Raw genomic sequence first — 122,433 nt, forward strand, 5'->3', positions numbered from 1 at the left:
ATAGTAGGAGGCTTTAATTAGAGTGGTGGGGCACATTTAAATCAAGAGATGTTGATGTTGATGTGATTGCCAAATAAATTAATTAACTCTGGTAATAAATAATGATATTTTTAAAATTTGAAGATGTAATCTTGTGGTTGGACCAGCCCTTTACTATGTTCACACATAACTAAGAAGAAATACAAGTCATTGTCCCAAAGTGATGGTGATTTTCCATTCTTGAAACTTGACTCAAGTTTCGTCAACCCACCAGTTCTTGCTTCCATCCCCACGCCAATATGGCTTCATGCTTATCTTAACTTGTGCTTGCTAATAAATATATTAAATAAATGCTTATGCCATTAATTTCTATGAATAATATACTATTATCATATAAATATAGAGGAGTGTATATGTATTAAAGTTATATTGAGTATTGACATTTACAGAAATTTGTGGTGTAAAGAGATTTTAATTTAACAACTATAAAAAGTAAAATTAAGACTCTGAATTATTACTCATACCCAAAATATCTGTGTTACCTTGCCGAAAAAAACACTCAGAAGTCAGAACTGAAAATAGTATTGATATAAATCCGTTGCATGCAAACTAGGACACTGGTCGTAACATGATATATTTTTGTATCATAATTTTTTTTCTAATAAAAAGATGCATGATGGATTTTGATGCTATTGTAAGTTATATACCAAAAGCAAATAGCATAGCTATATATCACTACTTAGGACCAGCTGGCCAGCTACAAAGAACCAGTCCATATTAAACTGTTTTTAAATGTATGATGTTGGGCTTTTGACTTCAACGATAAATTTAAATGCTAATATAATTGAGGCATGTGTAGAAAATAATTTATCTTACCTTCACCTCCTCCAGTATTTGGTGTGACAGCTTCTTGTCTGTACTAGTTATGAACATAAAGCCGAATTTCCTGTAGTACTTTCTTCCGAATTGCTCCAACTCCTGCAGTGTTAAGAGACTCAAACGATGTATCAAGCTTATAAAGTGTCCTTTGTTTACAGGATAATAACATCACTCAAATTAGTGTTTCCGTTTGAAAAGGTAAGAGGACCAAGCAATTGTCCAACTTATCAGAGCGTACCAACATAATAGGCCTAAGCGCAAACTTAGCAGCCTGATCTATGTGCAGGTGTGCAGAGAACACATTCAGCCATGATTGAATAGGCGACTTGTTGAACCATAAGTCCCTTGCAAATGATGTTGCGTGCTCCAGCAAGGAGAACGGAGATGCCTGAACCATTGCCTTGGAAAACCAGATGCTAGTGCCGCAAAGAAAGAATTCTCTCTCTTCCAATTTCCCTGATAAGCCCCATCATGAAACAAGTGAGCAAAATAACCACGCATATTCTTGCTAATCAACATTTAACTCCGGCTGCTCTATATTAAAAAATACCACACTAAATATCTGAAATCCTTAATAACTCATAGCAATTATTCGGGCAATCAGAAAATAAAACTATTATTAACACACCAGCAATTGTGACATTCCCTCCATGTGCAGCAGCAAATTCTAGTAGACTAGTGTACAAGTGCACCATATTCAGAAAATTGCAAGATATGTACCAGTACTAGTGTATAAATATAAAATAAACCTAATTTTGGAATAGCACACCTAGCAAAGAAACTGCTAAATCGAAGCATATGTACCACACCAGAATAAAGCTGCTAATAATAATAATAATAATAATAATAATAATAATAATAATAATAATAATAATAATAAGCAAATGTTCCGCACCAAAAACATTATAAACATGCAGATTCTAGAGTCATAAATAATTTGCATAATCATAATAACACATAGTCAAATCAATTTCTAGTCTTCTTCATTGCCAAACACATCTAAGACTCAACAGCCTCTTCGTGAGTATCAAAGGCATCATTGGTGGGTTCTTCTAAATCGCCCTCCCTTATTAGTGACAATCCTTCCACCTCACACTCAGTGCACTCAGATAAACTCGATTGGGGGGAAAGTTCCACCTCACAGTGTTCATGTATATCACCCATGTCAAACAAATCTCTTGGCTTCACGAGGACTACTACACTCCATTCCTTATCAACCTCATCTTCCACATAGTATACAAGGCGAGCCTCTGATGCAAGAATGTACGGTTCGTCATCCTCTCGATCACCAACATGTATCGGATTAGAGAAATTGACAAGTGTGTGGCCCAAAACATCTTGTTTTATGCCTCTACCAGGTGTACTGTTTGTCCAGATACATCTAAACAAAATGACTATGAATTGACCACTGTAATTCAGCTTAATGATGTCCACTAGTTTCCCATAATACGAGACACCACCAACCGCAATATTACTGTCGCGCTTGCTTGCATAACTTCTAGTGTCGGAAGTGACGTGAACCCTGCTATTCTGAGTTTTCAGCCCTTCTTCTCTTGACAGGGTCCTAAACCTAAATCCATTTACATTGTAAGCTGTAAAGCGGCTAGTTTGAACATTGGGGCCACATGCAAGCCACTGCAGTTCGCTCGAATGCCTGATGCTTCCCAAGGGAACCTGGTAGGTAACTGTTCATACCCTGGGTCGAGCTACCCGACCTGGGATGACTGGCGACAAAGCGACCGACCTCTTCAGGTCAGGCTATCCGATCTCTTCTCAAAAGAGGTCGGCCAAATCAACAGGAAAGCCCAGTAAAGGGCCCAAATAGAGGAACACGACCCAAATCCAAAGGCAGTCCAAGCCTATAGAGATAAGGGCGGTTCCCTTGAAGATAAGCTGACCTCAACTCAAAGATAAACATAAGATAAGATAACTAACTTATCTTATCTAAAAAGGTCACTCCACACCATTATAAATACACTGGAGCACCCAGGTATAACTCATACTCTGATTCTACATAAAAACCTGCTTAATACCCGTGCTAACTTAAGCATTGGAGTCTCTTGCAGGTACCCCCCACCCTCCGGTAGCCAAGGATCAGCAGTGCAGCAAGTCCAACAAGTTGGATACAACAGCTCCGGCAGTCATCGGCCAGCCGGACACATTATCTCCGACCAGTACGGAAGATCTCGTCCGAGATCGACCTCCAGTTTCAGGTAACCCTTGGAACATTGGCGCCGTTGCCGGAGAACCTGGAAGTCAACCCATCACCATGGCGGACAACCATAACAACGACCACGATTCAGGTCTGGAAGAGAGAACACCGCACAAGAATGCGGATGTCACACCGAAAATCAACAAAGACAACGACTCACTAAATTCAGGGGCAATAGAAGCGCTCCTAGATCGCCTAAAACAACTGGAAAAAGAAACTCAACAACAACGAGAAATCGGAAGGGATCTACAAAGAGAGATGCGGCGACGTCGAGAGTTGGAAGAAAAACTACAGCAATTAGAAGCCGATCTCAAATTAAAAGCTCCCCGGGCCAATCTTGAAGAAAACTCATGCAAAGAGCAAGACCCGTTCACCAGGAAAATCATGAAAACCAAAATTCCAAAAGACTTCAAACTCCCGGATATGACCCTGTATGATGGCACCACAGATCCCAACCACCACCTCAGTAACTTCAGAAGTAGAATGTACCTCACCGACGCCCCAGATGCTGTTCGCTGCAAAGCCTTCCCAACAACTCTCACAAAGACAGCCATTCGATGGTTCGACAACCTACCCCCAAAGTCCATCTTAAGCTTTGACGACCTAGATAAAAAATTCCTAGCCAGATTCTCCATTCAGAAAGATAAAGCCAAACACGCCCCCAGTTTACTAGGGATCAAACAAGGAGATCGGGAGAGCCTTTGCAACTATATGGAGAGATTCAACAAAACATGCATGGACATACAAAGTTTACCCACAGAGGCCGCCATCGTGGGACTCATCAATGGCCTACGAGAAGGACCCTTCAGCCAATCTATATCAAAAAAGTACCCGACCTCCTTGGATGAAGTGCAGGAACGAGCAGAAAAATACATTAATATAGAAGAAAACGCTCGGTTAGGAGAGGCCTCAGAATCGGGGGCCTCCTACCGAGACAGAGACAATGAATCCAAGAGAAAAGAAGACCGACAAGGGGAGAAAATCAAAAAGTACCATAATTACACTCCTCTCAGGGCATCCTTGGTCGAGATATACAAAGAAGTATGCCATACAGAAAAAATCTCCCCAGCACGGCCACTCAAAGGCAAAAAGGGAGGAGGAAACCGGAAATAATATTGCGAATACCACCGAGTCCGAGGACACTCCACAAACGAATGTTTCGACTTAAAAAATATCATAGAAAAATTAGTGAGAGAAGGAAAGTTAGATCGATTCTTGGCCACCCGAGATGATGATCAAGGAAAGAGACGAAGAGATGAGGATACTGAACAAACAGAACGATCACCTCGGACACCAGAAAGACATGTCCACATGATACATGGTGGATTCACAGCAGGTGGGATCTCCAAATCCTCTCGCAAAAGATATCTCAAAGAAGTATATTATGTCGAAGGAAAGGAGGAAGCACTCAACATCCCAGCAATAACATTCACTAAAGAGGACGCATCCGGCGTCATCGCAGGACACGACGATCCCATGGTCATCACCATCACATTAGCAAACGCCAACCTACACCACACCTTAATAGACCAAGGGAGTTCTGCCGACATCTTATTCAAAACAGCCTTTGATAAACTCGGCTTGGAGGAAAAAGAACTTCAAGCATATCCAAACAGTCTGTTTGGACTAGGAGACACCCCGTTTCGACCACTAGGATACATACCACTACACACAACCTTTGGAAGAGGGAACCAATCCAGGACCCTCAAAATAGATTACATCGTGGTCGACGTAAGTTCAGCTTATAATGCTCTCATAGGTCGGACAACACTTAACGAACTCGGCGCGATAGTTTCGACCCCACACCTATGTATGAAATTCCCAACACCAAAGGGGATAGCCACGATAAAAGCAGATCAAAAAATGGCACGTCGCTGTTACAACGAAAGCCTAAACCTCAGAGGCAAAGGAGAAGAGTTCCACACAATCGAGCTGGGCGGAGTTCAACGACGAGAAGAACTTCGTCCCCAGCCAGAGGGCGAGATAGAAAAGATTCAGATCGGGTACACCTCGGAAAAAATAACCAATATCGGCACAATCCTAAAAGGAGACTCAAAGGAATTACTAATACAGTTCCTGCGAGATAATGTCGATCTCTTTGCATGGAAAGCCGCAGATATGCCAGGCATAGATCCTAAGCTGATGTGTCATAAGTTGGCGGTCTATCCAGGATCTTGACCGGTACAGCAGAGACGAAGAAAACTTGGGCCAGAACGATCCCAGACTGTGGAAGAACAAGTACAGGCACTACTGGAAGCAGGATTCATAAGAGAAGTCAAATACCCACTATGGCTAGCCAACATTGTCTTGGTGAAAAAATCAAATGGGAAGTGGCGAATGTGCACCGATTACACCGATCTCAACAAAGCTTGTCCAAAGGACCCTTACCCACTCCCAAATATCGACGCTCTGGTAGACGCTTCCTCCGGATATAAATATCTCTCGTTTATGGATGCATACTCGGGATACAACCAGATCCCCATGTATTCGCCAGATCAAGAAAAGACCTCGTTCCTAACACCGAAAGAAAACTACTGCTACATTGTGATGCCTTTCGATCTCAAGAATGCGGGAGCTCCTTATCAAAGGCTAATGAATAAAGTCTTCTCGGATCACATCGGAAAGATCATGGAAGTCTACGTCGACGACATGTTAATAAAAACACAAAGTAAAGAGACATTATTGTCCGACCTGGCCCAAGTATTCGACACCATAAGGAAGCATGACATGCGACTCAATCCAGTAAAATGCACCTTTGCAGTAGAAGCAGGCAAATTCTTAGGTTTCATGCTCACACAAAGAGGAATTGAAGCAAATCCAGACAAATGTCAGGTCATACTCAACATGAAGAGCCTAACCTGTGTCAAAGAAGTGTAGTAACTCAACGGGAGATTGGCAGCCCTATCCCGATTCTTAGCAGGAGCCGCGATAAGATCTCTCCCCTTCTATGCTACTTTAAGAAAGGGAAGGCAGTTCGAGTGGACGACAGAATGTGAGCAAGCCTTCCAAGACTTTAAAAAGTTCTTAGGACAGCCACCTATCCTCTCCCGACCACAAAAAGGAGAACCACTCATATTATATCTCGCAGTAGGAAGCCGGGCAGTAGCGTCAGCATTAGTCAGAGAAGATGAAGACGGACAACAACCCGTCTACTTCATTAGTAAAGCACTACAGGGATCCGAGCTGAACTACCAGAAAATAGAAAAACTTGCATATACTCTCATTCTAACATCTAGACGACTCCGCCCTTACTTCCAGGCTCACACCATCAAAGTTCGCACCAACCAGCCCTTGAAAGGAATATTGCAGAAAATAGATTTAGTAGGTAGAATTCTACAATGGGCAGTCGAGTTGTCAGAGTTCGACCTCCAATATGAAGCTCGGACGGCCACTAAGTCACAATATCTGGTCGATTTTATCGCAGAATGCACAGATGCCCTGGAAACCCTCACAGAGTGGAATCTCTATGTGGACGGTTCTTCAAATAAAACTAGAAGCGGTGCAGGAGTGTTAATAGAAAGCAACCAGGGAACCCAAGTTGAGCTCTCCCTCAAGTTCGGGTTCCTGGCTTTGAATAACCAAACAGAATACGAAGCACTGCTAGCTGGTTTGAAGCTGGCTGAAGAGGTTGGAGCTCGAAAACTCAACATCTACAGTGATTCACAAGTTGTGACATCACAAATAACAGGGAGCTACCAAGCCAAAGATCCCACCATGAAAAGGTATTTAGATAAGACCAAGCAACAGCTCGGACAAATCGGGGAATATAAGATATACCACATACCCCGAGAACAAAATGCCCGAGCTAACGCACTCTCGAAACTAGCCAGCACCAAACCAAGGGGCAACAATAGAAGCCTCATCCAGGAAATGTTACAGAACCCGTCAATCTCGGAAGAGGAAAAAGTCCTAGCCATAACAAATCAGGACCAAGGATGGATGACTCCCATAATTAACTACCTCAGAGCAGGAACACTCCCCAAAGAAGAAAAAGAGGCAAAAAGGATAAAAAGGGAGGCACAGTACTACACCATTATAAACAACATCCTGTACAAAAGAGGGATCTCAGTACCATTACTGAAATACGTACCGACCTCTCACACAAAGGAAGTGTTAGAAGAAGTACACGGCGGCATTTGTGGCAATCACCTCGGAGCACGAGCTCTAGCAAAAAAAGTGCTCCGGGCGGGGTTTTATTGGCCAACTCTATAGAAAGAAGCTACAGAATTTGAAAAGACATGCCCACCATGTCAGAAACATGCCAACTTTCACATCGCCCCACCAGAAGAGCTCATCAGTGTAACTTCCCCTTGGCTGTTTGCAAGGTGGGGGCTCGACCTTCTTGGCCCCTTCCCCCAGGGGTCAGGACAAGTTAAATTTCTCATAGTAGGGGTAGACTATTTCACAAAATAGATTGAGGCAGAGCCCCTAGCCAATGCCACCGCTCAAAGAAGCCAGAAATTCCTATATAAAAACATCGTCACAAGGTTTGAGGTTCCACACTCCATCACCACGGACAATGGCACCCAATTTACAGACGCAGGCTTCAGGAGACTAGTAGCCGACCTAAATATAAAGCACCAGTTCACCTCCGTCGAACACCCTCAAGCCAATGGACAGGCCGAAGCCGCCAACAAAGTCATATTGGCTGGGTTGAAACGGAGACTACAATATGTAAAGGGAGCTTGGGCTGAAGAACTTTCACAAGTCCTATAGGCATATCGAACAACGCCACACTCCACCACAAATGAATCACCATTTCGACTAGCATATGGAGTGGAGGCAATGATCCCAGTAGAGATCGAGGAAGGGTCATCCAGAGTGGTCCACTACAATGAAGAAGCCAACTCCCAAATTCAGAGGGAAGAACTCGACCTACTACCTGAAATCCAAGAAAGAGCTCGGATCATAGAAGAAGCACTAAAACGACGGATGGCTTCCAGATATAATCAAAAGGTAGTACCGAGAAGTTTCGCAGAGAATGATCTCATCTTAATCCGAAATGATATCGGAACAACTCGGATAGGGGAAGGAAAATTGGCAGCAAACTGGAAAGGACCCTACCGAGTTGTAGAAGTACTCGGGAAGTGCTATTACAGACTGTCCGAACTCAACAGACGAGAGCTTCCCAGGTCATGGCACGCTTGCAACCTAAGAAGGTACTACAGTTAGGAAGGTAACAGATCTCATTATTGGATGCACTCTTTTTTCTGAAAAGGTTTTTTAATGAGGCACCAAGTTGAGACCCAGACACTATCCGACTTGAAGGGATGAAAAAATTCCCACATGTATATATTTGCACTTTTACTTTGAATAAAGTTTATTTAGATATTTCTACAAGAATTCCAGACGCATTAATCTGAAGAATTCATCCTCCGATTATAAAGCGACAGGTCGGCAGAAAGTGAAAAACAATTTCACTGCACGACCACGATAAAGACAAACCGTCCGATAAAGGTGAAAGCGCGATTCACCCAAAGGACGATCTAAAGATGCCAACCACTTTCTACAAATCGGCAAAAATGAACACAGAATAATGTAAGAAGTTATCGAAAGCAATCCAAAAAAGAACCTGACGAGGTCTTACGGATAGCTAAAATAATAACTTAAAGACTGGCCGACGTCCAGAAGTCGGACCAAGTCAACCCAAGTTATAAGTAAACCCTGGAAAGAGGTCTGGCCAACCCTATTAAAGAGGATTATTTTAACTTAGAAGGGCTCGACCTAACAAAGTCGGTCCAAAATAAAAAGGGTTATAAAAGTAATCCCTAAAAGAGACCTGACAAAGGTCCAAGAAAGAGGATTACAAAAATAACCTAGAAAGAGATCGACCTAACGAAGTCGGTCTCCTACAATGAAAAGTTATAAAAGTAATCCCTGAAAGAGACCTGACAAAGGTCCAAGAAAGAGGATTGCGAAATAACTTAGAAGAGATCGACACAAAGAAGTCGGTCTCCTACAATGAAAAGTTACAAAAGTAATCCCTGAAAGAGACCTGACCAAGGTCCAAGAAAGAGGATTACGAAGTAACTTAGAAAAGATTGACACAAAGAAGTCGGTCTCCTACAATGAAAAGTTACAAAAGTAATCCCTGAAAGAGACCTGGCCAAGGTCCAAGAAAGAGGATTACGAAGTAACTTAGAAGAGATCGACACAAAGAAGTCGGTCTCCTACAACGAAAAGTTATAAAAGTAATCCCTGAAAGAGACCTGACAAAGGTCCAAGAAAGAGGATTACGAAGTAACTTAGAAGAGATCGACATAAAGAAGTCGGTCTCCTACAATGGAAAGTTATAAAAGTAATCCCTAAAAGAGACCTGACAAAGGTCCAAGAAAGAGGATTACAAAGTAACTTAGAAGAGATCAACATAAAGAAGTCGGTCTCCCACAAATCGGTTATAAAAGTAATCTCTAAAAGAGACCTGACCAAGGTCCAAAAAGGAGGATTACTTTAAATACTTGAAAAAGATCGACATCGGTCGACTACTTGGAAAAAGACAAAGAAGTCGGGCATGGATTGTTAAATCGGATCCACACGTCGACAACAAACCGGTTCAAAGAAGCTAAGAAAACAAGCCCTCAAAGAAGCCAAGACAAGCGCAAGCAAATGTGACGTAAAAACCTCAGGGTCAGACTCAAAAGCTCAGAAGCTATTCATTGTGTTTTTAAATAATGTTGCTAAACAAGCAACCAGAAAGAGTGTCAACAAAATAAACCAAAGAGTTTTAAAGCCCACAAGCCAGGCCAACTACAAAAATATCCAACATAAATCAGCTAAAGGTTAGAAGCCTTCTTAGCAGCATCAGTCTGAGGAGAAGGAGGGCGAGCCTGGAGAGGAACAGCATCCACAGTACCATCGTCCCGGTTTAAAATCTGACAGTCAGGATCAGAAGCGGGAGGGTCGACCTTGGCAGGAGGAACAGTAGGCGCTGACACCTTGGCAGAAGGCACAAGGAGGGGATCGACCTCATCATCATCATCCCCATCATCAGGGACAATCTTGCCATCCCTGACAATGTTGTCCAAGCTAAAGGGAGTGAGATCGGCCTCGGGAGCAATAACCCGAACTTGCTCCTTCAAGTTCTCGTAAGCAGCAGTCACGTTGCCAACGAGATGACTTTGGAGCTCAGAATAATCTTTTCGGACATTGTCGAGCTCCCCCCTCAGACGCAACATCTCCCGATAGGATGTAACGTAACTATCCTTGTGCATCATGGCTGTGTCCTCATCCAACCTCAAAGAAGCTGCTAGTGATTGAGAACTCACCTTCTCGTTCTCTAAGTCCTTCTCCAGCTTGGCTACCTTTACCTCAAGTTCCTCCTTCAACTCCCTCATCCGATCAAACTCTTGTTTTGCCTCCTCCATAAACGCTTTAGTGGCATGGAGAGGGAGATTCTGAGCAGTCCGATATATGGCGGCCGCCATATACGCCATCTTTACGTGATTTTGGGACATAAATTCCAAGTGATGGAGGATGGACACATCATCCGTAGAGAGGGAGCCATAGGGACCGATTTGCTGATCCACAAACTCAATGGCATTGAAATCAGGAGCATCGAGGTCAAAGGGCTCGGCTATTTTTTGTTTTTTATTGGGAGGAGCAACAGATGGAGAGGCAGAAGTGGGGTGAGGATCCACCAAACGGACTCGGGGTGTAGGGACCACCTTCTTCACCCCAGGAGAACTCGGCACTAATGGCTTCTCGCGCATTTGGGAGGACCCCTCCCCAGCCGCCTTGGCCGCAATATTCCTGGCAGCAGTCGCTCTCTGTGCCCTCTTAAAAGCTTTCATAGCTTCATTATTCTTCATTGCCTCTGCAAATAAAACAGAAGTCAAGCTACAAGTCGGATAAGTCGGAAAGACAGCTACAAGTAACATAAACAGATAAACACAATATACCCAGTTCAGTTTGAAGAAGAGAAGGATTGGTTAAAAATTTCTTTGTGTCGAGATGGGGAGGATGACCCCAACAATCTTCCAAGACAGTCACGAAGGCTCGTTCAGCCTCATCCAGCATTTCCCACGCATATCTAGAGACCCTCACATCTTTTTGCCATTCCAAAGGAAAAGCAGGTTCGTCATTTTCATCCAGAAAAAAGGGCCGAGCTCCTTCAACAGCTCAGACTTTGAAAAAGTAGTTTTTAAAATCACGGAACGACTCGTCAAACATGGAAAAGACCTTCTTTCCCTGGGTGGAACGGAAGGAGACCCAAGCTGACTTCTTTTTTACCACACCGGGCTTAGTCAAGACAAACAGATAGAAAAAGAGAGATTGGGAAGCAGGAATACCAAAACCATTGCACAACAATTGGAAAATTTTTATGAAACCCCAGGAATTGGGGTGAAGTTGAGAGGGGACAACATTACAGAACCATAACAGATCGGTTTCAAATGGAGTAAAAGGAAGGGTGATACCCAGCAAACCGAATAAAAAATCATAAACATAAAAGAAGGGGCGATCATCAATAACCCGAGTAGAAAAACAGACTCTTTCATCAGAAGAGGGAGGGATAAGCTCGTAGTTCTTCTCATCACTGGAATTACTACAAACACTATGAAACTGTCTAAGCTGTGCACAAAATTCAGAATCAACCAGAGAGACACACATAAGAACCATCGAGTCCACCCAATCGGCTATACCCTCAGGAACCCGGGAAGGTATCTCTACAACGTTATTTCGGGAAGACATGAGGCCAACTAAACCCTACAAAAGAAAAGAAGAACGGATTACTCAAAAACATCTCGGTGGGCGAATACACAGAAAAAAGAAGCCCCAAGACTCAAACTAAAACTCCTGGGGCATCCTTTGGAGGCAGTAACAAAGCGAGGTATCAAGAAAAATCTACTTACGTCCCGGCATCCCGCAAACAAGAATAGAAGACCTTAAAACAGCAAGCATTTTTCATAGGAGAAAGACAAAACACAAACAAAACAGAAAATCATCTTCCTACAGTCTATCAGCAAGAAACAACAGCAAACATACCAGGCAAAAATCACCAAAGATGCAACTTTTTTTTTTCAGAATCAAACAAAACTATCATTCCAAAGCTTCAAAATCAAAAGCATTTCACAACATGCAAAAACCCTAAAGGTATCAAGCAACAGGAAAAGCAAAAAAGACCATGCAAAAGACGAAGAAACTACGAAACGCACAGTGATCAGGCACAGCAGAAAGTATAAAGATCCAAACTTTTCCCAACTAAGATAAAAACTTTCTCAAAACAGGCATAAAAATGACAGAGGAGGAAAAATTGAACCTGGAAAATAGAAGAAAACCTCGAAAGAAAGCTGAAGAGCAAGAAGCGATAGAGCCACCCTTCAAACGAAAAAAATTCGCCGGAAGAAGACAGAAGGAGAAACCCAGAATCACTCCTTTTCCACAGAAAGCAGTAGAAGAGCAGGCGTCCCAGGAAGAAACTGTGAAACTCTAAGGAAAAACAGAAAATGAGAGAGTAAAGGGAGAAGTTACGAAGAGGAACGAAGAAGAGAAACCGTTTCTGATGGCAAAATTCAAAATAAAACCAAGGGAAACGGGGCATTTAAAGTCAATTAATGAGGGTATTAAACCCTCGCACGTTTCCAAAGCGCCGATATAAAAGCGCGTGCTTTTAAAGGAAAACGTTCCACATTCAAAAAGACTCTACAAAGAAAGGAATCGACAAAATGCTTGAGTTCGGCTTCACCAGAGAAGGACCGAAGTCAAAGACTCGACCTCAGCAAAAAGACCGAGCTCAAGCAGGGGCACTGTTCATACCCTGGGTCGAGCTACCCGACCTGGGATGACTGGCGACAAAGCAACCGACCTCTTCAGGTCAGGCTATCCGATCTCTTCTCAAAAGAGGTCGGCCAAATCAACAGGAAAGCCCAGTAAAGGGCCCAAATAGAGGAACACGACCCAAATCCAAAGGCAGTCCAAGCCTATAGAGATAAGGGCGGTTCCCTTGAAGATAAGCTGACCTCAACTCAAAGATAAAGATAAGATAAGATAACTAAATTATCTTATCTAAAAAGGTCACTCCACACCATTATAAATACACTAGAGCACCCAGGTATAACTCATACTCTGATTCTACATAAAAACCTGCTTAATACCCGTGCTAACTTAAGCATCGGAGTCTCTTGCAGGTACCCCCCACCCTCCGGTGGCCAAGGATCAGCAGTGCAGTAAGTCCAACAAGTTGGATACAACAGCTCCGGCAGTCATCGGCCAGCCGGACACGTTATCTCCGACCAGTACGGAGGATCTCGTCCGAGATCGACCTCCAGTTTCAGGTAACCCTCGGAACAGTAACAATCACACGTTTCATTAGTTTGAGATAGAACAAATAGGATACCGTCGATAACAGGATTGATCATAATAGGCTTCACCTCACGCTTGAACCACTCGGAAAATTTCCTGTGCACAACGTTGTCTATGTGAGACTGGGACCTTGTCCTGCTTCGCAACTGCCTCTTTTTGATGGCCCTGAAATCACTGGAGTGATAACAAGAGTTTCATGTCAGAATCTCTATCTAGAGTATGTCATGTTTTTATACCATAATACTGACTTTACTTACTCTATGAACTTTTCCACAGCCGGAGAATTGACCAAGACGTGACGGTGAGCTTGAAATTTCTCGGTTGGTGTGAGAGCATAAAACGAAGCAACCCCAACAGACTTTCCTACCCCTGGGAACATGGATGCACTTTCACATTGGTTAGGTTCACATGGTCGATCGTCAACACGCATTGGCCGATTGATCCTACTCTCGATATTATCGAGGTATCTTGAGCAGAACACGAGAATCTCCTCCGATAAGTATCCCTCGCGATAGAGCCCTCCGGTTGTGATCTATTACGCACGAACTGCTTGAGATGACATAGGTACCTTTCAATTGGGTACATCCACCGATATTGAACTGGGCCACCGAGTCGCACTTCCTCGACCAGATGTACCATGAAGTGCACCATGACGGTGAAGAAAGATGGGGGGAAAATCATCTCCATGCGGCACAGAGTATGGAGCACATGATCTTGAAGGAGAGGAAGTTGTTGGGGGTCAATGGATTTACTGCATATTCTACGAAAAAAGGACGATAAATCCACCAAGACAGAGGACACTGGGGTAGGAAAAGCATTCCTTAACGCAATTGGCAGGATATGCTCCATCAGAATGTGACAGTCGTGGCTTTTCAAGCCCGACATCTTGCGCTGTCGTAAGTCAACACAGCGGGAAATGTTGCTAGAGTACCCATCTGGCAAGACCACATTCTTGATAGTCCTTAAAAAGACATCCTTCTGTGACAATGTCATAGTAAAGATGGCGGATGGGTACTTTTCATCTTCCCGTGGCCATCGATCATGCTTGATTCCCATCAATTGGAGGTCTTTTCTTGCCTTAAGGTGGTCTTTAGATTTACCTTTCTCGTTCATGATGGTGAATACTATGTTGTCGCACACATTCTTCTCTATGTGCATCACATCAAGATTGTGACGCAATCCATTGTTTTTCCAGTATGGTAACTCGAAGAATATACTCCTCTTCTTCCAAGGGGACTCATCAAGTACGGCGGTTTGCTGTCCGCGTGTCCTTTTCCCAGTAACCGATTGCACCTTGCCAAGGTGGACATGCACATCCTGTAGTTATCTCACAATGTCTCCACCAAAGAGTTTGACAAGTGGACCTCTATCCTCTATCTTTCCATCAAATCTATCCCGGTCCTTTCTATATCTGTGGGCAGGATTCAGAAAACGATGATGGCCTATGAAACACCATTTCTGACTGTGTGTGAGTCGGTTAGTCTCAGCATCCAAATTGCATGCAGGACAAGCTCTCCCACCGTACGTGTTCCACCCGGACAAGTTGCCTAAACCAGGAAATTCACTGATTGTCCACATTAACGCAGCATACATCCTGAAAGTTTTTTTCGTGTAAGCATCGTACGTTTCAACACCAACCCACAACAGCTTCAACTCATCGATCAAGGGCTGTAAGTAGACATCTATATCATTTCCAGACATTTTAGGCCCAGGGATAATCATGGAGAGGATGAAAGAGGTGGGTTTCATGCAAATCCAAGGGGGCAGGTTGTACAGAATAAGAACCACTGGCCAAATTGAGTACTTCGAGCTCATGTTTCCATAAGGGTTAAAGCCATCGCTAGCCAAGGCTAGGCAAACACTGCGCGAATCGCTGGAGAAGTCGGAATAAGTTCTGTCAAATGCCTTCCATGTGTCGCCGTCCCATGGATGCCGGTAAATACCGTTAGAGCTATGCTCGCTCTTATGCCACAACATGTCAACGGCTGTCTTACTAGACATGTAGAGCCGCTGCAATCGTGGAATAAGGGGGAAGTAGCGAAGAGTCTTCGCCACTTGCGGTTTTCCATTCTTCTTAACAACCCTGTTGATCCTCACTCTGGAGTTCTTATTAGTCTTTTGCTTCCATCTTGATGTCCCACATCTCTTGCATTTAGACAAGTCTTCGTCGCTGCCCTGGTATAGCATGTAGTCATTTGGACATGCGTCTATCTTTTTGTATGCGATATCGAGCTTCCATATGATCCTCTTGGCATCGTGCATATTGCTCGGAATCCTTGCATGCTCAAAGGCATCTGCCAGCAACTCCAGTATCATTCCGAAGGCCTTGTCGCTCATTCCGCACAGGGATTTTATATGATAGAGCTTTACCAAGAAAGACAGCTTAGAGAACCTTGAACATCCTGGGTATAGCTCCTGCGATCCATCTTCGAGCAGGTCATACAAGTTGCGGACCTCGTGACTACTTTCATTTGATAAGTATGGTAACTCCTCCCGATCCCCGCCAGCGTGTTCATTCACTGAATCGTCTTCATCGCCATGAAGTCTTGGGAAGTTGAACGCCTTCTGAACCATGTCAAGCATTAGGTCTTTTAGGTTTCTATCTGATTCTACTTCTTGTCCTTCCATAGAGCTCTCTGCCATGCGTCTCTCCCCGTGATGTACCCAAAATGTATAAGTAGAGGGGAAAGGTTTTATTATCAAATGATCATAGCATCCTCCCTAGTTTGGAGAAGGCGGAACCCACATTTCGAACATGGACAATGTATCATCCCATCGGATGATGCATTGGCAAATGCGAAATCTAAGAATCTGTTCAAACCGTCCCTATACTCTGGACCAATTCATGGCTTTGAAATCCAACTCTTATCAATGTCTACTTCAATGATATAATAGAACACCAAAAATTAAAAAAAAATCAGAGTATAAAATAGATGCTGACAATAACTCTTGAAATAAAAAACACAAAATATAGATAATATCCTTCAGAACAATACTCAGCAAAGAAGATAATTTATTGAAAGTTGCTTACTCATTGGGAAATTTTGTACTTTAGTAAAAAATTATTGGAATAAAGAAATGCTGGTCCCGAAGCCAAAAAATGGAAATGAAAAATGAAACCTTATAAAAAAAGAAAAAGAAGAGAGGCGTTATAGTTAGAGTTAAAATCATACTTGAGACAAAAGCATCGAAGAACTAAACAATCAATTATAAGAAAAAGGAATTTTAATAATTTTACAGTTAAATAAATAAAAAAATGACTAATAGATGTTAAATTAACCCTGCCAACATGGTAGAATGCCCATGCTACAGACCCAGCTGCTCGGCTAGGCGCTCAAATACATGCACCCACGCTAGCAACAATAAGCTAGAAGTAAGACACACTAAACCGGGAATATCTACCAAGTTTTAGAGAAATTAAGCATTACCAAACTTAATAACCTTTTTCTTTTTGGGTATATTTTGCTCAAGAAAATCTGCATCATTAATTAATGAGGTTTATTGACATGTATTCCCTATTCCCCTTTTAAATGAAAGAAATGGCCAATATGCATACACAAGTAAGCCAATAGTTTCAACTGAATAATCCAGGCCAAAACTCTCTTAAAAGGTTGAGAAAAAAAACCATCGTTTAGCTAACTGATTCGGTAATGCTTCTTTTTTACTATATAGAAAACACTAGTTAAAATATCATACTTTTTGAAAACAACATTCAGTTTCTAAAAGTAAATTTCGAAACACATGTAGCAAAAGCTCAATGTAACATATTCTTTAACAAAATAATATTAGAACAAGCAGCATACGAAATGGTTGCTGGGTCCTTTTTTAATAGCTCAGAGAAACGATAACAAATGTTTTCTGTCCCATTTTCAATTTCTATCAAAGATAAAAGAATTATATATACAGTGTAAGTGACAAAATAAAGGATGCACCGCCCACGGATACATTTCAATAACAAAATAAGGGTAATCTACCTCTTTCAATCTCCTTTTATACTACACTCCTTGTAATTTCACATTTTATGTTAACTATTTCCTTTTAATCAAAACAAAAAAAAGACAAAAAATACAAAAGGCATGACATTATAAGAATGCAAACTCGATAGAATCTTATCACCATATAGTTCAAAACTTCCAAAGCGTATTTTATCAATTAATTAACAATAAAATAACACTGCAAGACACATGCATACAGCTTAATTATTAAACATAATATTCCTTTAAGCGTATTCCAGGAAACATGAAATTCCAATTATTATTTTATATAAAAAATAAATAAAATTGATGGTTGAAAAGTTGGTTAGTGTTTGTTACTTACAAAGGTATGAGCAAGGCTTTTAGAACTAAACATGTGTATAAGTTAAATTGTATTCTTTTAGTTGAATAGTATTCCTGCACTGTTATGGTTAATGACTTAACGCATTTTTATTTGAAGGTTTTTCTTTTATTACATAACTATTCTTGTTACAGGTTTTTGTAAAAGTTTAATTCGATGGCTCTATGAGAAACAAAGCATCTTAACCTTTATATTCTTTATGAAATTTAATTTTGTTCTTAGTATCTATGAAAACAGAGGATGCCTGTGATGAGGATTTAGATAGTTGGCTAAAAAGCTTATAATGCAGGTATTATAAGTCATGCAATTTTATCATTTTTCTTTTATATTTTTAAGGATATTTATTCTTTATTATTATTTAAGGTAAAAATCATTATTATTTTGGTGAATTTTGTAGCTAACAAGGATTCTGAAGAGGCTACTCTGTATAGTGGAAGGAATCACCCTGAATGATGCAGTTACTTTAAAATGTGGAAAGGGTTGGAAGAGTATAAAAGGTTAATCAGTACCTTATGAGTTTTCAATGTTCATTGGTTATTATTTTCATTCATTTTGTACTTTGGAGTTGACAAAATTGTCATACAGACTCATTGCTGGTTTTTACTTAATTTTGATCTTTAAATGTAACTTTCCTATTATTATCAAGAACGTCTAAACATACATAAGTTTTATTTCCTTACATTTTCATTTATATGAAACAGCATTCAGCATTCTTATGTACTGAGACCTGAGGAAGGAAAATGTAAGTAGTGAAATAGACAAGAAAAAAGGATCTTATATTCACAAATCATCCTTGACAATTATGCTAGCAATCCTAAGCTTTTAAAAATGCAAGATAATAATCAATTATGGACATAGCTGATGATCTGTATCCAGAACCAAAGAGATTATAGTGATTTAAATAATGTTATATGTTAAGATAAAAATAGCAGCAAAAAATACTCAATTCACAGCCAGAATTGTACTTATGTGGACACAATTCAGAGTCACACTATTTAAAATAAAAACACACTTACATACATTAACTTAGCCATGGTGAAATTTTGCTACAAATGTTAACAAAGAGCACACATGATCTTAGATATTAGATAACATTTGATATAACTCATTGTAAATCTGATGCATTTTAAGAATTCTTTCAACCCAATTATGGTTGTATCTAATAGTTTCATGTGACGGAAAACAGAATCAGCAGGGGAAAAAAAGAGAACACCGAACTCTGTTTTATAACTATTCTGTTCTGTTTTATTTTTGCTTGTACCTTTCCTAGTAAAAATTTTTTACTTGGTTTCCTGCTCTATTGACATACCACAGAAGAAAAACCTGTGAGTGTTCTTGGATAATTGGTACTAATCACATGGCTTTGGGTGGTTTTGAGTAGCAAATCAAACTATACAGCTAGCCTAACATCCATCCTCACATTGCAGCCATTATCATCCATATATTTTTAGCAAAGAATTGGGAACAATTAAATTGGGAATAGATTAGGGACCAAATTGGGACTAAGGTTCGAACCAGATTAGGGACCAAATTGGGAACTGATGGGTAAACAAATTTGGTACAGACAGATCCGATCAACAATCAAAATTATTCAATTCAAACAAAGGTACCAGGCCAACACATGAAATTGGAAGAGCAAGAAAAGGGGGAGAGAGCGGACCTGAAAGCGAGGAAAGGGTGCGGTCGAGTGGCGCACAACAGGGTATGGGGGGAAGGTTGAGGATGACGACATCGGGGCGGCCGAGAAGCCTCGCGAGGACACCAGGACGTGCATGGCGGAGGAACGAACAACGGACGTGCGTATCCACCCTCCTTTTGCACGCAGGAGATATGCAGCAGCTTCAGCAGATCTGTGACCCAGAACAATGTGGCAGCTGCAGCTGATGGAAGGAATGTATACCGCGGGAGTGAGTCTTGGACCTGGTGATCGGCGCCTTTGTCCCCTTTTGGGTTCGTGCGTAAACGATGGAAATTGGATATGGCTTCCTCCAATTCTTGGTTGTTTTGTCACTCTGATCTTTATGTGATTTGCTGCGTTTGAGGCACAAAACCACAGCTATGGAGTCCGGTCTTTGACGGACAGAGAATCTGCTACAAAAACAAACTGCAGCTCCTCCATCAATCTGCAGCGGTTTGGGGAGACGCTGGAAATTGGGCGCTGCTAAGGAGCGCTTCTCTTGTAATGTATTAATCTATCATATAAACAAATATCTAAATTTATATCTGCATTCATATATTCAGGAAACTCTGGCGCATGCATGACCTCCAAATCTAACGCGCGCATGAAAGATGGCTCCTCAAACGATGATGATTTTCTAGTGCATTTGCCAGCTCCGTGACATCTGCCTCAATAGTGTCGTCAGCTTGATTTTCATCTTCATTTGGATCAACGATCTCATTATTGCTTTCAAACTCATTCTCGTTACCACTATTGTAATCTTTCCATTCGATATTTGGGTCGGCTTCAGTTTGTTCAAACTCAATATACAGCTCGATGAATGACATTTGTGAGCGAGTTTCGATATTCATTGAAAACATCTCTTGCATACTCGCTTCATTGGTTACGTACTTGGTTTGAAATTGAACAAACCCACTAAATACTGATATAAGACATCTGTACAAAATACATGATGGTCTCTTTGGTATTTGAGAATATATCTTCTCACATATCACACATTTTAGTTCTTCAAACGAAAGTATGAAAGGAAAACAATATCGAAAAGAGTCTCACATACAAATTCCACTCATTCATATGTTTGTAACAAAATAAGGCCATGATAACATACTTTTAACATAACTCTATCATCCATTTTATTTTTTTATTCACATTCAGAAAACTCACTATAATTTCTAGAAACAAAAAAAGGGAGTATAAAGAAGTGAGGGACAAAAAAGAAAAAGAAGAAGAAGAGGAGGAGAGTTCTGGCACTTTGCAAAGGAGATCTGTATATATATTTACACACACACAAATTGGACGACTCAATTTGTAATTATGCATTTTCAATTTAAAAAAAAAAAAACAAATTGGACCTACCAATTTGAGTACCTCAAAATTTGAAGATTTTCTTTGCCTAAATAAATCGGACAGTCCGATTTGTGTCTATTTTATGCAACAAAGAAACGGAACCTCTGATTTCTCTACTCTTAATTTAAAAAAAATAGCCGCCACATAACAGTATAACACACTAGACATCCATATCAAAGAATAATACACATACATTTTTCATATAAAAAAAGAGCCAAATTTTACTTGTACAAATTAGACTAAAGTACCAAAATTGACCAGAAAGATTATGTCGCTGACAAATCTTACCATAAGGTTGCGTTTGGTAGAGAGACAGAGACAAAAAGACTGAGACTGAGAGACAGAGACTAAGAGACAGAGATTGAAATAAATCTCAGTATTCTGTTTGGTGTAAAGTAGGAGACAGAAATTGAAACAGGAATGAAACTCTAATTTAATTTGTACAAAAGGTAAAATTGGAATTAATTAATTGAAATAAGGATATTTTAGGTATAAAATGTTATTAAAGTTTTAGTCTCCTTTTCTAAAAATTTTAGTCTCATGTGTCCCTACTTTTTGGATGTACTGAAATACTGAAATTTTAGGGACAGAGACAGAAATTTTAGTACCAGTCTCTGAACCAACAAACATGATACTGAGTCTCTGTCTCTCAGTCTCTGTCTCAGTACCTCAAAATAAATGCTACCTAAAAGAATTAAAACTAACTTGTAACTATAAAAAATGAGGTTCAACAGACAAAATTTTTCAAATCCTAAGAAACTAATAAAATTTTTAAATTACCTTTCTACCCTAACATAATCACTCTCAAATTCTAACTCTACCACATCCGCATTCTCCAAGGTATAGGGAAAAAGGAGGAGGAGGAGGAGGAGAAGAAGTAGCAGGGGTATGAGAAAGAAGAAAGAGAAGTGTCATAGTCCAAAAGAGCTATGATTGGCGCTCAGGGAAATAGTCCCCTAGCAAACCTAACAAATTCGAATATAGGTAAATATGAAAGTTACAAATATTTTTAATAATTTTACAAGGACTAGACTGAATATTTGCACATTGTTTTTAACAAAAACATAAACTAAATTAATATGGTTGATCCTGCCTGGGACATATGGAGTATGTAACGTCTAGGAACTCAACAAAGAATAGGTACCCGTTGTCGACGTATTCAATTTGTTCCTGAAAATTATTTTTTTGAAAAATACAGTGAGTTTTGCAACTTAGTGACTAGACAATACATCTATAGTCTACGTGAGACCATATAAATAGTATTATCAAAGTAATTTTATTTAGAGAATAGTATTTTATACAAATAAGTGAATCAATAAGGGAGTTCTCAATACAAAAATTAAATCAAATAGTCCACACTTGGGTGGCTCCACCTCTAAGGGTAGTCCTTTCCTCTTGTGTATCCAAACAGAATAACAGATCTAACGTGTGGCTACATGTTAGGCTAACAACGTCTCTGCTAGCCGAGGTCTGAGTCAGATGCATCTAAGTTAACGTCATGACCACTGTTAACTACAGTTTTCTAATACGAGCCTCCCAAACCAATTCAAAACATATAATTTCAAATACAACAAATTTTTTATCTTTCAAATATATAAGGTATCGAATAAAATCAAATAATACTTTCTCATCAGAAATATTTTTCAATGATACTTTTTCAATCATAAGAAATTTAAAACATATTTCACAATTTCAAAGTGAGTACCAACAAATACTTCAATGCTTCAAAAGTATACGAGTAAAATCAAATGTTCTAAAATAATATAAAGCTCCATCAAATATATATATATATATATATATAGTCTCATGTAAATTTCAAACGTATAAGCTTCATAAAAATATTTATTCAACTATAATAAAATCAATTATTCTAATCAAATCAAAGTTCTTCAACAATAGTTTTATAAATATAATTAAAAACTTAGAATAGCATAGACTAAAAAATTAACAATTGTAAATGTAAAGCCTACTCACAACTTGGTCTGAAGGGACTAAAGAGAACGAATCTGGAGTGCCAAATTAAAAGGTGAGAAAAGTTGAAGTAGAATAGAATGGAAGATCACAGAATTTGGACCAAGGCAATGGCAACAGCTTCAATTCTCACGGCAGTGACAATGACCATAACACCAGGCAAATGCAGTAAATCCAAATTGAATAAAGAGATAAATACGGATATAGTTCTGGAAAATCCAAAATAGAATAGAGACAGAAAAACAAATCAAAACAAGAGCAAGGCAAGAAAATAAAATGGTGGCAGAAATATGGTGAAAATGGAATAGACTAAGGGAAGAAACTAGACCAAAACAGTGGCGAGGCAGTGTTGCCGGCAAGTTTGGAAGCTCCAGTGTGTTTTGTCACACCCTACCACACAGAATCTTACGCTCAAGTCCTAAAGCAGAGGTGGCAAGGTATTACGATCTCTAAAAGAAAAGACATATATAGATATAGTTGAAGGAAATACGTATCTAGGAGCCTTGAAGAAAAGAAACTTAAGCAAAATTGCAAAACAAAAAAATGCAAGGTACGAATATTGAAATGAGAAGAAAACTATACATACATATAGAGGTCAGAATTTCCAAAATACAAATAATCAAGCTCTTAACTCAACCTGTGAAGCGAAGGTCGGCCAGAGTATATATATATATGTGGAGAGTCTATATACATAAATATACACATAGAATACCCAAAATACAGTAATCCCAATTGCAGAATGAACTCCAGAAGCTTACTGAGGTGCCTCTCGACCTGTATTTGAAAAACAAAAATATTGTATGGGATGAGAACTGGGGGTTCTCAGTATGGTTAAGGTACCCACATACATAATAGATAAGGTCCCAGAAAAGCCAGAGGCGATCCTAGAACTCCGACATTCAAATTATAAATCTTAAAACTATAATTTTAAACCACAAGTAAGGTAGGTCGTCTAAGGATCTTAAAGTACTAACTCAATCATAACTTACCCTCTTGGTCTCCTACCTCCCTCCAACCCTCCTGAACTCCAGTGCATATTAGACAAGCAATACAGACAAAACAAACACAAGTAGAATACATATATAGCAGGTAGCAAATTTAGCAAGTAAGCATAATAATCACATAGGCAAGCCCAATTAATGCACACTCAAACAAAACAAACATATGCATATTATGTATGCCTGCCCTAAGGTTGATGGTCTCATCTGTCGGTTATATAGCCGAACCCGACATGTCCTGGTAGCTAACCGTGGACAGAAACACCCATTGCGGAGCAAGTGGGTCTGAGCTACAATCCCCTTGCTACTACCTGCTTAACCTAGAGCAAGTAGAATTAAACCACTACTGCTGCTACTACCCAAGCGGGTGTTTAAAAGCTCAACCTGGAGCAAGTAGAATAATCCACTACTACTGCTACTACCCAGGCGTTGCAATCACTAACTTGGAGCAAGTGGGATGAACCACAATCCTTGCTGCTACTCAGATATCACATTCAAAAATTCATTATCATTTTCGTTATCATTTCAATTCTTTCATATTCATTCAAAATTTCATAATTAAACTCAGTTTTCATAATTCTTCTTCCTCATCTCATACCCGGAGCAAGTGGACAACGCCACTCCTTGCTATCCGATCATATATATCTCAATCATAGTCACTTTCACTCTCAACTTCATTCACAATATCATTCTAATTCATTCAAATTCAATCATCATCACTCCTAATGTCATTATCATCATCAATCTCTCACTCACTTAATTGCAAGTCATTATTATCATCATCATATTTATCAATCAATTCTTATATTTAACATCATCAACCCTTCATTAGATAAGTTAACACTTCACAAAACCCCTTCCAAATGTCTTTTCCATTTATTTCACAGACTCACATTCCTTCTAAGGCTTAAGGCTCACTAACAGACTTTAAACAGGTGTAAAAGTGGCTTGGAAAGCTAGAGAATTGAGTAAAACTTCAAAAATCACCTTTCTGCCAAATAGGGTTCCGCGTACGCAAGACTATGTTCGCATACGCGGGAGTGTGAAAATTTGGTATCTCACGTACATGACCCCTGGTCCGCATACGCGAGTCATGAAAACATAAATGCTTTATTGCGTCGCATGTAGGTGCTCGTATACGCGACTCCTCTTTTTCCTCAAAAAGCTGCTAAGTCATTAAAATTCAGTCTTATACACCTAACTTCTGGCGTTCATAAATTCATCTACAAAACTCCAATTTGCAAAATCTTTAAACCGTTTTAAAGCTCTTAAAATTATCTTTAATTTGAAATAGATTTCATTCAAATCCAAAATTCGAGGCTCAAGTTATGGTTCACCGAAGTTGGTTAAAAATCAAGTTTTACCAAAAACTCAAAGTTTAAGTTTTCCAAACCAAATTCAACCAAATCCTCATCAAAACCATCTCAAACATGATCATAACTCATCAAACCCCAACTTATTACTCGTTACTCATTAATCATTTAATTCTCCAAATTTACCAATACTTCCTTATCATTTTAACATCATATTCAACACTTATACTTATATATACAACAATTGCATCAATACCAATTACCTCTCCATCCTTCCTCATTTATTCCGCATCTAACTATCCAAATCAATTCTCAATTCATAATTCATAATTATCACAAAATTCTCATCAATACTTCTAAGCATTTCAATCCAAACCACACAAAATCTTCAATCATACAACTTCAACTTCTTAATTCAACATCATCATCACACTTCACACATTCTCATCAATTCATTATTCCACACAATCAATATAAATTATTCATCATATAAATCCAGCCACTCACACAATAACTCCAACCACAAGTCATTAATCCTCAAACACACATACCATACAACTTATCTTAAAATCATCTAGCCTAAGTTTTCAGGAAACATTATACATTATCTACGAGAAACCAAAACCATACCATGGCTGATTTTTTCCTAAGCCACAAGGCACTGCAAGCCCTCGATACATAAGCTCCAAGCCTTCACCAAGTGAGTTTCTAGCTCTGAATACCCGAACTCCAGCCTCCAACATCATCATTATTGTTCCAATTCACAATTACACAACCTAATTTCACACAATTACATACGTAACCACTAATTTCACTACCCACTCTCATATAATTAAAGGATTCATAAGGGTTATGAGTTTCTTACTATTACCCACGAGCAATTGGGTAAAGCCCAATAATTTTTCGTTGCTAGAGTTCACCTAAATCATCAAAATCACTCAAAATCAAAACCTATTTTGTGGAAAAAGGGGGCACAAAAAACTGGGCATGATATTCAGAGATACTCACCACATTGTTTAGATAGAATTAAAGAGGACTCCGAGACGAATGCGTGGCCGCTAACGGCTCTTCAATCGGAGCTCCGAATCAAAAGTTATGGTGGATTACAGATTGAAATTAAAATTGGAACCTATGAAGCACGGACACTTCGTTGAGTTGCCGTGTCCACGTGTCGGACACATTTCAGACACGACACTCACCGACACTCGTTTGACACGCGTGTCTGCTGTGTCCAACCATGTCTTGATAAAAAATAAAAAATTTATCTCTGGACACACCTAAATACTATCACGTGTCAGCGTGTCCTGTCTTATTCTTAACATATATTTTTAAAATAAATTTAGATATAGTATATATTATTATTTATTAAAATAAAAAATATTTTAAATACTTGATATAATTAAAATAAGACATTAAAAATAATTAAAAATTTTAATTTATATTTTAATATCAATAAAATATCAAAATATCATTACGATTTGTCTAAAAAATACTTTATATTTTATATGTATGCGTGTCCCCATGTCATGTAAGATTTTAAAATTTGCGTGTCGGCGTGTCCCGCGTCGTGTCGTGTCCCGTGTCCGTGTCAGTGTCTATGCATCATAGATTGGAACCCTCACTTCTCACATCTCTTCCATTTCAGCATACTATTTCAATGTTTATGAAGGGAGGGGAGGCTGAACTTAACATATATATGTTGGGTCTTGGGCCCAATATATGCCCAGTCCAATCGGTTCGGCTCTAGGCCTAATTTTAGGTCAAAATCTTTAAAATTAGTGTTTAGTTCGTATTTTAATTATTTCTACCCTCCTAATTGATCAAATTTAATTTTCTAATTTTTTAAATAATAATTAATTTATTCATTAATTATTTATAAATTCACAGGTTTTACATCCTACCCACCTAATTAGGAATTTTGCCCTCAAAATTCGCTCTCAATTTTTCGTATACGCTTCCTCAAATTTAACCGACCTCTTACCGTTCATTTTGCCATTCTCCAACAATAATTTAATACCCTATTACCAATTCAAGCCTAAATTAAACCCGTATGTTTTATTTTTAGTTTCATCTAACTCTTTCTTAATGACTACAAATTTCCTTATCCTTTTGGGGTTCCATCTAAATCAAATTAAATTCTCAAATCCTTCCCGCCATCTCGAATAATAAACAATTTCTCAATCTTTTCATCTGAGTCAACCCATTATAACCTAAACCATACATTCACACTTTCCATTCCTCAATCCTATGCCAATCCTCAAATCATTCTCATATCCCAAGATTTCTTCCTCACGTCCCTACAACTCTAGAGTCACCAAATCACCCCATGTCCGTAGTGCCACTCTGATTATAAATCACTAAGAGCTTAATCTATCACTCGCTTCCATCGAACATCTTCTTGAACCTTTTTACCCTTCTAACTAAAGGCCATTATCCTTTACTCCAGCTGCACGAGTTCTAATCCCTTGGTTTCTTTTATCACCAGTTCTATTACTGCCTCTATCACCATTTCTAGCTTGTTGTCTCAGCCCGTCAGCAATTGCCTATGCAGTAGCTCTATCGTCAATCGTATCACCTCACTCGCGTCCACGAGACGCCCTTTGGGTCATGTCCACACTGAACAATCGATATTAAGTTGATCAGTCTTAATATCTCAAGTCTAGTGCTTCAAATCTCCAAAAGTAATACTCATGAACATCTATGCTATATATGTCAAGCAAACATCCTAAATAGCATGTGCACACACCCAGAGTATGCTCAGAAGCATAGTCAGTCCATTCCTCAGGCTCTACGGGAACGAACGGCTCTGATACCATAATGTAACACCCTACAGAACCTTACACTCGAGTCGTAAAGCAGAGGTGGCGAGGTATTACAACCTTTAAAAGAAAAGACGTATATAGATATAGTTGAAGGAAATACATATCTAGGAGCCTTGAAGAAAAGAAACTTAAGCAAAACCGCAAAAGAAAAAAAAAACGCAAGGTACAAAGATCGAAATGAGAAGAAAGCTATACGTACATATAAAGGTCAGAATTTCCAAAATACAGATAATCAAGCTTTTAACTCGATCTGCGAAGCGAAGGTCGGCCAAAGTATCCATATATATATAATTGTATTTCGCCTTTTTGAGTGGACTTTTGGAGAGATAGGTGTTCTGTTTATGTTTTTGGGATAATTTTGGGTTGTATATATATAAATATATGGATACTCTGGCCGACCTTTGCTTTGCAGGTCGAGTTAAGAGCTTGATTATCTGTATTTTGGAAATTCTGACCTTTATATGTACGTATAGCTTTATTCTCATTTCGATCTTCATACCTTGCGTTTCTTTTTTGTTTTGCGATTTTGCTTAAGTTTCTTTTCTTCAAGGCTCCTAGATACGTATTTTCTTCAACTATATCTATATACGTCTTTTCTTTTAGAGGTAGTAATACCTCGCCACATCTTCTTTACGACTCAAGCGTAAGGTTCTGTGTGGTAGAGTGTTGCATGTTTTCCGATAATAGTAGAAGTGGCATTGATAAAGCAAAACTCATCAGATCCTCTCCTCCGACAATGGCATCAGTAGCTTCGACAAAAATGGGGGGGGGGGGGGTCAGGGGTCAGGGTCAGCCACAGTGGAGCAAAATGGGGGTTTAAGTAATTTCGGGGTGCACCAGCAGCGAGCTCCAACAATGGCAACGGTCGTAGCAATGGCAAAAAGCCTCCATCGTCACCACTGCTTGCGACTGCCCCCTTTTTCCCCTATCTTGTAGCTCTCTCACCCTCTCTTTATTCTCTGCACTTCCCGCTGTGACAATGATGTTTCCCTCCGATGGCAGCTCCTTTGATGGCAACAACATCAGAAAGGAGGGCGGTGATTCCCAGCGACAGCAGCGATGGTGATCGCAGCCTCTCAACCTCTCTCCCCGTCTCAAACTCGCACGCACATCACTTTCTCCTTCCTCGTGCCTCCTTGCGACTTCCAGCTGCAACAGCGATGCAAACGGCGGTCCTCCCTCTGCCGGCGCCGTCTTCCCCTCTCCTCCTCTTCTTCTCTCCTCTATTCCCCTCTCGATCCTCTTTCTCTCTTTTATTCTCTCTGTGCGTGGGAGTGTGGGTGTAAAAAAGAGTGTGGGTGGGTTTAATTTGGGGATTAGGATTAGAGTTTAGTAAAAGGGCTAAGAGTAGTGTAGGAATTTTGATAAAATTAGAGGGTAGAGTAGTAATTGAAAACCAAGTATATTTCAATATAATTATTTTAAAAATATTATTTATTTATCAATTTATTAATTAGTCTCAAATAAATACTCTAATTTAAAATTAGAGATAATTTAATTAATTTTCTTTTGGTTCATAAAATCAAAGTATTAAATTCTAAATCTCAATTATTCAAATTAAATCAAATCTTCGTTATTTTCAAATTACTAAAACTCATAAATTTTAAATATTAAAAAATATCTAATTATAATGAAATTGATGGGTCTACAATAATTTTTAAACTTAAAGTATTGTCAATTCAATTTAATAAAATAATTTTTTAAAAATAAAATTTTAAATAAATATAATAAATAATAAATAACTCATTATTTTAATTTTTAAAAATTCGGAGTCTTACAAAAAGAAGCGCGCTAGATGTGAAAAATAATTATCACAGCTTAGATGGATTTGGTTAAGTATATTCCTTGATTATACAACTTTATTTTTTTTCCCACCCTATTTCGTGCATAAATAATAACAAAATTTTACTTGTACAAATTATATGCATCATCATAACTTTTCTTTTATATATAGAAAAAGGTAAAAGCACTCAACTGAAGATAGTGGGACTAAGGATAAAGACATAAAGTAAGCTCACACAGAATCTACCTAAAGAAGAAAAATTAACTAGTAGCTCTTTTTATCCAGAAAAAAACACTAGTACTCTTTCTCTACAACCAAAAGAAAATAAACAAAGAAACAAAGAAGGGGCAAAAAAGAACAAGTGGAGGGAAGATTTATAATCCTCCAAATGCAAACAAGTTGTGGGTATTTTACTATTTTTACCTTTAGGCTTTAGCACGAAAGAGTAACTTAATCTTCGTTGGAGTTGAAGGTGCTTCTCTGATTCACCTACTACTTTGGAATTTAGAATTGGTAATTAATCTCAGCCATGAATAGTGTTGAAATATGAGGCTCCAACTAATACTATGATATTGATATGATGTCAAGAAGAATATTTTGACGATGAAACAAACAGGAAAGAGAGGGGGCTCACGGGCATCACCAAACAACACAACAAAAGGAAAAAGTGTCCAAACTAAAAATATTACAATCTTACAAAAGATGAAATTTTTTATTTATGTAACAAAAAAGTGCTACCTGTCCTCTGTTTCTTCTCTCTCTCTCTCTCCCCCTCTTGTGTTGATGGATGTGAGTAGAAGGAATGACCCGTGAACTCTCTCTCCCATAATTGACCTCACTTTCCACACCATAATCAATACTCAATAATCAATTGCTCCCTAACTAAATACTACATATATAAACCACAACCAGCTCTGTTACTTGGTAGTCCCAAACAGCATTCTTTTCCTTTCTTCCCCACAATTCTCTCCCAGAAATGTCAAATTTTCATTCCATTTTCCATGTGACATTACTCTTTCTTCTTGTTCTGCAAAATCCAAGAGCAACAGAATGCCACACCAAGGGAATTCGACCGGGGCGTTCTTCTGTGGGGAGTGTGATTCCCATAAACAGAACACGAGCCCAATTATCAGAAGAGCAGTTCATGAGATGGGTCAAGTTCGTCGGTGGCCTCAAACACTCTGTCTTCGGCATTGCCATGAACAAGCTCTTCCCTTCTCACACACTTCACGTTTCCAAGAAACACGGCAAAGGAGGCTTCTCTTCTATTCAATCAGCCGTTGATTCTCTTCCATTCATCAACCTTGTTAGAGTTGTAATTAAGGTCCATGCAGGGGTTTACACGTAAGTATTCATTCTACCCTTTCTTGATGGCACTGTAATAATATGTGGATGCAAGTTGGCGATTGTCTTGTCCACATTCACCGTTATATATATTTTATTTTATTTTATTTTATTTTGTTGACAGCAAATAAAAGGAATAATAATAAAACATTGCACGTCTTTTTGCCAATGCCTTCAGAATTATGTCTTTGACTAGCAGAAGACTTTTGCAGCATACGATGAAGTGTCTTTTCTTTTGGCCCCTCTCCTCTTGATCTAATAATATTTTGGGTGTAACAAATAATTACAGAGAGAAAGTTAACATTCCACCATTGAAATCGTTCATAACGATAGAAGGAGAAGGCGCAGATAAGACGATAGTTGAATGGGGTGATACTGCTGATAAGGCGGCACCTGGGACTAAAGGGCAATTACTAGGAACCTTTGGCTCTGCCACATTCGCGGTGAATTCAGCTTACTTCATAGCCAAGAACATCACATTCAAGAACACGGCACCCGTTCCGAGGAACGGAGCAGTGGGGAAGCAGGCAGTGGCGCTGAGAATTTCAGGAGACACAGCCATGTTTCTTGGATGCAAATTCTTGGGAGCACAGGACACACTGTATGATCACCTTGGGAGGCATTACTACAAGGATTGTTACATTGAAGGGTCCGTTGATTTCATATTCGGCAACGCGCTCTCTTTGTTTGAGGTTAGTACTCCCACGAGGTGGATTGAGTGAAACATGTTAAACCATTCTGAATGAATAATGGTGGTGTATGTATAGGGGTGTCACGTGCATGCAATAGCACAGAATGTAGGGGCAGTAACAGCGCAAGGGAGGAGCAGCATATTGGAGGACACGGGGTTCTCATTTGTGCACTGCAAGGTCACGGGGTCAGGGGCTCTGTACCTTGGAAGGGCATGGGGTCCCTTCTCTCGTGTTGTCTTTGCTTACACCTACATGGACAATATCATCATTCCCAAAGGCTGGTATAACTGGGGCGACCCCAACCGTGAAATGTGAGTTCCTTTTTCTTGTTATGCTTATTATGTATGCGCCCTCCAATAGGTAAAGTCCATCCACCGAATTACATCTTTTGTTTATATACAATTAGATTATAGCCGCATGCGCATTACATATATAGCATAGCATATATAGGGGTCTGAAAAGAGATATCTGTATTATTATTATTGTTATTGGCATGCGCATTTGCATTTATTTGGGTGAGATTCTTACTTTGTTGCTATGTATTTGTATTGTAATGGGCCACCACCACCATTACCAGGACTGTATTCTATGGGCAATACAAATGCACAGGACCTGGAGCAAGCTTTGCTGGGAGAGTAGCATGGTCAAGGGAACTCACTGATCAGGAAGCTAAACCATTTATTTCACTTGCCTACATTGATGGCTCTGAGTGGATCAAATCCCTTTTTTGATTGCCTTCTATAATCCCTCCACCACTACAAATTTTTTATGTATAAATATAAAACAATTCGATAGTGCCTCTAAGTTTCAGAGTCCCTAATTTCATTGCACGTTTAGATTTCTGTGTGAAATTTTAATAATCACATTTTTAATCTTTTACCAACTATGGAGTTTGGACTCTGGAATTTTCAAATGAAAAATAAAAGATGCCTCTTAGAGTCACTGACGGACTCATTTGACTTGGCAATTCTCCACCGCTTCATGATTATATAACGGAATTACAACTGGCACTTAAGAACTATATTCATTTCCTATTACATGAATTGATTCATTCATTCCTAAATCTTAATAATGGCTAAGTAGAAACTACATTTTTAGTAATATTTTTTTACCGGATTTTAATCAAATTTTAGAAGATTAGAGGGGCTTGCTTGAGATACGTTAAGCATGTTCGCGTCGATTGCTCCGAATTCAATTACATTTTGCTGGGCTTTCTCATCGAGCCTCCTCTTTTAATTTTTGTCTATGAATATTGGGTTTGTTTCGGAGAAAAATGATGAATTTGGTATTTTAAGCTCAGCCCACTTTGCTAGTAGAACACGCAACATAAGTTCTAAAGCTAATAATATCATAAATAATCTCGAATATACTAAAGAAAATTGAAGATGCAAACTGCAAAGCAATGGGGAGCATCCAATGATGATGAGTAAGTATTGGCTAATAATGGGTGTTAGAAAGGAAAAGCTATGTGTGTCTCATCTTGTGTGGGTTACAAAACTCTGCGGACATTTCAAGCTTAGCCATGACAGCATTCTTTAAATGAATCTTGGACATCCCAACCCCACTCAAACTGTTCCTTGGACTTGGACTTGCCTCTCCCCTTTGTCTTGGAGCGCTCTGAGACCTCTTTTTCGCCTTAAATGACTCTGTATTAGCCATATAATTCGGAGCTTGTTGCCCTTTCAACAAGCTACTATCGATGAAAACACCACAACTACAACTGTTCAAGCGCGGCGTGCTCTGCGCCGTCCACAACCTCCCCTCTTCCCCCGTTAGTCCCCAATCGCGGCACGGGACTGGCAAGGGAGATGAAAACAAAGGGTCATCCCCAAAATCAGACATTGATATGTTGGTCCTCCGAGACCTTGACTTAGGCCTGCCAGTGTCCACTTCCACTATTTTTGGGCTGCCGTCATAGCTGCTATTCATTGTTGCATCAAATGATGATGATAGCCTTCTGCTCTCGCTTGGACCTCTATACTCTGTCCTTGTCTCATCAAACCTTTCCTGCAAACATTTAAAGTATTTAACTTTCCTATGCATTGAATAATATAAAAATTTGAATCTTTTATTGTAAATCTGAACCAAAAATGAAAAGCTTAAGTTACAATCCCTCAGTACAATGATATATAATGCAGTTAGATGTTACCTACTCTACCAGTCACCCAGTTGTAAGTTGTAACAAATTGAGTGAATTACAGCCACATTTATTCGTCATCATTCATCATTCTAACTATACAACTCTAACTATTCTCTAATTACTTCTAACTAACTGTAACTGATTGAAGTTAGTATCTAGTTAGGTAATAACAAATGTGTACCAAGGATCTTCTTGCTTGTGTAGGCAACCAATAAGCATCATTCCTTATGTGTCTGAGTCCGCGGCCATATTTGTGAGAGAGAATTGCAGCCTGAGCTCTAACAAGAGCCTGCATACCATGCAGCGTTTCTGCTGCTTGCTTCCTCACCAAGTACCCTCTCACAATGGCTTGTATCTTCACCAAACCCTTTAAGGCCCTTAGTGCCTTCCTTGCCTGTGCAAATACAATCCAAAAAGAAAATAAAATTTGGATCTGAATCTGAACCTTAACATACACATAACGACTATCATTTGCATATGATAAAGGAACAGAGGCAAACTCACCAAGAATCCCCTAAAAACGGTTTGGATCTTCACAGCTGCAAACTTCTCATGCCCACCAAACAAGCTGTCTCTTCCGTGGCTAGTTAGCCTCACAACTGCCACAGCGGCCTGAGCGGCAGCCACTGCTGCATCGGCTGCTGCGGCTGTGGCGGCAGCAACTGCGATGGCATGCTTGTTCTGCTCCCTCTCTGTTTTGGAGTAGAAGGACTCCAACCAAGCAGCCTCTGCAGGAGAAATGTTGGGTGGAATGGTTGCCGGATTGTGACACAAAACTCCGGAATCTGAGCGTGAATGAGAAGAACCCCACAACTTGGTGGTAGAATTTGAATTATGGCTGCGCTCTTTGTCTCTCTTGATCCCAAACAAGCTCTTAAACCACCTTGTGGCTCTCCCCATTGGCCTCAGTTTCTGAAGCAAAGACAAAATGAGGCCTTTGGAATTATGCAAGTGTGTGCGTGTGAAAGCCTACTAAATACACACCCCACAGTTTTTCAAAACTAAACAAGCTCTTGAAAATCCTCATTACATGACAAAAACATAAGATAAAAAATACAGTTATACTTGTGGGGCTTTACGTATATACATTAAAAACGAGGCATGTTACTGTTAAGAAAATGATGTGCAACAGTAAAATATTGACATTGTTCACACAGGAAGTCACCTTGGTATAATCAAATTCTCGAAAGAAAAAAGCAGTTCAAAAGTTGCAGAAGGAAAGTGAAAAACCCTAAAAAAATGGGTACTCCTCCAATGGGGGAACTCAGAAAAGAGAGTGAAATCTCTGCATCTAGTTGTTGTTCATCTGTCCCCTTCTCTATTGTGTTGTGGAGCGACGTGTCCTCAAAAAGAAAGAGATCTCTGTCCTAAAATGTCTGACACGCTCGTGAAGCAGCATTCCATATCCTCTGCTTCCTCCCTTCACTTCTCTCATGCATCTTTAACACTTTGCCAATAAATGAACCGTTATCATTCTGTGTTGTGTTGTATATTAATACTACTGCAAATAAATGAATAATGCATCTTTTGTTCTGCTGTTTTCTGTATTCAGCATTAAAACAAAGAAGATAGCTTTAATTATTAGTGGAATAAATGTTGCTTCTTTTTCTCAACCAATAAGTACCTATGCTGCAGCACCAACAAACACTACAGCTCTATGATCGTTTAAGCTTAACTGTTTCTCAATTATTTATGTACTAATTGCAATCTTTCTATTTGGTTTTACTATCCTTTTTACGCAACTCAGGCATCATGCCTTCCACATTTGGATATAAATAGGGTCCTCACTGCCCTGCCTAGTTCATTTCCACATCATTTCATTTATTCTTATGTTTATTATTAGAATCGAGTATGCTATATAAAAGCTACTGTATTAATATAAATTTTTAAATATTTTATTTTAATAAATACATAACGAATACATTGAAACTTTAAATTTTATATTCTTTTATAAAAACTTTCATAGTTGGTAATTAAGGACTTCCTGTTAAGTAAACCCAATAAATAATAACATAATGCAAACTTTGGTGAACTTAAACTAGGGTACTGGTAGTAAGTACCTTGCTGTTGGTGACCAGAATGGGAACAGATGAAAACAAAATCTCGCTGAACATGTCCCCATTTACGATTGCAGTGCCACTTTGGATCCTAGTAAAAGGTCAAAGCAAAGATTCAATAATAAGAATATTTAATTAAGGTGTTTAACGTTGGTGCATGCGGCATGGCGTATTGTAGTTACAGTACTACTACTTTTTGATGCAGTTCAGTTTAAGCTCTTAATAAACTCGTAAAGCATATGGTTATATACTTATATTTGACATGGTTTTGATTAGAGTTTTGTTAATTCCAGCTGGAAGAGGAAGGGATCAAGGGAATAATGGGGACCATATTCATTACTCAAATTCAAAGAGTTGAGGTAATCAAATTAATGAAACGGAAAAACCACTCACATACGCTAGACGCCTTTGACTGTAACTTACTGCTGTTTATTTCAGTACTGCTCCTCTTCGCCTGCCACGCTAACAAACTTAAATAAAATTCAAACAGCGAGTTCCATCGTTTGCACTCTTATTATGTCACCATTCACATCCTTTTCTTTCTCTGGTGGCCTGATGGTTGGTGGCTAATTGTGGCTAAGCGTTGACTAATCAATTCCCTTGCTACACGGGTTGAGATGGATAATGGCTATTAGTGTGTATCAAAATTCAAAACTCAAAAGTTACTACGAGGGCAACATAGGAAAATTAGCACCAAAAATTTATTGTTATGGGGTGGGTCGTGAAGACGGGGATAAAAACTCAAAATCGTAAGTAACATTTTTCAAAAAGAGGGAAAAACCACAAAAAAGAGATTCCACATTCTTGTTTTAGGTAATTACAAATGTTAATAATATTATTGTGGAAATAATTATAGTTGATCCATTACCTAAACCCTAGCCCACCACGGCAATCTCGGAACCAGATTTCACTAAAAGAGATATGCTCCTCGAAAATCTCTCCAACCTTAACCACTAAACACCCATAAATCGGAGCACTATCAGGAGACTCCGCAAAACCGGTAACAAATGATACGGATAACGGCCATATACAAACTCAATATAAACGAGTGACCAATAAAGTCACAAGTACACAACCCATCCCATTTTGACTTTGAATACTCTCACACTCTTACTTACTTAAGCGTTGGAATCCCTTTATAGGTGCCCAACGCCACCGCTCTTACAAGAAGACGATGTTCCTCCTTTTTATCCCAAGGGAAGCAAGTTCGAGCAACAGCAGAACGAGCTATACCTCGGAGACCTTTATTCACACAGGAACATTTGGCGCCCACCGTGGGGCCGAGATCTTCTAACCCCACAATTCTTTGAAAATTACCTTCTATGCTTTCTCATCTCTTTTGTAGGTCACAACACATGGCGGACGAACATAGCCACGCTCCCTCAAACCATAATCCAGCCGAACTGATGGCCATCAATGAGACCCTAAAGGCGGAGAACCAAAGAATGGCCGAACTCTTACGCCAGAGGCAGCATAGTCATAGCAAAGGAGGAGAGCATAAGTATGCCGAAAAAAAGAACGACCACGATGAACACATGTCGGAGGCTAAACATGTCATACCCACTCCCCCAAAAACAACCACCAAAAGGACTAACCCATTTTCGAAGGAGATCATGAGCTTTCACATGCCTAAAAGCTTTACCCTATCGATGACCCTGAAGCCCTACATGGGAATATGAGACCCAAACATCCACGTCACCAAGTTCTATACGATGATGTTCATGAACAAAGAATCCGACCCAATCCTATGTCGTACCTTTCCCACCTTCTTAGATAGAGCCGCCTTGATTTGGTTCTCCAACCTCTCTGAAGGCTCCATTTCCAACTTCGATGAGCTAGCCAACCAGTTCGTCAACCATTTCGCAGTATCCAAGATATACGTGCACAACTCCGACTACCTGAGCACTATAAAGCAGGGGCCGCACAAAAGCCTAAAGGACTATGGTACGCGGAATCGTGATTACACTTTAATTATGTAAAATTCATTGCTCTTTCTTTCCCTGGTAATGGCGCCAAAAACATGATGTCAAGACCATGGTTCACAACTCCGTGTAACTAACCAGCAAGTGCACTGGGTCGTCCAAGTAATACCTTACGTGAGTAAGGGTCGAATCCCACGGAGATTGTTGGTATGAAGCAAGCTATGGTCACCTTGCAAATCTCAGTTAGGCAGATATAAATTGATAATGGTGTTTTCGAATTTAATATAATAAAATAGGGATAGAAATACTTATGTAAATCATTGGTAAGAATTTCAGATAAGCGAATGGAGATGCTTTCATTCCTCTGAACCTTTGCTTTTCTGCTATCTTCATCCAATCAGTCTTACTCCTTTCCATGGCTGGCTTTATGTGATACATCACCACTGTCAATGGCTACTTTCGGTCATCTCTCGGGAAAATGATCCAATGCCCTGTCACGGCACGGCTAATCGTCTGGAGGCATCACCCTTGTCAATGGCTTCATCTTATCCTCTCAGTGAAAATGGTCAACGCACCCTGTCACGGCACGGCTATTCATCTGTCGGTTCTCGATCATGCTGAAATAGGATTTACTATCCTTTTGCGTCTGTCACTAACGCCCCGCAATCGCGAGTTTGGAGCTCGTCACAGTCATTCATTCATTGAATCCTACTCGAAATACCACAGACAAGGTTTAGACCTTCCGGATTCTCTTGAATGCCGCCATCATTCTAGCTTACGCCACAAAGATTCTGATTAAGAGATCTAAGAGATACTCATTCAGTCGAAGGTAGAACGGAAGTGGTTGTCAGGCACGCGTTCATAGGGAATGATGATGATTGTCACGTTCATCACATTCAGATTGAAGTACGAATGAATATCTTAGAAGCGAAATAAGATGAATTGAATAGAAAACAGTAGTACTTTGCATTAATCTTTGAGGAACAGCAGAGCTCCACACCTTAATCTATGGAGTGTAGAAACTCTACCGTTGAAAATACATAAGTGAAAGGTCCAGGCATGGCCGAGAGGCCAGCCCCCATGGTCTAAGAACTATGCGTTCAAAGATGGTCAAAAAGACGTCTAATACAATAGTGAAAGGTCCTATTTATAATAAACTAGCTACTAGGGTTTACAGAAGTAAGTAATTGATGCATAAATTCACTTCCGGGGCCCACTTGGTGTGTGCTTGGGCTGAGCTTAAGTGTTGCACGTGTAGAGGTCCTTCTTGGAGTTAAACGCCAGTTTTTGTGCCAGTTTGGGCGTTCAACTCTGGTTTTGGCTCCTTTTCTGGCGCTAGACGCCAGATTTGGGCAGAAAGCTGGCGTTGAATGCCAGTTTACGTCGTCTATTCTTGGCCAAATTATGAACTATTATATATTGCTGAAAAGCCCTAGATGTCTACTTTCCAACTCAATTGGAAGCGCGCCATTTCGAGTTCTGTAGCTCCAGAAAATCCACTTTGAGTGCAGGGAGGTCAGAATCCAACAGCATCAGCAGTCCTTCTTCAACCTCTGAATCTGATTTCTACTCAAGTCCCTCAATTTCAGCCAGAAAATACCTGAAATCACAGAAAAACACACAAACTCATAGTAAAGTCCAGAAATGTGAATTTAACATAAAAACTAATGAAAATATCCCTAAAAGTAACTAGATCCTACTAAAAACATACTAAAAACAATGTCAAAAAGCGTATAAATTATCCGCTCATCAGACTACATGACCAGATTCACTGAAGCAACCAATGAGATACCCAACTTAAACCCAGAAGTCCACCTTCACGCCTTAAAAAGCAGCCCCCATCCTAGAAAATTCCAAGATACCATAGTCATCGCAAAACCAAAAATCCTAGCTGAATTCCGAAAAAAGGCAACAACCCAAATCGAGATTGAAGAGCTCCGAGCACTGTGAAAAGCAGAAAAACCCACCTCGAATAGAGAGGACGAGAAGCGAAACAAGTATCCAAGCAGTAGGACAGACCAAAGGTCATTCAGACTTACACCTAAATTTAACAGCTACACTCCCCTCTAATGAGTTTGGAAAACTCTAAACTAAATTGATGATGATCAAACATTATTAACAGCAAAATTATTAATCTAATTTTGATTGATATATTAATTAAATTAATTTTGCTGTGCAGGTTTTTATTGGGCCGAGAATTAATGAAAATACAGCAAGCCCAAAATTAAAACTTGCAATCAGCCTTGTTTAATGTTTCTTACATTTTGGCTGAATGGTTATAATAGATGTTGGGCAGGAATAAATCTTATTACTTCAAAGCCCAAAGAATGCTTTCCTATTTGCTCATTGCTTGATCCAAATTTCATCAGGAAAGCAAATGTTATTATTGGGCCAGAAATTAAATGTTGTTGCAACTAAGTCCAACTTCACATTTGATAAGAGTTCCTCATGCATGATCCAAAACAAATGAAAAAGAAAGCAAAAATGCTTCCAACGGATCCAAGCACTTCACCATGTGATGGATTCCAAAATTCATTACATTGTCATTTATTGCATGGGAACTATGAGAGAGAAAGTTACAGCTGAATTGATTGATGGCCATAGTGCTACACGCCACTCTAGCTAGGGAAGTAAAAGCAACTCATTTGAATTAATTTATTCAAACACTTGATTGTTTTTTCTTTCACAATTTCTTCTCTCTCATCTCTTTCTCTCTTCTTCTTCGGTCCTTGTCCAAGAAACTATGAATGCTACGTTCATCTACCAAGAAAAAGAAGAAGTTACATGCATCAAGACCATCAAGCTAATGATGGCAAGAAAACATACTAAAATAAAAAAGAGCTGTGGCTAAGATTGTCACCAAACATGGATAGATTTGGTGAGGTAATCTTGGGTTCTTTATGCTCAAAAAGGAAGAAGAAGATCTCAGCCAGCAAGGGGAGATTCTTGGAGGATGGCTTGTCTTTGATTCTGCTCAACCACCACAGGAAGTAGCTAGAGTGGCGAAGTGATGGTAGAGGCAGAGATTGAAGCAGATGAAGTCATCATCATCATGAAGCATCAAGGGCCAGAAATCCATCTTGGAGAGCAAGCTAAGGATGGAGAGCTCGGATTGATGAAGAGTGATGACCAAGGAAGGACTAGAGGTAATTGCATGTTGGTTATTGCATGGTTATCTCTTCTCTCTCTCTGTGTGGCCAAACCGGTTTCTTGAAGGAAGAAGAAGTTGGCTTGGATTTTTGGCTTCAAGTGTGGAGGCTTCTCTCTTCTATAAAAAGGGAGAACAGCCACTGTTTGGAGCAAGGAGTTAGAAGTAAGCATTAAGAGTGCAAGGCACAGGATTCTCAGAGCTACCTAAGCTTACAGATTTTCTTCTCCTTCAATGTATTCTGTTTTGTATTTTTTTGTTTAATTTTGTCATGTCTTGAGTCTCATGGAAAAAGACAAACAGTGAGGTTTGTAATGAAAAAGCCATAGAGCGGAAAAAGGCAGAGAGTGCAAAATTAAAAGAAAAAAGCCATAGATGTCTTAGAGTTCCTTTGTTCATCTATGTTGTGTTTCATGATTCTGTGGGAATCCCCTTGTAAGTTGGGTTAGCACTTTACAGTTTGTAATCAGATTGATTATAGTGAAATTCCATCATGTTTATGATGGAGACTGGATGTAGGCTGCACTGCACTTAGCAGCTGAACCAGGATATATCTGGGTGTAATCTTCTACTATTCTCTTCTACATTTCTATTTCTACTGCATAGGAGCAAAAACCAAAATTATCTCGTGCCAAGTGACGAGACAAAAAGAAAAGTCTCGTGGCTAGGGACGAGACAAAAGAAAAAGTCTCGTGTAAAGTGATGAGCTAAAAACAGAAAAGTCTCCTCTAAGTCCAGCAAGGGTTATCAAGCAAAAAGGGGGCTAAGATTCAACCCCCCTTCTCTTAGCCACTGAAACCATCAATTGGTATCAGAGCTTGGTCTCAAAGAGATCAAGCTTTGCAGCTTGGAGTAAAGATCCTCATGGCAGAAAACAGTGGCGCAAATGTGGTGTCCTATAATCTGACTGAAGGTCAATCAAGCAACAGACCTCCTCTTTTCAATGGGAAAAATTACACCTATTGGAAGGAGAGGATGAAGATATTTGTACAAGCAGTGGATTACAGACTTTGGAGATTATTCTAGAAGGGCCTCAATTTCCAACTACCACAAGTGCTGAAGGAGTAGTCTCTCTCAAACCAGAAGCAAGATGGACTAAGGAAGATAGGAAGAAGATAGAATTAAATGCCAAGGCAGTTAATCTGCTCAACTGTGCTATCAGCTTCGAGGAGTACCGACGGGTATCAAGATGCACAACGGCAAAGAAAATCTGGGACAAATTGCAAATCACCCATGAAGGAACCACCATTGTAAAGAAGACTCAGACAGACATGTTGAATAGAGAGTATGAAATGTTTACAATGAAGGAAGGAGAGTCCATTGATGAACTGTTCGAACGGTTCAACGCCATCATTGTTGGCTTAGATGCTCTGGGAATTACACATTCTGAATCTGTGCTAGTGAAAAGAGTATTGAGATGTCTTACAAAAGAGTGGGAAATAAAAGCCTTAATTATTTCTGAGAGCAGTAGCTTAGATTCCATGACACTTGATGATTTGAGAGGAAATCTTCTTGCTTTTGAAAACACCTATTTGAAAAAAGATTCAAAAAAGAAAGAAATTGCTTTTTCTTCTGTGACTAACCCTCTGGATGATGAATCCAGTGATAACTCCTCTGAACATGAATTTGTGTTGTTTGCCAAAAAATTCAGGAAAATGATGAAGCTTAAAGGCAAAGGCAGCAGCTCAAGGAGAGTGAAGAAAGACCTTAGCAAAGTAACTTGTTACAACTGCAAGGAAATGGGGCATTTTAAATCTGATTGTCCCAAGTTAAAGAAGGAGGAGAAGCCAAAAAAAGGAAAGAAGAAAGGACTGATGGCCTCATGGGAAGATTTGGAAAATGACTCGGATGATGATGATGATGAGGAATCCGAGACCAAGTCACAACCTTGTCTCATGGCAGATCACATAGATCAGGTAGTTTTTCATAATCCTAACACTGAAGATCTTCATCTTATGATAGATCACCTTTCTGAAAAAATAAGATGTTTTCTGCTGGAAAATCAAGAACTTAAACAACAAATCACCATTCTTAAGGCTGAAAATAGTTTTTTAAAAGAAAAACTGAGAGAGGCCGAAACTGCTTGTGATCTTGTTGAAGAGAATAAGCAGTTAAGAGCCCAAATTAAGAGCTGTGAAAGTAATCATTCCGTTCTTGCATATGTGGATTGTTTTAAGCAAAATGAAGAGTTGCTTAAAGAGGTTAAAAGACTAAAGGAAGACTTAGCCAAGTTCACCCAAAGTTCTGAAAATCTGAATCAAATCTTGGCTAGTCAAAAATCTCTTTATGATAAGGCTGGGTTGGGGTTTTATAAATCTGAAAAATCTCATTTTGAAAATATTGCCTTATCTTCAAATGATACAAGGTATCAAGACCCAACCTACTTTAACAAAACAGCAACTCCAAGATTTTGTAGACTATGCAATCGAAATGGACACTTTCCCATTCAATGTTTTTTTGGTGAAAGAATGATTGGTGATAAGGTTTATAAAATTGTTTTTTATTACAATGGCTTAGGACATAGAAGATGGTTTAACGTAAAAGGATCCAAAAAGATTTGGATACCTAAGGTCACTTAAGCTTGTTTTGTAGGTGTGCCTAGCATCCAAACGGAAGGAAAATATGTGGTATATGGATAGCGGATGCTCTAGGCATATGACCGGAAACACAACCTTCTTCATAAAGCTTGATGACTATGATGGAGGACTTGTCACATTCGGTGATGATGCAAAAGGAAAAATTGTGGCTGTTGGGAAAGTGGGTAAAAGTTTCTCATCTTGTATAAATGATGTCCTTCTTGTACATAGCTTGAAACATAATTTACTTAGTGTTAGTCAATTATGTGATTTGGGTTTTGAAGTTATTTTTAAGAAATTTGTTTGTTTAGTTGTTTGTGAGAAAATTGGGGATGTTCTTTTTGAAGCTAAAAGATACAACAATGTGTATGGATTAACTCTTGAAGATTTAAAGGAACAAAATGTAACATGCTTTACATCTTTTGAATCTGAAAAATGGCTTTGGCATAGAAAGTTGGGACATGCTAGCATGTACCAAATTTCTAAGCTAGTCAAAAGGAATTTGGTTAGAGGAATTCCAAACATCAAGTTTGATAAGGATCTTACTTGTGATGCTTGTCAATTGGGTAAACAAGTAAAATCTTCTTTTAAATCAAAAGATAGAATCTCAACCAAAAGGCCATTGGAGATGTTACATATTGATCTTTTTGGTCCTAATAGAACTCAAAGCTTAGGAGGTAAACACTATGGCCTTGTGGTGGTAGATGATTACTCTAGATTTGGTTGGGTACTTTTTCTTGCCCATAAGAATGATGCTTTTCATGCTTTTTTCACCCTTTGTAAGAAAATTCAAAATGAAAAGGATTTGAAAATTGCCCATTTGAGAAGTGATCATGGAAGAGAATTTGAAAATCAAGATTTTGAAAAATTCTATGATGACTTAGGGATTTCTCATAATTTTTCATGCCCTAGAACCCCCCAACAAAATGGGGTGGTTGAAAGAAGGAATAGAAGCCTTCAAGAGATGACTAGGGCTATGCTATGTGAGAATGAGATTCCTAAATTTTTATGGGCTGAAACTGTGAACACAGCATGTTATATTTTGAATAGAACAATCATTAGAAAAGGGTTAAAGAAAACCCCTTATGAGCTATGGAAAGGAACCCCTCCAAATCTTAAGTACTTTCATATTTTTGGATGCAAATGTTTTGTGCTTAATAATAAAGAAAATCTTGGAAAGTTTGATCCAAAATCCTATGAAGGAATGTTTGTTGGATATTCCACCACAAGCAAGGCCTATAGAGTTTATCTCAAAGAGCATAGAACCATAGAGGAATCCATACATGTTACTTTTTGTGATTCTAACTTAATTCCCAGTATTGTGAAGGATATTGATTCAGATTGTGAAGAGGCTGGAACAAATAAAGAAAATCCCAAATCTGTGCAAAATGAAGAATCTGTCAGCCCGGTTTTGTCTCGTCAGATTGGAGGAGACATTTTCATTTTGTCTCCTGAGCAGACACGAACAACTGAAACAGTGAGACCACCAGAAGTTCATCAAAGCTATACACCTATCCAAAAGCCTAGAGAATGGAAGTCTATGAGGGGTTATCCTCATGACTTCATCATTGGTGATCCCTCTCATGGTGTAACAACAAGATCCTCCACCAAAAGGCAAACCGAACCTAGCAACTTTGCTTTCTTGTCACAAATGGAGCCCAACAATGTCAAACAAGCTCTTGAAGATCCATCTTGGGTCAAGGCCATGCAAGAGGAGCTAGCTCAATTTGACAAAAATGAGGTTTGGACGTTAGTACCTTGTCCGGATGGTAAGAAGGTAACGGGTACTAAGTGGGTATTTAAAAACAAACTTGGTGAGGATGGACAAGTTGTTCGTAACAAGGCTAGATTAGTGGCCCAAGGTTATGATCAAGAAGAGGGTATAGATTTTGATGAGTCTTTTGCTCCGATAGCTAGAATTGAAGCAATTAGATTGCTTCTTGCCTATGCCGCCCATAAAGGTTTCAAAATATTTCAAATGGATGTTAAATGTGCTTTTCTTAATGGCTTTATTGATAGAGAAGTGTATGTGGCACAACCCCCCGGTTTTGAACATATAGAATTTCCAAATCATGTTTTCAAACTAACTAAGGCTCTTTATGGTCTTAGACAAGCTCCAAGAGCTTGGTATGAAAGGCTTAGTGCCTTCTTATTGGAAAATCAATTTCAAAGGAGTACCACCGACTCTACTTAATTTATTAAAGCATCTAATGATGATATACTCCTTGTTCAAGTTTATGTTGATGACATTGTATTTGGATCGGCCAACATTTCCTTGTGTGAAGAGTTTGGAAAACTCATGACTAGTGAGTTTGAAATGAGTTTAATGGGAGAACTTACTTTCTTTCTTGGCCTCCAAATTAAACAAACTCCTAGTGGTACTTTTATTTACCAAGGAAAGTATGCAAAAGAGCTTATCAAAAAGTTTGGCCTAGAAAATTCCAAATTAATGGGTACTCCAATGCATCCCAACACAAAACTTGAAAAGGATGATGATGGTCAAGATGTGGATGAAACAAAGTATAGGGGAATGATAGGTTCACTCATGTATCTTACCTCCTCTAGACTGGATATTGTCCAAAGTGTGGGTGTATGTTCAAGGTTCCAATCTCACCCAAAAGAATCCCATCTCACGGCTGTTAAACGCATCATTAGATACATTAAGGGAACTTGTGATTATGGATTATGGTATCCTAAATCTAATAACTTTTGTGCAGTAGGATTTTGTGATGCAGATTTTGTGGGAGATAGAGTGGATAGACGAAGCACATCCGGCATGTGTTACTTCCTTGGAAGCTCACTCAATATGTGGTCAAGCAAAAAGCAAGCCACAGTGGCTTTATCCACAGCTGAAGTAGAATACATTTCCGTATCTGCATGTTGCTCACAATTAATTTGGTTAAAAACACAATTGGAAGATTACAAATTAAAAATCAATAGTATACCCTTATTTTGTGATAATATGAGTGCTATAAACATTTCAAAAAATCTTGTTCTGCACTCAAGAACTAAGCACATTGAGATAAAATATCATTTCATTAGAGAACATGTGCAAAAGGGAACTATTGATATTCAATTTGTAAAATCTGAAGACCAAATTGTTGATATTTTTACAAAACTCCTATGTGAAGACAGATTATGTACCTTGAGAAAAAGTTTGGGAATGTTTGATTTAAGTTTCATTGAAAATTTGTGAATTTTTTAACTCTGTTCAGTTTTTGTCTCGTAGGTTTGGACGAGATAAAAATGCAGGCTTGATGGAGGAGCTATGATCAAGGGGGAGGCAACGCAGATTTAATTTTTTTTGGGTCCCACCTAATAACTCCTGACCCCACTTTGCCGTTATGGTAGTTATCTCTCTATGCAAATAAGAATCTTCTTTCTGTGTCATCATATCTTTGGAAGTGGTTATTGTCAAATCAAATCCCTCTCTCCATCTAATCCCTTGATTTAAGGCAACAACTTTTCAGATTTTTTATTTCAAAAATAAAAAGGGAAATCATTTTTGGGTAATAACTACACCATAATGGTCATTAACCGTCCACTGATGGTCATTACTTCCACCAAATTCTCTCTCCAGTCCTCATTTAATGTGTCTCTCACCTTCCTTCTCTCCCACTCAATTCGGTTACTTCACCTTTCATATTCCATTCTTCCATCACCATGAAAAAGAAAACCGCGCCAAGAAAGAGTGAAAGAATCCTTCTCTCTCAAAAACCATCAACCCCTCAAACTCACACTCATATCCACATACATTCTACATCATCTTCATCACCCTCACCCCCTTCAAAACACACAGACACAATGAGAAAAAAGGTCATTGTCACAAAAACTTCCTCCAGGAAGAAGAAAGATCGTGTTCCCGTGGCAGAAGAAGAAGAGTCTCATACTTCTCCCATTCCTTCCCCTCCACAATCACCACCAAAGAGATCAACTCCCCATATATCCGGGAAGAGTGCTCAAAAGACTAAAGGTTTTTCTCTTCACGACACCACCGAACCTCCAAATTTGGAATCCTTGGAATTCAGAAACAAGTATGGCAAGACTCACTCCCACTTTGATCCGAGCAGATTCAACTCTTGTACCTCCTTTGAGTTTCACAATAAGGTTATGGAAAAACGTCACTTGTGTGCAACCTACCTTGTTAGTCTCGACACTCTCACTAACAAAGGCATCAACATCTCCTCTCTGTTTGAACTCCTCAACTGGAAGCCCCTTCTTCTCATTCAGAAACCAGTCTATCCTGGCCTAGTCCGAGAGTTCTACGCCAATATGCGACTCATTGACGGAACTCTTCATTCCTATGTCAAAAGGGTTCAAATAGCCCTTGATTCTGAGACTATTGGAGCAGCCCTGGGCTTCAAGAATGAAGGACCGCGAGCGTACATGGTAGACAAATGGGATACACAAGTCGGCGTTTCATACAAAACAGTTCTTCAGCACATTTGCAAAAATCTTTCTGGCTTGCATGGAACGATTCCAACCCACAAAGCTCTAGGACCAGTCAACTCTATGCTTCACCGAATCATCACCCATATTCTGACTCCTCAAAGCGGCTCACACAACCGAGTAACATTTTCTGACTGTCTTATATTATTTGCTTTGGTTACCTCTACTCCGATATCCTTTGGCTATATTATGATTAGGCATATGTGAGATTCTGTTAGAAGCACCAAAAAGGCTAACCTGCCTTATGGTATGTTTTTAACTAGAATTTTTGAATACTTTAAAGTTGATCTGTTGAATGAGGCAGTAGAGAACAAAGTATCCTCAATCAGAGGAGGAGGAGCGACTAAGGGAACCAAAGGGGGCAAATCTGTTGCATCGGATAATGACAATGAGACCCAGCCAGAGTCTTCCAAAATAGTCAAATCCATCAAAGAAATTTTGGGTGAATTCTCAAACATGGCAGACATGATGATTCAATCTCATAAAGAGACTCGCAAGCAAGCCTCTGAGAGCGAGAAAGCTTGGAAAAATTGCAAAGAAAGGGTCGGCCTGATGTTAGCAACTCTTAAGGAGGATTTGGGCGATAATAGTGAAGAAGGCGCTGAGGACTCTGCTTTTCATCTATCAGATGATTGATGACTGTTGTTTTATGTTATTTGATATTGGCATGATTAGGCTCAATCTTTCTTTTGTGGTAGCATGACTTGATACTCACTGCTTCTTGACACTTTGACTTATTTGGCATCTTATGAATATTTTGTTGTATTGCCAATGCTTTCTTACTGCAGGTACATAATGCCCCTTGATGCCAAAAGGGGGAGGAAATGATCCAAAATTGAAACAAAAAAAAAAACAGGGGATGAAATTCTCTTTGAGAATTCATGATCACCCTTGTTGATAATGGATAATGCAATGTGAAAATGCATTAGGATTATGATTGATGATGTTTTGATTTGATGATGTCTTGATAATTTAGCATTCGGTTCTACATTTTTTTTCTGCCATTACTTGATGATTATCTTGGTGAAATATGTGAATTACCTTGATAGAATGATTGATGATTGAACTTATTTTTGGCAGTTCCTTTAGTTTGAAATAATGAAAGTTGCTGTGTTTGAAAAGAATATATCATGTTGATGAAAAATATTTTTTCCACCATAACCATGATTGCTCTGATTTAGTGAAAAATATTTGAACAGCAAAATCATTTTCCAATATAGTTTGAGCAGAAAATCAAACTTGTGATAGCAAATAAGTTTTGTATATCATTCAAATCAGCTCATAAATCAAGCATTCAACATTTCAAAATTAATATGTTGAATAACATTGTTTCTTGAAGCTTGATTAAATTGTTACAGGTTAAGTGCTTCCCTTGGTAAGAATAGCATATATCAAGGGGGAGCCATGTGACATTTTGAAATGGGAGAAATTCAATCTTCAAAGGGAGTACTCATACTCAATTTTATTTCTAAAAATTTCTTTCCATTTCAATTTTAATAATGTTTATCATCAAGGGGGAGATTGATGAGTTTGGAAAACTCTAAACTAAATTGATGATGATCAAACATTATTAACAGCAAAATTATTAATCTAATTTTGATTGATATATTAATTAAATTAATTTTGCTGTGCAGGTTTTTATTGGGCCGAGAATTAATGAAAATACAGCAAGCCCAAAATTAAAACTTGCAATCAGCCTTGTTTAATGTTTCTTACATTTTGGCTGAATGGTTATAATAGATGTTGGGCAGGAATAAATCCTATTACTTCAAAGCCCAAAGAATGCTTTCCCATTTGCTCATTGCTTGATCCAAATTTCATCAGGAAAGCAAATGTTATTATTGGGCCAGAAATTAAATGTTGTTGCAACTAAGTCCAACTTCACATTTGATAAGAGCTCCTCATGCATGATCCGAAACAAATGAAAAAGAAAGCAAAAATGCTTCCAACAGATCCAAGAACTTCACCATGTGATGGATTCCAAAATTCATTACATTGTCATTTATTACATGGGAACCATGAGAGAGAAAGTTGCAGTTGAATTGATTGATGGCCATAGTGTTACACGCCACTCTAGCTAGGGAAGTAAAAGCAACTCATTTGAATTAATTTATTCAAACACTTGATTGTTTTTTCTTTCACAATTTCTTCTCTCTCATCTCTTTCTCTCTTCTTCTTCGGTCCTTGTCCAAGAAACTATGAATGCTACGTTCATCTACCAAGAAAAAGAAGAAGTTACATGCATCAAGACCATCAAGCTAATGATGGTAAGAAAACATACTAAAATAAAAAAGAGCTGTGGCTAAGATTGTCACCAAACATGGATAGATTTGGTGAGGTAATCTTGGGTTCTTTATGCTCAAAAAGGAAGAAGAAGATCTCGGCCAGCAAGGGGAGATTCTTGGAGGATGGCTTGTCTTTGATTCTGCTCAACCACCACAGGAAGTAGTGATGATTGGATTTTTGATGGTTTAGAATTTCACTAATGAAATCTCGTTGTAAAGTATAGTTTTTAACCCAAGCAATAATCCTTTCATACAAAAAGTTGTTTGTCACTAGTACAAACCCCTAAAATTTATAAACCAAAGTATTGGACCTCGGGTCGTTCTCCCTAGGAATTACAATAAAGTGTCTTGTTATTGGTTATGAGTTGTTTTGGGGTTTTGGATAAGAAGCATGAAAAGTAAATGGCAATGAAAATAAACTAACTACTATAAAAGCTCTTGGCAAGATATGAGAACTAGAAATCCTATCCTAGTTATCCTTCTCAATTGTGATGAGAATTGTTTATTGCTCCCACTTAGTTAACCTCTAACCATGGAGGAAAGTCAAGTGGATGAATCAATTTGATTCCTCAAGTCCTAATTAACTCCTAAAGGAGAGACTAGCTTTAGAGGCATTCAAATCAATTAGCAATCTCTAATTATCAATCAACAAAGAAATTAGATAACTCAAGAGTCACTAATCACTCTACCTAGGCCAAGAGGAACAAAATCTATCCAAAAATTCAACCAAGCATTTAATCAAACACTTGGAAGGCACAAAAGAAAAGTATAGTCAATCACAACAAGAGTGAATTCTAACTACAATTGAATGTAAAGAATTAACAACAACAATCAAGGAAATCACAATTATCATGAATTACCTCAAATTGCATTATTAAAAGGGAATAAAAGAAACAACAATCTATCCAAAACAAAGTGAAGAATTACAAGAATTAAAGTACATAACTAAAGAGAGGGAGAGGAGAAGATTAAGAATTGGAAAAGGAGAATTGAATTAAGGCATGAATTAACCCTAGATCTAAGAAGAGATATTAACCTAAACCTAATCCTAATCCTAGAGAGAAGTGAGAGCTTCTCTCTCTAAAACTACTTTTAAACTAAAGCTATCACTTCTTTCTTCTCTAATTTTTCTTTCTCCCCTTTAGGCCTTGATCATTTTATTCCTTTCTATCAGCAATTGGCGCCAAAAATGGGTTCAGAAACCCCTCAAAATCGCCAGGCACGTGTTGCCTTAATGAAGTCATGTGCAGACATCGACGCGTGCGCGCACGGTACGCGTGCGCGCACGGTACGCGTGCGCGTCCCTGGCTGATTCTGCAATGTGCGCGCGAGCGCCTTGTGCGCGTGCGCGTGCTTGGCCGTAATCAATTCTTTGGCTTTTTGTGCTTCTCTCCACTTGCATGCTTCCTTCCTTGCTTCCTTTGATCCATGCCTGGCCTATTTCAATCCTGGAATTACTAGCAAACACATCAAGGCCTCTTATGGAATCAAGGAGAAATCAAAATTCATCAAAATAAGGCCTAAAGAGCATGTTTTTACACCTAAGCACAAATACGGGAGAGATAACAAAACCATACTAATTCATAGGTTAAATGCGAGAAAAGGTCATCAAAATACTCTAAATTCAATACAAGATAAACCCTAAAAATGGGGTTTATCAACCTCCCTACACTTAAACCTTAGCATGTCCTCATGCTAAGATAAGAAGGAACTAAGGGGTATGACATTTATTAAATGCAACTAAACTATATGAGTCCTATCTAAATGCAACTACCTAGTGTGAGTGCAAATGCTTAGTTCAAACAAATCAATTCCCAAGAGACATGTATAGGCACAATAGCTAAGGCAATAGGAGTTAAGTCCAATCCACAATTGTATTGAATTATCAAAAAGAGTTCAAACTTGCAAGAATATAAATAATATGGGTGAGCACATGTACTTGAGCTTTTGAACCCTCACCAGATGTGTATCCGCTCTATTCACTCAAGTGTTTAAGGGTTAATTCACTCAATTCTCTTCTAATCATGCTTTCCAAAATTTGATTTTCTTCTAACAATCAACAATTATTCAATGCATCCATACATGTATCATGAGGTCTTTTCTTTAGGTTGTAATGGGGCTAGGGTCAAGGTAGGATCATATATGGCTAGTGGACTTAAGGATTTGAATCTTTGATTAACTTAAACTTTCCCACCTAACCTATATAATGACCTATACAATTAAGTACTAATCTAACTACCCATTCCTCACTTTTTCACATACTCGTGCATTTTCTTTTCATTTCACAACACTTATGCATTGATTTTATTGGACCTTGCTTTGGGGCATTTTGTCCCCTTTTTATTATTATTATTTTTTTTTCCTTTTCTTTCTTTTTCTATTTTTTTCTTTTCTTTTCCATATTGTTTTTCTTTTTCTTTTGTTCTTTTGTTTTTCTCATTTTTTTTTCTATATACAAGAGCATCAATGCATAAGGTTTTACATTTGATCAATACATGAGTATGTACCCAATTCCCAATATTTTCAATAACAATACAAAATACCCTTTTGTTCACCCAATGTCCCAAGGTTCCCACACTTGAATGATACTCACACACACTAGCCTAAGCTAATCAAAGATCCAAATTAAGGACATTTATTGTTTTTCGCTTTAAGGCTAGTAATGTGCTAAATTAAAGAATAAGTGGGTTAAGCGTAGGCTCAAATTTGGCTAACAAAGGAAGATAAAAGGTAAGGCCATTTGGGTAAGTGAGCTAATGAAATGATGGCCTCAATCATATAAATGCATGAATACACAAAATAATGGACATAAAGAATCAAACGAATTAAGGATTACAATCATAGAAAGAGAATAATGCACACAAGAAGGAAAATAAATGGTTATAAGATGTAACCACACCATTAGGCTCAAATCTCACTTGCTTGTGTTCTTAGCTCAAAAACATGATCCATAATATATATAATTCAAGCAAGTTCTATGAAAAGTTTTCCACTCAAATCAATTGGTGCCCTATAGATAGAAATCCTTGGAAAATTTTCATTATTTTGACTAAGCTTATTGTGTATATATATGCAAAAATAAGAAAATGAAAGTAAAAATCCTGAAAACCTAAAAATGAAATGCAAAAGTGTTGGGATTAGAAATTTGTCACCCAAAATCGCCGACCGGTCGGACGACCTCCCCACACTTAAAAGTTTGCACCGTCCTCGGTGCACTCAAAGATGAGCAAGGGGGTACGGTGACTCTCCGGATTGCTATGTATTCTTAGTATTGCTTCCATGTTTGCTTGTGGTGCATTTATCATGAAAAACAAAAATACAACACCATAAGATGAGAAGATATAAAAGCAAGGAAGCATACATTGTTGGAATGAGGTAAATCACTAGAATTGAGTGAGTGAATTAGTGTGACATGAAGAAATATTAGGTGTGTGAATTCTAAATTGTGCGGTTTAGAACACACATTAGTATAAGAGCTATGTCACAAAAGAAGCATGCACTTCACTTATCCTAGTGTGCTTGAGATGCTTTAAGTGAACTTGTAAGGTAAAACAAGCATTACCGAAGCATAAAAGCATTCAAGTCAAACATATGGATGGATATAATCATGAAATACAATGTATTAAGGTAAAATGCTCAACATCATCCATTAAGAGATTGCCCAATCAAAGGATACGGTTCAAATCACATGGTGGCCAAATCATGCAATTCAAAAGAATTATAAGCTCGAAGACAATTCTCATCACTTGGTATTTTTCAAAAGGTAAGCATGAAGAACTCAAAACCAAGTAACAAAATATAACCTCAATCATAGAATCCAACAAAGATTATCTAAAAACATTAATGCTAAATTAGCATTTAGGCAATAAGGGCAGCAACGTATAATAAACAAAGTCAATAATTCAACACGTATAATGAAAAGAGAGAAAATAAAATGAAAGCTAAACTAAAACTAACTAATTAACTAACCAACTAACTAATTAACTAACTAACCAACTAACAACCAACTAAAATAAATGGTTATCGATGGTGTTTGGAAGTGTTGGATGAGTGGTAGTAGGAGGGAAGAAGAAAGGAGAAGGAAAGAAATAGAAAGAGGAAAAGAAAAGAAGTGGATGGGAGAAAGGGTATCCATGCGAATATTTCGAGAGTGGCGCGTACGCGTCATGTGCGCGTGTGCGCAAGTGGGGTTTGTGCCGGAGGCACAACGTTGGCGCGGCGCAGGCACAACTCTCTGGAAAATATATGGAGGTTGGAACTTCTCAATCCACGCGTACGCACGCAGGGCGCGTGCGCGTGGATGGTCGAAAATGCTGGAAGTGCGCGTACGCGCCATGTACGCGTACGCGTGGATAGTGCTCTGTTTTTCAAAAAAAAAATTTCTATGTTTTTGCACCAATCCAAGCATTCCAAACCTCCAAACAGCTACCAAAACACCATAAAACCTTATTTAACATACTTAAACTACCAATTAAACTCAACTATCTAAACAAAACATGAAATTAAACTAATTCTATCAATATGTACAAAAGAGAAAATGAAAGGATTTTACCATGGTGGGTTGTCTCCCACCTAGCACTTTTGTTTATTGTCCTTAAGTTGGACTTATGGGGAGCTCCTCATCAAGGTGGCTTGTGCTTGTATTCATCTTGGAATTCTCACCAATGCTTGGTTCTCCATTGTGCCCCAAGATTCTTCATGGATTGAGCCAAGTCTTGATGGAGTTCTTCACAAGCTTGGGGCTCCCAAAGTTGATCCTCTTCTTGTAATCCGGATCCCACACTTTGTTTTCACACCCGTCTTGAAGTTGATCATCATTATTAGTCCAATCGGGTGGTGAGTAAGGTGAATTCTCTATATAGTGGCCAACAATCCTCCTAGACCCATCTATTTGAGCACTACTCCAACCTTTATATCTCATGTTTGATGCATCAACCATAATGAGCCTTGATTTGCAATGCCAACCACGAAACATCTTTCGCTTACGCTTCATCCCACAAAGCATCCTAAGTTGACCATCCGTTTCAAGCAAGCCATACTCAAGTGGGCCAATAAAACTAATAGAAATGAATTTTACCCACTCAAGTGAAGGAGTAGATGACAACCTAGGCAAAGATGCTTCCAAAGATCTTGACAAAGCATAACCAACCCTCGTTCTTCTATTTCTAGGGACTTCCACCTCTTCACAAGATCTCTTAATCTCAATCCTTTGTTCAACAATTTTATCTAAACATTTTCCTTTACTCAAATCATAATAGGGAGGGTGAAAGGAGTTTACCTCCTCAACGCTTTCAAATCCAACCGGAGAGGTTCTTCATGCTTAAAGGATTCTTCACCACTAAGACTTGATGCTTGATCTTCATCACCAAGGGAACTCAATTCTTTCTCTATCCCATCCAAGTCTTCATATGGGATATGCCTTGGAAGGTGTGCACTTTCCTCCCTAGCATCAATTTCAATCATCTTGGAGGGGTTTTCTTCAACTCTATGTTCCCATGGAAGCTCCGCATCTCCTAAGTCTTCTACCACTTCTTTCTTGTCTTCAACAATTAAAGCTTCCTCCAATTGTTCCAATACAAAGCAACTTCCCTCATTTCCCACCGGAGTTTCCAATCTCTCCTTCATGCTATGTTCTTCATTTGATTCTCCACATGTATCCATGGGAGTTCCTTGAGTGTTCAAGCATTGGGAGGCTAATTGATTTGTTACCGCATCCAAGGTGGCCATGGAATTTTGCACATCCCTTTTCATCTCTTCTTGTCCTTGAACAAGAACACCAAAGGTTTCATCCATTAGAGATTGGGGTGGGTGGAAGGATTCATTAAATTGGGGGAAGGGTTCATAGTAGGAAGGTGGTTCTTCTTGGTAGAGTTATGGTGGTTCTATGTTTTCTACTCTTTCCACTTGTTGCACAACACACTCCATGGTTGTTTGAAATTGATCCAATGCTTCCTTGAGACGATCCCTTGACTCTTGTTCCTCTTGGATAATATGATTAGGATCATGTGGCTCTTGGATCAATGGATATGAGTATTCTTCCATAGAAGGTTGTGGTGGAAAGTAGTATTCATCTTGTGGTTGAAAATTTTCATATATTGGAGGTGGTTCATCTTGGTAATAATGTGGAGGAGGTGGCTCTTGAAAATATTGATGTTGGCGTGGTGGTGGCTCTATGTGTGGTTCATGTTGCTCATATGGTTGTTGGTAGGATGGATATGGATTAGGGTCATATGAAGGTGGTTGGTAAGAAGGGACTTGTGAGTATGGTTGGAAGTTATGTTGAGGGTATGGATCATAGGCATATGGTGGTGGTTCTTGAAAGTCACAAGGTGATTCACCATAACCATTGGATTGATATGCATCATAGAATGACTCTTCTTCATAGTGCATTGGTGGGGGTTGTTGCCATGAGGATTGATCATAAGCATATGGCTCCTCCCACATTTGGTCATCCCATTCTTGATACATATCTTCATTATAGTCCTCATTTCCTACAACATGTTGATAACCAAACTCATAGCCAAGGTGAGAATTCATGATAGCAAGAAGAAAATGAAAACAAAATCAAATAAGAAGCAAGAAAATTAAATCCTAAAACTAGCAAGAGCTAACAAAAGCAAACATATTCATACTATTCACATATATACATTAACCAATAACATAACACCATTGCAATTCCCCGGAAACGGCGCCATTTTGATGATTGGATTTTTGACGGTTTAGAATTTCACTAATGAAATCTCGTTGTAAAGTATAGTTTCTAACCCAAGCAATAATCCTTTCATACAAAAAGTTGTTTGTCACTAGTACAAACCCCTAAAATTTATAAAATTGGACCTCGGGTCGTTCTCCCTAGGAATTACAATAAAGTGTCTTGTTATTGGTTATGAGTTGTTTTGGGGTTTTGGATAAGAAGCATGAAAAGTAAATGGCAATGAAAATAAACTAACTACTATAAAAGCTCTTGGCAAGATATGAGAACTAGAAATCATATCCTAGTTATCCTTCTCAATTGTGATGAGAATTGTTCATTGCTCCCACTTAGTTAACCTCTAACCATGGAGGAAAGTCAAGTGGATGAATCAATTTGATTCCTCAAGTCCTAATTAACTCCTAAAGGAGAGACTAGCTTTAGAGGCATTCAAATCAATTAGCAATCTCTAATTATCAATCAACAAAGGAATTAGATAACTCAAGAGTCACTAATCACTCTACCTAGGCCAAGAGGAACAAAATCTATACAAAAATCCAACCAAGCATTTAATCAAACACTTGGAAGGCACAAAAGAAAAGTATAGTCAATCACAACAAGAGTGAATTCTAACTACAATTGAATGTAAATAATTAACAACAACAATCAAGGAAATCACAATTATCATGAATTACCTCAAATTGCATTATTAAAAGGGAATAAAAGAAACAACAATCTATCCAAAACAAAGTGAAGAATTACAAGAATTAAAGTACATAACTAAAGAGAGGGAGAGGAGAAGATTAAGAATTGGCAAAGGAGAATTGAATTAAGGCATGAATTAACCCTAGATCTAAGAAGAGATATTAACCTAAACCTAATCCTAATCCTAGAGAGAAGTGAGAGCTTCTCTCTCTAAAACTACTTTTAAACTAAAGCTATCACTTCTTTCTTCTCTAATTTTTCTTTCTCCCCTTTAGGCCTTGATCCTTTTATTCCTTTCTATCAGCAATTGGCACCAAAAATGGGTTCAGAAACCCCTCAAAATCGCCAGGCACGTGTTGCCTTAATGAAGTCATGTGCAGACATCGACGCGTGCGCGCACGGTACGCGTGCGTGTCCCTGGCTGATTCTGCAATGTGCGCGCGAGCGCCTTGTGCGCGTGCGCGTGCTTGGCCGTAATCAATTCTTTGGCTTTTTGTGCTTCTCTCCACTTGCATGCTTCCTTCCTTGCTTCCTTTGATCCATGCCTAGCCTATTTCAATCCTGGAATTACTAGCAAACACATCAAGGCCTCTTATGGAATCAAGGAGAAATCAAAATTCATCAAAATAAGGCCTAAAGAGCATGTTTTTACACCTAAGCACAAATACGGGAGAGATAACAAAACCATGCTAATTCATAGGTTAAATGCGAGAAAAGGTCATCAAAATACTCTAAATTCAATACAAGATAAACCCTAAAAATGGGGTTTATCAAGTAGCTAGAGTGGCGAAGTGATGGTAGAGGCAGAGATTGAAGCAGATGAAGTCATCATCATCATGAAGCATCAAGGGCCAGAAATCCATCTTGGAGAGCAAGCCAAGGATGGAGAGCTCGGATTGATGAAGAGTGATGACCAAGGAAGGACTAGAGGTAATTGCATGTTGGTTATTGCATGGTTATCTCTTCTCTCTCTGTGTGGCCGAACTGGTTTCTTGAAGGAAGAAGAAGTTGGCTTGGGTTTTTGGCTTCAAGTGTGGAGGCTTCTCTCTTCTATAAAAAGGGAGAACAGCCACTGTTTGGAGCAAGGAGTTAGAAGTAAGCATTGAGAGTGCAAGGCACAGGATTCTCAGAGCTACCTAAGCTTACAGATTTTCTTCTCCTTCAATGTATTCTGTTTTGTATTTTTTTGTTTAATTTTGTCATGTCTTGAGTCTCATGGAAAAAAGCAAACAGTGATGTTTGTAATGAAAAAGCCATAGAGCGAAAAAAGGCAAAGAGTGCAAAATTAAAAGAAAAAAGCCATAGATGTCTTAGAGTTCCTTTGTTCATCTATGTTGTGTTTCATGATTCTGTGGGAATCCCCTTGTAAGTTGGGTTAGCACTTTACAGTTTGTAATCAGATTGATTATAGTGAAATTCCATCATGTTTGTGATGGAGACTGGATGTAGGCTGCACTGCACTTAGCAGCTGAACCAGGATATATCTGGGTGTAATCTTCTACTCTTCTCTTCTACATTTCTGTTTCTACTGCACAGGAGCAAAAACCAAAATTATCTCGTGCCAAGTGACGAGACAAAAAGAAAAGTCTCGTGGCTAGGGACGAGACAAAAGAAAAAGTCTCGTGTAAAGTGATGAGCTAAAAACAGAAAAGTCTCCTCTAAGTCCAGCAAGGGTTATCAAGCAAAAAGGGGGCTAAGATTCAACCCCCCCCCCTTTTCTTAGCCACTGAAACCATCACCCTCAACACCAAGAGAGAGGACATCGTCAAAGACATCCTGCATTCAAAGCTCATCAAGCCTCCAAACAGGGCTGGCACATACCAAGACCAGCAATACGTAGACAAATTTAAATACTGCATTTTCCATCAGAAATACGGACACACAACAGATGACTGCGTTATAGCAAAGGACCTCCTCGAAAGGCTGGCCCGCCAAGGCCTATTAGACAAGTATATTGATACCCGAGGAAGAAAGCAAAACACAGAAGACCTTGGCCAACATTCCAAAACGACTGATAATCCCCGAGATAAAGCGAAAAAGGTAGACGAAGATATTAATCCACCTTGTAGAGTAATAAATTGCATTTCTGGCGGCTTTGCAGGTGAAGGATGCACCAACTCGGCTAGGAAGAGATCCTACGGGACTATGATGTCAGTGACGGCATCAAGCTCGTCTCAATCCATCAATCCAGACAAACTAGAGATCTCGTTCCTCCCCAAGGACTACAAGGTAAGCGACCGCAACCTTGACAACCCAGTGGTCATCTCTGCAAAAGTCGGAGAGCCATTGGTAAAGAAAGTCTTGATGGACCCAGGGAGCAGTGCAGACGTACTATTCTACTCAACATTTTAGAAAATGAAGCTACGTGACAAAGCCCTCCAAACATCATCCGAGAAACTGGTAGGTTTCTCAGGTAAGCGAGTTCCTATCCGAGGTTATATCTGGTTATAAACAACGCTTGGCAATTACCTTGCCTGTAAAACCATAAACATACAATACTTAGTCGTTGATTGCAAAAGTCCTTACAATATAATTCTAGGAAGATCCTCCTTGAATGCTTTCAATGCTATTATTTCCACCGTGCATTTGTGTGTTAAGTTTCTTTCGCAGGATAACAAAGTAGTTACAATTCATAGAGATTAAAGGGAGGCCAGGCAGTGCTATAATGCCAGCCTAAAAAATGAATATTCAAGACAACCTGAACAACAGCACGTCCAAGCAGTATACAACTCAGAACAGTTACCCCCATTAGCTGACCTAGATCCTCGGACCAACCACCAAGAGTGACCGATGCCGACAAATGACCTCACAAAGGTTCAACTAACAGCCGAGGAGGGTAAATATACATACCTCGGCAACGCGTTAAAGAACAGAGAGCAAGAACAACTGGTCGAGCTATTAAGACAAAACATCGACCTATTCGCATGGACTCTAGTAGACATGCCAGGAATAGATCCTAACGTCATCTGCCACAAGCTGGCAATCAATCCATTGATCCGACCTATAGCTCAGAAAAAAAAAGACACCTTGGCACAGACAAAAGGGCAGCCTCTCTAGAAGAAACCCAAAAGCTCCTCAACGCTGGATTCATAAAAGAGCTCAGATACACTAGCTGGTTAGCCAATGTGGTAATAGTAAAAAAGAATAACGATAAGTGGAGGATGTGTGTGGACTATACAGACCTTAATAAGGCCTGTCCAAAGGACGCATACCCCTTACCATGCATCAATAAACTAGTTGACAGCTCTTCCGGATTTCAATGTTTAAGCTTTATATATGCTTATTCTGGTTACAACCAAATACGAATGCATTCGGCTGAACAGGATAAGACTGCTTTTATTACTAACAATGGAAATTTTTCCTATAAGGTTATGCCATTCGGACTCAAAAATGTAGGTGCAACATATTAAAGACTCATGAATAAAATCTTTTCAAACCAAATTGGCCAAAATATAGAAGTCTATGTTGACGACATGGTGGCAAAAACACTACATGCGACAAACCACATTAAAGACTTAAAGGAGATATTTCGACAACTTTGAACGTACAACATGAAACTCAATCCCGAAAAATGCGCTTTCGGAGTACAAGGAAAGAAATTCCTTGGCTTTATGCTCACCTGCCGAGGTATTGAAGCTAACCCTGAAAAATGCCAAGCAATACTGAACATGAGAAGCCCAAGGACGGTCAAAGAGGTTCAATAATTTACTGGTCGGCTAGCAACATTGTCTCGATTTTTGCCTTGTATAGCTCACTGATCGCATCACTTCTTCAAGGGGCTAAGGAAACACGAAAAATTTGAATGATCTGAGGAATGCGAAAAAGCCTTCATCGAGCTCAAAACCATACTATCAGAACCACCTATACTTCACAAACCGGAATTGAGTAAACCGCTATACCTCTATTTATCTGTTACTAATCATGCTATCAGTTCTGTCTTGGTAACAGAAACAGGAAAGCAACAATATCCAGTATACTTCGTCAGTAAGTCCCTCCAACAAGCTGAAGTCAGATACCCGAGGATAGAAAAACTTGTCTTAACCTTAATAACAACGGCCAGACGTTTGGGATACTATTTCCAGAGTCATACCATTATAGTAAAAATAGAACAGCCCCTCCGTCAAGTTCTAGCAAAACCTGAGCTTGACGGAAGACTCATCAAATGGTCAATCGAACTATCCGAGTATGACATCCAATACCAATCACAAGGAGCTATAAAGTCTCAAGCGCTGACTAATTTCATTGCAGAGCTGGCGGTAGACAAATCCAGTCTAACCATATCCAATTAGACGTTATACGTCGATGGGGGCTTCGAACAACAAGGGTTCTGGAGTTGAAATTCTGCTTGAAGACGAACAAGGGACAGCTCTAGAGCAATCCCTGCCATTTACCTTCCATGCAAGCAATAACCAGGTAGAACACGAGGCACTAATAGCAGGACTAAAGCTGGCCCACACAATGGGCATAACACAACTAAGCGTCAAATGTGATTCCCTACTTGTGGTGCAATAGGTAACAGGTAACTTTCAGGTAAAAGATCCACTGTTAGAAAAATATAATTCTATTGTCAATAACTCTATTGTTGGTTTCCAAAATTTCGATATTTCCCATATACCTCGAGAACAAAATGATAAAGCTGATATTCTTTCGAAATTGGCAACAACTAGGAGTCAAACTAAAACTCCGACCTTATCTCAACTAACACTTGATGAACCTGGTGTTATGCTAATAGCAATTTCGAGTATTTCACAGGAAGAAGACTAGCAAAAACCTTTTCGTACACTATCTACAAACAAAACAAATACCTAACGACGTTCAAAATAAGAGAAAGTTCAAAAGAAGAGCGAGTTTCTACACACTACTCGGCACCGAACTATACAAGCGAGCTTTCACAAGACCTCTTCTAAAATGCCTAGATACAACAGATGCCAAGTTAACCATGGACGAGGTACACGAAGGCGTTTGTGAAACGCATATAGGAGGACGAAGTTTAGCTTCCAAGATCCTCCGAGCAGGCTACTACTGGCCAACTTTGCAACAAGATTGCATGCATAAAGTTCAACATTGTGACTATTGCCAACGTCACGCACCAGTCATCCATAATCCAGTCGAGCAGTTGCATTCATCAGAGGTAAGCTGGCTGTTCAATAAGTGAGGACTGGACATCCTCGGACTTTTCCCACCAGCACCAGGGCAGGTTAAATTTTTAATTGTTGCTATTGACTATTTTACAAAATGAATAGAGACAATACCATTGGCAAAAATAACTTTTGAAAAAATGATATCTTTTGTATGGAGAAACATACTCTGCAGATTTGGTATCCCTCAGTCCATTATAACTGATAATGGTAGACAATTTATAGATAAAAAATCACAACTTTCTTATAAAATTTCAAAATAGTTTAACGGTTCTCATCTGTAGAATACCCACAGACTAACGGTCTAGCTGAGGCTGCCAATAAGATTATCCTATAGGGGCTCAAGAAGAAGCTTGAAGATTCCAAAGGAGAATGGGCCGAGCTCATCCCAGAAGTACTATGGAGCTATAACACAACAGAGCAATCCTCAACGAAAGAAATCCCTTTTAGGCTGATGTACGGATGTGATGCCATGCTACCTGTCGAAATCTCCTTACAATCTCCCAGAACTGCAAGCGTCAATGAAGACGACAACATTGAAAACAGAAGAACCGAGCTTGACCTCGTCAAAGAAAATCAAAACAAGTCAACACTTCAACAGCTTGCAGCAAAACGAGCTATAGCTTGGAAGTACAACAAGAAACTCAAGCCGAGAACATTCTTAGAGGGCGACCTCATCCTCAGAAAAATAGAAGACGTACAAAAGCCACCAGGACATGGCAAGCTAAGCACCAATTGGGAAGGCCCATTCCGGATTTGCAAAGTCATCGGCAAAGGAGCATACAAAATACAAACACTTGATGGCACAATACTACCAAATAATTGGAACATTTCTTCTTTAAAACTGTATTACAGTTAGTCTATAAGTCGGACACGGTGATGCACTCTTTTTCCTACTACCAGATTTTATCCCTAAGTTAGATTTTACTGGAGAGGTTTTCATGAGGCACACCACCCCGCACCCTTACAATTACTAAATTCATAATACACTAACTATCAGTTACTTTGTATATCTGTTTTCTATCCTACTCGGCCAAGTACTTTAAACAAAATACTACTAAACTCATGCGATGAGTATTCAAAAGGTTTTCAAGTCAGAAAACCACACAACTTACTAAACATGCATCAACATTCAACCAAATTATACCAGTACCAAACATTTTTCGGGTAAGTAAGCTAGCAAACAACATCAAAACAGTTTTTGGCTATACGCTAGAAGTTTCACAATCATACAAAAGATAAACAATATACAACTACTAATTTATCACATAAGTTCACGGGGCATCTGGGTTCTCACCCTCCCCCTCAATACCATCTTCATCATCCTCAACTAACTCCTCGCCAACAACAACCTTACACGGATCCATTGCAGACAAATCAGCAGCAGGCGCCAGAAGTTTCGCTTGCTCAACAGTCCTCTCAAATCCAGCAGCGAACATCTCAAGGCTGTGGTCTTCTTTGTCAGTCTTGAGCTTTTTCTTCTTAGCAACCAGCACAGCCAGCCTAGCCTCCAAAGCAATTTTTTCTTCATCAAATGTCTTTCTGACATTCTCGGCAGCAGTTAGCTTCTCTTGCAAAGAGTCCACCAAATCCAAAGCAGTGCGAAGTTTGTTACCTTTAACCAAATTATCCTGCATCAGCTGGTCCACAACAACTTTGTCAAACAAGTCCCTGGCATGTTTTAACTCCTGAGTTCGGCCGATAGACATCAGCCGAGCTCCTTTCACTTGAAACAACAAACAATCAAATCAAACCAGCACAAACTAACATTGCAAAGGAAAGACGAACAAAGATATCATACCTAAAGATATTGACAAACGCCAATGTCACCAACGTCCTGAACCAGTCTGATATCGGCGAGGCTTTGACAATATTCATCGGCAACCATCAACAGAGGAAAATGCTCACTCCATAGTGAGGTGAGATCCTTATCTCCCTTATAACCATGCAGTTCCTTTTGATTTTCGGTAAACCTCTTTACCTGATCCAAGTCGACCTCCTTCCCGCCAAATTTGTCACCAGCCAAATACACCACCTTTTCTTTCTTGCCATCTCCCCTCTTTTGCTTATAATTTACTTTCTTAGTAGGAGAAGGCTGATTAACCTCGGCTCCTTTCTCAACCTTCGCATGAATACTAGACCCTTCTTTATCCACATTCTTCGCTCGGAAGAATGCCTTCAAACTGCTCGATGTCACTTTCGGAGCCTTCTCAACTGCAAAAATACCAATACAAGAGAAACATAAAAAAACCATAAAACAAACTAGACAAGTCTAAACAAAATTTTTACTTATGTACTCTGAAACAACATCTTTATCAGACTCCCACTCAAGAAGTTCCATAACAGACAACAAACCAGAAGAGGAAACATTGTTAACTAAATATTCCACCATCATCTCATTTCTATATTCCATCTCATCCATCCCCAATATCTGCCTAGGTCTAGGACACCAGAATAAAAGAAACTTCTCCAGCAAACAGTCATCAACATACCAAGGAAACTCATCCTCGGCAACACTAACCTTCAGAAACATTGGCTTAAACCCTTTATAAGATGACTTATACAAACTAAAGATGGCTCGACCAGGAGCACTCGCCAAGTTCAACCATCCACCCCTTTTCACACCTTTACACTGGAAGAGAGCAAAAAACACCTCCAGCGATAGTTCGGATTCAAGGTACTCCATTAACACCTCAAACGCCCTAACAAAAGCCCATGAATTTGGGTGCAATTGAGAAGGCGCACACTTAAGCTGCATCAACACTCCACGTTCAAACTCAGTAAACAGAAATCTAACACCAAGGTCTACAAAAATGCAACTGTACATGAAGAAAAACTCAAACCCTTCACCACGGTGGTATAAGCGGTCATCAGCATTATAAGGCAAAAATTTAATATTAATACCCCCACCCTCCCTAACCCACGAAGACGCTAAGCCTAACTGAGGCACGCTTTGCTCATCATCATATACAGAAGACCATCCCCTCACCGATTCCACTACCCATGCAAAAGGATCATTAGGATCCCAGACCCACACATCTTCAACAATTTTATCTTTTTCATCAGCAATTTCCTTTTTACCATGACCCCTAACATTCCTCCCTATCACAACCTTCTTCCCTTTCACCATTCGAAAAGACACAATAAACGAATAAAATGAAAAGAAACTAAACGAGAGTAACTAACCTTTCTTGCTCATCTTCACCAAATACACAGAAAATGTAAGACCCAAAACGAATAATCAAGAGTTCAGCAAAAACCACCCATCGAAGGTAAACAATTTTATGATGAAAAATGGACAGTGAAATTTTGATTTGATCCAAAATTTGCTCCCATTGAAGTGTATAGATAGAATTTGTGCACACCCAGTGTCCATGCCATCAGATTCTCCATATAATCTTTCGTAGAGACATAATGAAGACAAGAGATTTACTGTTAAGTCCGCTTATAAGGCCCTGAGTTCCCTCCAGCAAGTAGCAACAATGTATCGATGAAGATTTGGAAATGGAGAGACACACAACGAATTAAAACTTTCATGTGGCAAGCCAACCACGACAAACTCTTAACTAACATACGCAGACACAAGTGGTTTGGAGTTTCTCTTTTCTGAAATAATTTCCAGAGTATGGTGGAAAGCATAGTCCATGTGCTAAGAGATTACAAGGAAGAGATGAATATTCGAAGGAAGCTTATCCACCCGCAAAAAATCAATGTCGTCACCTCTTCTAATTTGAAGGATTGGATTGAATCACCCGCATAATCTCTGTATTTATCCAAAAAGAGGTGGATTAGCACTTTTTTGTTACTTGTTGGAAATTGTGGACTTGAAAAAATATAGAGATTTTTCAAGAACCATTTAAACGTTCCAATATAGTGGTTTCTATTATTCATGATTATGTTGACACTATTCATGAGATTTTTGATAAAAAGAAGATTGGACCAGCCTACCCAATTAGGATAGAAACCAATATTAAATGGAAGACTCCTATGGAGAATTGGATCAAAGTAAATACAGATGGAGTAAAGAAAATTAGAGTGAACAAAGTGGGATGTGATGGTTTACTACGAAATAAAGATGCAAATAAGTTGTGTTTTTCAAAATAGTTGGGAAAATGGTCATCTTTCTTACTGGAGCTCTGAAAAGTCAGTCTTGGACTGGAGATAGCCTGGTCTATGGGGTTCAAGAATGTGTGATTAAAGTGCAATTTAAAGCAGCAATAGAAAGTATATCAAAGACCAAACAAAAAAGAGGAGTGGAATCGATCTTGTATTACAGAATCCAATATTTTATCTCGAGAGATTGGCAAATACACTTCTCGCATGCCTACCAACTCTTGTGTTAATTGGCTAGCAAACTATAGTGTAGAATAGAGCTAAGATTTAATCATATGGAATTCATCTCCAGCTGATCTGAATCTATCGTTACTTGATGATGCTATGGGGTCTCTAAACCTAGACTCTTATTGTGTGGTTAGGTTTTGTTTTGGACTTTTAGCCCCTTTGTAAACAAAAAAAAAGTTCATAATTTGACTCCTCAAAAGAACGGATCTATTTATTAATTTGTGGGGATAACTAACATTTTAAAAAAATATATGAAAATATCCATACAAATATATATGTACCTCCATTAAAAAATTGTCAACCTTTAACAGAATTAAATTTTTTCTTGTCAACCATTTAAACTTCACACATGTCACTTTTACATTGGCTACTTCAAGTCTACCTTAGCCATCAAACCAGGTCATTTACCACAGGTCACACGCCACCTATTTAAAATGGGAAGTTCTATGATATGGATAGAGTTAGACATTCAGAGGTATGGATCCGACGTGGACGGAATGCAGTTTTGACGCGTGCACGGGATCCTTGTGTCATTGAAGCAGGTGAGCTGATAGAAAGGCTGACAGCAGCAGGTGGGGAGCAGGTCTCGTATTTCGTTCTATGGAGTGTTAACAATTTAACAAAATTGATTAAATGTGTGGTGTGATTAAGCTTTATTGGATGATGGGCTGAATAAAACGTTGGAAAGTTTTTTTGATCCGTTGGTTGGATTTTGGAAGCCCATGATAATTAATCACTGATGAAAAATTTGAAAAATTTTGAAGAGTAATGTTATAAATCGTAGAAATATGCTTTTGAGGAGTGTCCAAAAAATGATAATGATAGTGATAAAGGGATAAAAATTAGATCATGATATTAGATGAGTAAAAACATGATGATTACTCTCGTATATACTTATATGTATTTATTAAAAATTAATATTAATAAATATTATATAATTATAAAAAAATAATAATATTGTAATTAATAAAAATATTTTATATTTGTTATTTATATATATTTAATAATATTTATATAAATAATTATGAATAATAACAAATATAATTAATTTTAATATAAGTGAAAATAATTATAAAAAAATATTGTGCAATTTTATGATATAAAAAAATATGAATAAATTAAATTTTTAGAATTTGTTTTACTTTATTACCAAATAAAATACAAGAACAGTAGAACACTAATTATTTTTTGTATTAGTTTTTTGTATCCTATTCTTCAGTGTCTTATTTTTTTCCATTCTCAAAATCGGAGACAGCTTTAGTATTTGTATAGCAAAAATTTTTGTTTAATTTTGTAAAAGTTTAGTGGATCTTCTTTATTAATCCCTTCCAAAGATTAGCGCAGTTCAAATCAACTTTTGTTCGTCCAGCTAAAATTTTTAGGTTTTTCAAGTACAATTTATACTTTTTTCATTACTTTCAACTAAAAAATTCTGCAGAATCTAAAAAATAGATAAAGAGGAGTAGGGTAACAACTTTTATATGTAACTAAAAGTTCTATATTTTTCAGATAAAATTTATATAATTTTATCTTTTTTATTCACGTAAAAAATTGCATAACGTAAGCAACACAAAAGATACGACAAACTGTGTTTTATTTAAGGTTTAAGATTTCAAATGATATTTATTTTTTCAAAATATGGCCTAAGTTATTTCTAAGACCAAACGTAATTAAATGTGAACGTCGACAAAAGAAAAATGAAATTGCACATTTTTAATATAGGTCAACAAATTTCTGTTAATTAAATAAAACAATTTTTGAAATAAATAACCAAAGTTAATTATTTGTATTTATATTTTTTTAAATATTTATATTTTTTTATTAATATACATATTTTTATAAAATTTAAAATCCTTTTAAAAATAATATACCAATAAATCATTTATTTATATATTTATTACAATAATTTGAATTAGAGTACATTGCAAAATAGCTTTTAAATTCATTTGATATAAATTCTATTATTTGTAAACAATAAAAATCAAACGGATATTATTCAAATCATAACAAATTAAATAAATTTTATTTTTTGAATCTATTTAAATCATACTGCAAATATAGTTATATCTCATTATTACTAACAACAACATACTTTGAAAGTTTTTAAATATTTTTTCTTTGCAAACAACATTAATAAAGAATCTTTTACGGCAATGCTATTGCATGACCAAATTATTTTAATAATTAATTTAGTCTAATAAAAAATAATAAAAACACACATAAGAAGAAAAAAATATTTAATTAAATTTAATTAAAAAATAATTTTTTAAATTAATGTTTTTTATTATTTATTACTTAACTCATTAGCAGTGAAAATGATATGAATAATAAAAAAATATTTATATTTTTTTAAAAAATATATTAATATACTTAAAAAATATCTAAAAATAGCAACATTTCCAATCCAATAGAAATGAAAAATGCAAAAAAAGAGGTCACAAATTATAAGTATTATTTGTAAAAAAATATATATTTACGATTTCATCTAAAGATCATTTTAAATTTTTCCAACTATAAAGAGAGACTCCTACTTGAAGTGTTCAAAAGAGACTCCTAACATTAAAGATTCTTAAAAGTGGACCAGTGATTGATTGTTTTTTCATATTGTAACATTTTTTGTCAGCAATTAATTGTCATGGGCTTCCAAAATCCAACCAACGGATCAAAAAACTTTTTAATATTTTATTCAGCCCATCATCCAATAAAGCTTAATCACACCACATATTTAATCAATTTTATTAAATTGTTAACATTTCATGGAACGAAACACGAGATCTGCTCCCCACCTACTACTATCAGCCTTTCTATCAACTCACCTGCTTTAACGACATAGGGCTCCCGTGCACGCGTCGTAACTGCGTCCCGTCCACGTCGGATCCATACCTCTGAATGTCTAACTCTATTCATACCATAGAACTTCCCATTTAAAATACCCTTATATTAAGAGTTAGGGATCACTTTGTTACTATTTAATATTAATTAAAGATACCACATATGCATACCATATCCCTCCCCACAATATAATTAATTTTAAAAATACTATTTGAATATCAAAATTAACTACTAAATTAATTCATATGTATTAATATATAAATATATGTAAAATTTAATTTTTTCTTAATATATATTTTATTTTTTAATTTATATCTATTATATATTACTAATTTTACAACCAAAATATACCACATATCACTCTCTCATTGTAATTGAAATTAAAGTTTTTTTTTTTTCAAAATTAAAGAGTTTTTTCCTCATTTCTCTTCCTTTCTCTATCTCTCTTATTCTTTTACTTATTCTATCTTTCTTATATACCATTATCAATAATTAATTATAAATTTGACAATCAAAATATGCAACAAAATATTTTTAAATTACAATTAAAATTAATTTAAAATTAAAATTAAAATTAAAATATAGCTATATTATATTACTATTGAACAAGTAAAATGTATTATTATATGACACTCTTTCATCAAAATTGAGATAAAATATTTTTCTTCAAAGTTAATAAACTCTCTTCCTCCATCCTCTTATCTTTCTCTCTCCCCTTCTTTATTTCTCTCTATCCTTCACACTCTATATATAACTTATAATTTATATTTTATATTACTAATTTGATAAATCAAAATGTGTCACGAGATATTCTTTCATTATAATTAAAATAAATTTTTTTCATCCAAAATTAACAAACTTTCTCTCTCCTTCTTCGTCTTCTTTATATTTTTTTTTAATTTCTCTCTCGTTCTCTATTACTCTTTACCTTTCTGTTCTAAAAAAATAAAATTAATAAAATAATATAATTCAAATAAATTCATAAAATTATAAAAAATCTATTAAATTTATAATTAAATATAATTAAAAATGATCCTGTAATAATATTCACATGAAAATATATTATTATTATTATTATTATTTGCATACCTTTTTAGTTTTTTTATTTAGTTTTAAATTTTTACCGCTTATCTTTTTATTTTATATATTCACTTTTTTTTCTTCAAATATTTATTACATATAATTTGGAGAGAATACTAATATTGTGATTAATAATTAGCATCAAGATTCAATTCTTTCAAATAAATGATTTTGAACTAATTTTATAACTATTAATATAAATTTTTTATACTAATATCTAATTATATTTTTATATATATAGAGGAAAAAACTACTATTTTCAAATAACAAGTATATAAAAATTAATTATTTTTATTTGTGCAATAGACTTAACACCTAATTAAATATAAAAATATACACATTAAATTCTTTTAAATTGTAGATAATGAATGTTAAAATTAATTAAACTCTTTAATATAAAAATAATAATAATAAGTTTATTATTTGATTTTTTTTATCTACGGAGACCCTAGTCTTTTTAATCGACAGAGACTTTTGTTTTATACGAATCTTTTGTAAAAATAATTTGATTCTATAAATCTTTTGTGTCATAATATATAATATAAAAATAAAGCGCTCTTTCTTTTTATATTTAACATCTTCCTAGAAGTACTCTGTTAGGGTTTTCTAGTGCTCTGTTAGGGTTTTTAACAAAGTCTTTGCTGCCCTCAAGGCTACACTGTCAATGTCAATTAAATTTCAACACAAATCTCTGACTACTAGTTTGACAAAGATAATCTACGTAATCTGCATGGCTGAGGCAAGGAGGGATGAAGATCGGACCGAGGAAGACAACCGAAAAGGAGGTAGAAATGTGATTCTGCTGGAAGAGGCAGACATATCAGAATGTATTAACGCTTTCTCCAATAGTCTCTATGGCAGACTCTTTGCTTCCAAAACCTTCTCAGTTGGAACCATGGGGAATGCTTTAAAGGCTATATGGGGAAATCCGGAGGAATTTAGCGTGAGTGACAAAGGGGACAATCACTTTCAATTCTTTTTTAATAAAGAGATGGATGTCTTGCGTGTTTAACGTGGTTCTCCATGGCTATTCAAGGATTACGTGCTCTATGTCAAGAGATGGAAGGAAGATCAGAACGGTGATAAAGAGATTGTTTCCAATTTTCCACTTTGGGTTCAATTTTGGAGTTTGCCAGAATCGTTTAAAACCCTCGAAGTTGGACGTAAATTGGGAGAGAGGCTGGGCACAGTGTTGGAGGTAGGTAAATTTCAGATGAGAGGCAGAGAAACTAGGATTGTAAAGGCCAAGATCAATATTGAAGCTACCAAGAAAGTGAGGAATCAGTTAATTATTGCAGGACCTAATAAAAAGGAGGTAGAGGTGGCATTGCGCTATGAGAGACTTGGAAAGTTCTATACCTATTGCGCAAAATTGGGGCACGAGGTGAAAAACTGCCATGATCTGCTGAAGGACACAGAGAGTGATAGGGTAAAAGAGGATGACATTGGCGAATGGGTTAAAGCCAGCCAAGTGGGAATACGAATTAACTCTAAAAGAGAAATAACATTCAACAACTTAGCCCAGAATCAGAATAAGGCTACTCAACGTAAGAAAAAGCCGGTCTTAAACTGCTTATTGGAGGAATTTGCAGGGATGTCAATGCACGAGGAGGAACAAAGTTTGAAACCACAAAACACTGGCAACAAGGCAGCACCTGAGTCACCTCAATCAGCCAACTCTAGAACAGAATGCATGGAGGTTATCATAGCTGGTCAGTCCAATGCCAAGGAGGATGAAGGACAACCTATGTAATTCACTATTGGGCAATGTCTCACAACAGAGGAAGGCAAGAAGTGAAAAAAATTAGCAAGACAAGGTACTGGAGGGTTAGAGACTAAAGCTGGATCCAAAAAAAGGTTGATGAGTGGTATAGTTGAAGGATCTACAAAGAAAGCAAGAACAGAGGATGAAAATGCAATTGAACAGGGGGTGGAGGGTGCCAGCCTACAAATGGCATCCAAGGCGCCATGAGAACCATAGTTTGGAATTATCGTGGTTTGGGGAGACCCCTGACAATTCACACCCTAAAAGGGATATGTAAATCCTACTCCCCCGAGATTGTGTTCATAAGTGAAACAAAGAACCAATCTCGAGGTGGAAGCAAAACTCCGGGCATGCAGCTATGAAAACTGGCATATTGTTAACCCGTCAGGAATGGCAGGAGGACTTGCGCTAGCTTGGAAGGACAGCATCCATGTTCAAATTATAAACAGCGGAGAATTCTTTGTAGCAGCTGAAGTTAAGGAGTTCGGAAACAATGGGGTATGGACGTTCATTAGTGTCCATTTGAGCTGTTCGGAACAAATTCGAGCCTTACAGTTTGAGGAGCTTACAACAATGAGTCAACAACTGGAAGAAAAAAATGATAATAGTGGGAGATTTTAATGCTATAATAAGTCAAGCGAAAAAGGAGGGTGGAGGCCAAAAATCAGCAACTACCATTGCAACATTCATTAATTTTATTGATAGCAACGAATTAGTGGATATTGGAATGGTGGGGGGCTTTCACGTGGACAAACCGAAGACAAGGAGAGGATTTGGTGAAGGAGAGGCTTGACCGCTATTTAGTAGGGATGGGATGGAAGCTGAAGTTTCCGAATGCAGTGGTGCACAGGCTCACAGAATCAGGCTCGGATCATGCTCCTATCTTGATGGAAACTGAACCTCGATCCTGGCATAGTAAAAGGCATTTTAAATACCAGGAACGTTGGTGTGGAGAAGATGATGTTAAAAGAATTGTCAGCAAAGTGTGGAAAATGGAAGTAGTAGGCTCGGATATGTTCTTCTTGGCCCAAAAGTTGAAAGAATGTAGACATAGATTAGTTCAATGGCAGATAACTCACAAAGCAAACTCTCGGAAAGAAATTGAGGACCTTCAAGCTAGCCTAGAGGAGCTGCGGGTGGCTGGAATCAATGGGGGAGAGGAGATTACCAGATTGGAAGAGAAGTTGGAGCTAGCATATATGAAAGAAGAGAGCTATTGGAGAGAAAAATCTAGAGTCAAACGGCTAAAAGAAGGAGATCAGAACACCAGATTCTTTTACCAGAAATTTCAATCAAGGGTGTGAAGGAACAGAATTTGGAGATTAGATGGGAGGAACAATGAGATTGCATCAAAACCGAAGGATATTGCAAAGGTAGCTGAAGACTACTTCTGCGATATTCTTACTTCTTCTTGTTCGGTTGATCCGAATCCATATTTGGAGGATTTGGAGCCTAAGGTTACAGATTCCATGAATCGTAGGCTCCAAAGGCCGGTAACTATGGACGAGGTTAAAAGAGCTACATTCAGTGTTCATGCTCAGAGTGCTCCTAGTGATGACGAGTTTACAGCTAAGTTTTTTCACTTTTTCTGGGATATAGTTGGAGGTGACGTTTTTAAGGCAGTGCAAAGTTTCTTTCACAGTGGCAGAATTCTAAAAAGCTTCAACTATACTCAAATTTGTTTGATTCCAAAGGTGCCAGATGCCAGTGACATGACTCAGGTACGACTGATTAGTTTGTCCTCAGTTATGTATAAAATTATTTCTAAAGTTATGGTGCATCGACTACAAGGTATTATGAATAAAATCATAAGCCCAAATCAGAGTGTTTTTCTCAAAGGTAGACTCATTTCAGATAATATTATAATTGCCTACGAATGTATGCACTATTTGAAAAATAAGAGAAGTGGAGCAGATCATGAAATGGCTATTAAACTAGATATGAGCAAGGCTTATGATAGGGTTGAATGGCACTTCTTATGGTACATCATGGAAAAGCTGGGCTTTGATGCTAAATGGATAAACTGGACTAAGGAATTGGTAACGACTGTTTCTTACTCTATTGTTGTGGAAGGGCAACCTTTTGGCTAATTTAGGCCAAATAGGGGCATCCGACAGGGTGACCCCCTATCTCCATATCTATTTCTTTTTTGTGCAGAAGGGCTTTCCTTCTTGCTACACAAGGCAGAGCAAAATAGATTAATTCAAGGAGTTTAAGTTAATCGGAGATGCCAAACAGTTAATCACCTTTTGTTTGCTGATGACTCAATCCTTTTTTGCAAGGGCTCACCTAGTACAAGGCAAAGTATTTTGGAATTGCTAGAGATATACCAGGGCTTCAGTGGGCAAAAATTCAATTTGAACAAGTCGACCATCTTTTTCAGTCACAACACACCTCGGAACATAAGACTAGCAATTGCGCAGACACTAAATATTGAACATATCAGAGCCCAAGACAAATACTTGGGGCTGCCCTCCATAGTTCAGAAATCAAAGAAAGCAACCTTTGGAGCTATCAAGGATAAAGTTCAGAAGAGGATTATGGGTTGGAAAAGAAGTTTATTGTCCTCAGGTGGCAGGCACACGCTATTGAGAGCGGTGGGGGAAGCGATTCCTATTTACACACTCTCTTGTTTCAAGCTCCTGGACACGCTGTTAACTGAGATTCATAGCATGCTCTCGCAATTTTGGTGGGATCAAAAAGGCGCAGAACGAAGAATGGTTTGGATTAAATGGGACACAATGACGAGACCGAAGAAAGATGGAGGGTTGGGGATCAAAGATCTAAGGGCACAAAATTTGGCCTTATTGGGCAAGCAATGTTGGCGTCTAATGAAATACCCTAATTCTACACTGTCAAGAATATTCAAAGCTAAATATTTCAGATATACAGATTTCTTACATGCAGAGATAGGAAGCATACCGTCGTGGGGCTGGAGAAGTGTTCTTGAAGGCCGCAAGGTGATTGAGAAAGGATTGTTATGGAAAATAGGCTCTGGTGCTAATGTCCGCATCTTCCATGATCCCTGGCTCACACCACCATTGCCCTTTAATGTCCCTCAAGCTGCAGTGACAATCCCACCGAATCTGTAAGTGTATTATGTTAGTGCGCTACTAAATCCTGATAGAAGTTGGAACAGAAACCTGATTGAGTCAATTTTTCCAGTTGATATATGCAATAAAATTTTTTCCATCAAACCAATAGAAGAGGAGGATGAAGTTAATTGGTGCTGGACAAAATCTGGTATATACGAAGTTGGGTCAGGATACAAAGTTGCTTATGGGTTCTTTCATTCTCCTACTTCATTGATGCCTCAGAACATACAGAACCACAGAGTATGGAATAGCATTTGGGAATTGAAATTACCTCATAAAATTAAGATTTTTTTATGGAAGAGTCTTCATGAAAAGCTTCCGGTTTTGCATCAAATCCATAGCCGGTTTGCATCCACCCTCGCCACTTGCCCAAGATGCATGCTAAAAGATGAATCAATTTCTCATGCCTTGTTCCAATACCCTCTATCTCTAAGCTTAATAACCCCTGACTTATGGCAGAGAGAAGAGGAGACCTTTATCAATTGGTGGCAACGAGCCTTATCTTGGACAGCGGCTCAAATCGAAGGTAGACAAAAGATCCTCTTCATCGCGGCGCTGTGTTGGAGCACTTGGAAAGCGAGGGATAGGTGTGTCTTTGAGAAGCTAATAAGCCCAGCGCTAGAGATAGTGCAAAAAGCCAGCAGTCTAGTGCGTGAACTCAATAGTCATACCTTATGAATGCTAATAATTTCTCTTTATTCTTACTTTACTCTTTCTTAAGCTATTTGTCTTCCAATCACATTTGGTGATAATTGGGAATACTCAACTAATTTTAAAAAATTTATATTCTACTAGTTTTACACTAACTATTAAATTTGATAGCTGATTTTAATCTATTCTTAGTATGGTTGAATTAATTATTCTATGCTGATGCTGCATTTATGTGATTATGTGCATCTTTTTTATAGAAGAAATGAAGGGTACAATTGGTAGATATGAAATAAATTTCTTACTTAATTTCTCTAACGGTAATTAACCTTTCCAACATGAACACAGAAGTTTAAATTTTTAGCTTCACGTGAACGTACGTTCAAAGGTGAAAGCACTTCTGGGTTAGGAGTTCTAAAAAATTGCCAAACATGACAATGGGACGTTCAAGACGCTTAAATGGGCTTTTCTATTTCTCAACGTAAACCCAAACACACTGTCATATGGTCCAACAAGAAAATGGCGTTTGCAAGATCCCCCATATTGTACACAATTTCTGAGCAGTGAGAACGTGGCAGACTGATAGTTGTTGAATTGAAGATCAGCACAAGAATGGAGGTTATGACCGTGGCAACTCGTAACACTATAATTACACTATGGTTTATTGAGAGAAATATAGAAATAATGGGGGACTTTCCAAACGATAGAATGATCCGTAACCCAGTTATACTTATACTACGGAGCCACAACTTGACCAAGGTAGTAGTGCTTTTGGATGTTCAACACTTTTATTTCCCTCCACTTAGCTTGTATTAATTTATTAATAATGTCATGGCAGTATATACTGGAGACGAGCGTTTTTCCACGAGAAGCAGAGGCTCTCAAAGAAATAAGGAATGCCACTGCAAACCACCCAATGTAACTAACTATTCTTTCTAACTACTACTAATTTAATTTGCATTATCCTAACCTAACTTAACCTAACCATGCGGTTATTAATCAATTCAGGGGGTTCATGAGAGCGGCACCAGAAGCCAGTCAGCTAATGGCGTTACTGTTGAAGGTGTTGAATTAATGCCAAAAAAGACAATTATAATTGGAGTGTTCATTGGATACTCTCTTCTCCACACGGCGCTTACGATTCCTCAAGATGGAAAAATTATAGCGCTGGATCCAGACAGAGAAGCTTATGATAAGGACTCCCATCCATAAAGAAAGCTGCCGTTGAACACCAGATCAACTTTATAGACTCTCCGGCATTACCGATTCTTGATGAACTCTTGCAAGATGAGTGCAACGAGGGCAGTTTTGACTTTGCGTTTGTTGACGTTGATAAAAGCAAATTATTGGAACTACCATGAGCGCCTTCTAAAACTGATTAGGATTGAAGGGATAATAATATACGATAACACGCTGTGGGGTGGAAACGTTGCATGGAAGGAAGAAGATGTTCCAGCAGGAAAAAGAGCATTCAGGGAAGCCGTACTCTGTTTCAACAAAGCAATCTCACAAGATTCTCGCATTGAAATTGCTCTTGCTTCTGTTGGTGATGGCTTCACTATCTGCAGGAGGCGTATTTAAGCAATCATCTGCTGTTTTTGTTTCACAGGCCCAACTACACTTTATTTTACTTGTGGCCTATTTTGTTTTTAATTTGGCCTTTCATTCTCCTGAACGCTATCTTAGCCTATAACTTACATTCGGGCCTCCGTCAAATAAAATAAAAATTGCATCGTCACACGTTATATAAACTATTTCGCCTTCTAATTGAGATCAACAACCCGAAGAACAAAGCGTCTCTGCAGCGTCAGCCATGGAGCGCATCAGAAGAGGTCTGGCGAAGACGATGATTGGGGTTCTTTGGTCACGGACGATGAATTGGGTTGGGATGGGGTCTATGTGGGGATGGATCTTTGTCCAGGTCGGGTACTGTTTGGGTGTTTTGGTCCGATTCATTTGGGCTTCGCTCTAACTGGGTTGGATCCTGACAAAAATATAAACTATTTCGCCTACTGGAGTGTATATATATATATATTTCATTAACTAAAATTGTGGATTTAGTTTTGCATCATGTTATTCATGTATGATATAAGAGATTGAGCCTGTAATCTCTGATTAATGAAATTTATTGATAGAAAACAAAAATTGAAAATGAACCTTTAAATTGATTTAGTTCCCATTAAAGAGAAAAAACAAAAAGAAAAGAAAAAAAAAGAGACTTTGTAACCCTTTCTATTATTTTCGTAATTTCATTGAAGCTAGAAGCCTAGAAGTTATACTCCATTGGAAAAACTGAAATAAATTATATAAAAAAAATTACATGTATATTTAAAAGTAATAATAAGTGTCTATCTATTAATTGGACATTTAATAAATTTAAAGTTGGAGCACAGAATTTTAAGCAGTAATCATAAAACATGCATGTCCAAACGAAACATCTACCTTTTTACATGTGCAAAATTATCATTGTAAATGCGAAGTGTTTGAATTATCTCAACAATTATTTTCTTCTTGTTTTTGTTTTCATAGCCAGATTCTTGGTTCATAATAATTTATATAAGTAAAGGCTTTGTTGGTTTGCGGTGGGACCTGGAGTACTTTTCCAAACTTTGAAGCTTCAATAATGAATATCAGCAGGAAAAACATTTTAAAATCTTATCCATACCCTGCTTTCAAATCTCTACAGTGCAGCCATCTTATCAGAGATTATTTCTTTTAGAAATAAATAAATATATTAGAAAAAAAAAAGGTATTATTATACATTGAGGCTAAGGTAGATTTATAGGAGATGGAAAGGGGGGAATGCATGTGTTGTTGATTAGTTATTATATATAGCATAAATTGGATCCTAGTTGTATGCCTAAGAATGAAGGCGAGGAGAGGAGCAGGGACTGTATGGTCCCTCAAAGGGGCCGGGCCGGGCTACCCAATCAATCACATGGTTCCTGATGAAGTGAATCCTAATAACCCTGCCAACGCACACAAGATCTTAGTTTAAGAGTGAAATTTCTTCAAGACAAAAAAAAGAGTGAAATTCCTTGTTTTATAACAGGTGAATTTGGGTTTGAGATTTGGCTAAGACCAATAGTGAATGAAAATCCTTAATATTATGTGTTTGAGAGTGTAGTACACGTGAATATTGTGATGTTATAATGCGGGATTGTCCAATACAACCTAACCAAAAAACAAATTCCTGCTAACTATATATTGTAAATGTATATGAAAATAAAGATAATGGGAAATTGGTGGCATATGTGTATGTGTGTGGAGGAGAAAACAAGCTATTAAGCATCTCATGTATGTCCACCCTTGTGATGAGGGGTCAGAGGGGAACATGTCCATACTCAACTTGCATTCAGATACTAAAGTTTGTTGTGCAAATGATGCAAAACTAGCTAGCTAGGCAGCCCGTCTTATAACTATTATATATATATATTATTAGTAGCTAGCTATCACACAAATATAGATAGATAGATTGAGTTGCCTATATGTAAAGTTAGTGAAGAGGATGAGAATATTCCAAACCTGTGGACAAAAGGCCACCCCTACATGTTGTGCGTGTGTGTATACATCTTTGATGGCAGCGATTTTGTGTTTCTTTTTGCACATATATAGAGACAGCTATGATGGCGAGGGTCCGGATGGTTATTCATTATACATATCATGATCATGGGTTGTTTCTTGGTGCTTATGTTAGTTGTTGATGACCCTAATCATCCATCTATCTATCTATCTATCCCGTGTATTATCCTCAAATCAAAGGTCGTCTTTTCTGCTTAGCTTCATTATAATCGCATATATGTTATTTCTTGTTTGATCACGTAGCCAAGACACAAAGTTATTATTGGCAAAAATAAAAATTAGGAGGCTCGTCTCATGGAAGGGGAGTAGGGGACAAGGAAAGTGACTTAAACAAATATTCAAAGGATTAGGTTGGTTGCCCAAAAGGGTAGCCATGTGATGGCTATGACGGTGCAAAATCATGCTGTCTATAGACACTTCCATTCACCCTATACCTTTAATTTCATTTCCTCATGTTTCCTGTATATATATATGGTAATTAACTGGATCATTTTTCCGTTGGTTTTAACCAAGAAACTTTTTCTATCGACTAATATATGTTTTTTTTTTAATTTATATGTTCTAAAATATTTATATGTAAGTCACAGTTTTGTTTAAAATACTATTATTAGTGTTTTTCAGAGAAAATAAAACATCTTGTAGTGATTGCAATGAGGTGAGGGGATATATGTTGGATTTCTTCATAAAATCAGTAATTTCCGTACCTCTAGCCATTGCCAATAAATTCTTTGATTTAATTTGGAACTTTCAATTCTTGAATCACAGAGAGCCAAATGGAATCAAGGTGTATTTTTTGTTGTTCTTTTGATTAGAATTGGGGACCCAAATTTTATAATGTTTATGATGAACAGTCGTGTTCTTTCCATCAAAGAACAGACCAACTGTCAATATAATAATAAATAATTACAATACCACTCAAACTAATTTCTATATTAACAAATTGGACCACAATTAGAATAAAAATTCTAACATTCTCCCACTTGGTCCAACATTTGTTATGTATAGTTTGTAATTACATACTATACTTAAACAATTAAGACAAATTACACGAATCATAGCGGTAGTTTCTCATTAATCGAGTATTACCTTCTATGTATCACAATGTAATATCTCATAACTGAATAAACTCTTCATGTGGTATTTCTGTAGGAATAAGCCCAATGCTTATTCTAGGTCCTTCACTGAATTTTATTTGTCATTCTCAATCATGTATGCGCATATATACTGACCAAATGAGAAACAAACAATAATAGGAATTTCATATCCAAATATGTCATATAATATAACATGAGTCATATAAGTGACATTACAGAACATAAACCCATACTAGTAACATGATCCTTAAACAATCCTGGTGGCATGCCTTTTGTCAAAGGATCAGCTATCATCTGTTTAGTACTAATATGCTCTATCTGTACCTCATTAGACCTAACTCGGTCTTTAATGGCTAAGTACTTAATATCGATGTGCTTACTTCGACTACTACTTCTATTATTCTTAGCCATAAACACAGCAGCTGAATTGTCACAATATATTCTTAATGGCCTAGAGATACAATCCATAATCTTAAGCCCGGAGATGAAATTCTTTAACCAAACACCTTGTGATGTAGCCTCAAAACAAGCAATAAACTCGGCTTCCATGGTAGAAGTGGCTACAAGTGATTGTTTTGCACTCTTCCAAGATACTGCTCCATCAGCAAGCATAAAGATGTATCCTGACGTTGACTTTCTAGAATCAACACATCCCGCCAAGTCTGAATCTGAGTATCCAACAATTTCTAAATTGTCGATTTGTCTATATGTAAGCATGAAGTCCTTGGTCCCTTGAAGGTACCTTAAGACCTTCTTTGTAGCTCTCCAATGGATAATTCCTGGATTGCTTTGATATCTTCCTAACATGCTAACAGCAAAAGCAATGTCAGGTCTTGTACATACCTGAGCATACATTAGGCTTCCAACAGCTGAAGCATAAGGAATATTTTGCATCTGTTTCTTTTCAAGTTCATTTTTGGGACATTGATCTAAGCAGAATTTGTCACCTTTCACAATAGGTGCAACACTTGGTGAACAATTTTGCATTTTAAACCTCTCAAGAACTTTATTAATATAGGCTTCTTGAGATAAACCTAAAATTCCTTTATGTTTATCTCTATGAATCTTTATGCCAATGACATAAGATGCATCACCCATATCTTTCATATCAAAATGTATATAGAGAAATTGTTTCACTTCATGTAACAACCCTAAATCATTTGTTGCAAGCAAAATATCATCTACATATAAGATGAGAAATATGATCTTGCTCCCACTAACCTTGTGATATATACATTGATCAAAAATATTTTCAATGAATCCAAATGAAGAAATCACATTGTGAAACTTCAAATACCACTGTCGGGAAGCCTGCTTAAGACCATACATTGCTCTCTTAAGCTTGCAAACTAACTCCTTACCAGCACTTGAGATAAACCCTTCGGGTTGTCTCATATAGACCTCTTCTTCCAAATCTCCATTAAGAAAGGCCGTTTTCACATCCATTTGATGCAATTCCATGTTAAAGTGTGCTACCAATGCCATAATGATGCGGAAGGAGTCTTTCTTTGAAACAGGAGAAAAGGTTTCCCTGTAGTCAACTCCTTCCCTTTGAGTAAATCCTTTGGCAACAAGTCGAGCCTTGTAGCGCTCAATATTGCCTGATGAATCCTTCTTGGTTTTAAATACCCATTTACAGCCAATGGCCTTTTCCCCATCAGGCAATTCTACAAGATCCCAAACTTGGTTATCTGCCATAGAATTCATTTCATCCTTCATAGCATCTAGCCAGAAATTGGAATTACGACTTTCCATTGCTTGTGAAAACGTCGTTGGGTCATTTTCATCACAAATATCATAGTCAGACTCAGCAAGATACACTACATAGTCACTAGAAATTGCAGGCTTTCTTATTCTTGTTGATCTTCTTAATGTTACATCATCAACCTCTTGTAAAGGTAGTGGCATAACAGGTTCTCCCTCTTCTTGAAGTTGCTCTTGAGCAATATGTTCTTGAACAACATTTTCATTATGAAGAGTTTGATCCTCCACCATATGATCTACTTGAACATTATCTTCATGATATGGAACATTAGTAATAGGTTGTTCTACATTGACCCTATTTGTATGGGCATTGTATTGAACAATCATTCTTGTACATGGAGAGGTTTGATAAACATTATCATTCTCAACAACTTTAAGAGGATGATTTCTCCCACTTTCCACATCATGCTCTAAAAACCTTGCATTTCTAGATTCAACTATTTTACTTGAATGGGAGGGACAATAAAATCTGTAACCCTTAGACTTTTCTGCATAGCCGATAAAATAGGCACTTATCGTCCTTGGGTCCAACTTCCTTTCTTATGGATTATAAACCCGAACTTCAGCAGGACAACCCCAAATACGTATATGATTCAAACTAGGTTTCCAACCTTTCCATAGCTCAAATGGCGTTTTAGAAACTGCCTTTGTTGGAACTCTATTTAATATATACGCAGCTGTCTTAAGGGCTTCACTCCACAAGGATAAAGGAAGATTGTAGTTGCTAAGCATACTCCTCACCATATCCAGCAAAGTCCTATTTCTTCTTTCAGCTACACCATTTTAATCTGGTGTGCCAGGCATGGTGTATTGTGCCACAATACCATGCTCTTAAAGATACTTTGCAAATGGACCAGGTGCTTGTCCACTTTCAGTATATCTCCCATAGAATTCTCCACCTCTATCTGATCTCACGATCTTAATTTTCTTTCCGCATTGTTTCTCTACTTCAGCTTTATAAACTTTAAAAGCGTCCAATGCCTCATATTTATTATGAAGCATATAGAGATACATATATCGTGAATAATCATCAATAAAGGAGATGAAGTATTTCTGACCACTTAAGGACATATCAGGACAACATATGTCAGTGTGAATTATTTCTAATATGTCAGAACTCCTTTTAGCACCTTTTTGAGACCTTTTGGTTTGCTTTCCCTTAATGCAATCCACACAAGTATCAAAATCAGTAAAGTCTAGAGTTTCAAGAACTCCATCACTTACTAATTTCTTTATTCTCTCAATGGAGATGTGTCCCAACCTTCGGTGCCACAACATGGAGGATTTTTCATTCATACCATTACCATGCATAATCATAAGACTAGATGGAACATTATTAGCTAAATGGACTTTAAATAAATCACCAATTAAAGTACCACGTCCAATAATATTAGAATTTTTAATAATGTCAACAGAATCATCATAAAAATTTATACATAATCCTTGTTTTACAAGTTTAGATAAAGAAATCAAATTTTTAGAAAAATCTGGAATATAAAAGGTTCTTTCTAAATCTAAAATACAACCAGTACTTAATACAAGCCTAAATGTTCCAACAGCTTCCACACGTGAACGCATCCGATTGCCCATATAGATACTCAGTTCACTTCCTATCGGTTTCCTTTTCCTTATGAAACCCTGCATGGTATTTGAAATATGAATTTCAGCACCAGAATCAATCCACCAAGTGTCATGACATATTTCAACAAAATTAGATTCAAAACACACTGAAGGAATAAGATCACAAAGGTTAATACCTTTCTTTTCAAGCCAAACTTTAAATTTTGGGCACTCCTTCTTCATGTGTCCTTTCTTTTTACAAAAGAAACACCGTGCACCTTCTTTCTTCATAGGATGGGATACAATACCCTTTCCTTTCTTCTTATGAGCTTGCTTTTTACTACCCTCATTTGTCACTAATAGTGCACTTTCACCAAGTTCCTGAATTAGCCTTCCTTCCTCTTGCACACACATCACCAGTAATTCATTAATGGACCATTTTTCCTTATGTGTGATATAAGAAATCTTAAATGGTCCGTACTGGGCAGGAAGAGAATTCAGAATAAGATGCACCAGAAATGAGTCAGAGATCTCAACCTCTAAAGCTTTCAGTTGTGCTGCAATGTCTCTCAACCTCATGATGTGTTCACGCACACCTCTTACGCCGGTAAGCCTCATAGATGACAATTGTGTCATTAGGGTGCTTGCAAGTGCCTTACTAGAAGACTCAAACTGTTCATCAATAGCCTTCATATAATCCTTGACATTCTTACAATCAGGAATTGAACCTCGGATACTAGCTGAAATACGAGACTTAATGAACATCATACTTAAACGATTGGATTTCTCCCACCGTTCGTATAATGCTACCTCGGCTTGAGAACTAGCATCAGTAGGTGTCGGAGGCTCTTCCCTATGAAGAGCATAGTCAAGGTCTGCACACCCTAAGTGAAAGAGAATCTTATCTTTCCATTCTTTATAGTTGTCACCACTTAACAAATGAACTTCAGATACAGTTTCAGATATCATTACTGCTGCAAATAATAAATCATGCTAACATTACTCAACTTTAAATAGGCACATCAAAATCCATAATATATGATAATACATGCCAATGCAAGTCATATCAAAATAAATATAAATTATAGTGTCATTAAAATCTACCTGTGGGCAAAGATTTTAACACACATAATATTTACTATATGAACTAAAGTATTGAAACTAGAAAATAAAATACTACTTCTTAATACTTGTAGGCTAATTAAGAAGTAAAAAATATTTTCTATTTCAATCTAATTATATGTGAATAACATAATAAATTCCTGTGGGTAAGTTTATTATATAGTTCACAACAATTACAAATATATTATATTAATATTTATGTGATTTCTTTAAATATAATTATTATTAAGGATGTTGTGGCTACTCCTCAATAAATCATATATTAATCACAATATGATATGCAGCGGAAGAATTTATATTGCATGCAAATATAATCATTAAATAAATAAATTCAATAACATGATTAATATCAAAAGTGAAGATGATCTAGTGGATAACTATTTTGCCAATATTTAGAAGATCCAAGTTCAAACCTCACTCCAACCAAAATTTGAATTTTATAATAAAATTTAAATTTTGAAACACAACAACTTCAATGTAAAAGTAGAAAGCATTTAATATTATATAACAAACAAAATTCATCCATTGAAACAAGTTTATTCTGTTTTCTTTCTTCCACCGTCTTCCCTTTCTTCTTCTCTCTTTCTTCTTCTTTTTTTTTTTAATTCAAGAATAAGAAAACTTATGGGAATCATGGAAAATTATACTATTATGAAGAACAACTACGACACAAATTTAGGAGATTCTTTTCTGAGAATATTATTTATTATTCTCTCTTCTTATGGTACGTCAACTTTAACTTTCAATGATTTTTCTTACTTATTTCAAAATTCATACTATACATTCTTCTTTTGAAAAAAATTTATCAAAATAATGCACAGTAATCAAATTTTTAAATGGCAAGGCAGAGACAATTTTGCTCTGATACCACATGTTAGATTTCTTCATAAAACCAGTAATTTACGTACCTCCAGCCATTGCCAATAAATTCTTTGATTTAATTTGGAACTTCCAATTCTTGAATCACAGAGAGCCAGATGGAATCAAGGTGTATTTTTTGTTGTTCTTTTGATTAGAATTGGGGACCCAAATTTTATAATGTTTATGATGAACAGTCGTGTTCTTTCCATCAAAGAACAGACCAACTGTCAATATAATAATAAATAATTACAATACCACCCAAACTAATTTCTATATTAACAAATTGGACCACAATTAGAATAAAAATTCTAACAATATAGACAATTGTTTACATTGTTTGGGTTTCTACTAGATTGTGGAAAGGGATGACAAAAAAAAAATTCTATATTCAAAACACAGGCTAAATGAAGACCTATGAAAGATTTATGAAGACGGGTAGTCGTTCTTGCAAATAAATAAGGACCAGCGAAAACATGGATTTTTTTATTTTAATAAATAAATTAATCATAATAATTATTAAAATAAATAATTTAAAAAATATTTATCGAAATAAATATCCATCTCTGATCTTGTTTATACTCTTGTCTCGTTTACACTGTAAACAAGATATATGTAGTTTTTTAATTTTCATTTATCTCGTTTATGGTGTAAACGAGATATACTGTAAACGAGATATATCTATTTATAAATAATTAAATATAATTTTTAAAAATAATAAAAAATATTAATGATTTAAATTGAACAAAACTCTTAAAAATGGAACGTTTCAAATAATAAAAAAGATAGACGATTTTAAATAAAAGAAAAGATAAACCGTCCATTTTAAATGATAGGAAAAATAGACTGTCCATTGAAAATAAGCACGTCAACACATTTTACGCCCACTATTAATATAATTACCTTTTTACTGGCCTACTATTAATACTATTATTTTTAATTGACAAAATTTTTAAATTTTGTATGTACTCTTTTGAGTATTAATTTTTAAATTCAAATTATATACATTTCAAATTTCGTTTATGGCATAAAAGTACATAAAATTTAAAATATAATTTACATATAATTATATTTTAAATTTTTTTTGTTGTACAGAAGTATATACAAATTTAAAATATATTTAAATTTCAGTAATATTATAATTAATTTTGATAAATATTTTTTAAATTATTTATTTTGATAAATATTTTTTAAATTATTTATTTTAGTAATTATTATAATTTACTTATTTATTAAAATAAAAAATCCGTGAAAACATAGGTATTCCGTATCACAAAAATCTGTTAAAATTTTTTTTTTATAATGAATATATTATATAAATTTTTAATGTATATATTAAATTATGTTGAATTGTGTTAGATTGTATTAAATTATGTTAATTTGTGCTAAATTATATTGAATTATGTTATTTTTTGTTAATGTTTTTATTTTTTAAAAATATTATTCATCAATACTCAAAAAAAATTAAACGGAGACTCATAATAAAAAAGAAACAAAAAAATGTTGTTAAAATATGATAAAAATAGACAAATACAATAGAAATTTATATATGAGAATATAAAAGAGTTGTATTTTGGTGATATTTTCACGGTATAATATTTGATAATTTATGAGAATAAATTTTTTATTACAAAAATATGATACACAAGAACAAAAGAATTAGGATAATGTAAACTTATAAATTTGATGTGTGTTAAAACTTTTTTTTATGGTTTATTTATAGATGAGGATTTTGAATTAAATAATAGTAGGATATTATTTACATAACCTATTTACTAAGTAAAAACACACTATGAAAACCATGTTTTATTAATTGATAATATTACATACTCTATTATATAATGCTCCATACTTCATAATATGACATTTATAATAACAATTATTTTATAACACTCCCTCTTAGATGTCATTAGAAATATGTCTCATTAAAAATCTTGTTAAGAAAAATCATACGAAATAAAAATTCGACTAAGAAAAAAAAAAACAATATCTTTTATAACGAGAACTGTCTCATTCAAAAACCTAATAAAAAAATCCAATGAGATAAAAACCTAATCATTAGGAAAAAGAGTATAATCTCTCCCCTTTTGATAACATCAAATAAGATATCGAAAGCAACACATTCCAATTCTAGCTATGTACCAGATTTTTAAAGAAGGATTTAGGAAGCGACTTATTGGTAAATAAGTATGCCAAATTATCATTTGAACGTTAATTGTTCCTTAATTTTGAAGATCATGTGTGAAAAGAATTTGGGAGAAATGTATTTTGTTCGATCACATTTGATATATCAACTTTTAAGTTGAGCAATACACATCGTATTATCTTCATACAACGTTGTAAAAGCTATCTTCTTGTCAAACAATCAACATGATGATTGAATATATCTAATATGGTCGTCATCAATACGAGCTATAACTCGGTTTTATGACCATCATCAATACGAGCTATAACTCAGCATCACTTATTATAGCTCGGCTTTTATGAGCTATAACTCGGTTCCGTTTATTTTCTTATCATAACCGATACCCAAACGGCACAACGATCAGATACGTTATCAATCCCCTTCGAGCCGACATAAATGCTCGAACCGTAACTGACAAGAAGCACACCATACAAAAGCAAGGTAAAGTATCTTCTTCAATAGGTTCAGAATACACAATATACTGACTTAAGTTCCGGAGTGCTTTTGCAGGTACACTCCTCCCCCCCCCCCCTTTTTTCCGACGATCATATTCTCGCATCATATCAGAAGGAGAAGCTCGGACTCAAAGGTTTGGACGATCAGCCTCCGAGGATATAGTTCAGCAGTCATCCGTCATTAGAAGCCGACCTATTCTACAGGCAAGAACAATTGGCGCCACCGTGGGGCCGAGGAAATAGATCTTTTCTGCTGGTCCCATTACTTCTTGTCGCATCCATGGCTGACGTGCCACCTCCTTCTCCATCCGAGCTTCTGCGGATGATAACCGAGCTACAGCAAACCAATCAGCGTATGGCAGAGGAAAATCAAAGAATGGCTGCCCAAATTGCCGAATTGAATAATGCCCGGATCGAAAACAATAACGCTCACCAACATCAACAAGACGATGAAGAGCATCATTCCGACCCATCCCACGTCTCGGAGACCATCCGAGTCGAGGGAGCCCAGCCTGAAGACGAAAACAAAGAGCCTGATGAGCCCGTGGGGCCCTTCACGCCAGAAGTAATGAATTTCGAGCTACCAAAAAGATTCACTTTGCCACTAACCCTCACACCTTATGATGGGCTCGGCGACCCGAAGAAATTTCTCAAAAAATTCCGATCAATAATGATCGTTAACGGTGCATCAGATACTGTCTTATGCCGTTGTTTTCCGAATTATTTATATGGTCCTGCACTTGATTGGCTGTGTGCTTTGCCTGCAGGTTCTATCTCATGATTTCAGCAGCTGGCCAAGCTATTTGAAGAACACTTTGCTGGGTCTGTAATTTATCTCCACGACTCCGATTATTTGAACACAATCAAGCAGGGACCTAATGAAAGCCTGAAGGAATATATGACCCGCTTCACGAAAGTCGCTATTAATATACCCGACCTCCACCCCGAGGTCCATCTGCACGCAATCAAAAGCAGACTCCGACCTAGGAAGTTCCAAGAAACCATCGCAGTAGGCAAGCCGAAGACCCTTGCTGAGTTTCGTGAGAAAGCCAAAGGCCAAATTAATATCGAGGAGCTTAGACAAGCCCGGAAGTCCGACAAAATATATTACCGAGACAAGGATAAAACTCCAAGCACTAAGAAAAATTTTAAACTAACCACTCGATTTGATTCTTATACACAGTTTAACATCAAGAGAGATGATATCATCAAAGAGATCCTCAATTCAAAGCTCATCAAGCCACCAAGGAAGGCCGGAACCTACCAAGATACCAAGAATGTAGACAAGTCCAAATATTCTGCCTTCCACCAGAAGCACGGCCACACTACCGATGACTGCGTGGTCGCGAAGGACCTCTTGGAGCGGCTAGCTCGGCAAGGACACCTTGACAAGTATATTGGCGGTCACATCCAAAAGCATACCACACCTACCTCAAAAAATGACTCATCCGAACAACTTCACTGAGGAAAGGAGAAGGCATCCTCGAACCAATACGAAAAGCCACGAGGTATAATTAATTTTATTTCAGGGGGATACGCTAGTGGAGGGCAATCAAATTCGGCCAGGAAAAGATCATTCCGAGCAATTTGCTCGGTGGATGGACCACAACGCAATACCGAAGCCGCGAACCAACTTCCCCAAGTAACTTTTACACACGCAGACTTCAATTCCAGTATTCAGAACTTAGATGACCCTGTGTTCATTACCCTTCAACTGGGAGATTTGTTGGTAAGGAAAGTACTCCTAGATCCCGGAAGTAGCGCCAACGTTCTGTTCTGCTCAACATTCCAAAAGATGAAACTCATCGACAACATACTCCAGTCAACAGGGGGAGACCTAGTCGGTTTCTCGGGAGAAAGAGTTCCGATCTTGGGTTCAGTGTGGTTGCAAACCACACTGGGTGAGTATCCTCTTTCCAAAACATGTGATATTTAATATTTAGTAGTAGATTGCTTTAGCCCATATAATCTCATACTTGGCCGACCTTTCTTAAACAAGTTCGGTGCAATTGTATCTACAGTTCACATGTGTGTTAAGTTTTCTCTGCAGGACGATCAAGTTGTAACGATTCATGGAGACCATAAAGAATCCCGCCAATGTTACAACATCAGCATGAAATTCCCAAATCGTTCAAAGCAACAAGTCAACAATGTCGACCTCGGCACCAGCAACTCGGCACTAGCCGACTTAGATCCAAGAGCCGACTTTCTTGAAAGACCTACACCATCAGATGACTTACAAAAAGTTTATTTCAACAATGATCCTAATAAATTCACTTATGTAGGTACATCAATCAGTGCAACGGAGCTAAAGGACATCGCTGCCTTTCTACAAGAGCAAGCCGACCTATTTGCATGGACGCCTTCGGACATGCCCGGCATAGACCCACAAATCATCATCCACAAACTAGCTATAAATCCGACCGTCCGACCAGTACAGCAGAAGAAGAGAAAACTCGGCGATGAAAAGAAAAAAAGGCATCCTTAGAAGAAACTCAAAAGCTAATCAATGCGGAATTCATCAAAGAAATCAGATTTACTACCTGGCTTGCGAACGTGGTAATGGTAAGGAAACAAAACGATAAGTGGCGCATGTGCGTCGACTTTACTGACCTAAATAAGGCATGCCCAAAGGATTCTTATCCTTTACCATCCATAGACTCTTTGGTGGATAACACATCAGGTTATGCTACCTTAAGTTTTATGGATGCGTATTCGGGCTATAATCAAATCCTCATGCACCCATCCGATCAAAGTAAAACGGCATTTATCACTGATTTTGGTAACTACTGTTATAAAGTTATACCTTTTGAATTAAAGAATGCAGGAGCAACTTACCAACGTCTTATGGACAAGGTCTTCGCCAAACAAATCAGTAGGAACATCGAGGTGTATGTCGATGATATGGTCGCCAAAACAGAGACTGGCAAAAACCACATCGATGATATAGCAGAAATCTTCGGCGAAATATGCCGCTACAACATGCGCCTAAACCCAGAGAAATGCGCATTCTCTGTTCAAGGTGGTAAGTTCTTAGGTTTTTTACTCACAAGCAGGGGCATTGAAGCAAATCCTGACAAATGCCGAGCTGTTGTCGATATAGTAAGCCCAAAAACAGTAAAAGAAGTACAGCGCTTCACAGGAAGACTTGCTGCACTATCAAAATTTGTACCATGCTTAGCTTCAAAGTCTTTTCCTTTTTTCCAAACAATAAAAAAGAAAAACAAATTTCAATGGAACGACGACTGTGAGAAAGCTTTTTCCAAACTAAAAACAACTCTCTCACAACCGCCGATTTTGCAAAAACCCCTCTAAGGGGAGGATTTATTCTTATATTTATCAGTTACTGATTGGGCGATAAGTTCTGCTCTTGTTACAGAAAGAAACAAAGTTTAGCATCCAATATACTTTGTCAGCAAAACTATTTAGCACGCCGAGCTCAACTACTTGACAATAGAAAAGCTCGCCTTAGCCCTAATATTTTCGGTGAGAAGACTCCGACCTTATTTCCAGAGCCACGTAATCTATGTCCGAACAGATCACCCATTAAGACAGGTGCTACACAAACCAGAAATTGCAGGCAGGCTTATTAAATGGGCAATTGAATTATCAGAATTCGACATCAGATATCAATCAAGAGGACCAATTAAGTCCCAGTTCTTGGCCGATTTCATCGCAGAGCTTACGATACCTACAGAAGAGAACCATACAAAGCAATGGACTTTATATGTAGACGACTCATCCAACAATGAGGTTTGTGGAGCTGGCATCCGTCTGGAAGCAGACGATGGCTTTGTCCTAGAACATTCCATACACCTATCTTTCAAAGCCAATAACAATCAATCTGAATATGAAGCCCTAGTCGCAGGACTCCGACTTTGTTTGGATCTCCAAATATCTGCCATAAAGGTACACTGTGACTCCCTATTGATTGTACAACAGGTAAATGACATTTTCCAGGTACGAGACCCTCTTCTTTTTAAATATCTACTGTTAGTAAAGGATTTAAGTTCAAACTTTTCAAAAATTGAAATACAACACATACCACGAGAACAAAATCATAGGGCAGACATTTTATCCAAACTAGGCAGCACACAATCCCACTCATCTACACTACATCAATTCACTATAACATCCCCAAGAGTAAGCCTAACAGATGTGTTAAGTGTTACACAGGAACAGGATTGGAGAAACGACTTCATAGAATATTTACAAGCAGGTCATATACCAGATTATATAGACAACAAAAAGAAGTTTCGCCGACAAGCGTCTTTTTTCACGTTACTCAATGGAACATTATACAGGTGAGGATACACTCGCCCGCTGTTAAAGTGCCTTAACAAAGCTGAAGCCGACATAGCATTGGCCGAGGCGCATGAAGGAATTTGTGGAACACATACAGGAGCTCGGAGCTTAACATCAAAAATCCTCCGCGCTGGTTTCTTTTGGCCGACGTTGAAACATGATAGCCAAAACAAGGTACAGACTTGCGACAATTGTCAAAAATATGCACCAATCATACACATGCCTGCCGAGCATATTCATCATTCTGATGTTACTTGGCCTTTCAACCAATGGGACCTGGATATCCTCGGTCCATTCCCAACAACACCGGGCCAGGTAAAATTTCTCATTGTTGCAATTGATTATTTCTCAAAATGGGTTGAAGCCCAACCTTTAGCTAGGATTACATCCCAACAAATGATTTCTTTCATTTGGAAAAATCTTATTTGCCGTTTCGGCATCCCACACCATATAATCACTGACAATGGTCACTAGTTCGTCGATCAGAAATTTCAAATTTTTTTGCAGAACTTTAAAATCAAACAGCCTTTTGCTTCGGTTGAGCATCCTCAGACAAACGGATTAGCCGAAGCAGCAAATAAAGTCATCTTACATGCACTCAAGAAGAAGTTAGACGACGCTAAAGGACTCTGGGCCGAATTAATACCTGAAGTCCTTTGGGGATATAATACAACACCTCAATCAGCAACAAAAGAGACACCATTTAGACTTGTCTATGGCTCTGAAGCGATGATACCACTAGAAATCTCGCAAAGCTCTATCAGAACTAATCTCAGTAGTCACGATGAAGCTCAGAGAGCCGAGTTAGATATCATCGAGGAAATAAGGGATATAGCAACACTACGATAACGTGCAGCGCAACAGGCAATAGCTCGGTGACACAATAAATCGGTAAGAAGTCGATCATTTCAAAAAGATGACTTAGTACTTCGTAAGACAGAGAATGCTCGGAAACCACCCTCCCACGGAAAGCTCGCAGCAAACTGGGACAGCCCATACCGAGTAACACAAGTCCTCGGTAACGGAGCATATAAGCTAGAATCCCTAAATGGTTCAATCCTACCTAATACTTGGAATGTTTCCTCCCTTAAAAAATTTTATAGTTAAAAGTCGGGGTCAGGGTTGTACTCTTTTTCCTACTACCAAGATTTTTTCCCAAAAGGGTTTTGCTTGGAGAGGTTTTAACGAGGCTAGCCTACCTGCACCTTTGTATTCAAAGGTCTAACATTTTACTGTATATGACAAATGAGTTTTTTCTTATTCTCCTTAACTAACGAATTATACTATCAGTCATCTTCATTATTAAGCGATGCCATTCTATCTATTGTTCATAAAGTTCCAACAACGAAAATACTCGTCTAATCACAATCTGCCTATACTCGGCAATCATATTGTACAAACGGAAATATTCCGATCAACTGAGCAATGCTCTTTCCAAAATAAAAAGCAACTCCAAAATATGCCACATAATCAAAGGCAAACAATCTTAAAATCCAAACAACACAATCCAAGTTCAAAAGCATCACATACTACTATCTATTACATCTACAGCAGCACAGTATTCAAACAAGCATATAAAGTTTTATAAAACAAAACATAATCATAAACAGAACACATTAAACATTATCAGCCTCATCTTCGGTGTCACCATCATCCTCGGCCATCGTGCCATCACAAACAATCTTCCCAGGATCCATCTCGGATAAATCCACTTCTGGTGCCAGAAACTTTGCTTGTAAGAGAGCCCTTTCAAATCCTTCAACGAACGAATCCAAAATCTCATCACCTTTCTTTTTCTCCATTTCCTTTAGCTGAGCGGTTACTTCAATCAACCGAGTTTGCACGCTTGCCAAGTCAGCCTCCTTCTTCTTCAAATCCTCAACATCGTTAGCGTAATTGTCTTTGGTCTCTTTCAACTGCTTTTCAACATCAGCCAATTTAATCTCCAGCTCAACAACCATACCTTTACTCTTACTTAACTCTTCTTTTATCAGTGAGTTTTTCTCCTTTTCAACTGTCACCTCCTTATGTTTCAACTCCTGGCTACGACCCAAACTTGCTAGCCTCAGGCCAACAACCTACAACACACCATCACAAAAAGTTAAAAATCACTGCCCCAATAAAATCATAATATAAACAAGGCCAGATAATTACCTGCATATACTACCCGATGGCCGTTTCCCTAACCTCATTAGCCAGAGACACATCGGCCGAGGATTGGCAATACTCATCTGCCACAACCATATAAGGATAATCCCTCCCCCATACTGATAAACCATCACTCTGATCAGATATCTCATGAAGCTTTCCATGATTAATCATAAAAGCCCGAATTTCTTCCAAAGGAACCCCCTGCTCTTTCACACCAGAATCTTCTTATAAGTCCACCACGTCCGACTTCCTCTTCTTCAAAACCACTTTTGTCCGAACACGAGGGGGCTGCGTAACTTCTCCAGCCACAGCCCCTTTTTCTCGGTTAGATGATGACACTTCCTTCTCAAGATTTTTATTTTTAAATCGGCACCTCAGGGATGCAGCTGAAACTCCAGGATATTTACTACCTGCAAAAACACACCATATGTTACACATCCATAGAAGAATAATATATACATCACATAAAACCCCAAACTCACCCAAATACTCCAACACAGCATCCTTATTTTCTTCCCACTTGAGTAACTCATACATAGATATCAGCTCTGTACGATCAATATTTTCAACCAAGAACTCAATCAAACAAATATTCGTCAGAGATATGACCTTGGAACCGAGTATATTTTGAGTTTCCGAGCACTACCACAATGGAAACCTCTCGCCCAAATTCTCATCAGTATAAAAAGGGAAGTCCTTTTCCTAACTCCTAACCTTAAGGAACATCTCCTTAAAATCCTTAAAAGATGATTTATACAGCTTGAATATACCAAACCCAAGGGTGCTATTCAAATTTATCCAGCCTCCCTTCCACACCCCCTTTGCTTGGAATAAAGAAAAAAACAGATCCACTGATGGCTTCTCTTCAAGAAATTCTATCAGAATCTCAAAGGAATGGAGGAACGCCCACCCGTTCAGATGAAGCTGAGAAGCAGCATAGTTTAAATGTTTCAAAACTTGGCATTCAAACTCTGTAAAAGGCAGCCTTACTCTCAACTCTTCTAAGACACAACTATGCATATAAAAAAATTTGAACCCCTGCCCACGATGGTGAACCCTATCATCAACACTACATGGCAATAACTCAACCTGAACTTGGCAACCAGCCCTTACAACCTTCGCTGCACTCACTTCCTTCACAGCAGCTTTATCACAGAATAAAGAAACTCGCGATCTCACATCCTCACTGACCCAGTCGTAGGACCAGTCTATCTTATCCTTCTTCTCCTTCTCAAACCCCATCAGAACACAAAACAGAAAAACGAAAGGAAGAAGACGCAGAGAAAAATAAAAATGAGAGAAATGGCATGCATACCTCTTTTACTCATTCTGATTTTCCAAGTAGCAGAAACCAAGGGTCAGTCATAAACAACTTGGTAGCCACACCAGTAACTTAACCACACACACAAGTAACTGTTACTCTATCAAATCAAACGGTAAAGTTGCTTTGGAAACATAACAAGCTTTAAATGCTCCAATGAAACTTTCTCTCTCCCCACTAAAAGCGGACACGACCTCCCACATTCAACAATAAAATTTTCTTTTTAATGAAGTACGTTGAACTGGGAGCTCACCGTGGTTACCTATTTAAACCGAGTTATAACTCATCAAGAAGCTCAACCTGCTTCATTAAAAAACTCTCCTCAGGCTAAGCTTGGGGGCTGTGATATGGTCATCATCAATACGAGCTATAACTCTATGACCATCATCAATACGAGCTATAACTCAGCATCACTCGTTATAGCTCGGCTTTTATGAGCTATAACTTGGTTCCGTTTATTTTCTTATCATAACCGATACCCAAACGGCACAACGATCATATACGTTCAATCCCCTCCGAGCCAACGTAAATGCTCGAATCGTAACTGACGAGAAGCTCACCATACAAAAGCAAGGTAAAGTATCTTCTTCAGTAGATTTAGAATACACAATATACTGACTTAAGTTTCGGAGTGCCTTTGCAGGTACACTTCCCCCCCTCCCCCCTTTTTCAGACGATCATATTCTCACATCGCATCAGAAGGAGAAGCTCGGACTCAAAGGTTTGGACGATCAGCCTCCGAGGATATAGTTCAGCAGTCATCCGTCATTAGAAGTCGACCTATTCTACAGGCAAGAACAATATCTAATCAAACTCCTGAGTTAAATGTATTCACGACTTGCCTCATGTATTGTAAGTATTTTAGCATAATTGAAAGATGTTGCAACTATAATTTGTTTCGTAGATCTCTATGATATAGTTGTGTCATTAAATGTAAACAAGCATCCAGTTTAGAATTTACCTTTATAGGGATCAGATAAATAATTTATATCTACATAGCCAACTAATTGTGACTTGGATCCACAAGGATAAAATAATCCCATATCAGTCGTTCTACGAAGATATTGAAACATATTTTTTATTTCATTACAATGTCTTCTAGTTAAAGAGGAAATGTATCTCGCTAATAAATTTACAGCAAATGCTATCTTGGGGCGTATATTATTAGCAAGATACATTAATGCCCCTGTGATACTAAGATATGATAACTCAAGACCAAGTGTTTTTTCATTTTCTTCTTTTAGTCGGAATGGATCCTTCTTCACATCTAGTGATCTAATGATCATTGGATTCTTACTGAATGTGATTCGTTCATATAAAATCTTTTTAAATATTTTTTGTGTAAGTCTTTTGATGAATAAATACCCCTTTTGTTACATACTCAATTTGAAGGTCAAGACAAAACCTTTTTTTTAAAATCTATCATCTCAAGCTCTTTTTTTCAGAGCATTTATGATTATTAGGATCTCGTTAGGAGAATCAATAATATTTAAATCATCAACATACACAGCAATTATAATGAATCCATATACATATTTTCTTATATAAATACATGGACAAATATCATCATTTTTTAATTCTTTTTTCATCAAAAACTCTATAAGATAGTTGTACTACATCTATCCAAGTTGTTCTAAACTATATAAAGATCTTTGTAATCTAACTGAATATATCATCCTAAAAAATTCTCTTTAATTAGATGATTGATATCTTTAGTCTTTTAGGAACTCTCATATAAATATCATAATCTAATGACCCATATAGATAGACTGTGATCACATCTATTAGATACATATTTAACTTATGATATGCAGATAAGCTAATAAAATATCTTAAGGTGATTGAGAGATTCGTTCTCATAAGTAAGGGTCTAGCAATCAATTGGAGGTGTTTAATAAGTAATTCTGCTAGTTCATTTTATTTATGAACAAGCTATTGGATGTTCAGCACTAATACCAGTAGTCATATAATAAGCATCATAGGATTTGGAAGTAAATTCACCAACATTATCAAAGTGAATTGTTTTGATTGAATTTTCTGAAAATCGTGCCTTTAATTTTATAATTTGCACAAGTAGTTTTGCAAACGCCAAGTTGTGAGATGATAATAAGCACACATGAGACCATCTTAAATATGCATCTATTAGGACCATAAAGTATCTAAAAGATCTAATAAAGGATGAATTGGGAAACCTATATCACCTTGAATCCACTCAAGAAATTCAGGAGATTCAAATCTAATATTTGCTGCTGATAGTCTTATAATCAGTTTTTCCTGAAAATATGAAGCACAACATAACTCGGTGAATTGAAGAATCTTATGGTTGTTCAATAAATGTCTTTGTGAGTTTTCAATAATCTTTCGCATCATTGTTATTATAGAATGATCTAATTGATCATGCCAAATGATGAATTCATTTAGGCTAATAAATTTCTGGTTTACTATAACATGTAATTCAATTGCACTAATATAAATATAAAATATATAAGAAAAAAGTATAAACAATTTTTCTAATATAACTTTTTTTATTTCAATCACAACTTATAATATATAAAGACTCTTTATTATTCTCATTTATTATCTCAATATGATATCTATTCTTACGGATATCTTTATAACGCAACAAATTTTTTTGAGACTTTATAGATAATAACGCATTATTTATAATGCGATTTAATTTGTTCCTCTAGAAAATAAAATAACAACTCTTCCAAAGCCATTAATCATTTTACTTATATTAATAATAGTAGCAACACTTGCCTTTTTATGTATAAGATTGGTAAAATAAATTTTACTTTTAAGAATAATATATGTACTTGCACTATCACTGACAAATGTCTTTTCTTTGTATCTTCATCATTTTTTTCACAAAAAAGAATAAACATGTAAAAATACAATTCAATATATAATTTATCTTTAAAATTAATTTTCTTATGAAATTCATAATTCAATTATTTTGTTAATGCATATGTAATGTGCTAAATCATATTCTTACTTGCATAGCTATTTTATTTATTGTACACATATTATAATGGTACAAATTTATTTATTAATTATTTGAAACTTACATAGAAGAAAAAATTTAAAAATAAATACATTTAAATATAAATAAGTAAAATTATACCTACATTGATATATCAAAAATCAAACAAAAACGTGAAAAAAAAATATTTAACATTTTTATTATTGATCATCATATGATCAATATTTTTTTTTTTTTTGCATTTCTAAAAAAATTAGGCACATCTTGATGAGTTGCAATAGGAGTAACTTTTGAGATAAAATTAGTTTTTATCTTTTTCTCATTCTCTTTTAAAGATATTTGGTAAAGTTTAACAAAGTGCTTTGGTGAACCATAAGTAATGCGATCAATGACCTTTACCACCACAATGATGACATTTGCTCTCTATATTTTTATTGTGTCCATTTTTTTTATTATCTTACTTTTTGTAGGATTTACCACCACAATGATGACATTTGCTCTCTATATTTTTATTGTGTCCATTTTTTTTATTATCTTACTTTTTGTAGGATCTTTTATTATTGAAGAATATTTTTTTTTTCTTTTGTCATATTTGTTACTGAAATAGTGACCTTTATCATTTTTTGGATTACAATGTCTCACATTCACCTCAGAGAACGGAGCAGAGCTAGAAGGGCGAGATTCATGATTTTTCGTGAGCAATTTGTTATTCTGTTCTGCCACAAGAAGATATATGCAATTAATTCAGAATATTTTATAAATTTTTTCTCTCGATATTACTGCTGTAGGAACATATTCGAGTCATAAAAGGTAGAAAATATTTTCTCTAACATATATTTATTAGTAATATTTTTCACACAATTTTAATTTTAAGGTTATTTTGAACATTGTGAAATTATATTCAGCGATAGATTTAAAATTCTGTAATCACAAATATAACCACTCATATTGGGCATTTAAAAGAATCATGGTGATAATATATTTTTTTAGGCTCTTCCATAGTTTTAGTAAGATATTCAATTTTTCAATCATTTGTCAATGTCAAAATATATTAGGATCAATTAGCATTTATTAGAATTATTTAATATATCTAAATATTTATTATAGAATATTACGTCTTTATTATTTCGATTCTCTTAATACCTATAAATACTCTTTTATATTGTATCATTCTATATAACTTAAATATACACAAATCTTTTCTCTACTGCTCTCTCTTACCCTTTCTAACAGTCAAGATAATAACGAACGAAAATCATTGCAATAGCGCGATTCTTTAGCGTTGTATTATTGTTTGCCTTAATGGCATTACCAAGACCCATTGAATAAAGTAGATTTTAGTATCTACAATCCATGATGAATATTTTTTTCAGAATATAAAATGGTATAACTTTCAAACAAAAAAGATTTGACATGATTAAATTTTTTTATCTTACAAACCTTCGTGTTGATAACGTATTGTAAAAATATGATATAAGTAGATAAATAAGAGTAGAGATTTATATATAAAAATATAAAAGAATTATACCTTGATGATATCTTTACAATATAACACTTATTAATAATTTGTGAAAATAAATTTTCTATTACACAAATATTATACAAGAGCTAGAATAATGTAAATTTGATACGTGTTAAAAATTTTTCTTTAAAACCTATTTATAGATAAATATTTTGAATTAAATAATATATAATAAAATATTATTTATCTAACCTACTTACTAATTAGTAAAAATACATAAAAAAAACTCATTACTTATTAATTGATAATATTTCATCATCCACTATGTATAAAAATTTCCAATATTCTATTATATATGATAAGGCTCCATCTTCCATAATATGACAACCACAATAATGACCATTTTATAACAAACCCAACATTTTTAAACAGAAATGGATTAGATCTCTCACCCAAGAGATACTCATTGTGATCCCTAATTGTCGAGGTCAAAGAATGGAGCGCGCCGATGGAATTATAAATGCGAATGCTATGTTTGTGAATTGGATTAGTTTATATTTTTCTATGTATATATTATGGGTATTTGTGGTTCAAGTATTACATACATTGTTATAAAGATTCTATTCCCATGGGAATTAAAGATATCTAAAGATAAAGTAAAAATTGAAATGATGGTATTTTGATTCTTTAAAATCAAATTTACTTAAAAATAATTTTTCAAACTTTGAACCAAAGATGAGAATATAATATTCCCATCTTAAAATTTTTTCAGGAATTATTTATAATTCCTTCCACCACACACGCACACCTATGGGTAATAGAAGCAGGAATGAATCTATGAATAGAACAAATTGCTACCAGTTACCATATAATGAGTTTGACAGGAAGAATTGAGGAAAAGAAAGAAGGCATGGATCCGAAGATGAGAGGGGTAAACTAATAAGTAGGTACGGATTGGTACCGAGAGGTCCACTAAGGTTCTCACATCACATGGGAGGTGCAGAAATAAATGGGAGATTCTAGTTACAGAAAGCGATGTGTGATGGGCATGGATGGGTTGTACGGTGTATGCATGTGGGGAAAAAAAGAATAACGAACGGGGTCAGTCCGCACTCCACAGTAGTCATAGTGGCCACTCACTCGTGCGCTCATCGCTCTGTGTCTGCCGTTTCCCTTGTTCCCTTCTTTTCTCAGCTCTGACCAAACCTCCTTTTTCACCTTATACTCTCTGTTTCCTTCCTCCCCTTCATTATCTTTTCTTTCCCAAATTCCCCAACCATTTTAATTTCCTCCATCCACCAACAATATATAATATTATTTTATTATATACTTTCTAAAGATCATGTAAGTGGAATTCGGCAGGATGCAATTCTTGTTCAAAAAGGAAAATGCAGATTAGTCACAGTAGCATGCAGCGATGTCATGTATATGTATGCCTTTATTAATTTCTCTCTTAGTTAACATGTTTATTTGAGGGTTTGACTTTGACCCGTTAATATAACCAAGAACCATGTGTCGCCTCTAATTATCTTGACCATAAGAGAGGACCACGCATACAGCATAGTCTATGCTCTCTCTTATTTTTGTCCCTCAAGGACATGTCAAAGCATCTATCACCCTCACAATGCAATAAGTACTACTTTAACATGTTCAACATTTTTATCCTTATATTCTATTCGTGATACAATGGACTTAATTTATAATGTGATACCCTCCTGCCCTATCAAAATAGTTTGAGCCTAACTTTGATTATTTGGCTACATTCTATGATTCTATTCAATTTCAAATTTTGGTCTATCTTTTGTTGGGAAATTGAATCAAATCATTTGTTTCCATTCTTTTAGTTCCATTTCATATTCTCCATTTATATTTTGAGTTGTATACCACACGTTTTGTTTAGAAATAATCTTTTCCTTTCAAAGCTAAGTCACAAAAAGAAAAGTTTTATACGTCTAATTATTCATTTATGCATTACTATCGCTCGAGTTTTTTTCTATTCATTTTTTTATCTTCTGTTTTATTGTTAATGGACAAAATTTTAGTTAAATTAAAAGAATAATATTCAATCTCTTTTCAGTATTTTATGGAAAAAATAATTTATCAGTGTACCACCAATAAGATTTCCATAAGGATTAAAAATTATATTTTTTTTCACGTACTAGCCAATCTTAAATAAATTGCACACACTTTCATCGTCATCATTGTTTGAGTTTTCTTGCTAGGTTTTCTATCTCTTTAGTTTTTGTAGTTACTTGATCTTTCAATCTTTGAGCAGAAATATAAATTTTTCGTTTTTATAGACTAATAACAATATGAAGAATGGAATTTGTACTTCAAGAATTCTGACACTCAAATTAGAGATGTCACTCAAGAAATATTAGGGTTTGGGCTTAATAACAATGTAAACCTGAATCATTGATTGTGGTCTAGAAAGGTTAAAATAGACTTTGAAAATGTTAAAAGGATGGTAAACAACTTACTTCTCCAAGTTGCAGCATCCACATCACTAGCTTGTTTTGGCGAAGACATTTCTGTGCTGCTATTTATGTATTTTTCCCTTATCTCGGAATTTATGTCGAAAACGACATAATCATCTGTTAATTATTCACTCTTGCTATAGGTTATATTGTATGTCCAGGTCCCATATGATATGCTCTTGGTTCAGAAGAAAAAGGAGTGAGAGAGAGAGAAAGATGAAAGAAATAGTAATTAATAATAACTTGTAAATTCACTCTGTCTCCCTATCGGAAAAATTACAAAACAAAATCAGATATTACAGCGTCACCATCAAGCAGCATCATTCATTAAGGCTGATTTCATTTCGTGAAAAGATGATCAACACGGCGATGGAGTTACGGTGGCCACGCCAGTCAATGAAACTTTCCGGCCATCGTCATCAACGCCGGAATCATCCCCCTCCACGTCATCTGCCAACGTCAGCAGCTGGGCCCGCTGGGCTTCGTATTCCCATTCAGTAGTCCCAATCACATACAGCATCAGCCCCGCGCAACAGACCTGAGCCGACAGCAGGCCCAGCCAAAGCCCGCGAAACCCAACATCCAGCCAGAACCCAAGCCCAACCGCCACAGGCATCCCCACCAAATAAAATGCGCTCAAGTTGACGTTAGCCGCCATGCTGGGCCGTGCCGTCCCCCTCACCACCCCGCATCCCACCGTCTGCGGGCAGTTCCCAATCTCGCACAGCCCGAGAATTGGCAGCGCCGCCGACGTCAGCCGCAGGATATCCTCGTCAGTGGTAAACATCCTCCCCCATATGTGCCTCATCGCGGTGGCAAAAACCATGGCCGAGAAGCCCATCATGGCAGAGAGGAAAACGGAAACCACGGCAGAGAGCTTAGCTCTGAATGGGCGGTTGGCGCCGAGCTCGTTTCCCACCCGAGTGGAGACAGCGAACCCTAAGGAGGAAGGGAACACGTAGATGAAGGAAGTGGTTTGGATGAGCACACCCATGGAAGCGACGGTTGCGGTGGGGTCCATGAGGAGCCCGCAGAGGACGATCATTATCTCGTACCACCACCACTCGAGGCAAACGGAGAGGCAGCTAGGAGCGGCGAGACGGAGGAGGGGCTTCCAGCCGGCGAGGCAGTCGCGGGTGGGCGGGGACCACGTGGGGCGGTGGAGGCCGGAGAGCCAGACGCGTCCGACGAGGGAGAGGAGGATGGAGAGGTTGGAGGCGGCGGAGGCAGCAGCAACACCCGCGACGCCGAAGCGGAGGCGCGTGACGAGGATATAGTTGAAGGGGAGGTGGAGGAGGGTGCCAGCGAGGGAGGCTTGGGTGAGAGGGTGGGTGATGCCCTGCGCGCGAAGGTAAATGCGGATTGGGTGGAGGAATGAGTTTGTTACGAGGTCAGGGAGGGAGAAGAGGAGGTAGGTGCGTGCCAGGGTGGCGATGTCAGGGTGCTGGTGGAGGGAGCGGAGGATGGCGGAGATATTGAGCCAGAGGAGGGAGATTGGTAAGGAGGAGAGGAGGAGGAAGATGATGCAGCGGTGGAGTGTGAGGGAGAGTAGCTTTGGGCGGTTGGCCCCGAAGGCCTGGGAACAGAGTGGCTCCATGCCGAGGGCGAGGCCGGAGAGGACGGAGTAGCCGGTGATGTTGGCGAGAGCGATGGCGAGGGAGCCTGCTGCGAGCTGGAGGTCTCCGAGGTGGCCGAGGAAGAGCATGGAGACGATGGAGCGGGAGTAGAAAATGAGGGCTGTGAGTGCGATGGGGAAGGCCAAGAGAAGGAGGGATTTGAGTTCTTCCATGATTTCTGAGAAGCATGATGATGAGGTGTTTTCTTTGTCCTCAATGAAGCTGTAGTGGTAATCGTGCTCTGTTTTAGTACTCTCCATTCTGTGCTGCACCTAGCTATGAAGATCCAATGCAACTTGTGTTAATGTGGCATGGTACGGTGTATTCTGCAGAGATACTCTCGTAAAGAGCACTCTGTTTTTTGTATTTTCAATTGCAAATCAGAGCCACAGTGGGTGTGACTCTCAGTGGCAATGCAACCCAAGCAGAGACCTGCCCATGTATAAATAGACCACAATTTCTTAGTTGCCCCTCACAACAACATCTTCTGTGTCTCTCTTCTGGGTCCACCACCACTATTTCTCTTTATTGTGTTTCTTTCCTCATGCTAATACTATTCCCCATTCCCTCCCCCATCTACATTAATATCTTCTCCGCCATCCTTCACAATACAAAATTACCTCCTCTCTATTATCAGATGTTTAAATAGTATATATTCTTTTTTTATTTATAAAATTTACATCTTCTATTTTATAAGATTAACATAAATACATTTTAATTTATTTAACCTAAATATTTTTCAATAATAATTATATTAATGATAATTATTTACTTGATTTAATAATAATAATAATAATAATAATAATATAAAACATATATGTATTATTGTTGTAATACAATTTATTTATTTTAAATATTTTTATCACTAATCATCAAATATATAAAAATTTAAATTAAATATAAAATATGTATGTTAACATATTATAAAGTATTTATTTAACATTTTTTATATATTTTGTTATTAATAATAATTATATTATTATTATTTAAATCAACCAAATAATTATTACAAATCTTTATATATAACTATAATGATTATTGAAGGATACTTTAGTTAAATAGAATAAAATGTATGTTATTTTAATCTTGTAGGAGAGAAAAGTATACATTTTATAATTAGATGAAAAAAATTGTTATTAAGACATATCATAGAAGAAGGGAGTGTCATCTTCTCAAAGAAATACTCTTTAATTTATGTTAAAACATCTTCAAAAGTTTTTACTTTTTAGTTTCTATATGTATTCATATCATATAACCCTTATTGATAGAACATATTTATTTGATACCATGTTACATATACTGATATACAAGATAAATTGTTAATTATGTTACACTACTGTTGATACATATGGCTTTCATTTAATTTTCTCGATTATTAATAGGATATTTTAAGGTATGTTTGATTTTTGGAGACATGAAACACAACGAATCTTACTCTTACGTAAATCGATCAATATAAATACATATGTATTTTATATATATGATAGAAATATTTTTTATTTTATATGTTTATAATACATTATTCTCGTATTAATTTATTGCATTTATTTTTTATGAATTCAACATATATTTCCCAAAAGAAAGCTAATCCGTTTGAAGGGAAAAAAAATTAAAGAAACATTAAAATTATTAGGGTAAAAAAAAAACAATAAGGACGTGGTCGAGTTGAGGAACTGATGAACTGAAAGGTTGACACACATGTCAGCTTACATGCTTGTGCATCAGTGCATTACTCCTTGTTTCTGACATTATATTTGTTCTTACCTTTACAATCCTCAAAACTTATGATCACCCTTTTAATACCTTATCTTTTTTTTTTTGGGAAAAAAAAAAGCAAAATACAAATATTATTATTTGCGTAAAAGTTTGAGTTTAAGAATTGTAAGTAATACGTCACGACGTCAATTTAATGATTCTGTAGCAACAATTTCCCAAAATTGAATTGTTATTTGGCTCTTGTGACTTGTGAGTTGTGATATATGCATGCCCGGCAATGCTGCTCCTTGCTCCCCCTTCACATATAGGTAACTGCGTTTTCAAAATAACAAAATCTTACTTGCTAATTATTTAACGGAAAAGTATAGGTAACCAACAAAATTTTTGAATAATGTGTAAATAATGTGAATTAATAGGGTTAAAAGAGTAAATTTAATTAGTAGCATTAAATTAGAGTGTAATATATTTTCATTTAATTAGTAATTATTCATATTGTTCAAAATTTTTATTGTTCCTAGCACTCCCCTGATTTAATTTATTCCTCTTAAGTTTTTAGGTTATAACGTGCGATACAGTTACTTGTATATGGAAAATAAAAGCGCCAAATTAAATTACTACTATTTACTGACTTAGGTGCCATTATTATATTCCTCGTTAACGCATCATGCATATAGTACCGGTAAACGAGTGAATAATGGTAGAAGTGTCAGTAAATGATCAAATTTATTTTTGAAAAAATATTTATATTAATTTTTGTTGGTGATATTAAAATTTGTTGATAGGATATGTTAAGTGAGATTATACTAATTAAACTGCACACATATCAGTTCTAATTTATTTGCTAACATGATAAGGTATTAAGGTATAATTTACTAAAACTTTTTGAAGAAATATTTGTTTTTTAAAGGCACAAATTTTTTATTTTGTATTTGATAAATAAAAAATATGTATTTGTGTTTACATCTTTTAAAAAAAAGAAATTACTTTTGAAATAATCTAAGATAGAATTAAACTTTTTAAAATTGATTTATGCTTATTAAATATAACTTTATATATTAATTAATTTTTAAATTTAATTTTTATATTTATGTTTATTATGGTTCTTTTTTATTTTAAAAACTATTTTACTAAATATAATTATAGTGCTTATGTTTATTGAAAATTATTTTTAGTTTGATTTTACCAAATGTACGTGTTATAACTTTAAAAAAAATTGTCTTTTAAAACACATTTTTTATGAACTACTTTTGAAAAATAAAAATGTTACTAATCCAAATATAAATTTATGTAATTAGATCAAATCAATTTTAAAATAAAAAAGACCTTGAAGCATTTAAATTTTTTATTTAAGATTAATTTTATCTAATTTTATAAATTTATTATATTAGTAGTGAATTAAAATAATCAATTATGTACTATAATATCATCACTAAGTGTGATATCAATAAATTCTAATGTTATGAGTAACAAAATAATAAAAAGATTAATATGAGAAACTTAAAATTTTTAAAAATAAATTTAATTAAAAAATATTTCAAACATTAATTTAAAACACAAGTGATCTCTAGGAACAAATTTTATCATATAGCCATCGATCTATCTGTTGGATAAGTCTAGACATAGCATTTGACTTATTGAATGATAAAAAAGTCATCTTCGAAACATTACTAGCATCTGATGACTTTGCTACTCCGCTTATAATATTAACGAATCCAATCGTACCTAAGATTGGTTTTGACTTTCAATAACTTAATTGCTAATGACACTCGAAAACGTTTTCACGGCCTGCATAGTTACCAGATCGGGTTCAAATGCAACTCTGATATTGTTTTTTGGCTTCAAAATCTTAATGAGCATGTACAGTCACGCCGTTTCTAAAGAGAAAACAAATTAAACACATGATAATAAATAGATGAAAATTTAGTTGCAGTTGATGGTTGAGAATTGTTAAATAATTTGATAAATTTAATTAAATTATCATCTGACGATTCTCAGCTATCTCAATTATTAACTTCACATGAATTTAATTGCATTTGAATTTTTATCTAATAAAATAAAATAAAAATTTATATAGACTTGTTTTTATATAAATTAATACTAAAATACTATTAAATGATAATTTAATTAAATATGTTAAATTATATAATAATTTTTTATTATTAATTTTACATAAAACTAGGCGTATAAATTTTCACCATAAATTAAAATGCAATAATTAGTCTTTGACTAGTAAGAATTTCCAATTGCAAAATCTGTCAATCAGCATTTCGCTTTTCATATGAATTACTATGCTATTTAATTTTGATTGGAAAAATATAGGTAACCAATAATATTTTTGAATAATGTGTAAACAATGTGAATTAATAGGGTTAAAAGAGTAAATTTAATTAATAACATTAAATTAGAGTATAATATATTTTCATTTGATTGGTAGTTATTTATACTGTTTAAAATAGTCGTTGTTTACCTAGCACTTCCCATTTTAATTTGATTATCCATCGGTTGTCGGTTCAATAGCAAAGGAACGGCATTTAAACAAAAAAAAATCTCATGCCATTGATTAACAAAATTAAACTTTCAAAGTAAATTTAAAATTCTTTATTGTGTTTTTTTAATTAGGGTTTTATCATTATACTTCTTTAAAAAAATAAAATCAATCTGAATAGCTAGAAGTTATTGTTTCTTTTGAGTAACTTAACACGCTATTAAATCATCTTTATTTATTATAGCTCAAACAGGACTTAAAATATATAAAGGAGAATTTGTATAATATATACCAATTTGTCTCATTGTGCGTATGGTTTATTGATATGAATCTCTTTCGCACCTATGTTAATGTGTATATATTGGGTTTTGTAAAAATTTCATTGTTAAAAAATTATATTTATTTTAGATAAATTTATCATCAAATTATCCATAGTATACTCGTGAGCCGTTCGCTAATATGAAATTTTCTCCAATTTTAAAGTTTTTTTAAAATAAAAATTATCATCTAAAAAATCAAGAAGCCTAAGTAAAAGATGTTATAAGTTAAAAAAAAGTTATTTGAAAATAGAAATTAGATAAATTGTGATTAGTGAGAGTAACAGAAAAGAGAGAAAGCAGAACAGCCAAAACAGGTCCAATCAATGGAGTATTGGAGTGGGTAGATCTATCACTTTCATCCCACTTCTCTTCTTCTTTCCAATTCAAACCTTCTCCTGTAGTCTTGGACCATCAACCCGCCTCACGAGATTATGGTGGAAATATGTAGAGACGCAGAAAGACGCCGAAGAGCAACCATTGAACGACATCATGAGAACTAGCAATATATTCTTCAGGAGGGATCAGGAGTGCACGAGAAAACAGGGAACACAATCTAACAAAATTGTTCAGTAAGCACTCTTCTTACAATCCATTATATTGCTTTTCCAAATTAAATCTTAATTATGCTTGTCATGGATTCAAATTCGATCTGATTGGATCTTTATTTAGGGTGAATGATGAAGTCCTAAATGAAGCTAAAAGAATTTGGATGAAGAGAAGCTTATTGGTAAAGATATCGCTATTGTAAATAAAGAGAGTCTTGCTGATGAAGCTAACAAAAAAGAAGCTAAGGGATAAGATACTTTGCTAATTTACTGAATTTTCTAGATTGATGATAATATGTTTATGCATTATCTAAATTTTTTGAATGAACATCCTGATTTCCTACTCAATTCTTTAATTATTTTTTATTATTTTGGTTTGTTAATATTTTGTTGCTTATTATGAATTTAGTATTAAAAAAACAAATTCTGTGATTTTTCTAAAGGTAATTTTTGATATTATTGTAGTTATATTAATCATGAGATGTCTAGCTCCTAATTGTTTTAACATTATTAATGGGAAAAGTTGAATCGCTGGACAATGAGTTCATGAGGCTAACAAAGTGTTGTACTATATGTCAATTTTACAAATTATTTTAATATGGAAATAGAGATGGTATTTTGGTTGAATATTGATATTTGAGGTGTATTATAGTATTGTGAAAATCATTCAACAAGTTCCTCACGTGTTTCAATACGCTCTCCATGTGTTGGCCAATATGTTGCCACGTGTCCAACACGCCCCCACGTGTTGGTCAGGATGCTGCCACGTGTCCAACATGCTCCCCACGTGTTGCAACACGCCTCCACGTGTTGACTTCTCACCTACAAAATCTACCAATCTGTAATTACACCAAATAATCCCATTTCAAAAAAAAAAAACACCAATATTTCTTCCATATAAAAAAAATCAGCCTCAATTTTAAGATAAGGATTTTTTTTTATTTAAATTAAATAAATATATAAATTATAAAAATACACAAAATGTGAGGTATTTATAAAAATGCATACTCTTACGTATTTCGAATGCTGAGAGATAAGTTAAAAATTAAATAAATATATCTTAGCATCTGAGAACCTGTGCTGTGACCGGGTGACGCCGAGACATATCCTAGGTGCACCTGGGATATGTGTTATTAAAGAGATCGACTCCTGAGCACCCGAGATATGTGACAACTTAGAATGTGGTCTTAGAACTCAAGATATATACGATTCTCTAGATGGTGTCTTAGCATCCGAGATATAGCCAATTATGTAATTTGGTTCTCATAAGTGCAAGCAGACGAGAGGGACAACAGCCCTCCATGTATAAATCTTCACGTCACTCATAAGTCAGTCAGGCGTAGTCTGACATAGCTAGAAATTCTCGTATGGTGTACATCAAAGATGTTCACATAGTGTTAAAGTACCATAATTAAGAACGACATATGAATGCATGAAATAATATAGAAACCAAAAAAGGTCATACCTGGTCAAATGTGAGGCCATTGATATGACGATGTAAAATCTGGATCTTGCCATCATGACGATCTCTACTTTGTTGCCCTAATCCTGCCAACCTACGCAAAATAAAAACATTTGAACAAAATTTAATTAATTATATTAATTAACACGCATTCAATGTCTACTACTTGTTAAATTAAAAATTATTCATAATATGTACATACCTAGCTGCAAGTGGGAACCTGACGACGTCATATCCCACCGGACTAAAACACGGAAATCCATGGTAAATCCAGGACACAAGAAACGGCATGCAACTCGCAATGTCGGTCACATCACGTCCTGCCGTGGTGCACAGTAAGTGGTACGTATGACAGAGTAGTGTAGACCCCATCACAACTGGCTGCAACGATGGAAATCCTCCAACAGCGGTAGCCATCTCAAAGGGACAAGTGTAGTAGTCTTGTGCATGAATAGAAACCCCCCAATAAGCATCATCAAGTAGCACCGGGCGTACTGACAGAGCATATTCGGAGTTGCCCCAGCTGGAATGTGTGAAACTCTATCCCTCAACCAGGTCATCCTCACCCCAAAAACCTACTTTCCTCCCTCTGGCTGTGGTGGCGGCCTGACGCCAAGTAAATCCTCAACCCACTCCTACGTGAGGTGTCCATGCCATCGTTGAAAGTCTCTGGTATAACCCCCAATCGGTTCTCTATCAGTGTGCAGACCAATGTAGTAGGTAACATCATGGAGCGTAATGCTGACCTCACCCCATGGAAGGTGGAACGTATGGGTCTCAAGCTTCCACCACTGGACAAATGCAGAGATTAAGGAATTGTCAAACATAAAATTTCTCAACCCTACTACATACCCAAATCTCACCTCCCAAATCTAAGACAGTAGGATGTTCGGCAAGAGGAGACCCAGTATCACACGGCATGGTAACAGTAACCGTGATCTCTGCAATATCTATAACATACACTCTCGCATATTAATCTCGTCTAAACCATTAATTGTGTTTAACCATTACTAAAAATTTTAAACCAAGTAGATAAACATCGATAATAAATGCAACAGATACAATACGAATGTCTATCAAGCAATATGTAAAAAAATTAAATCATTCATGTTGCACTATTTTAACCTGAATGTCACATTTGGGCATGATTTCAATTAATTACCTATTAATTTCACTATAATTAATAGTTATCTATTTTATTTATTTAAGTTACAATCAATTATACAAAATATCAAAACTTATTATACCTTACTATATATATATATTGCCTAACTTTGTCTAGTCACTAAATCCTACCACATTAACTAAGTTATTAAAATGGTTAAATACTATTTTCGTCCTTAAGGTCTGGGGTGAAAATCAAAATCGTCTCCGACCTTTTTTTATTATTAAAATCATCCCCAACATTACAAAACGTTATAAAATCGTCCTTTTGTCCATAAATAAAATTTTTCGGACAATTTTGCCCTTAAACAAAAATTAAAAAGTCTCTCCACCTTCACCACTACCCTCTGCATTATCATCACCATCACCGTCGCTACACCATAACCACCAACAATCCAACAACACCAACAGCAACAATAAAAAATAAATCAACAAAAATTTCAAATTAAACAATTCAGCAATCATCAACTATAATTTCATATCCAAAATTAGCAACAACATAAATTAAAAAATTTAAAAAAGAACTCATGTTCTTAAAAAAAAAAAAAGAAGAAGAGAGAAAGAGAACAACGCGAAGAAACTGGGAACAAGAACTCAAAATTGCAGTATCTCACATCACAAAATAGAAGCAACGGATTAATTTTGAGTTAACCAACATGATCTCACTAACGAAGCTATTATCCACTGCCACCAAAAATAGCCTTGAGCTTCTTCACTTCAGAAAGATCAAGTAACGTATTCTTGGTGATCAAATCAGAATTCAAGTTGCTACCAAATAATGCAACATCAAGAACAGACATCATCACCATTCATATATAACAGAAGCCTCATCATTCTCCTCTTCACCTTCCTCACCCCACCACCTCCACTGCCATAACAGAACCCACCACCACCCCCACTATCATCATCAACACCAGAACCCACCACCACCCCCACCTCAGAAAATCATAACTCAGAATAATCAACAAATTCACCTTGAACAATAATCAACAAATTCAGCAACAACAATATTCCAAATTTAAGCCAAATCACAAAAAATTAAATTATAGATATTCCATAACAAATTCTAGAAAAAATTCAGAAATTCTACAACAAAAATCCAGTTCAAAGAAGAAGAAGAAGAAGAAGAAGAAGAAGAAGAAGAAGAAGAAGAAGAAGAAGAAGAAGAAGAGGGCGGTGAGGGCAAGGAGGAGGAACAGTGGCGGATCACAGGCGGCAGGACGGCGGTGCGGCGGTGCAGCGGTGCGGCGGAGCGGCGGTATAGCGGTGCGGCTGTGCTGCTTCCCTTCCCTCCCCCTCCCCCACCCCCTTTCTCGAGCCCCACCCCCCTTCTTTCTCTCCCCCCGTTTCTCTCTATATCCCTTTCTTTCCTTTCTTTTTTATTTATTTTATATTATAAATTTTTCAATGAGGGGTAGTTTGGTAATTAAAAAAAATAAAATTGATAAAAAGGATAATTTTAAAGCATTTTTTAACGTTGAGGATGATTTTAATAAGGAAAAAAGGTCGGGGACGATTTTGATTTTCGCCCCTTACCTTAGGGACGATTTTAGTACTTAACCCTTACTAAAACCTAAACATATAAACTAATTATTTACTGAAAATAAAACAAGGAAAAACTACTAACCTTAAAATCTAAAGTTCCAGCCACGTGCCAAGTAGCATTCAGTCTATTAATGTCTCCATCGCGGACATATTCTCGGGGGCCATATTTGTAACACCCTAATTAGCCTAAGCCTTACCTCGCGTCGTAAAGCCAAGGTCAATCAGAGATTACGACAGTTCTAAACTCATACATAATATATATATAGAAAGAATAGTATAATCTAGAAGCCCGATGAAAGATATAGCTCAAAAACAGAATTTCGAAGCACAAACGTACTAACGGAGCTACTAGCTTAAGGCATAAGAAACAAAGAAGATATAACAAAAGATAAGTATATAATATCATAGGGAACTAGTCACGACTCGCGGAGTTTAAGCCGGCTAGCCATATACTGATATACAAAACCATACAGTGAAAACAGCTTATACAAGTTTTGTTCTCTCAAATACATGCCTCTAGGCAAAACAAAATACAAAAGGAGAGATGTATAAACAAAATAAACCAAAAAGAACTCCAAAATGATCCAAGATTCTCCGCTCCTGTCACCAACCAAAGCAACTCACCAAGGTGGGTTGCGACCTGCATCTGAAAAACACAACAACAATATGGTATGAGAACCGGCGGTTCTCAGTATGGTAACAGTTCCCAGTGATATAGGATATAAGACCCCGGGACGCCAAAGGTAATCCTAAGCTTCATATCAATCACAAGATTCAACTTAAAGCATTCTAAAACATTTAAGCATAATATACCAACTTGACTTAAATAAACCAGGTTATCTATCTTAAGGGATTTCTATTCTAACCAAACACCACTGTCCCACAGCCTTCACCAACCGATCCTCCATGCGATCCCATCGCCACCGCCTTCCGAACCTTCTCAATCCCAGCAGAAAACACAGATAATGTTCAAAGCAAGTAAAGCACAAGTATTAGCATATATGGCAAATAATTCAGATAGCAAGCAAGCATGTTATTCAATTAGGCAAACCATCAAAAGTAGACAAAGCAAACAAGCAGATAGAAAATGCATATGATGAATGCCTGCCCTACTGGCTGTGATATCACATTGTCGGTTCAACTGCCAACTCGACACATCTCCATGGAGACGTCGCCCTTCGGATTTCTCATATGGGAACCCCCGAGATATAGTGCCCGGATCACTGTCCAGGTACCGGCGCCTGCTCGCCCTATAGATCCTAAGGGATGCGAGCGGGATATTCTTGCCTCAGACCTCACATTTCAACGTAAGCGGGATTAACCACCATCCTTACGCCGCCGCCGCTACCTCGACAGGCGGGATTAACCACCGTCCCTGCTAGGCGCATAGCGTCTCAAAATATCATGTAAAAATATTATTTCAATGGTTTTCAAAAGTATTTTCAGCATACATAGATCCACCACTTCAATCCGAGTCCCCGACTCATCTCAACCACTGTCCCTTTATAACTCAGTTTCCAAATACCAAAAGTCTATCATTCCTCATCTCATATACCAATCATCCTTCACCTAACGTCAAACCATTCTCAGCACGCCAGAAACCTAGGCCTCCATTTTCTAATTTACCTTAAAATCATGTACTAGAGCCCTTAATTTATATCCCATGTTCTAATACTCAAAACTAGGCCCAAACGTCTTAAAATGCTGTTATAGAAGTTTACAACTTTGTTGAAAAGGCAAAATAGTTGAAAACAAATAAATTTTTGAGAAACAGGACGTGTGCACCCGCATATATCAGAAGTAATGAAATTCTACAACTTTGGAAAATTTCATATTTTTAACACCAACTTTGAATGATCATAACTTCCTCTTCCAAATTCCAATTTTTTACAAACTTTATATCGATTCGAACAGTTTTCAATAAGCTTTAATGCTAAACTAATTTCAATAGATTTTGAAAATCAAGGCATAAGTTATGATTAGACAAAGTTCACCAAAAGTCAACTTTTACCAAGACTCACAAGAATCTCAATTTACCAACTTTCATAACCCAATCCAACCAAAACCACATCAATTCTATCACATATTAGAATTTACCATTTTCCATATCCAATTTACCACTCCACCATATATAATCATCAATTCTCACTATCAAATACATAATAATGCCCTTACTAACCATCATCATTATTAATTTCAACATCAAACTCCAACATCATACTATCAACATCAATATAACCATTTATCAACAATCCCAACACTCACCTTCAATTACCAAAAATATCAATATTTATCATCCATTATCAACTACATCAACAAACCCTCATCAACAACAATAAATCATACATCCCTCATCAACCTGTATAATCATTAAATTCCAATAACATCATTATTCATCATCAATCATTAACTACCAACAATTCTCCATAATCATCTTTAATCACAATATTCCAATGATACCAACAATTAACATCAATTTACACATAATTATTCATACACCAACAACATTCAATCCTATCTTAGGGTCAACTAGCCTAAGTGTCCATGAATATTATATACTACATAGAGAAAACCAAAACCATACCTTGGCCGATTCCCTTTATGCACCCAAACTCAAAATGAGCGCCAACAAGCTTCCAACTACAATCCAAGCTTTCAAATCCACTCCAACAAGCACAAATAAGTTCCAAAAGCTCCCAAAGCCACAATAATCAAACTATATACATATAAATCACCACAAATCAACCTAGGGTTCAACATAAGCATAATCTCACAAGGGTTTAAGAGCTTTTACCTTTCCCAACAGATTTGATAACACAAATCCAAAGCTAAGCAAGGATTAGAGCAAACCTAAACATCCAAAATCACAAAAACCCATTTAACCCAAAACTCTAATAAAATCCGAAATTTTGAAGAGAGAAACTGGGAAGATTTCGTGATTACCTTGAGGGTTTCTTGGGTGAGTTTTGTAGAGCTCTTCACAAGAAACGCGTAGCCACAAACGGTGCAGCGATCGGAGCTCCGTAGCTCAAGATATGAGCTTGGGAAGTTTGAAGTGAATAGTAACAATGGTGAAAAGCTCTCACCTCTCTCCTCACTTCAGCTGCTGTTGTGTTTAGGTTACGAGGGTGAAAGTGGCTGAAATGGGTTCATTTAAGTGTATTTATATGTTGGGCTTGGGCCCAACTTGGGTCCGGTCCAATCCGTTAGCGTTTTTAGCCCGTTTGGCCTAATTTCGGGTCAAATCTTTAAAATTAAAGCCCGGTTTTCCATTTCTAATGTTTTTCTAAGGTTTTTTTTTTACGGTTTTCACTTTTCTCGTGCGGTACCACGCAGACTTGAACCGGTTCAACTGCCGGTTCGTAATTTTTTACGGTTTTTCGTAGAAAGCACATTTTCTGACTCAGAAAGACTCACTGAGTCCAAAAATCACCTTTAAATCCTCAAATTCTCTCTCTAACTTTTTGGAATCTAATTTGGGCAATTAATCACTTAATTAACCAGTTGATTAGTTGCGGTTCTTACAATATTTACTTAAGAAACTCAAACTTAAGCGTTTAGAAACTAACAAAATTCTTAAAAACTATTCAAATGTATAGCAATATCGGCTGCTATGACCTTATATATGCGTTCGAGCATCTCGGATGTTGAGACCCAAATTAGGTAAATTGTATATATCTCGGGTACTGAGACCCCTTTCTCAGTTGCCACATATCTCGGGTGCTCAGTCTCCGATCTCGATAATAACATATATCCCAAGTGCACCTTTGGATATGTCTGGCGTCGCCCGATCACAATACGGGGTCTCAGACGCTGAGATACATTCAATGTTTAACTTATCCCTCAGTATCCAAAATGTGTAAGAGTACACATTTTTGTAAATACTTCATATTTTATGTATTTCTGTAAATTATATATTTATTTAAATTAAATTAAAAAATCCGTTATATATTACTGTTTTGGACAAAAGAGAACATAACCAACCAAGTGATTAAGGTCATAATCGATCTCATGGGATAATGACCAGATACCACAAACGAATATGCCACCATATTCTGTAACCGCCAAATTCTGGCAAATAATGCGCCATGATAAGTACTTAATGCCGGAAAAACGGCAGCCCCAAGGGGCAAAGACCACCAGGTAAACAAACGAAAAACTCGCTTTACTACCTCGCACACTACTGACTTTAGCATCGGAGAGTCTTGCAGGTTGCCCACCTGACCTGGTTCTGCGTCTGACAAAGTTGGGATCTCTTACCTCCACCTCCTCAATCAAGCATGTACCTAGAGAACAAAATACTCGTGCTGATATGTTATCCAAACTTGCAAGTATTAAGCCTTGATCGAAAAATTGTAGTTTAATACAGGAGGTGCTTGCAGAGCCCACTGTAACGAAACTCGATATTTTGACCTTGTGTTCATCTACTTAGGGGTGTTCAAAATCGATCCAGACCGAGAAAAACTGAACTAACCATGAACAAAAAAAAATATATTTTACTATTTTTTTGCAGTTCGGTTCGATTTTTGGTTTTGCCATTAAAAACTCTAACCGAACCAAACCGAATCGGTCAAATAAAAACCCTAAAAAACCATTAGACCATTACCCCACCCCACTCCCATCAGATAACCTAATCACCTAACGTTCCTAACTCCTAACCTAGTGTAGCCACTCTCTCAAAGAAGCCCTATTACCCCAACCCCTCCCAGCCCTTCCCAGCCCTGCCTTCTAGCGCTTCGCAGCCCTTCCCAGCAATGCTAGACCAGCCTTCCAGCAGCGCCAGACCATCCACCCAGCAACAACGTTCAGCCCCTTCCAGCAGCGTGAACCGACAAACCCAGCGCCTCCCAGTAGCGCCAGACCAGCCACACAGCAGCGACGTTCAGCCCTTCCCAGCAGTGCAAACCGGCGAACCCAGCCCCTTACAGCACCTCCCAGCACCGAACACCAAATATGGGGATTCCAAGTCAGGTATTAATTTGAATAATTTATGTCCTATGTTCAGTGTATTTTTGTTTGAATTTATGGTAATTGTTAATTTTATTTTGTTTGAATTTCTATTTTTGTTCAAATAATTTTTGTTCTAACTTCTATGTTTAGTGTATTTTTGTTTGAATTTCTGGTAATGTTTAATAATTTTATTTTGTTTGAATTTCTGCTTTTATTTGAATAATTTCTATTCTAACTTCAAAGTATTTGTAATTGCTATAATTTTGTTTGTTGTTCAATGTATAATTTTAGTGTATATTTATTGCAGATTGTTGTTAATTGTTTAATTTATTTGTTGTTGATTTACTAAAATTGCTTTTGAATATTGTTCACTATTTAATTTATTTGTTCTTGATTTAATGAAATTGCTTCTGATTGTTATTCTGTTATTCACTGTTCATTGTCCAATGTATTGTTCAATGTTCAAGCTTAGAGGATATGTCCTTAACATAGAAAGCTCTTCCCTAAGCCTCAGGTTTTGTTTTGTTTTATTTTTTGTTCTGATTCTATTTTTTTAAAATTCTGGTTTAGTCTTCTTATTGATTTTAATTTGTAATGAACACTTAGTTGGCTTGTTCTTGATTTTATGTTTGAGTTGTTGATTCTGATTTTGTTTTTTAATTCAGAACTTTTTATTCTATTTTGATTTAGGTTAATTTTGATTTAGAGTTGGTTCTGAACTTTTTGTTTACTCAATGATAATACAAAAAAGGGGAAGGTGAAAGAGGAAGAATTGGTGCACCACATGAAAATTTTTGGAATTAGTTTGGTTGTATTTTTTATTCATTTTGGTTCTATTTCTGCTTCAATCTCTTGATTTTTCTGAGTCAGGTTAATTATCTAATTTGAATTTGTAGTTGGGTGTTCTAATTTATGTTGTTTTAATTTTTGTGTTGTTCTAATTTTGACCTATTCTAATTATTTATTCAATTTTTCTTGGATATATATTATTATCTGGTCACGGTTCTCTGCTCTTTGCTGAATTCAGTCATTAGAGATAATAATAATTGAGCTGTAAAACATAATCAGCATATAGTCAACTATGTTGCTACAGTATTCATATTTTTGTAATATGTTTTTGGAAGACAAAGCTTTAAATCACCTGATATATGTACATCGTATAGAAGTAGTGATTGATTTTTGTAATATTTTTTTGGAAGACAAAGCTTTAAATCACCTGATATATGTACATCGTATAGAAGTAGTGATTGATTGATAATAGTTGTTGCTTTTCACCACCCTTATTCTTATTGTTATGATTTATTCAATTCTTTTATTAGCTTCAATTTTGCATATTATGATTCATATGTTCGTATTATTGCTTAATTTTGTTAGGTAACTGATGAGCGGATAATTTATACGCTTTTTGGCATTGTTTTTAGGTAGTTTTTAGTATGTTTTATTTACTTTTTATTATATTTTTATTAGTTTTTATGCAAAAATCACATTTCTGGACTTTACTATGAGTTTGTGTATTTTTCTGTAATTTCAGGTATTTTCTGGCTGAAATTGAGGGACCTGAGCAAAAATCTGATTCAGAGGCTGAGAAAGGACTGCAGATGCTATTGGATTCTGACCTCCCTGCACTCAAACGCGTTTTTCTGGAGCTACAGAAGTCCAATTGGCGCGCTCTTAATTGGGTTGAAAATCTAACATCTTGGGCTTTCCAGCAATGTATAAGAGTCCATACTTTGCCCAAGATTTGATGGCCCAAACTGGCGTTAAACGCCAGCCAGAGACCCTTTTCTGGCGTGAAATGCCGGAACTGGCACCAAAACTGGAGTTGAACGCCCAAACTGGCACCCAAGCTGGCGTTTAACTCCAAGAATGGCATATGCACGTGAAAGCTTCAAAGCTCAGCCCAAACACTCACCAAGTGGGCTCCGGAAGTGGATTTCTGCACTATCTGTACTTAGTTACTCATTTTCTGTAAACCTAAGTTACTAGTTTAGTATAAAAACTACTTTTAGAGATTCATTTTGGAGGGATAACATTTTACATCTCATATTGTATCTTCTATGGCATGAGTCTCTAAACCTCATAGGTGGGGGTGAGGAGCTCTGTTGTGTCTCATTGGATTAATGCAATTACTATTGTTTTCTATTCGATCACGCTTGATTCTGTTCTAAGATACTCACCCGTACTTCAATATAAAGAATATGATGATCCATGAAACTCATCATCATTCTCAAATTTATGAACGCGTACTTGACAACCACTCCCATTCTATCTGAGCTCAACGTAGTCATTGGGCGACAGCTTGAGTGTGTATCTCTTGGGTTTCTAATCCACGAGTTTGACTTGCATCTCCTGACAACAGAGCATTCAAACCCATGAGATCAGAACCTTCGTGGTAGAGGCTAGAACCAATTGGCAGCATTTCTGAGATCCGAAAAGTCTAAACTTTGTCTGTGGTATTCCGAGTAGGATCTGGGACGGGATGACTGTGACGAGCTTCAAATTCACGAATGTTGGGTGCAGTGACAGTGTGAAAAAGGATAGAGAGATCCTATTCCGACACAAGTGAGAACCGACAGATGATTAGCCGTGCAGTAGCTGTGCCTGGTATTTTTCATCCGATACGAGAGATTCGACAGTTGATTAGCCATACAGAAACCGCACCTGGACCATTTTCACTGAGAGGACGGATGGTAGCCATTGACAACGGTGATCCACCAACATACAGCTTGCCATGGAAGGAAGCCATGTGTGTTTGGAGAAGAAGACAGTAGGAAAGCAGAGATTCAG

At 37.0% G+C, this 122,433-nt stretch overlaps 7 protein-coding genes, 1 long non-coding RNA gene and 1 pseudogene across 12 annotated transcripts; 4 read left to right on the forward strand and 5 right to left on the reverse strand.

The window, feature by feature from the left end:
* Positions 1 to 30,456: 30,456 nt before the first annotated feature.
* Positions 30,457 to 32,619, forward strand: LOC107630192 (putative pectinesterase 53). The gene is made up of 4 exons (XM_016333265.3): positions 30,457 to 30,960; positions 31,250 to 31,652; positions 31,728 to 31,963; positions 32,230 to 32,619. Exons 1-4 carry the CDS (start codon positions 30,593 to 30,595, stop codon positions 32,381 to 32,383), a joined length of 1,161 nt encoding a protein of 386 aa, XP_016188751.1. The 5' UTR covers positions 30,457 to 30,592; the 3' UTR covers positions 32,384 to 32,619.
* A 362-nt stretch (positions 32,620 to 32,981) lies between these two features.
* LOC107630191 (protein IQ-domain 26) lies at positions 32,982 to 36,331 on the reverse strand. Of its 4 annotated transcripts, XM_088509318.1 has the most exons (5): positions 36,243 to 36,331; positions 35,853 to 35,940; positions 34,297 to 35,239; positions 33,974 to 34,186; positions 32,982 to 33,659 (listed from the first exon to the last, which is right to left on the reverse strand). In XM_088509318.1, exons 3-5 carry the CDS (start codon positions 34,690 to 34,692, stop codon positions 33,117 to 33,119), a joined length of 1,152 nt encoding a protein of 383 aa, XP_088365444.1. In that variant the 5' UTR covers positions 34,693 to 35,239; positions 35,853 to 35,940; positions 36,243 to 36,331; the 3' UTR covers positions 32,982 to 33,116. The 4 variants fall into 4 exon arrangements, with proteins under 4 accessions (XP_088365444.1, XP_020974330.1, XP_088365445.1 ...); XM_021118671.2 differs by lacking the exon at positions 36,243 to 36,331 and having other exon boundaries at positions 35,853 to 36,062; XM_088509319.1 differs by lacking the exons at positions 35,853 to 35,940; positions 36,243 to 36,331 and having other exon boundaries at positions 34,297 to 34,704; positions 35,023 to 35,401.
* A 26,233-nt stretch (positions 36,332 to 62,564) lies between these two features.
* Positions 62,565 to 63,622, forward strand: LOC148570279 (uncharacterized). The gene is made up of 2 exons (XM_088506949.1): positions 62,565 to 62,756; positions 63,101 to 63,622. The coding sequence occupies exons 1-2, from the start codon at positions 62,565 to 62,567 to the stop codon at positions 63,620 to 63,622; spliced, it is 714 nt and encodes a 237-aa protein (XP_088363075.1).
* Positions 63,623 to 64,037: 415 nt separating this feature from the next.
* On the reverse strand, positions 64,038 to 64,478 carry LOC110270090 (uncharacterized). Its single transcript, XM_088507964.1, has one exon. It carries the CDS (start codon positions 64,470 to 64,472, stop codon positions 64,038 to 64,040), a length of 435 nt encoding a protein of 144 aa, XP_088364090.1. The 5' UTR covers positions 64,473 to 64,478.
* An 8,693-nt stretch (positions 64,479 to 73,171) lies between these two features.
* Positions 73,172 to 76,483, forward strand: LOC107632879 (uncharacterized). Its single transcript, XM_016336517.1, has 5 exons — positions 73,172 to 73,279; positions 73,498 to 74,079; positions 74,143 to 74,502; positions 75,064 to 75,869; positions 76,336 to 76,483. The coding sequence occupies exons 1-5, from the start codon at positions 73,172 to 73,174 to the stop codon at positions 76,481 to 76,483; spliced, it is 2,004 nt and encodes a 667-aa protein (XP_016192003.1).
* Positions 76,484 to 77,216: 733 nt separating this feature from the next.
* LOC107634349 (putative caffeoyl-CoA O-methyltransferase At4g26220) lies at positions 77,217 to 78,536 on the forward strand (annotated as a pseudogene). The gene is made up of 3 exons (XR_015907557.1): positions 77,217 to 77,283; positions 77,363 to 77,442; positions 77,533 to 78,536. The product of XR_015907557.1 is annotated as a putative caffeoyl-CoA O-methyltransferase At4g26220 (transcript).
* Positions 78,537 to 84,567: 6,031 nt separating this feature from the next.
* LOC148570280 (uncharacterized) lies at positions 84,568 to 85,493 on the reverse strand. The gene is made up of 2 exons (XM_088507422.1): positions 84,722 to 85,493; positions 84,568 to 84,602 (listed from the first exon to the last, which is right to left on the reverse strand). Exons 1-2 carry the CDS (start codon positions 85,491 to 85,493, stop codon positions 84,568 to 84,570), a joined length of 807 nt encoding a protein of 268 aa, XP_088363548.1.
* Positions 85,494 to 104,060: 18,567 nt separating this feature from the next.
* Positions 104,061 to 106,016, reverse strand: ADS1 (MATE efflux family protein). The gene has a single exon (XM_016333262.3). The coding sequence runs from the start codon at positions 105,717 to 105,719 to the stop codon at positions 104,202 to 104,204; it is 1,518 nt and encodes a 505-aa protein (XP_016188748.1). The 5' UTR covers positions 105,720 to 106,016; the 3' UTR covers positions 104,061 to 104,201.
* An 11,277-nt stretch (positions 106,017 to 117,293) lies between these two features.
* On the reverse strand, positions 117,294 to 117,809 carry LOC107634347 (uncharacterized). The gene is made up of 3 exons (XR_001618856.3): positions 117,640 to 117,809; positions 117,491 to 117,546; positions 117,294 to 117,412 (listed from the first exon to the last, which is right to left on the reverse strand). It is a non-coding gene; the product is annotated as an uncharacterized LOC107634347 (long non-coding RNA).
* Between the last annotated feature and the right edge of the window lie 4,624 nt (positions 117,810 to 122,433).

Source organism: Arachis ipaensis, chromosome B3, assembly GCF_059453495.1.
Source record: "Arachis ipaensis isolate K30076 ecotype BB chromosome B3, ASM5945349v1, whole genome shotgun sequence".
Taxonomy (NCBI): Eukaryota; Viridiplantae; Streptophyta; class Magnoliopsida; order Fabales; family Fabaceae; genus Arachis; species Arachis ipaensis.

Excerpts from the sequence above, each read along its gene's own strand:
- ADS1 (XM_016333262.3), bottom strand. The coding sequence starts at position 105,719 with ATGGAGAGTACTAAAACAGAGCACGATTACCACTACAGCTTCATTGAG.
- LOC107630191 (XM_088509318.1), bottom strand. The coding sequence starts at position 34,692 with ATGGGGAGAGCCACAAGGTGGTTTAAGAGCTTGTTTGGGATCAAGAGA. Across the intron at positions 34,187-34,296 it reads CCGTTTTTAGGGGATTCTTG|GCAAGGAAGGCACTAAGGGC; the intron begins GTGAGTTTGCCT and ends GTATTTGCACAG. Across the intron at positions 33,660-33,973 it reads CACAAGCAAGAAGATCCTTG|GAAAGGTTTGATGAGACAAG; the intron begins GTACACATTTGT and ends AAATGTTTGCAG.
- LOC110270090 (XM_088507964.1), bottom strand. The coding sequence starts at position 64,472 with ATGTCTATCGGCCGAACTCAGGAGTTAAAACATGCCAGGGACTTGTTT.
- LOC107632879 (XM_016336517.1), top strand. The coding sequence starts at position 73,172 with ATGGCAGGAGGACTTGCGCTAGCTTGGAAGGACAGCATCCATGTTCAA. Across the intron at positions 73,280-73,497 it reads AGGAGTTCGGAAACAATGGG|TGGATATTGGAATGGTGGGG; the intron begins GTATGGACGTTC and ends GCAACGAATTAG. Across the intron at positions 74,503-75,063 it reads ATGCCAGTGACATGACTCAG|GGCTCACCTAGTACAAGGCA; the intron begins GTACGACTGATT and ends CTTTTTTGCAAG.
- LOC107630192 (XM_016333265.3), top strand. The coding sequence starts at position 30,593 with ATGTCAAATTTTCATTCCATTTTCCATGTGACATTACTCTTTCTTCTT. Across the intron at positions 30,961-31,249 it reads GTCCATGCAGGGGTTTACAC|AGAGAAAGTTAACATTCCAC; the intron begins GTAAGTATTCAT and ends AAATAATTACAG. Across the intron at positions 31,653-31,727 it reads ACGCGCTCTCTTTGTTTGAG|GGGTGTCACGTGCATGCAAT; the intron begins GTTAGTACTCCC and ends GTGTATGTATAG.
- LOC148570280 (XM_088507422.1), bottom strand. The coding sequence starts at position 85,493 with ATGATATCTGAAACTGTATCTGAAGTTCATTTGTTAAGTGGTGACAAC. Across the intron at positions 84,603-84,721 it reads AGTTTGGCTTGAAAAGAAAG|GGTTTCATAAGGAAAAGGAA; the intron begins GTATTAACCTTT and ends AATACCATGCAG.
- LOC148570279 (XM_088506949.1), top strand. The coding sequence starts at position 62,565 with ATGGACGAGGTACACGAAGGCGTTTGTGAAACGCATATAGGAGGACGA. Across the intron at positions 62,757-63,100 it reads AGCAGTTGCATTCATCAGAG|GGGCTCAAGAAGAAGCTTGA; the intron begins GTAAGCTGGCTG and ends ATTATCCTATAG.